Source organism: Anser anser, assembly GCF_964211835.1.
Source record: "Anser anser genome assembly, contig: HAP1_SCAFFOLD_111, whole genome shotgun sequence".
Classification (NCBI taxonomy): domain Eukaryota; kingdom Metazoa; phylum Chordata; class Aves; order Anseriformes; family Anatidae; genus Anser; species Anser anser.
The window spans coordinates 20,391-142,286 of record NW_028154049.1 but is presented as its reverse complement, the minus strand read 5'-3'; the positions used below and the strand labels follow the sequence as shown (position 1 = coordinate 142,286).

The 121,896-nt window shown below is 35.6% G+C and overlaps 2 protein-coding genes and 1 pseudogene across 4 annotated transcripts; all 3 read left to right on the top strand.

Annotated features, from left to right (window-relative positions):
• The first annotated feature begins 682 nt into the window (after window positions 1-682).
• LOC310890895 (adhesion G-protein coupled receptor V1-like) lies at window positions 683-10,827 on the top strand. Of its 2 annotated transcripts, XM_083853208.1 has the most exons (8): window positions 683-875; window positions 2,890-3,596; window positions 4,101-4,242; window positions 4,729-4,991; window positions 6,578-6,753; window positions 7,595-7,719; window positions 8,563-8,729; window positions 8,815-10,827. In XM_083853208.1, the coding sequence occupies exons 2-8, from the start codon at window positions 3,495-3,497 to the stop codon at window positions 8,971-8,973; spliced, it is 1,134 nt and encodes a 377-aa protein (XP_083709334.1). In that variant the 5' UTR covers window positions 683-875; window positions 2,890-3,494; the 3' UTR covers window positions 8,974-10,827. The 2 variants fall into 2 exon arrangements, with proteins under 2 accessions (XP_083709334.1, XP_083709333.1); XM_083853207.1 differs by lacking the exon at window positions 683-875 and having other exon boundaries at window positions 1,523-3,596.
• Window positions 10,828-10,979: 152 nt separating this feature from the next.
• On the top strand, window positions 10,980-83,883 carry LOC310890891 (adhesion G-protein coupled receptor V1-like; annotated as a pseudogene). The gene is made up of 45 exons: window positions 10,980-10,985; window positions 11,328-11,432; window positions 12,847-12,960; window positions 15,849-16,414; window positions 17,620-17,890; window positions 18,689-19,018; window positions 22,122-22,298; window positions 22,778-23,001; window positions 30,234-30,266; window positions 32,016-32,142; window positions 32,231-32,416; window positions 34,266-34,446; window positions 35,061-35,224; window positions 35,862-35,985; window positions 36,377-36,643; window positions 39,130-39,256; window positions 41,351-41,568; window positions 42,792-43,535; window positions 44,891-45,264; window positions 47,097-47,273; window positions 50,251-50,431; window positions 51,052-51,254; window positions 51,908-52,037; window positions 53,656-53,736; window positions 55,060-55,199; window positions 57,587-58,196; window positions 59,143-59,358; window positions 60,337-60,552; window positions 61,751-61,995; window positions 62,190-62,371; window positions 63,227-64,041; window positions 65,467-65,676; window positions 69,914-70,044; window positions 70,303-70,402; window positions 71,396-71,575; window positions 73,133-73,296; window positions 73,860-73,953; window positions 75,968-76,046; window positions 76,536-76,674; window positions 77,179-77,320; window positions 77,807-78,069; window positions 79,656-79,831; window positions 80,673-80,798; window positions 81,636-81,802; window positions 81,888-83,883. The product of its transcript is annotated as an adhesion G-protein coupled receptor V1-like (transcript).
• A 169-nt stretch (window positions 83,884-84,052) lies between these two features.
• LOC310890889 (adhesion G-protein coupled receptor V1-like) lies at window positions 84,053-96,649 on the top strand (the record flags this gene model as incomplete). The annotated part of the gene is made up of 6 exons (XM_083853204.1): window positions 84,053-84,058; window positions 84,401-84,505; window positions 85,911-86,024; window positions 88,913-89,478; window positions 90,684-90,954; window positions 91,753-96,649. The coding sequence occupies 6 exons, from the start codon at window positions 84,053-84,055 to the stop codon at window positions 92,131-92,133; spliced, it is 1,443 nt and encodes a 480-aa protein (XP_083709330.1). The 3' UTR covers window positions 92,134-96,649.
• Between the last annotated feature and the right edge of the window lie 25,247 nt (window positions 96,650-121,896).

Genomic DNA, 121,896 nt, shown 5'->3' with positions numbered 1-121,896 from the left:
TTGCTGAAGTTTCAGACTATGTCTATACTGCACAGCAATGTCACATAGACACCCACAGGAACAACAAAACTTTCTTAAAAGGAGCAATAAGAACCATCCTGGCTAGTCTCCAAATTTTAGTTCTTACCTATTAAGACTCAGACCCACAAGCATGACTGCACAGAGTTCTACAGAATACCATTCATTTCTGTCAGATTACATAGCATTTTCTGGGCAAACGGATAAATTGAAAAACTTAGACTTACTGGTAATGTCAAGTAAAATGTGAATGTCTCATCAGCCTCCGGAAGATCGTCATCACAGACAGATATATACACTGTTCGGTTTGTTTCTGTATCAGGTATAAATGCAGCTGCATATGTGTCAAAAAAGTCTCCTGTATCTTCTCCATAAAGCTACAATAAATGTCTAAAGGTAATAAAGTTGTCTCATTAAAACTTTACCAACTATCTAGTAGTATTTAGAACAGTGTGCTTCATGGCTGGCTACAGGCTCATACTTTTTCATTGCTGGAGATACATGCCTCTAAAATCGGTCAGTAATTTATTTGCAAGAATAGTTTAGCGTCACCACAGGATCTTTTTCATGATATATAATGTCTTACTTAATTCTTCCACGATAATCAGTTTCAGACCCAATAAAATTATTTCAGGAAAACAGAAAAATGAATTCTAGTGTCACAGTAATATTAGAGACTTCTTGTGTGATCCTTTTTGGTGACTTCTGTGGAAGTTTCTTAAAGGACAATGAGAAGAGGATGTACTGTATTTGTGTTTTGCAGGATGATATACCAGAGGTGCAAGAATTCTTCTTGGTTAATTTAACTTCAGTGGAACTCATCATGAACCATTCAACGTCATCCCCACCTAAGCTAGGTAAAAACATCTTATAGCAAATTATTTTTACTTTTCCTTTTTAATGGTTTATATTATATTACCTTGGGAGATTACCATTATTCCTCTTACTTACCAACTATGCTGAGATGAGACATGGTTATTTAGAAGAAACATCATAGAATATGAAATAGATTTATTATTACACTTAATCTCTTGCTTTTTAAACTCTGGGAAAATTTAAATTAATTTTCGTAGAGGAGTTAGTAATTATCAGTTGGAAAGGACAATTATTTGAAAAGTTTATTGGTGATTTTTTCATCTGATTTTCATTTACAAACTACAAAATGGAAAAAAAAAGTAAAAAAAAAACTTTATGTGGCTACTCTGCTCACTCTTTTAAAAAAGTCTGTTTTTATTCTTTTATCACTTTTAGGAAACATATTTTATGGTTTTCCTACTCTTGCAATGATCTTTATTATTTGCTTAGTCTGCTTCTCATTTTGCTTCTTCAGAATTCAGTAGAATAGTAGTCATTAGCTTTAAGAACTGTTGGATTATCCTGTGGTACTAAAGACTAGTTATATAATGTCAGACATCTTCTTTGACTCTTTTCCCTTTTCTTTGCATGCTTATAGAAGTGACTGAGTTAATTCGTTACAGATTGAAAGGTAACTTGCAAGACTCATTGCTGATTTGTGAATAGTTGAGTCTAAAATATGAAAGGAGTAGCATATAAGAATGAAAGATTCATCCAAACTAAACAGTGTTGTATAGTCTCACTTTCTCTTTGGCTGTCTCCTTGAACCATGACCATTTAACACTGATGTGACACTGCATTGGGTCAGCTTTACTTACAATGAGAAAATAATAGTTTTAAGTCATAAGGAAAAAATGTGTTCACATAACATGTCAGTGAATTCTTCTGGTAGAAGAAATAGCCTGACTCAAATACGTGTGTCCGCGTGTGTGTCTGTGAGCAAACTCTTACAGATCCTGGGTGAACAGATCTGACTTCAGGGTGACATGAGAAAATGCAGGAGTGAAGCAGAAATGTCTCTGATTGCCATTACTCCCTCAGGATTTGTAAACCTCAGTAACACTTCTGTTGTCTGTGTAGAGCTATTGCTCATCGTCATCTCTACCTCATAGTGACAGGCTTAGATTCATGGCAATAATCTTCTACTTTTGTTCAGTTTTATCTGAATTGATGGAAAAATGTATATGGATCTAAACATAATATACTTATGGCAGACTCGGTGAAGTCAATTTGGTTTTAGAAAGTAAGTTGAAGTTTATAAAAAGTAAACAAGTAAGTTAAGGTAGTTGTGTGGTGCGGTTGTCTGAAAAACAACAACCTATTTTCTGAGAAGTATTAAGTTTTGACTGTAAAGTTCTGGTCTCTGAAGTTAGTAGACTTTTCTGACATTAACCTATTATTTGGTGTTTTTCACACTGCAGTGTATTCAATTACGATTTCAGGCTAATTGTAAATACCTGTATGTCTTTATGGAGCAGTAGAATATTACAGTATGTGAACACCCCACAAATAAATTAATAGTTGTGTATTTGTAGTGAAATCTGAGGTGTGCCATTAGAATGTATGATGAGGCACTGAAGCACAAATAGAAGATGAAATGCTGAATCATTTATTATTCTTCCTCATTGTCTTTCTCATACTCAGAATGGCAAATGCAAAATATTGAATGTCATTGTAATAAACACTTATAGTGAAGACAAATTAAGATTCCATCGCAAATCTAGACTTTATTATTTTCTAATGTTTTATGTGCTGTTTAACTTTCTACATTTTCCTTAGTCTTTTTTTTTTTTATGCATTATTAAATATTACAGTGCTAATTCAAGACGCATTATTGCACTTCTAGTAGTAAGGACTCTTTCCAGTTATCTTGCCCACTCCCATTTTCTCCTACACATTTTTTGTAAAGACACTGTAATATTAGTACCGATTGAATAAATGCTTCTGTGATTCTTGAAAATCAAGAAAATTGATTTTATTGTTCTTTAATTTTTGTCTTTCTGTTTTGCCTTTTAGATGTGGAAGGTTTAGCTTCTCAAATTGTTATCGATGCTAATGATGGTGTAAGAGGAGTAATTGAATGGGAAGGTACCAAGTAAGTCTCATCTTCCTTGAAGAACTTACTGTGCCAATTAGTGATTGGTGTTGCCCATTTTCTTTCTAAAAGTAAAACTCCTGTTAAAAATAGGGCCATGTCTTTGAGATGGTAAAGTAATCATTCAATTCAGCTGAACTAGAAAGTGGGATTCCCACACTGAAAACAAAAATTCACTATTCATCTAATCAGAATTCTTTTACTTATTACTACTTTCACTGTTGTCCTTTTATATCACCAATTTGCCTAACCTCCCCAGCCTGCATCAACTCTTCCAGCCTCACCATTCATGTAAGCAAAAAACAAAACAAAACAAAACAAAAACCTCATGTTACTTAATTCAATTTAGATAAGAGAAAAAAGGTAAAAAGGATGCGTTAGAGAACTATAATGTAGGGAATAATTCAGAGTGAAAATGTAATAAAAATGTACTATCTTTTTCAAAAGAACATAATCAGTGAACATTGAGAATTATTCTTTTTATTTTAGTTTTGAAGTTAGTGAATCTCATGGGAATCTGACAGTAATGGCTTACCGAAACAGAGGATCATATGGCAATGTGTCTGTATTTTTTTATGCCCAAAATTTGGAGGCCCAGCTGGGTTTGGATTTTAATGTAACCTCAAGGGTAAGAAGCAACTCTAAATCTAGTACTTTTTATTCTTTCAGCTTCCGTAAAAGAATATCTTCTTGATTATTCTGCAGAATGATCAGTAGTGATGCTAGATGTTTCAGCTTGTTTCAGTTGCTTTGGTAATCTAAATAGAATGAAATAAAAATATTCTTATTCTTACTATTTATTTCTTTTTTAAAAATATATTTTTTAATATAAAGCAAAATGTAAACTTTCAAACATCGATTTCAAATTTAATTTTGATTAGACATACAAACTTTTTCATAGACTATTTTTGCAACAGGACTTTCAAAATAAATTATTCTTTCTTGTCCTCATTCTGTAATGTGCTGAACCTTTATATTTCTGATTCAATCAGTTTATAAGGAACAGAGAATATGGCTCTTCCTATGCTTTCCCTTCCTTCCTATTTCACAGAATTCTGTTTACCGTAGTCAAAAATTTCTGTGTGATATTAACTGATGTAAGTATTCGGTGCTTTATGTGTTTCAACGCTAGACTCTTTTTTTTGCTGATGGAGAAAGGCATAAATCTGTTGATGTCATGATTTTTGATGATGAGATTCCTGAAGGTGATGAGAAGTTCCAGTTAATTTTAACAAATCCATCTCTGGGGCTGGAATTAGGGGAGAACACAACAGGTAAAACTTAGTTTTAATGTTCCATTTCTTTAGAATTCTGTGGCACACATTTTAATTCCACTTTTCTGAATAATCATATTTCAGAAAGCACCATTGTCCTGCTATGGTGAATCTTTATACTCCTTTGGAAGGTTCTGAAACATCCCTGTGAAATCTGTGCAATTAAAAAGTTTATATGTAAAGCAATGAATCAGAAAGCACGAAGATGAGTTTTTCAATGTGTACTACCTCACTGAACTGAGGTCTTTTTAGAGAGTTCATAATCCTTTTCTAGGAGAGACTATATTCTTCCTGTCTAGAGATCTTCCTAGTTAAAGTGAAATGCCTTCCCATTCTCTTCAGGTAATGTCATGGACACATAAGCATTATATACACACTAAAGGAAGAATGTATTTGTGTTTATGTTATGTATTATGTTACTATATATGTATATTTATATTTTACTATGTTAACCAAAGAATATTTTCATTATTTCTTTTTCAAAAGCTACAATTACTATACTTGCCAATGATGATGGCCATGGAGTTTTGTCATTCAATAACAGCAATCACTTCTTTCTGAGAGAGCAAACATCTATCCATTTGATGGAAAGTGTTGCAGTATTGAATATTATCAGAGAACCACCTCAGGGAATATTTGGCACTGTGACTGTTCAGTATCTTGTAAGTGAGATTAACTCTTCAGAGGCAACAATGGATTTGACCCCTTCTCAAGGATATATTGTGCTCGAAGAGGGAGTCAGGTTCAAGGTAATATGCTAGTTATTACCAGAGAAGTCTAGGAAGCTTTTTTTTTGGAAATATTGGAAAGATTTCAGAAATGTCTGTGCTTTATCTTCTGTTTATTTTTTCTACTTCTTTCATTCATAAAGTGAATTGAGTCATGAGCTGTGACTGATTTCCTGTTATTATCTGATGTGGAAGTGTGTGAAAATTAAATGGGCTCATCTTTAGGTGTTTCTTAGTTTGTAAGGGTTGAGGTAAATTGAAAACAGTACACTATAGATAACGTTCATGTGTGCTTTGGAACAGTTCTTTTTATGTAGTCAATCTATAGCTGAAATGCAAACTTACTTTAAATTAAAGTGATAATTTGCAAGCCTAATAGTTAAGATCAAAGTAAAAATCCCATTCTGTAATTTAACATTTTAGTTAGTCTGAACTAAACAGAATGTGCTGCAACAAATACAAAAAGTAGAACAGTTGTCTGTCTTAGGATTGGAAAATAACTTAAGTATTAAGCTCACTGCCTCTATACTGTCCTCACAAGAATGTCAGCTACAAAATGAACTAGCTTAAGTTTGTGAATCCTGACTCTTCTAAGGTTTAATCACAATTCGATTTATTTATTTTTGCCAGTAAAGCTGGTGAAGCTAGTGTTAGCATATTACAGGCAATAGGATAGAAACTGAGACAAACTTTTCTTGGAAACACTGGTTTTCAATTTCTGGCCTTTAGATGCATTTGGAATCACAATGCAGCAGATCTATAAGAAGTTGGAGCCTTCTTAATATAGTTGGTAAATATGGTTTATTGTGGAAATGAACAGAAATATAAAACATTGTAAATTTTGTATTATTTCCAAATGCATCATCACTAACTTTTTATTTTGTACAGCAAGGCTATGCGTACCTATGAAATTTTTTGCTTGTTTGAGTAGTGTGAAGGATGACAGTGAGCCCCAAATGAAAGTGAAGCACTTAGCTTTCTCTAGATTGCTCTTTGCTAGTTTGAGATTGCCTTTAGAAGACCTGATCTTCATCCACAGTGGTGTAGGAGAGGGAAAGAAGCATCGAGAGGAAAGAGTATTTCAAATCTCTCACTATTCTTGCTTTTTTTTTTCCTTTTCCTTTTCTTTCTTGACAGCACCAGTAGTGAGATTACCCTGTTTCCCTGAAGATAGCTTAGCTGCCAACTAAAATAAATTAAAACCAACTTAACTGATTACACTTATAGCTGTGTTGTGAGTATAAACTACCCAAAAATGTATGGAATAAATAGAGAACAAAAGTATGAAATTAGGATCAAAAACTTCAGAGGATCATAGGATGAGAAAAGAAAGAAAAGAGAACAACAACAACGAAAAGTGAATATGCTCATCTTAGTGTTGCACCAATGGAGGCCACTAGATGGATGGCTTTAGAACCTCAGTCTGAACTCAGTCTGAGCTTGCCTCAATTCTGTCCTCTCCAGCTTCATGAGCTGCTCTTCTCCTGCTATGCTATCCAAAGCCTTATAGTGAAATAAATTTAAAAAAAAGGTAGCACATTCTGATAGAGCTGTGTCATCATCTGTTATCATGTCTCAATAACATTGTATGCTTGTTTTGTTATCAGACGCTGCATATTTCTGCGGTACTAGATGAAGAACCAGAAATGGATGAGCACTTCATTGTCACCCTGTTCAATCCAACTGGAGGAGCCAGACTAGGCACGAGAGTGGAAACTATGATTACAATATTACAAAACCAGGCTCCACTAGGGCTTTTCAGCATCTATACAGTTGGAAATAGGTACTTTACACTGATCAGTAAAAAGGAGATAGTTGCTCATACTCCAAAGAGATAATATTTCTCTACAATTTTGTTTTTGATGGATCGCATTAAAGAAATTCAGCAACCCAATTTGTAAATCTGTAACTTTGAAAGGTATTGTGAAATACTATTACTGCTAAACAAAAGAGTAGAAAAATGCATAAAAAGGACTATTCATAATCCAAAATTTCAATTTATTTATTATTATTTTTCTTTATAAACTAATACTTCACTAGTGCCTACATATTCCACTGATAGTATTCCATGTTAAAAGTTCCAAACCTCATATCAGTGTCCAGGAAGTCATACGTTTTATAATTTACTTTCATTTTTAAACCTGTAAAAAATATACTTTCACTGAAGGCTGTTTTTCAGAAGCAAGTGACACATATGGACTGCCATTTTTAAAAACCATTCAGCTGAAACCATACAGATTAAATAAATTTACTATTTAAATAAAAAATGTATGTATGCTATTTTATTAATACATTGATATTTAGAGTTAATAATTTATATTAATATTTAATAATAATATTATCTAAACATTTATTACGTGAATTTAATATACTTAAATTTCAGTCTGTTTAAAGATTTTGTTGAATTGCCTATGATTTTGCATGATTGTAGTAAGGATCATTGGGAAACCCTAATTAATGTAGCTACCAGTCCATCAGATACTGAAACCTGTTATTAATATTTTCTTTTTATTTCTGTTGTATATTCTGCATCTGGAATTGTACAGTAAAAATCTTATTTTTATTACAGCAATGAATATACTATAAAATAATTTTTTCCTTATTTTTATGATTCTCACATTTAGGACAAATTTCATCATAATTGAAGAAGCCAACACTACAGCTTATTTGAAAGTTTCACGGAGTAATGGGCTTAACGTTTCTGTGAGCGTTGAGTGGGAGACATCATCAGATACTGCATTTGGCATCAGTACGTTCACTTTACAGAGAATGTCCACTGCTTTTGTAGAAGTGGAGATAGTAAGAGAGTAGCCAAGCATACAGGAGATGTAGCTTGGGAATGTAAATTCAAGTATTCAGACACAATTCAGTTAATATTTTCCTATGTAAGATTTAGTAGATAAAATACTTTAGCTGCTTAAGAATCACCTTGTCATCAGCCACTTCTGCCAGTTTCAGTAATCTCTATTTCTGTCTTTGCTGCTAATTTGAACATTATTGTCACTAGCCATTTATTTATTTATTTATTTGTGTGTGTGTAATAAAATTTGTTCCGTACTACTTGTAACTCAGGATCTTTCTAACACAGTATAAATGACATGTGACATGCAAGAGTCTAGCTCCTGGAGTTTAGTTCTGACAAGACGGTGCTTAGGGACCGTCTTGGAATAAAAACATGAACATGTTGTAAATGGGGAACAAAACATGAACATTTTGTAATTTGTCTTTTTTTTTTTTTTTCTTTACTACTTGCTATCTAGCTAATTCTCTTGTTAGCTAAATTCCAAGATCAATTATTATGAGTCAGACTCAAATTGCCTATATGTCTTCCATGTGCAGTTGTAATGAATGAAAAATACATTTACTGCTTAACTCTCATTATATCCTTAGCATTGTAACATTTCTATGTATTTATATACACTTATAACAAATACTAAGACACAACTTCATCATTTCTCATACTAGGTCTGGCTTTGGGAGGTAAATAATGGGAATGGGGTTAGAAAAGATATCAAGAGTAATATAATAGTAAATAGTGTTTTTATTTTATTTTATTTTATTTTATTTTATTTTATTTTTTACTATATTGCAGGGGGTGGTATCAGTGTCCTATCTGTCTTGCAAAGTTTTGTGGAAGAATCAGCATCTGGTTGGTGTTTCTTTACCTCAAGAGAAATCCTGTACGGTGTTCTGTTGCGTATGCCTCCAGCTTTGTTTTCTACTGTCTACCAGTGGAAAGGAGTATTTGTTCCTGTTGAGGTAAATGTTTGTTTTTGAACACCAGACATGCTAGTTAATAAGGAATTTAAGTCACAATCTTACTTTTTTTTTATTCTTCTTGCAGAATTTCAGTATGTGGAATCCTACAAGTTGTGTGTCTTTCCAAATTGGAGCCTCTTCCTACCTTGTGGTTACTCATGGAGGAGCCACACAGGGAGCTTCTAACAACAGTGTGTATGCATTCATGGCTGGACACAGATTGTTGTGGGTAAATCGATTTTAATTTTAAAATCTTAAAATAGTATGGGTTGGCAAGGACCAAGGGAGGTCCTCCAGTCTGGCCATGTTTTAGAAAAAAGCACTCTGTGTGACAAGAGTTAGTTTTGTGTCCTAAAATACTACATAACTTCAGTGATGTAAGTTTGTCATAGTTAGTTGTTTACATTGTTTGTATTTTTTATATATTTACATTTGAGGGTGCAGGGAGGATTACCTGGGAATCACAGAATCACAGAATTGTCTAGGTAGGAAGAGACCTCCAAAATCACCTAGTCCAACCTCTGACCTAACATTAACAAGTCCTTCACTAAACCATATCACTAAGCTGAACATCTAAACGTCTCTTAAAGACCTCCAGGGATGGTGACTCAACCACTTCCCTGGGCAGCCCATTCCAATGCCTAACAACCCTTTCGGTAAAGAAGTTTTTCCTAACATCCAACCTAAACCTCCCCTGGCGCAACTTTAGCCCATTCCCCCTTGTCCTGTCACCAGGCACGTGGGAGAACAGACCAACCCCCACCTCGCTACAGCCTCCTTTAAGGTACCTGTAGAGTGCGATAAGGTCGCCCCTGAGCCTCCTCTTCTCCAGGCTGAACAACCCCAGCTCCCTCAGCCGCTCCTCATAAGACTTGTTCTCCAGACCCCTCACCAGCTTCGTTGCCTTTCTCTGGACTCGCTCGAGCACGTCCATGTCCTTCCTGTAGCAAGGGGCCCAAAGCTGAACACAGTACTCGAGGTGTGGCCTCACCAGAGCCGAGTACAGGGGCACAATCACTTCCCTAGCCCTGCTGGCCACGCTGCTTCTTATACAGGCCAGGATGCTGTTGGCCTTCTTGGCCACCTGGGCACACTGCTGGCTCATATTCAGCCGACTATCAACCAATACTCCCAGGTCCCTCTCGGCCAGGCAGCTTTCCAACCACTCATCTCCCAGCCTGTAGCTCTGCTTGGAAGTGGGGGAAGAAATTCTCAAGCAATCAAGTCATAGAACATTTTCTGGAAAATGTATGATAAGTTATGTTAATTCTGTAAATTAGTTGCTTATATATATATATATATATATAAAATATAAAGTTTTAAAAGCTATTTCATGTATAGTTTTATACATAATTTTGGAATTCTTAACATTCTATGCGTACTTTTTCTCACTATATACAATGTAATATAAAATGTATTTGTTTATATACATATGTAGATAAACATAGTCACCCTCATATTTCCCTTGCAGATACAGACTCTTTCTGTTCTGGATACCAGACGTGTGAAACATTTTGCAGTGGAGGAAGAAGACTATTTGATTATTGTGAGTCACACAAACAGTTCCAGTTCCATCCAGGTTTGAATATTCTTCAGTCTTCTCTGGCTTTAATGTGGGTAGTTTGCTTAGTTCTGAAAGGATAATGAAAGGAAGTAAATCTATAAGCATGTATTTCTGACATATTATTTTTGTTTCTATTGGAAATTTATAACAGTTAAAATTCCAGACTTGTTTGGATGTATAAATACTCTCTACCTGAGTGTATAATTTACATCTGGTTTGTTTTTATTGCTACTGTTATTTCAGTTTTGAAATGTAGCATGTAAACAAAGAAGTAGCTTCTGAATATAAACCTGTTCCTCTGAAGAGCAGGCACAGCTTCTTGCAGTAGGGTTAATTACCAATTACTGAGGGAACATTGTCATAATATATGCATTTTATAACACCCTCTGGGATAAGATGCTGTTGTTACTCCAGCAGATGATATTTGCAATAATACAGAGGTTGTATTAGTAGAACGAGTAGCTATGCCTTATTGACAGCATTCTGACAATATAATTTTGTATAGGACTTCTCTGAAAAAACATAAGAACATAAGAAAATGTTAGAGCCACAGTACTAAGCCAAGCTGCTTCTGGGATTTGTGGATATCTTCAAAATCTGTTACCTACAATAGCCTAAAAAAGTGACCAGTGACCTAAATGATTGTCCTGAGTACATTTATAGCTAGCTATCTAATAAACGACTTCATGATGGTGAAAACCTATTTTTAATGGGTGTAGGAGCTCCTAAAAATACCAGTGATGATATGTCAGTGCTTTGTGTATGTTGACTATGTTCATTTACAGAAACAAACAAACAACAACAACAACAAAAACACACAAATTGCATTACGTGATACATTTTTATCTGAAATCTTTTAAGGTTTTCATTAGCTGAACTAATTGGTTGCTAGGAAATGTATGCCATCAGTGGACTGGTTTGCGGATTGGATTAACTTGTCTGTGGGAGTTTGATATTTCTATGGTAACAGTTTCTTCATTCTGCTGTGATATTTGATCTGTGTCTGATTGTCTGTTCCTTTTCTTCCTCATTAGTCTGCCTTAATCACAGTGAATGAGCCCAGGGGCAGAAATGAATTTGTGCCGCTCACTCTAATTAGAGAGAGGGGAACCTATGGGACGGTCGTCATAACTTTTGAGGTGAGTTTATCCAAAAGACTTCATACAGTAGTCTGTTGGATTAAACTGAGAGGCTGTAATCATAATTTATTGAAGTGTTTGCAAAAGGGGAAGAAGGACAAAATACCTACATCTACATTAGGTAGATCTGTTTCATAAAAGGGATTCATATTAACCGTCATATAGAAAATACTGTAATTATCTGACTGTTTAATTGACTGTTTAACGTTAAGAGGTACTAGAGAAAACCGAGTATATTCTGTCATTTAGAAAGGTACGTGAGGCAACATCAGTATGTATTACTAGAAAATAATGCATATTAAGTATGTAAGAAGTGTCTTATCTAAGTTTTTTTAATTTTTTTAAAAAATATTTATTTTACATACAAATATTCAAGTGAGTCTTTAATGATTATCCCAACTTTGAACTGTGAGTGCTCAGGATTTGGTGAATTTCTGTATCTATAATCATCTGTATCTTGATCTCTATCTTGAATCCCCTGCAAATGAAGCTTTTGAAATAATTAATCATGTTGAATACTTATCCTGTTATTTACATATGTGATTTGAATGTGATACAATTACTGACTTCATTGCTTTCTTTTTCTTATCTAGCTCAGACTCTATTATTTACTTTAAAATTATATATAAAATCTTTCATATAGATATTTCTGTACTAGTTGCCTGGTCCTATAGGGTAAGGCTTTAATCTAGACCTCAAAGCTTTAGTCTAGACCTGTCAAAACCAGAAAAGCTTTGCACTGGATTTTATTAATACTAAATATAGCATGAATAGTTAAAGTACTGAATATGATTCTCTGTGCAATTTTTTGCAAATATGTTTGTTTTAAGGTACAGTAAATCTTACTCTCTGGACAATTACTTAGGTCTGTCTCACATCATTATATATGTATGTTGAAAAATAATTTACAAAATGTTCTAAAACCAAAAAATCCCATATGACCTTTAAGAGGCTTTGTAGTATTTTGAGTTTGACTGTTAAATTTAGTATCTTTAATATCACAAGTTAAGATAGAAGGGACACAAAACCAGTAAGTACTATTACTTTGTCTTGGAATTTATTATGAAATACTATTGATTCAAACTGAATTTGCATGAATATCCTTTCTGTAATATGAAAGAGTCAGTTATGCATCAGAATATACTAAAGAGTCCCCATAGGCCTATATGGAAGTAGTTTTCTTCCTCTTATTCTGGAAATACGGGATTTCTTCAGAGTGGTTGTTCTGACTTACACTGTCTGCCAGAAAAGAGCAGATTTTCACAACTGAATGTTCATGTAAGTTGTAAGTTGGAGATGGCTGAACAGATAGTCATTTGTTATGCAAGTCACACTGCATATTGGTTATTGTACTTGCACTGGATTTGTATTCCTGCTTTATAGACTTCTCATCAGACAAATCAATTCTTTGCAGATAAAAGATGGTCCAAACCCAGCTGAAGAAGACCTAAGTCCAGCTAAGGGAAATATTACATTCACACCTGGGAGATCAAAGCTGATTTATAATTTAACAGTGCTTGATGATCAGGTAGGAACAAGCTGACTTCATCTTAGGCTTTGATACGTAGAAGGTTAACTGAAGTTCTGGAAAGACTTAGAGTAGTAAGTTACAAAAAGGCTTGGCTTAAATAAGGTTAAAAGCAGTTCTATTTGATGAAGTGATGTTAAATTTTGGCTCTCTGGTCTATTATTTTTACTCTTTCCAAGCTCCCTCTTTAATTCTCATCAGTGAATAGTTTTAGTTTATGTGCATATCCTGGCTGAGCAGACATGTTATCTTTGTCACTAAAGAAAGAATATTACACATTGAAGATTCACAGGGAAAAGGCAGATTCAAAAATATTTTTTGTCGTTGTTTGTTTGTGGTTTTTTTTTTTCAAATATGTTTCAGGGTAGAAACATATTTGAAAAAATCCTAAAAATAGATGAGATTCCTGAAACAAACATGCAGTCTTGTGGAAAGCATGAATACTAGGTGATAATTAACATTTTTCTGTTTTCAGATTGGCCAATTGAAAAAAAAAAACAACACACACACAAAAAAACCAAACCAAAACAAAAAAAAACCACAACATAACTCATAGGTTGTGAGGCTTTCTTTTTATCTCAGAGTAAACAAAACATTCTTCTAATTTGCAACTTGTGATTTTCCTTTTTTCTTACCTGCACTTTTCTTTTGTGTTTTTCTTTTCCTTTATAATAAGCTTAAGAGGGAAAACTGAGACATCAAAATAAGTATATATGATGCAAAACAACTTAGTAAGAAATTCATAAGAAAACAATAATGGTGAAAGGTGTGTGTCTCAGAAGTGAGCACAGAACTGTAAAGCAGCTTGTTTCCTTTTTACTCTTAGTTATAAAAAATGTCCTTCCACATTTCTACTGATACTCTAGTGTTAAGAGGCTGTGCCAACCTGGGGTGCTGAAGTGTAGAAACATCTCTTTCCAATTCAATGTAATATTTCAGTGACTTACACACAGAAATAAATTATTAGGGTCTTTTCTCTTGGGAGGATGTGATTTTATTTATTTTTATTCTGAGAAATGCTCTCAAACTTCTGTTTCTAAAAGTTTGATCTGTATTTGGTGTGTCTAGTCAACGTCTTTCCACTCTTTGAAAGTCTTTCACAAGTGTATGTGAAAGATGAATTTTGCACAAAAACCTTTATTGATGATGATGATGATAGAGTTCACAAGAATCCAGTAACACTACTGTCAGAACTTAATTTGAGCTTTTAGGATCTGAGTTAGGGAAATCAATGAAACAAGTATTTTTCTGAATTGTGCAGCCTTACAGAAGGTAGGGGACTGCAGTTCTGATTTCCACAGCTCTGCATTTATAGTACTTTTCCTGTGCAGGTTTCCTTTTTAAGTATAATTGCAACTTTAAGAGAAAATTAAAGAGGCAAGGCAGCACTGGAAATCATTTATACTATTATATTCGAAGTTTGACTCATGTATTTATTGGTCAATCATGATGTAATTGAAAGCTCCACAATGCCTTATTTATGTAGGATACTAAGATTTTATCTGCAACTAAAATGGCATGTACGTTCTGACTGTCAAATGCGTATTTTTGTACTGCAAGACAGTATATGAACTAGTGAACTAAAACAAGCGTAAGTTAACATCAATTTTAATAAGATAAAATAGGAAATAGTAGTGTAGGAGAGAGGTGACAGAGAGCTTGCAAATCTCACGCTGGAAAAAAAAACAAACAACCTGCATCAGTCAATAATATTATGCAAGTTTAAGTGCCACAAGTCAAACAAGGGACAAAATTGGCCTCAGCTACAAAGACAGCGGCGTGCATACCCTTTGTGCCCTGAAACAGGATCTAAGGGTGGCCAATTAACAAATGTGTAAAAAGAGAAGAAATATTGGACCACAAGGAATTCTGAACTTTTTTTGCTCAGTAAACAGAACTACATGGAAAGGATTCATCAGCCCTATAACAAAGCAATGCCATTAGTAACACATAAGCAATTTTGTTGTGGAATTTATCTCAGAAGCAAATAATACTGTTTTTTCTGAGAGTCCACAACAAGAATGAGATGTGAGGATCTTATGTAATATTTAAATATTTCCTTCTAATCTCTCTGTATTAATAAAATAATGATATTTTCCAGTTAAACAGACTTAGCCTATCAAGACTGGGGAATAAAATGTAATAATATAAAGTAAAAAATATTAAATTCTGCAATTCAAGGCTTATAAACCCTTCTTTTTTGTCTGCTGCATCAGTTATTAGAGACTAAAGAGCTAAAACTAAAGTGCAGTTCTAAACAAACCACATGTAGAAATGCCAAAGTCTAATTAATAGATAAGCATCAGCAAGCACATTCTCAGAGCTGTGACTGAAGCTGTGCTGGGAATGTGAGTCTGTCTGAAAGTAGGAACTGTTCTTTTTCCCGTTGAATAGGAACAAAAGGGCCAAGGTAGGTTGTGTTCATATGTTGTTCCTCTGTTCTTTCAGGCATGCATAGATGTAAAATGGTGTTAACATCAGCAAATAAAGATGTCAGACTAAATAACTGTCAGGAACACTTGTGTCCAAGCAGAGCAACTTCCACAAGTTGAGTTTGGATCTCCTCACACTCTCTAGTTGGAAAGAGAGAGCTTCATCTGATTCTTGCCTAGTTTTTGTTTGCCCTTTTTTTTTTTTTGTCTTTTCCCACTTTTTCATATTTCCATAGCATAGAAGTATGTCTTAGAAAATGGAAACATTCAATTTTGAGAAGGGATTTTCAAAGTTGCAAGCGAGTTTCTTTTTGCCTGTTTATTTTAATGTGAAAAGGGTTGTAATGTTTGTATTATTTCCCTTTATTGCTAAATATACATAACATATTTCTAAGTAAGTGTTCTGCATATATTTGAAATGGGACTTACACCCTGTTGCTACTATTATTTTTCCAGATACCTGAAAATGATGAATTGTTTGTTGTTCATCTCAGGAGTGTGGAGGGAGGGGCTGAAATCAACACCACAAGGAATTCTGTTCAGATTAATATTAAGAAAAATGACAGCCCTGTGCGATTTGCTCAGAGCACTTACATGGTGCCTGAGGAAGTCGAAATGCTCACAATTCAAGTGATTCGTGGTAAGGATGACAGTGGAAAATTAATTGGACCTGATGAATGTGAAGTCTCCGTCAGTTACACCATCATAACTGGGAATTCAACAGCACACGCGCAGCTCAATTTAGACTTCCTAGATCTTCAGCCAAATACAACTATTGTCTTCACACCTCTAGTTCATGAAGTATATATGAAATTCAAGATCCTTGATGATGCCATACCAGAAATTGCTGAGACCTTCCAAATTATGCTCCTTAAGGACACGTTACAGGGAGATGCTGTTTTGGTTAATCCATCTGTTGTTCACGTCACCATCCAACCAAATGATAAACCCTATGGAGTGCTTTCAATCAACAGTATCCTGTTTACTCAAACTGTTATCATTGATGAAGACCAAATTTCAAGGTACTACAGATCTTCAAACAGTATCTCGTCATGTTAAGGGATTTGTTTGGCACTGTAAAGCATCCTTAGGATTTCACTGACAGTAATTATAAAATCAGTAGTGAAAAATTAATATAGAAATCACCTACTGTGTAATTATTATAAACGATATAGAATTTTCAAGGGAGAAAATGTCTAATTATGCAGAAGTATTTTAATATTTATGAACTATATATGAGAACTGTAAATATTTAATGACATTATCAAAATACTGAAAAACCCTTAATCTAAAAGATGGATCAGTGAAGTTGTGATGCGGCCACACACCCATTCATACAAGTGGAAAATATATTTCAGGCTTCCTTTCCCAGTAAATCTTTGTCTATACTGTATTTAAAGTCAGTCTCTGGTTAAAAAATGGTGGTGAGTGTCTTCTGTGAAGTACTGAATACCCATAGACTTCCAAAAAAGTTAAATACATGTAATTTTACAGATAAATTAAAAACAAATCTCCACACAAATCTTTACAAGCAGAACTAATATCTATACAATATTGCCAGTTTTAGTAAAAATGTCCACTGCTAGCTAGTGATGGTGGTTCATCCCCAGAGAAAGAGGTAATGTATCAACCTATGATTTTATGAACAATTTCTAGTATGTAGAGCCCAGCACTTCAATATTCACTTTTTTTTTTTTTCTTTCTTATACACAGATACAGGAAACGTGACATTTCCATAATCACAAATATTGATAAATTATATTTCAGTGCATAGGCAAATAGTTGAGTCACTTTATTTTAAATAAAATCATTATTTAAACACTCATGCCTGACAATTGTATTTTGATATAGTCCATAAAACAGTGTAGAAATTTAGTTGAGAAAAAGTTTTCTGAAATTTAACATCTTTCCTGAGAAAAAATATAAACATGCCAACTTTCCTCTTCTCAGTATCTTTCTTACTGTAAACAAAATAAATTTTAACTAATGTCTTTAGATATATTACTCATGTCTTTATGTATATTATCTCATGAATAAGCAACCTGAGAAAAGTCTACTTCTGTGGTATGATTTCACAAATTTTAAGTCCTGACTCAAATGTCAGTAGCAGCAGTTAATATCGATTCCACTGAAGTCAGTATAAATCTGCCAGGGAACAGATAGCTAAGTAAACCGATATTAATTATAATTGCATGTTACAGATTTTTATTTTCATTCAAAACCACAGGTTTGAAGGGATCACGATCGTAAGAAATGGTGGAACACATGGAAATGTTTCTGTGACCTGGGTCATAACTCGAAATAGCAGTGATCTGTCACCTGTGACTGCAGACCTTGTTCCAGAGACCGGGGAGATACATTTTGATCAAGGACAGATGCTGGTCACACTTTCACTGACCATTATTGATGATAACATACCAGAAGAAGCAGAGCCCTATCTTCTGAAGCTCTTAGCTCATACAATACAGGGAGGCGCAGAAGTCAGCGAACCATCTGAGGTAAGTTTGATTTCAGAACTTGTTTTGAGGAGGTGATAGATAATAATTAGGGAGTAGGATTAGGATTAGGATCCACCAGTTTTGGTGGATTGGCTAAATTGAAGTAGTTGTGCTTGAGTTTAAGTGAAGCAAGCTGATGTATTCTCAGTATAAAGAGCCACATCCAAAGTCTTTGGCTTAACATATTTTATAAGGCCAGACCTATTTAATGCAGTAGCATTTAGCTTAGAATATTCCCATCATAAATATCATTGCATAACTGCTATCTTGATTGGTTGCTTGCTAAGAGAAGGTTGAGCATTTATTTTCACTTGCTTATTTGCTGTAGGTACTGGAATGTTTTACACAGAGTAACAGCTTCAAGAGGATGGCTTAGTGATTAAGACTAACCTCTGAACTTTTAAATAAGGGGTAATTAGCATTACTGACAATTCTGTGACTCAGGTCCCTACTTTGCTTTTTGAACATATGATTGGAATGAATTTGGTGAATTAAATGATTTTTTCACAGTCTGAAATATATTCAAATTATTCACTTTGGCTGCTGAACCAAAAATCAGTTATTCAAAGCTCATTCTGACATAGATGAGGCATAGCAGGAAAGTTGCTGCTATCAGTGGTGTGCTGCTTGTGCACAAGCAACACTTTGGGGCTGTCAATCTGATTTCTTTCTTGAGTGCCAATTCACTAACGATAAAAATGTATGATGACAGTCAGGACATACTTTCATGAAAACGTGAAAACTGTGGTGTATATTAATTGTAGCATTGAGTAAGTGATGCTGTTTTCTGTTTTGCAGCTTTTGTTTTACATTCAGGACAGCGATGATGTTTATGGCGTAATAAAGTTTTATCCTTTGGAGAATCAGAAGATTGAAAGTAATCCAACAGGACGCTTTTTATCCTTGAGTTTTGTAAGGGAGAAAGGAACAGTTGGAAATGTGCAGTTAGTTTATACTGCACTGTATATTCCAGCTGGAGCTCTGGATCCTGAGAGAGCAAAAGATGGCATTCTAAATATGTCTAGAAACAGCATCCTCCTGTTTCCAGAAGGAAAAACACATCATACTTTGAGTATACCAATAAGAAAAGATGCATTTCTTCAAAATGGTGCTCATTTCCTCATACAGGTATCTCAGCTGTTTTTTTTTTGTTTTTGTTTTTTAGCTTATTTAATATGAGGAATATGATTCAATAATTGATCCTTCCCCTTGACTGTAATTTAAATGACCATTCCTGTAAAAAAAAAAAAAGTGCTTAGCTCTGAAGCAAAGATTTTCTTATTTAAAAAGACATCTTTCATAACTATGCTATAAAGTTTTCTATCCCTAATCATTAGTAATTAAACAAATTTTAAAACTAAAGAGGATTCAGGTACTAATCATGGAATTTATCAAAATGAGATCAGCGTTGTCTGTTGCTTGCCCCTTGAAGCATGTTTCTGCTTGGCCTCTGACTTGGAACGTGAAAAAAATAAGGTTCTTAAAATTAAATTACTGAAGCAGGAAAAATTTCAGAAATGACATGCAAGTAAATGTATCTTGGGCTTGATACAGGTCCTTCTCCAGCAGGTCATCCCCCAGCCTGTACTGATACTTGCGGTTGTTCCTTCCCAAATGCAGGACTCTACACTTGCTCTTGTTAAACCTCATCTGGTTTCTTCCTGCCCAACTCTCCAGCCTGACCAGGTCCCTTCCAACCCCTACAATTCTGTGATACTGTGATCTTTGCTCTTCCAGCTGAACTATTCTAAATTAAAAAGGGTCAAATATACATTATATATTATATGTATATTATATTGCATTTATATATAAATTTGTTAGGAGAACTTACTTTTTTTTTTCCCTGTATAGTTTTCTTCACTTTTTTCTTTCCTTTTTTTTTTTCTATCTCAATTTGTAAAAGATAACTTTTATCATCGTTGAAGGTGTTGATGTTATATCCATGAATTTCAAATTTGCCAGGTTTTATATTTTCCTTATAGTCTACCAAAGACGTTGTAATCACTTCTAAGACCTTTGAAAGATTTCCTCCCTCCACATCCTTCTCCCTACATTCTCTTACAGGAGGAATAATGAGAACAAAAAGTTTTGCCAGAATTATATTGTTTATCTAATATGCAATTTTATTTATTTATTTATTTATGGCATTCACAGTTAGATTAGGAATTGCCTTCTGAAATACTAGAACACGTTAGTATGTTTTATGATTGCAAGAGGTTTGAGAGATCCACAAAATTCTTAAATGTCTAATTCCATGTATTCAATGTTTTTTTTTTTTTTTTTTTTTTTGTCCTTTGACTGTAGTCAAGACACACATCTGATAAATATTTCAGAATGTTCAGTCATTCCAAGCACTTTGCCTGGATTTTCAAACTGTAGATTCCAATCTGTTTTTTTTTTTTTCTGTACTTTCTCCATGAACTATAAATAAAATCTTTGTTTGAAGAAATTAAATCAGAGGAGCTTTCCAGCTCAAATAATTAATTTAGAAACTCATAGAGAAGGAAAACACCACTATTTATCACTGTGACAATCCTTCTGCATCGTGAATAAATGATAATCTCAGTGAACATGTTTAGAATGAGTTGTACTTAGGCAAAATAAAGAATTGACTCAGGAATCAGCAGAGAAGCAAATGAAACTGTAGGATGAATAAAGGTACAGGAGATAATGTTAATGTGAGATATATTCCTTAGTGACACCTTCAATTAAATAACGTGCTGTAATCAGAGATGCGGTTTTTGGTATAGCTAGGAAGATTAACTCTGAAAATTAAGCTCATAAACTAATTGTTATTGTTCAAATAACTATATATTTTTTTCTCTTTGTACTGGTTTCCTTTAAAAGGTACTAAAGGAAACATTGCAGAAAGAGTAAAATCTCTGTTCTTTATTGATTATTACTTTATTCCAAAGGTACCATACAGGATCCAAATACAGCATACACTTTAAATAGAGCAAATTGTTTTGGCTGTGTAGTATTTCAGAAAGTTTACTGAGCTAATAACCGCACAATGGTGCACTTTCATCCTGTTAATTGCAGAATCGGGGCCTATGCTAGGAGAAAGCTCAGAAAAGAGGAGAAACAAACAGTGCCATCATCTGTTCTTCAGACTTTTGATAACAAGTTGGAATGGTTGAGAATCAGTTACTAAATACAGTATTTGTAAAACATTTCCATCTATCATCAGATAAATGTTCATGCATATTTCTGGGTGTTACTCAAGCAGTTGTGGAACAAAATATGATACAGCCCACATATTTATAGAGTTTGGTTTCAAGAACTGTAAGACTTTAAAAATCATCTTTTGAAATGGTGAACCATGATTACTATATGAATTTAAGAAAGGCCACTATTTTATCCCCAAAAAATAAAGCTTTACTCTATGATAACACCTGATAACTCCAAGAAAAAATGTCAGTGGGAGTTTATGCCCCAGTGAAATGTTCACAGAAATATATGCAAATCTGTTATGGAAACATTTATTGTAATGATGCATGTAGACAGAATCACATGGAATAAATAATATTTAAAGGAAATAATTAAACAGGCAAGTTCTGCTTTCCTTGGTGTGTCACTACTGGTGCTGGGCTTAGCGAGTGATGCTTCCCTTTTAAAGAAAAGGATGAAAAAAAATCTATTTCCTCTTAGTATCTATAATCTATCAGAAATGCAGTGACAAGTAAAATACAGTTTTGAAATACTGTACTGAATTTAAATTCTTAATGTGGCTCTGGTAGTTCTTAGATAGAGAATTCCTTAAAATTTTGTGGAGAGGAAAGAAAAGTGGATTATTATTTGGCTGTTTGATCAAGGGCTGTAAATTATTATGACTTCAGTGATTTCCCTAGATTTTTATCAATGCAAGCCACAAAAAATGATGTTAGACAATTGCCTATGCTGCTCATCAATGACTGTTGTTAATAGCTCTAGTAATGTATCAGCTGATCTGGAACAGAGTCTCTCTCTCTGGCTTGATCTGTGTTTAATTACATACACTAACATGATTTGTCTGGGAGGTGTACCATTCTGCTGACAGCTCAACAATATCCACTTAATTTCTTTGACATGTCTACTTACAAATTTTTATAACAGCAGTGCTATCAGTAGGAAGAATTTGCTCTGGAGATGTATACTTCCTTTATATGAAAATTACTCTGAAATGTCAGAACTGTTCTGACTTGGTGCTGAGGCTTCTTATTTCTCACTTTTCTTTTACTTTTTCCTACAGCTGGAAGGAGTTGAACTGGTGAATAGAATTCCTCTAGTCCCATCTGTGAGTCCTAGATTAGGCGAAATTCGAAATATTTCTTTGAGGATTACTCCAGATATTGCAAATGGAGAAATAGGCTTTATTAGCAATCTACCGATTATTCTTTCTGAACCAGAAGATTCCCCTGCTACGCTGGTAAGTAAGCCTTTTTATATTGTCTTTTGCTATGGAAAACTTATTTGGAGAAGGTGGAGTTTGCTGTATTCAGTGTAGCATTTGACAATTAATGTGAGGAAAAGCCTTCCTGTAAGTTCTGTCTTATCCTAAATATTCTCTTCTTTAAAAAAAAAAAAAATGCTCTGAAATAATCTGTTACTGATTTCCAGAGAACTGAGATTGGTCTTTGCTTTCTGTGTAAGTATCTAAAACCAGTTAGCCCTTGATGCTCACACAGAGCAAAAGATACTGCAGTTAGTCTCTCTCACCAATTGCGAGCATAGTCATGTAAAGTAGGACTGAGACAAATCCTGAATAAGATAGATCATTTCCCATTCTCAAATTAGAACTGGCCAAACTTTTGTTTTTATTATTATTTATTCAAATAGTAATTTGCAAGGGAGTAATCGGTTTTGCATCTACTTTTGCAAGTCACAACAAATTAATGTGTTTCACAGGTTTCCATTGCATTGCATCGAGATGGGACTGATGGTCAAGCAACTGTGTTCTGGAGTTTGAAACCCTCTGGTCCCAATCAAAAGGCGGTAACACAGGATGATATAAGTCCTTTTAACGGCTCCGTGGTTTTCTTATCTGGACAAAGTGATACCACAATTAACATCACCATTAAAGCTGATGATGTACCTGAAATGAACGAAACTGTGTTATTAACTTTGGACAGGTATTGTACCCTATTCTCTATTCATATGTATCAGCTGCAGTACTCAATTTATGCATAACAGATTAGCACAGTGTTAATTACATGGTATTGCTTGCATTGTGTTGATATGTGTCTGAAGAAATAGTGGGCCCTTGTTTCAGACTGTGTATGGGTTCTTTGACTGGAGATCAATGTAAGAAACCATTTTGCATTTATTATCTAATGACTTAACTGTTTATATTTTCATGAAAATTCTGTATGCTATTTAGAAAGTTCTTTCAGTTTTGATCTTTTTTATAGCTCTTGGTTTTAACACTTTTTTTTTTTTCGGAAAAATAATATTTAGTAAGATAATGGGAAAAACTAAAGTGAGAACTAAAAAGCAATGCAGAACTTTTTCTGTCAGAAAAAAACATTTATAACTTGGGTGTCACTGTAGAATTAGACTTGCAGTTTATTTGTTTGATCTGCATGTTCAATATTCCTTGATAATTAGATACTTCTGTCAGCTCATAGCCCCCAGAATATCCCAGTGTGACTATTATTGCAGTCTTCTGCTAATGAGAATGCAGTGGGGTTTCTGAAGCACAGTGTTCTGGTCTCCCTTCTCATCTAGTGGAGGATTTTAGGATAACAGGCTGTAAGGGCCCTCAGGTGATACTATTATCTGCATGTGAACACTGTTCAGAAAACTTAAATTAGTTTATAATCAGGAGTCTTTTCCCTCTTTGAGTTACTAACAAGAGTGTCTTGGCTATATCGTCTGTCCTGCTTCCCACAGCTCAGTTACATAAGTAAATACAGAAATACCACCACACGTGCTCTTGTATTACCTCCTATTTGTCTAAGGTACATTTTCCACTTTTACTGAAAACATACTACAGTGGTCTGCCAGCACCAGCTTCCACACTGAACATCTACTACTTACATAGTCCTTACCTTATGCAGAAGAAGTATTTTTATTCTGTACAGGAAGCGTAGGCTAGCTCTTAGATATCCACAACAGATATCCACAGTGATTCCACATTAGCAAACAATAGGCAAGAAGCTCCTCACGCTGTTGTTGATCACTAGAAGATCCCATTTCAGAAAACATGGTTTTCGAACATCTTTATGGCACACAGGGAAGATGTTATTCCTTTGCGGGATTGGCTTGCTTGATTAAAAGGTGGCTGGTTAATGCATGTAGTTCAGAACTAGTTATTTTATTCTACCTTGGCTACTCATTACATTAAAAAGGCAATCCTTTTCAGAATAAAAACAGAGACTATTGCAAGCAGTTCTCCGCTTTCTTTCTGTGGGAGAAACTGGTTTGTCTCAAGGAATTTTTTTAGAGTCTCTGGCACAAAGGGGGAAACTAGGATTAGAAATGATGGCTCAAGTTTTGAGTGTAAGGTGGCCAAGAATGCAGAGTGGTATTGAGGTAAACAAGTAAGTAGATAGAAGTAAGCAGCATGAAAGGGTAACTTTTTTGATTCACGTGTGTGAAAGTACAGTTTTCTGCCATTTATCCTGAGTTACAACTGTAGGCTATACCTTGAAAATGGTGGCTGCAACAGGGATTGAACTGGCAGCTGAACAAATACAACCAGTGTTCTGCTTTTGCTGTGTATGGTGCAAGCCGTAGGCTCTGTTGATCATGAAGTGGATGGTGAAAAGTGTGCCAACAGTAAGCAGCTTTCCCACACTTGGCAGGGTCAGAGAGTGAACCGAGGAACAGGTGGTCTGTCCTGGAAAAAGAAGTAAGCAAGGAGGAGATAGAATCTGAACTTTTCTCTAGACCTTGGTAGCATCCCTCACTTCAACTAATTAGCAGAAGCCAAGAATGAAATGACTGCAGAGATCATCCTTTCAGTACTAGACATGACTCTTCAAATTAGGGTTGAAGGATACTGGCAGGGTTACGTGTACGCCCGTGCTATTGCTTTCAGCCTGGTTGGTATTTTGTGGACAAATAGAAGATTTCAGTTTCCGAGGCTGGCAGCCAGCACCTCACAGCAGTAGTGAATGAGCATGAAAACAAAGACGCACTGTGCTGTAGATGTGCTTGTACTGTTCCGTAAATTGTAGCATAAGTCAGCGAGAAAAGAAAGCATGTAAGAACTTTAATGAAACTACAGACATAGACATATGTTCATAAGCATTCAATGTATTGCAATTATTAATAGCACGGGTAAAATAATCAAAATAATTAGTTCTAACAAGGATGTATTATTTACGGCTTAGTGGTATTGTCAAGGCAGTTCAATTTTAAATAAGCTTTAAGTGCATCCATAACTATATTTTTTCCAAGCCATTAAAAACAATGTTATCCTTTCTTGCTTTATGCTCTCTATACTTAGACCACAGATATTAAAACTAGCTCTGAATTTTGTCCACAAACTGGAGGAAAATGTATAACATGAAAAATATGATTCCAAAGAACACAGATGAGTAATGATGAGTAATGAAGGAGCAAGAGAGTCTTGTATCTGCTGAAGCTTCTTTATATTTTCTTTTTTTAGGAGCAGATTCAGGTTGAATGCCTGCCCTATCTGAATAGGCCTGAATTGAGACCAAGCATAAATAAAACCAGATGTCTGTAGTGAAATCTATGTGAGAAAGGAAAGACCTTGGTCTTCTTGATGAATGTAGGTGGAACAGGCCATGGAAATTGTGTGTGTGCTTTGTGAGAGCATATATGCATACTAGGGCTGTTCATTTTACCTGGTAAGCACAAACAGAAATCAGTTTTTTTTAAATCTGATTGCTGTTTTTTCCTTCTACACAACGTAATCTCTCACTGGCAGTTATCAGCCCCCCAGTTAAGGTGCAGACAGCTATCAGTTTGGCACCTGGCACAACCAGAGGGCCAGAACCTGCAGGGTATGTGGGCTGGGGACGTGGCCTGTGTTTGTGCTCATGAGTGAGTGGTGGTGAGACTGAGAACTTGGAGACTTTGGGATCTGGGGATAAATCACTTTTATTTTGTGGAAGTGATAATCAACAAACAGACAACTGTTTAGGCAGTCCTTATGCTCCAGCATTTTTTGAGTCTTAACTCATGGAAGTTAGGATGCCAGAACAGATCCATATGCATATGTTACGACATAAATCTCATTTACTATATATAATAAACTGAAGCAACGTTATTTGAAGATTTTTATTGTTCTAGTGATTTCTGTGATGGGATACAGATTTCCATAGGCTGACATTCTGTCATCAGTTTATGTGGAAAATGATTAGACCTATGAGTTATGAAGTAATTTTTTGAAAATTACAAATGTAAAATACAGACTTGACTATTTCACTGTGAAATATCTGGCAGTTTTTAAACATTTTTGGGTTTTAGAGGTTGCTACATGTCAAAAAGTTAGAAAAGCATAGGAGGGCCATTTAAATCACTGTGTAGTGTTGATGGACAGGGCTTAAGGGTTTATGTGTTGTGGGTTACTCACTGCCATACTGCTTAATGGAGCTAGGATTTTCTCCTTACTTGGTAATTCCCTTTGGTTAGTGTCTGTTTCAAAACCATATCTATCTTACTTATGTAAATTTTCATAGAATCACAGAATAGCTTGGGTTGGAAGGGACCTTAAAGATCATCAGTTTCCAACCCCAGTGCCATGGGCAGGGATGCCACCCATTAGATCAGGTCGGCCCACAGCCTAGTCCAACCTGGCCTTGAAAACCTCCAGGGATGCCTCAAGGGTTTGATCAGACTGCGTTTTAACGGGGAAAAAGTCATTTGAAAATAGTAGAATGTTGAAATGAGTGCGCTGGACACCTACTGCTTGTTTTCATTACTTCTCAAAATAACAACATATCTCTCCTGCTATGACTCAGAAAAATTAAAATAGCCTCAAAAATCAAATAAATGATGGATTAAACCTGGAGAGAAGGTGTTTCCTCTGATGAGAGGCACTATGGAAAGTCTAATGTGGCAAATCCTACTTTAATGCAGTTCTTTAGAGCTAGAGCCTGCCTCTAATTAAATCAGTAGATAATCCTGAAAAAATTGAAGAGGGGGTGAACACTGAATGCAAGCAAATTGAGTAATGTTCCACAAGCAATTTCACTTCCCCCTTTTTGAGATACCCTGATAGAAAAGAAAGTCTTTTAGAGAAGTGTGGTTTAATAATGACAGCCATGTAGATTCACAGTGGAAATTAAGTTTCTCATGTGTCTTTCAGAACACTCAGGTTCTGCAGAAATTCCAGATTTTGTCAAAAGTTATTAACTTCAAAGCTATTTTTCATTTATTTATTTAATTATTTTGTGGTTCTAGTTAGTTCTTAACATTGAAATTCTCATGGTACCTTAAACTTAGTCAAAACTCTAATTTCTCCTATTTTCTTGTACTGCATGTTTAAAAAAGTGTAAGAAACATTTTGAAGCTCCTGTCAGTTGTCCTAATTCATCTGTAGTTCTTGCTACATAATAATTATGATTTTTTTTACTGAAAGAATTTCCCTAATGATCAGTCATTTCACATTAGTCTTGTTGTATAAGAAATGCTTTACACACTTTGAGGTTGTATTTCTTTTGGCAGCATCATAAGCATTGCCAGGGTTTACTGTCTGTGACGATATGAAACTTCATGTCCATACATAGCCATTTTACAGGAAAAAATAAGCTGAGGATAAAAACAGGGAAGTGGCTTTCCCAGTGATTGGTATCACCTTATTCCTGGTCAAGAGTTCTTTTCACTAGCTGGAGGAGCTGCTGGCCACGGTTAAGCCACCATGTCAAAGCAGCTGTTTTAACTTTTATTGCTGCTTCTGAATAGCCCTCTTTGTCCTGTTTCCATACTGCTGTCAGAGGAACACCTAAAGAGCTGGTTTCACATACCACGAGGAGTGAAACGGGACTGAACTGGACCCGTGTAGTGTCAGGCAGTCTGGGAGCATCTCCTCCGTGGTGTAAGGGTGGTATATGAACGCCCCTCTGTTCTTCGAGGTTGGAAGTGCACGTGGCAGGGGATGGGGCTGGTGTCCTGGCAGCTCTCTGGTGGCACGGACCCTGTGTCCAGCCCCGTAGCTCCTCCGGGTCGATCTGAGCTGGCTGCTGGAAGTATTATGCAGCTATTTGCTGAACGCTTCACCTTGCCTGGTTTAGCCCTGTATGGACTTAGGTTTAGCACATGAAGAGTACACTGAACCGAAAAGCAAGCATTTGGATTAAAAGGATAAAAGTTTGCAGGATGTGAGTATGATAATTGCATTACAATGTAATTGTTCAAAACAATAGAATTGGGATTTTTTTTTTTTTATTATTCCTAGAAAAAAGTAAACCTGTGAGAATACTTTACAACAAACATTTTGGATTTAAATTTAAAATGTACTTTCCTAATTTATCTTTGTTCTCTTAATTCTTCTTTTTTTTTTCAATACTATTTTTTAAAAATTTCTTGTTAGGGATATGCATTCTATGTTATGAAAAGTTACATGTATATGCCTTAGAGTATAGATATAAAGAATACTACTGAGTGCACCATTCTTCGAATCACAGAATGGCTCAGGTTGGAAGGGACCTTAAAGATCATCCACTTCCAACCCCTCTGCCATGGGCAGGGATGGCACCTACTAGATCAGGTTGGCCACAGCCTCATCCAACCTGGTCTTGAATACCTCCAGGGATGGGGCAGCCACAGCTTCGTTCATTCATTGTTTGCTTAACAGCATCTTGGAGCTGGAAACCTAAACCTAGCTGCTTCTATTAAGTTTCTGCATAGGATGTTTTATGACTTTTTGGAGAAGTAACTAACATTACTGTGCCAGGGCAGTGATAGCGGTCTGACCACTCATGATATCAGCCAGAGAAAAAAAATGACCAGATAATAAATAAATAAACAAACAAACAAACAAATAAGTAAATAAATAAAAGGATCCAGGTGTTCAAGATGGGGTTTGTATGGAGAAACCACCTGAACAATGTTCTTTTTTACCAGTTGATGGACTGAATTTTACTGGTTGCTTCCTGACCTGAAAGCTGTCTAGGTTTAATACATATCAAAAGCTCACTTGATATAGTGATTCATTTTTATTTTCTGTTGTAAATTATTTTACTAACAGCTTAGCGATATAATTAAATTTTAGCATTACCAACTCTGGAATCTTCTCCTTGATCTTTTCATTGTGTTAATATTTTGCTGTTTTTTGAATGCTTTTGCATGTTTCTGAGGGAAGGGAGAATGTCTCAATATATACCTAGCTTCAGTGAATATCAATAACAAATTTCAATTAATTCAGACTTCCTATTCGAAAGAACGTCTGTGAATGTATTTACTTCTCAGAATTTAGAGTGAACTCTTGTCTGTATTGAATTCCAAATTTAAATTATTTTTGAGATTAGTGGAGCCCAATTATCACCTTACAAACACTGTTTTAATCTGTTTTTGGTGCTTTGATAGACGATACAGTTTTTGTATTTAATGTATTTTTGATTAAGAAAGCCAAAATACATGATTACTATTGCAGAATAATGCTGCCCTTTTGACTGACTTCATGTGGCAGTTTTGTTATAAATGCTTGGTTGAAACTTGATTTAATTTTTTAACCTTTTGATTAGCAAATACCTTTTCCTTTCCCCTTTTTCTTTTCTTTTTTTTGTCCCTTTATTTCCTTGTCCCCTCTTTTTCCCCTTTTTCTCCTTCTGCTTCTCTTTCTTATATTTGTATTTATGTTATACATGTATATATACTACTTTGGTAATCTGATTAACTAAAAAATTGTTGTAAATGAGGTTTGCTGTGATTTTGTGCCTAATTACTTTTCCTTGTGTACCCATCAGTACTCTTTCTGTGCTTATCTGTTTTTATCATTACTTTGTCAGACTGATGAAACACCATATCACAGAGGCACGTAGATGTATTTCCCTAATAAAGGGTTATAATCGTGGATGGCTGCTGCAGTTGTGATCACGCAGTCAGTAATCAAGCTCTTTGAGGAGGGCTTGGTAGGGAACACCTTGAGTGGCTCTTGACATGCTGAATTGGTCATGGGGTCACTCCTCCTAAGTGGGAACTGCCCACTTGCTGGCCTTTGTCAACAGGAAAATGCCAAGCAAGCAGGGTTCCCATAAAAAGAACATTATAAACTTTTGGAAAGTAAAAAGAAAGCCTTCTTTTTTTTCTTTTTCTTTTTTTTTTTTTTGTCCCTTTTGTTAGTTTTTTGTTCTTTTATAAGATGGGTAGTATTGAAATTTTAGTAAGTGGCACTTTCATTACTTTCTACATCCTCTTTTTTTTTTTTTTTTTTCCTCTGTGTTGACAGGGTAGAGACAGAAAGGTTTGTCGTGTTCTTTGGGTAAGTGCGGTGAACTGTTTTCTGTCCTCAGTGAATCAATGCTTTGTTTTAGAAGTGGTTGGTTTGGACAGAAACTGTCTTTATCATTTCTTTCCCCCCCAAGAATCACGTCTCTGCATCTCTTCAGACAACGCATGCTTCCCCTTTGGTGTTTCGTTTGATGGCATGGGGTTCTTGCTTGAAGGCATTTCTTTATGTAGGATCTGTGAATGATGAAAGTTATGAATGCATGGCTCAGTGTTTGATATTTGAGTGTTTCATGGAATAATGAATTAATTGTTTTAAACTGCTACAAATACAGTTTGCCCCAACTAAATGGCTGAACTGATTAGAGTTACAGAGTAATTTTCTCTAGTCAAAGACAAGGAAAGTTATCTTGATTTAGACTAACATGCATATAATTTATATAACACAGGTTATTTTTTCTACCGACTTTTTTTTTTTTTAAACATGTAACAAACATGAGCACGTTACTCTATTAAATAGGTATTACCTATTTTGCATCCTGTACCCTGTCCTGTAGACTGTGCTACAACAATGCTAAGTTGTTTTTGTGTGTGTAGGTTCCAGTTACTTAAAACGTGCTTCTGGACACAGTTCTGGGCCTGATTTCAAAAACTGGATATAATAGATCACATTTCTTCATGAAATAGTGTTTGATAAAGTCTAGGTTGTAGCACAGTGAAAGCACAAAAATATGTACAGTATGCAGGACCACGATTTCATTGAAAAATACAATACTGACAGGAAACGTGAAAGATGCAAAGGAATCTAAGTACCTAAAACTACATGTAATAAATCATATGCAGACCATCAATCTGAAGGTGTATTCTTGATGCATCCTGCAATAGTGCTTCTCTGGAATTTTTAATATAAGAAATTTAAAATGATGAAAATTACTGCTTCTGAGGAAAGGCAAGCAAGTAATATGCAAGGTTCATTACTGTTATCAGATACTGCCCATTCCTGTCACAGAGTACGATCAAGATGGTGTAGGAGAAGCCCAGAGAGAGAAATCCTTTACTGAGAGGAATCTGAAGTATGCGTATTTGGTCAACGTACTTCATTCTTGCACCATTCAGCATGTGCTTTAAAGGAGTAATGAGAAAGGGGAATGAGTCTGAGCTACTGAGAGCAGGTCCAACATTTTGTAGAGTCAGACAGGGATCCTACAGGTAGTCTCCACATCTACAGAAGGCAGGCTAACACAGAGCTGAGGATGAAATCCATGGTATCGAGGGTCAAATTTCTGCCTCTTTATGTCAGTAGTAAACTTTGACAAACAAAGCAATAATGGAAATTTATGCTTTTCAGTGTAATCTCAGCATAGGTGATTTTGGAATTTCCTTTATACCTTGATCCAAGTACAAAGTAGTTCTGAATTTAACTAACTTTTTTTTTTTTTTTTTCCTGGCACTATTCTGTTTCTTTTCCTGTGTGTTGTGTGCATGTGTTATCAAAAACAGACAAACAAACAACAGAGTTACTAGCTATAAAAAGCTAATCAGAAACAAACAAACAAAAAGTTACTTCAGAGGCAATTATTTATTTTATTTATTTATTTATTTATTTTTTACGAATGGATAAAACATTCTGATGTTGTATCATTCTTAACTTGTTTTAATCCTTGTAGGTAACTGTTGGCTTTCATAATTTATTCATAAAATTTGTCAATATCCTGATCTCCTCTGTATGGATTTGCTAAACAGAGTTGCAACTTGAAAAAAACCTCTTACCTTCCTTTCTCAGGGTCAGTGTGGAAAATCAGATACTGAAATACGGGTTTACTACTTGTGAAATTACAATTTTGGAAAACGATGATCCTGGAGGAGTGTTCGAATTTTCTTCCTCTTCCAGAGGTCCCTACAGCATCAAGGTAGCTATCCGAGTAACGTCACTTAAACATTACAGACGACTTAGTTCTAACAGAGTGCTAGAAAAAGATTAATTTTATTTTTTTGCAGGAAGGGGAGTCTGTTGAGCTGCAGATTGTTCGCACTAGAGGAAGCCTCATCAGACAGTTTCTGCGCTACACTGTAGAACCAAGAGATAATAATGAGTTTTATGGAAGCACAGGAATTCTGGAGTTTAAGCCTGGTGAAAGAGAGATCATAATTACTCTACTGACAAGGATGGATGGGATTCCAGAGGTAAGAATTAATATTTTTCTCTCTTTAAATTGCATTCACATACATATTTGTTTGTCACTTACTAAAATATAGATGGTTTCACCTGTAAATACCAGCAATTTTTCTGTAACATTTGAAGGCTTTCTTTTTCTTAAGTGTGAGAAATAGATAGAGGAGGAGTGACTGAAAGGCCTATAAGATAGTCAAGCACCATATGAAAGCACTTTATATCAATACAAATCAGGTCTTGTCAGTCTTGCCTGAATATTCATTTCTCTGATATCTCTATTGTTTTGTAATCCCAGAAATCTGCACAATTTGAGGCATGTGTCTGTTGCTTTTCTCTTTGCTTTCTGCTTTTCTGTAGCTTGTTCCCTTTCCTGTGCATCAGCCATCCTGGATTCCATCAGGAAGTTTGCAAGGGTTTGATTTTACCACATTTATGTTAACATAAATTTTAGCTGCTGTGATTCAGCATTTTTTGCTGCCTTTACATGCACATTCCTATGCTGTATTTTGCATAAGCAGTTAGTTGTGTTTGTCTGATCCTGCTAATGAGCTGATCTAGGAGTAAGATGTCAGAAAGCCAGCTTTACAAAACATAAAGGTTTTAGGAAGGTTAATAATCTTTTTGTAGGGCCAGGTGGTCATCAGTCATGGATTGAAGGAGGGATGGAGGACCATATGATGAGGAAATCAGGGGATCACAGCAACTCCAACTTCAATTGCATAGGCTGCTGTAGAAATTCAGGTTTCTTTTCCCTACATACTCCAAAGAAAGGAGACATAAGAAGTCTGAACTCCACTACAGAAGCCAGGAACATAAGTTAATCTAGTAAAACTTAGGCACTAAAACAGCGGGTTATTTAATAGTTCCATTCCCAGTTTTTACTAGTTCATCAGCAGGCTGAGATAAAAGTATTTCCCTGCTTACAGCAGTATTATTAGACTAGGTAAGTCATCCTGCTGAAATGCTCAGGCAAAAACATACGAATTGTAGTGTCAGGACTAAAAAATAAGGAGGTCCTTTTATACTCTTCTATCTCCAAGAGTGGCCAAAAGCCACATACATGAGCAGGACATATATAATCACTTTCCTCCAGAATGCCATCCCAGCCTCCAATGGTGGGCAGTCCAAGGATGTCTGGAGTAATGGATGGTATCTTTGGGTGCCTTCAGATTTTCTTTCTGTTAATTGAAGCAGTTACGCTTTGAACGCAGGTAAGGTTTTAGCATCCATGACATTCTGTAGTACTGAACACCATTGTTTAATTGAATTGTATGTGAAGAACCAGTTCATGTGTGTTTCTTTACTGCTAACCACCAGCCAGTTTCACTGAGTTCTCCCCAGTGTAGAGTAATGCTGTTTTCTAGATAGATAAATGCAATATTTTTTTCTAATGTTCTCTGATACTTTTTTGAAAGTACCATGTCCCATTAGATTAATAAAGCCAGTTGATCAATTCTTTCTAAATTAGCATGCTGTCCATGGTTTAAAAATCTTTGCTTTACCTGTTACAAAGCCAGGAATCTTAAGAAGTCTTGGAGGAAAGAAAATTTACATTTCAGAGTGTGTTACAAACATTACTTGTGAAATTATGCGATTCTAAATTAAGTACACAAAATAAGTCCTTGCTTATAATAATAATAGACTTTTGGAGAAACTGATGCTTTTAGAGATAGAAAGTTCTAACAATTTCCTTTATTTGATAGCATTATACAAACGTTTATTGCATGTAGAATGTGTGTGATTTCATTTTAAGTTTGTATCCCTTTCTGCCTGATGGGGGACTGTGGACTATAGACCATTTTGTTTTTGATGTGGATGTTGAATATGTATTTTTGTTCTGACTGAGTTTCCCTCTTCTAGCTGGATGAGCTATATTCTGTGGTACTTAGTGGCTACAGTGAAATGCCAGGCAAGTTGGGGAATGCCACAATGGTCAATATAACCATTTTGAAGAATGATGATCCGCATGGTATCATTCAGTTTCTACCTTACGAACTAACAGTAACAATAAGTGAAAGCAAAGGAGAAGTCATCCATACCGGTAATTCCTTTTTATTAGAGTTACTTCTTTATCTGCTGTCTGCTTCTGCAAGTCTTATTTTCCCTGTTCTAGGATAACAGAAGTCTAGGAGACTTCTTACTAAAATCTCCACTCAGGACTTTACAGATTGGTACAATGCCAAGCAAGATGAGCAGCGGAGAGTGAAGTGGAGAAGTATGGGTGTGGAAAAACAGAGGGATTAACTGAGTAAAAAGGATTGCTAGAGAATTTTCCAGACAGGAGGGATGGAGTACTGATGTATGTGCAAAGTGCAACGTGGAGGTAGTAGCTCTGTTTGTGGAGAATGAAGAATGGGGTGTTATATAAGAGAAACATAGAGTTAAATCTTCCTATGGGTGATTTTAATTGATCTATTCAGTTATCAATTACTTTTACAGGCAAGAATTAACATGTGAAATTAAAGCAGTTTGCACTGCTTTAGTAATCTGTCTTTGTGTGTCCTTTTCTGTAGCACTCCAACATGTTACTGGTTTCATAAGAAGTGAAATTGGTTATTATTGTATTTCCTTTTTCTCAGTTTCAGATGTTTCAGATGTTCCTTTTTGATTTCTGTTGCTCTGAATATGCACACTGACTCTGTTTATGTTTTTTAGCTGTTTACAGAGTTGTAAGAAATCAAGGAAACTATGGAAATGTTAGTGTGTCTTGGGTTGTTGATCCAGCATGTACCAATGACGTCTATCCAGAGCAAGGGACTATTTTATTTGATAATCTGGAGTTTTCAAAAAATATCACCATTTACTCACTGCCAGATGAGGTAAACACTTTTACAGTGTTTTGGGGTGAGAATATGGGACAAAGAGTAAGTACTAAAACATTAGAGTATAAGGAGAAAAAAGGAATGTGTGTTTCTCAAGAGCCTAATAACTTGTAGGAAATATCAAAATACTTGGGTAGAACTGAGATAATGTCTGCAAATCATAGAGAAATTTCAGAAGCTGTGCATACCTCTAAACAAAAAAGGTAGAAGCTGAGAGTAATTGTACTGTGGTAAAGTTATAGGAAAGTTTGACTGAAACTCGTATCTTGATAACTGGAATCCTAATTTCAATCCTAATCCTATATGCTGATAAATTTGAAGTAATATAAGAAAGATTACACCTAATGATAAATAAATAAAGCTGTAAAAAAAACTACATGTATCAGAAACATAAAACTGGAAGGTAACTTTTGGGTCATCTGTGCAAGATAAAGAGGAAGGGACTTACTTACAAAAACTGTAGATGGATGATAATTTCTGTATAACTGTATGAATTATCATCCCTCTTGAGACACATAAGGACTGACAAATAAAAACAACACTCAGAAATCTCTGGCTTATTAATCCCCCTAACTTTTCATTTTAAATTCTTCAGTGTTTTGTATGCTAGAAATTAATGTCTTAATACTTTCAGGTGCCTGAAGAGGAGGAAGTATTCACCATCAGTTTATTCAATGCTACCGGTGGAGCCAGGCTGGGCAATGTAACCACTGCAATTTTACAAATAACAAAGAATGATGATCCCATTTATTTTGCAGGTTAGATATTATTGTTTATAAATGTGGAATACATACACTACCTAAAACGGATTTTTTTCACAAACCAGATCATTGCGAAATCGTAATCCCAAAAGAGCAAGTGGAAAAGCTCCCCAAACTTTTTTTTTTTTTTGTATTTAATTTATATTTGTTTCCTTCAGAACCTTCCCATTTTTTTGTGTGTGTCATTTTTCTCTTTGTTGATGTTGAGATCAGTTAGGAGGCAAGGTACAAAATATTCTCTCGTACCTGAATTATTTCCTACCTTTATCACATACATCTTATTGTTTCATTGAAGAGGAAGATCCTACTAGAGAGAATTAAGAAAACAGAGCAAATGCAAGCAACTCAGGCTTGAACTCAGACAGATTTGTTGCTTTTGTATTTTCAGAACCTGTGACAGTGAGTGTTCAAGAAGGAAGTGTTGCAAACTTTACAGTCCTAAGGAATGGATCTGCTGATGTCGCTGTTGTTGTCCAGTATATTACTGTTAATGGAGATGCAACAGCTGAAGAGGGAGACTTTGTTCCCAGTGGAAAGAACAGTGTCATTTTGTTTGATGTTGGAGAAAGGGAGCAGAATTTATCTGTGTATATCAACGATGATGATACCCCTGAAACTGATGAAACATTTTATATTATCCTTTTCAATTCTACAGGTAAGTCTTCCTTTTTTTTTTTTTTTTTTTTGCTGGCAATTTCTTAGTATCTTGGTCTTATCATAAAGCAATATTTAAATGCCAAGAATTATACGAATAATGTTTGCTTCAAGATTTTTATACAATAAATGCATACTGTGTTTGAATTTTCATCCTTAATTATTTTATTGGAAACAAAAATCAAATGATAGAGTTGATACTTTGCCTGCAAAAACAACTGGAGTGAAAGTCCCTTTTCAAATATAAATGCTCCAAATTAGATGGACTTCAATACAAAAACACAAAGCAAAAAAAAAAAAAACAAAATTTAGTACCCAACAGTCTTAGGAAAAGAGGTATTCTTTTAGTTATTTTTTTCATGCTCCAGAGTGTATTACAAAACTACATGATTTTTGTAAAAACAAACAGAACTGCCATATTTTGGAGGAAGGGTATGTAATTGCTCTATTTTATTAGTAGCGAAAAGTATGCATACATTTTTTTCACTCTGAGACTATAGTTTTAAAAGGCTTAATTTGCAGAAAAATATATGTCACAATTTACCCAGGGGACCACCTCTAAAGAAAGGATTTATTACCTTAGAAATAACGTATTTTTGTTTATTTATTTATTTTTCAAAGTTTACACTTAAAAAGGAATGACCAAAATTATTCAGCCCATTCCTCACGTTTTTGAAATACATATCTTTTAGAATAAATTATCACTGTTATGTAATATACATGAGAAAATAAAAGTGAAGTATAAGAAATTCATAATTTTTCCAGAGCCCTAAGTATTTAATAAAGACCCTCCCCACACCTAGCTCCAACAAAACTCATGGTGTTGTGGGAGAGTCATTTGCAATTGTGTTATCAAATTTTAATTTACTGCCCTTCATTTTTTACTGTTCTCTAGTTGAGAGGTAATAACAGGCTCTGAATCTGCTGCAAATCTTTGCAATGCAAAGCAAAGCTGTATTGAATCAGCCATTGAAACCTGAGGGGCTGTAATTTAATAAAGCAAAGAAAGATGATGGCAATTAACCATCAGACTATACCTTCAGATTGTGTGACACGTTCTCAAAGTAAAATACCTACCAGGTATTCAATTCAAGATTAGGAAACCTAAAATTAGATTTCTTCATCTGTAAGCACGCTAAGCATCTTAGTTCTCATTACAGTCTCTGATGGTCTTAGTCTTTAGCAGTCGATAAGACTGAAGTGATTGAGGTCATGCTACAGTGGACACCCTGCGGCTGGCCTGTGAGGTTCTCACAAGGCAGCATTGATCTTGAGTTGAATCCTTCCCTGAACATTGGTAGCAGGCAGCCAGAGGTTGACAGGGAAAGCAGTAATTTGAGTATAAGGCAGCTAAGCTATTTCCCAAGGTCGGCTGGTATTCACTGTAGTACCCAGGTCTCTTGTAAAATATCAGACTAGGGAAAGGATTAGACAAAACCATTCTTCTTCCTTCATAAGTTTTCTCTTTTGTTGTCTCTTTCTACTTTAATAACTTTCTTCAGGATCTACTGGTAGCTCCCAATACTACCCCATTGGGAACATATCATGGCTTTTCTCCTAGCACATGGGGAATGGGTATCCATAGCCTCCTTTTTCCTCTAAAATGAGCATCATATAGTTTTACAGCCATTCTAGAATCACTAAGAATAAAGAATATTTCTATACATATTCCTGAAAGCAAAAGTTGGTTTTCTTTCTATGATTGGTTACATACAGTGGCCTTGACTGTTCTGAAATTTTTTTGGGGACTGTTGTTCCTGAGAGAAAATACAAATAGAGGTATATGAAGTTAGAGGAATAAGCACATTGTTTAACGTGGAACAAAATTTAGTCGGACACTTTCAAAGAAGACAAAAAATGGGGTGGGTGTGGACACATTATGTTCATCTATGGACAATGCAATGGAGTTAGAATTAACATCCCTTAATATTTACCTGTACTAATATGCACACTGAAAGCCTGCTAGCTTCCCATCTACATAATAAGAATCTTATGTTTCTTCCTTTTAGATATTCTTTGATATGGGAGTGAATAAACTCTTAGACATTGCTCATAGCTTGTATTTAGTTTAAATGCAATACTTTTCTTCTAGGTCTAAAGAAGGTCGGGGCTCTCTGAATACCTTACTCTTTTATTCTGTACCTCTGAATATCTTATTCTTTTGACTTGTCCAGATGATCAAACAGAAAATGTTACCTCACATAACAACTACATGCAAGGATACTGTGTAGTAAGAATCACATCTTCTCAGTTCATGTCATTTTTCCTGAAAATCTTACGTCTTGCTCTCTGGATGGTACACTACTTAAATACTTTTACTCTGATTTGCCTGCTGCTGAATACCTCAAATTCTGTTTTTCACTGACTTTTATAATTGTCCTTTTCTTTGTATAAAAGCAATTGTAGTGAGTAGAAAACATAATTGGATTTAGAGTTACCTACATTTCTGATTCCAATTTTAATAATAATAATTGTCCTCTTTTTTAGGAGATACAGTTATCTTTAAGGCTGGAATGGCAACAGTTATTATTGAAGCAAATGATGATCCTAATGGAATTTTCTCTTTGGAACCTTTAGAGAAGCCAGTTGAAGAAGGCAAAAGTAACATTTTTTGGTAAGTAACGTTTAAAGAATATCTTTGCACTCTTTTGGAACTGGTGTATGTGGTACTTTATAAATAGCACTTTGATTAAATCAAATGCACAAGTGTGCATTGATAGAAGTGCACTATAGAAAAACAGTTTTACAAAATTTTGGATTAAATGATTTGTAATGTGTTGAAGACATCACCTGTAATACTATGGAGTACACAGTAAATATTAAAAAGTGCACAGAAGCTCATGTTGAAATGTAACTAAATAAGACTTCAGCATTGATGTTCTGTTATAATCTCAGGAACCTGTAGATACAGAAAAATCTGAATGATTGAGCACAATATAACCTAGGCTGACAGAAAAAGAAAAAAAACCACTCAACAAATAGCTAAATAAAACTGTGTGGCACTAGGTGGCTTTTTGTACCCATCTTTGAAATTTTCAACTGCAAACTACTGTATTCTTTCTTTCTGTTTTTGTATTTTTTTTTCTTTTATCTGTTAATTACAGATTGAAATCTATACTTAAAGTCCGGATGTGACACTCTTCATTAGTCTGACCTTTGAAAGTATTTTCCTTTGTGCCACCATGATATATTGAAGAATTAGCAGGGTTAAAAATTGAATGCACTTGGCATCTCGCCTTGTTACATTCATTTCATAAATTTACTATGGGGTTTTAATTGGATGAAAAAATGATTTTTCGTTAAGAAATCTTGAGACAGGCTGTAAAGAGAAGTTAGGTCACAATAAATGCGATAGTGCAAATAGTTAGGGAAGAGGTTCTTCTTGCATTTAAAAAATCATCCTTTTTTTTTTGTCTGTTTGTTTTAAAGCCTTGAAGCAGATGCTTATGGCTGTGAATTGGTTCTTTATGCTTGTGCCAATACATCTGAAATATGAATAGTCTCAAGAAAAGAGGATATTAAGTTCATTGTGTGTTTGTTGTTGTGCTGTTCACTGTTTTGGGCTTTGTTGTTTTTTTGTCCTTTATAGTCTAATCTGCAGGATAATTTTTGTGGATTTGGTGGTGTTAAGAATATTGTTTTGATGTAAACATGCTTATATACAGGTGCTTTATGGAATTATAGGATACCAAGATCTCCAACATCTGAGGAACCTGCTCAGTCATCATTGATAAAATATATTTACTAGGGATCTGTCTCTTCCATACTGTCACTACTTTGACAGTTGTGTAGCATATAAAAAAGTGGTCAAAGTAGCATGTAACCAAACCACCGAAAACACAGAGGTTTTAATGAGGTAATTGGAGTTAGTGCAGCAGCGCTACACAGCTGGGATAGAGCACCCTGGTTAACGCCACAGAAGAAAAACCTTTGGAAGCAGAAACAACATAAATGTGTTGCTGTGGCTGGACTAGTTTAGCTGAACTAATTCTTCAACCTGATATAATCTATTTATAAGGCATTTTATGTCACCGTGCAAACCGACAGAAGCAAACTTCCTGTATGTAAGCGCACTCTTAATAAAGGCACTGTATGGGTCACTTTTTATTTGTAGTGCCTTTTTGAAATTAGTGTAATTGTGTTAGCAGATAGTTACCAAAAAAAAAAAAATCTTTTCATTTACTACGTTCTTAATCACAAATAACAGTAGATTTCTGAAAGCCGTAGAATGTAATTCTAATTTAATACAAGTGTAAGAAAAAGTTTAAGTAGACTTGATGACTGAAAGGAGAAACGTTTGTGGTTAAATGTAGATGATTCTCTTTCCTGTCTAAGAGTGTCCAAGTATATTAATTTTTAATGTTAACTTTCTGAACTATTATGCATTCATATTTATTATTATAAATTGGAATTACAAGACACAGTGATGTGTAGCTTCACAGTAGTATTCTGCATGGACCTGCGTATGCTACTTCTGTTTTCTAAAGTACGTATTCCGGGAGTAGAATTGTACTGCAAAAGTGGTTGCCTTTAAAAGGAAGGCTTCATGGAACAGTTGTAGTATATTAGCATTTTACTTTATATTACATAGTATATTACTTCTTACTGTAAGGAAGATTACAGTAAAAGGAGTCTCCACATTTTCCTTTTCTACTCAACGCTGATGCATGCCTGCCAGGACTCTCATTCTTTCTGTATCACTGAACAGGATTTTGAGACACAGAGGACACTTCGGCAATGTTTCTTTGACCTGGCAGTTGTTTGATAATAACTCTGCACTGAAGCCAGGAGAAGAATTCTATGAAACTTATGGGACTGTGTGCTTCATGGATGGTGAAAGGTCGAAGTCAATAACACTACGTGCCATTTCAGATAGAATTCCTGAATTCAATGAATTTTACATTCTAAAGTTGGTGAATGCTTCAGGTATTGTCTTCCATATCACCATTTCCTTCATATCTGGTAGAAAAGAGTTATGTTTAATCAATCAAAAAGAAACCAACACTAGAAAGAGCATTGCTTTGAATCATGTCTTGATATCCTATGCTTTTCTGGTAAGGTTTTAGGTCTTATTTTTCATTTAATCTTGATTTCCATATATAGAGAGTTACTCAGTTCCCGAATTACTGTTAAACACATTTTGGTGATCTGAACTTTAAAAGGGATGCCTCTTGGTTTTTGAAATTAAACTTCTTAAAGTTCAGAAGTTTCATTTCAAAAACCAAGAGTTCTGAATTTCAGATACATAGATCTCCATGCACAAAATATAAAACAAAGATACTAACAAAGAAATAACAAAGGTATTAAAGGTTATGTGTGTCTACCATAATAGAGGTTGCTTTTTTGTTTGTTTGTTTCCCTAGAGGAGGTAAAATACTTGTAGTTACCACTTCACATGACTTAAATTACAACTTTAAATTGCTACTGGACACATTTCCTAATCTGGATTAATTCCACTTTAGTACTATTCATGGTCTTCTGTGCTCTGATACAAGTGAAAATGTGTGTTGGCCTTTCCTGTAAGTGAAGTCCATACGGATGTACAAAAGATTTCCTGCTTATAACAGGTAGATCACTGTACACTTTGAACACGGAGATTCTCCATTCACAACATGATCTTCATATCATGAATTCTTACTGTGCAAAGATAGATGACTAACACCAGGACTGGGCAGCAGTTTTAACACACAACTGGTTACTGTTTCTGCAAGGTGTATGTACTTCTGTATCAGAGGCAACAGGCAAGATTTTGCCATTCTCTATTCCTGTAAGTCTTTGAGCAATACAAGAATTGAATTTGGCCCCCATGCTTATCAAACGAATCAAAGGTAACCTACCTTATTGGCTAATTAAGAAAAGATGGACCTTGTCATGTTTCACCTGAAAGACATCTGTGTGTTTTACAGCTGAAAAATAGCATGTGGGTTTGTTTTCTACTGAAATTACATCAGCACAGTGTTTTAAGAATAATACAATTAACCTATGTAATTTTCAAGTTAGATCATTTGCTATAAGTCCAGAGGATCTTAAAGGAGGGTTTGAGGTTTTTTTAGAAACTTGTTTTATTAAAAAAAAAAAAAAGTACTTTGAAACTTTTTTCTGAGTGTGTTGTTTAATCATTAACTTTTACTCTAACTTCTATTACGCAGGTGGGTCTCCTGGTCCTGGTGGTCAGTTATCTGAAACCAGTCCTACTGTAACTGTCATGATCCCTTTCAATGATGACCCTTTTGGAGTGTTTGTTATAGATCCAGAGAGCCAGGACAGAGAGATAGTGGAAGATACTCTTTCTGAAGATGACCTTTCCTATATTACGGACTTCACCATCTGGAGACAGCAAGGCACCTTTGGTGTTGTCCGACTAGGTTGGGAAATACTGTCTAGTACCTTCCAAGCTGGACTGCCATCAATGGTAGATTTCTTGTTGCTTGGATCATTCCCAAGCTCAGTACAATCACAGCCCCACATGAGGCGCCATCACAGTGGAACAGACGCTCTGTATTTCAGTGGAAAAGAGGATGCATTTGGCATTATCGGTCCTGAATACCCATACAATGGAAATAATGCAGTAACCAATTTTACATTTTCAGCTTGGTTAATTCCTAATGTCAGTACAGATGGCTATATAGTTGAAAAGGATAACGATAATGGGACTTTATATTATGGTGTGAAAATTCAGACAAATGATTCTCATGTTTCTGTAGTGCTTCATTATACAGCATTAGGGTCCAATATGACATACATGGCTAAAACATCAGTCATGAAATACCTGGATGAGAATACTTGGCTTCACGTTCTGATTACTCTGGATGAAAGTATAATTGAATTTTACGTTGATGGAATTCTAGTTCTGGGAGGAATGAAGAGTCTAAAAGGAGAAGCAATTCTTGATGGTGAGCCTTTGCTATTTTTCTCCATATATAAAGCTCTGAAATGCATAGTCTAGCCACTTCAAAGGTGGAAGAAATACACTGAAATGATTATATCTGTTAAGTTAATTGAAAGGAATGGATAAGAATTCTTTGAGGATTTTCAGAAAGCCTATGGAAATTGTGTGAATGTTCTAAAAAATTCAAACTGCTGCGATGTTGAGTGAGAGTAGAGGACTATTAATTGTATGGTGTACTATTTTATTTCTGCTTTTAAAATTCCAGGTTGAAGTTTAAGAAATCAAATTTTCCATTTGTAAAAAGAATAGTACTTCTGCAATTAGTAATTTCCATCACAACTTGCAGTACTGTAGCTAAGCTGAGAGGCTGAGAGGTTTTTTTTTTTTCCCTCCCTCGGTTTCTAGAACAAATATATGTGAAATGCAATTATGCTTTTATTGCTAGAAGGATATGTCTGTGCTGTAAATTTTCTTTATTAGTGGGGATGGCGTGTGTCTGGGGATAATGCAATAGTAAGGCAAGTATGTCATCTCTCTCCGTTGAATGTTGGGTAATACACAGTGGTGTGCATAGCAGCCCAGTTTTTCTCAGCATCCTCCACTTTGTGCCCTGGGACTTTTATCAGTTCCTGTGGTTGCTCATCTCTACAACTGCCACTCAGTGTCATATGTATGACAATACACTGAAGAGCACAGCTTTTTTTGTTTGTTTGTTTTCTTTCGTTTTCTGAAAGGCAACTGAAAACAGCTGATGTGTGTGTTTTAGCACAAGAGCATAGCATGGCACAGAATAGGATAGAGTAGGAATGAATATGAGGCAGCTGTGATCCTATAGTTTGGAGACAGAGAAATATAAATGCTGTTGTAAAAAGAGTTTGGAATTTGCATGGAATTACAGTGTGGTGGATGAAATGGATGTCCAGAAGGGTTAATGCAGTAATCATGAGTATCATCAGAATGGATCAGCTGCCCTAGCAGAGGGAAACAAAGTAGGATTTGTTCAGCAAAACAAGGGCTAAAAGGGGTTGCAGTTCTGCTCTGAAAATCTGTGGAGGAAAGAGGGAGCCTCAAGTCTCTAAGACTTATAAAAATGAGGGATGATGATAATGTGCTGCTAGAACTAATAGGATGAAAAACTTGGACAGCATAGGATGGAATTGTTTGGCCTGTGAGGACTTACCTGTAACATTGAGATGAGGCTCAAGGAACCTCCTGATTTTGGATCTCAAGATCAATATGATTCCTCATCCAGGGACAATGAACAGTTTACCATTGGTTTTTAAGAAAAACAGGTAGTCAGTTGCTGACTGTTTCATACAAATACAATAACATGAGAAAAAATTATAATTTCCTTCTCAGGTCCAGGAATAGTAAGAATTGGAGCAGGAATCAACGGCAGCAGTAGGTACACAGGGTTAATGCAGGATGTAAGGCTTTATGAGCGTAAGTTGACACGAGCAGAGATCTATGAACTTCATGCAACTCCTGCAAAAAGTGATGTCCACCCTGTCTCTGGGTATTTGGAGTATTGGCAAGGAGAGACCAATAAATCATTCATCGTGTCTGCAAAGGATGACAAAGAGGAAGAAGGAGAAGAATTATTCATACTAAAGCTCATTTCTGTGCGTGGTGGAGCTCGAATTTCACAAGAAAACACCACAGCAAGATTAAGAATACAGAAAAGTGATAATGCTAATGGTTTATTTGGCTTCACTGGAGCATGTATCCCTGAGGTAAGGTGGTCATAATGGAAATTGTAGGTGATATTTCAGGCACAGAAAGCTAAATGGCAGGACCAAGTGACCTGAACAAACCCTAGATTTTGCAGTGTTTGCTTTTGTGGTTAAGCAAAGTTTTCCTAGGATTTGGAGATGCATATGTTCTGTTAATACAACCTCAGTTCCACTGGGATTTACTATATAATTTTAAAAAACTAAAGAAAAAAATGGTTAAGAAAATTTAGTTTACTATATAAACTGAAGACTAAGGCTTAATTTTTTTTTTCTAGAAAAATATTTTACCTTCACTTCTGTTACATTTGAGTTACCAGTTAAAATGTAAGATTTAATTCTCTGGTTTTTTTTTGAGAATGGATTATTGCAAAGATTTTTATTTTAGTTTTCTGTGTCACATGATGTGTTTGAGATAATTTTACTAGAGATCATGCAATGACAAAGTGTTATGGATTTTTCCACCTTCATTTGCTGTCATAAACTAAGTTATAATTTGCATATGTTTGATGTCAGTTGGTTGATTTAGTAGTGGTTTTTTTTGTTGTTTTAGTTTTAACAGATGAAATCTTTTTTCAGTGGTATCCATTCTATATGCAGAGTGTAAACTTGCTACTTTTTGAGGAGGCTTGAAATAAACATAAATCATTCTTTACTTCTTTAATCAATTATAAGGGGGAATAACATGATAGCTATCTCTACTGGTATTGGATTATTTTGTGGAAAAAAAAATTTAATATAGTTTTCATTTGGGAACTCTTATGAGCTTTAATTACATTCTTTTTTAATCAAAGTGCTTATGATGTTTTTAAAATAACTGTCTTGCCTGAGTGATACTAGTTTTCAGTTTGGTTCAGTTTGCTTATTGTGTGCCTACCATATGCTATGATAATAGATTCCTTCAGGTTCAAGTACCTCTGATACGCTGTGATGCCACAGATCATCAGCCAACCATGAAGAAAAAAAATAATTATATGGCACGGTAATTGTTTTGCACCTATCATATGTCCATTTCACCAGGGAAGTATTAGAGCTCTTAGTGGTGATGCAGGAACACAGCATTTTTTTACCAGTAGTTTAACTGTGCATATCTGTCTACTAGGCAGCTGAAGTCACACACAGTATCTATGCTTTCTTACAAAGCAGCCCTGAAATTTATCTAATGCATAAGATAGCTTTAACCTTTCCAATAACTTTCAGATAAAATTATTTTCTATGTTAATTTTATGAACGTTATTTTCTAAAATAGAAGGTCAGTACCAATTAAAGCTTCATTCCAGAGACGTGAAGTTGTCGCTGCAGAAGTCATGTTATCTGTGAAGATACAGAATTGTAAGGAGGACAGTAGAAGAGAAAAATCTGTTTTTCTGAATGATGATGGTATAGTTTATTTCTATCCATAGTGTGTCTGGTTAGAGAAAGTGCTGATCCAAATCTTTCTTTAAATTATTGCTAAGGAAAATTACAATATTGACGTTATTATAAAGCAATAGTTTCATTTGCTTTCGACAGGTACATTTCAAGCATATTGATTCTGTCTCTGACGCATAGTTTTAGGAAAGGGGTTGTGTCCAGGACGAACTGCAGTGTATTGTTATTTGTTACCTTAATAGTCCTCAGGGAGGCATCAGACTTTTGCAGATTCCACTAGGATTGTTCTGATTGGCATCAAGGTCAGTTTCAGCTTCCTAACACTCCAAAAGAGCTGAAAGTAACATGACAGCAATTTTTTACTTGAACATTTGTCTGGCATTAAATATTTTCATGTTATTTAATGAAATTGCCTTGATTTACTTTGACAGTAATAAACGTTCCAAATTTTTGCTTTCTTCCAGACTGCTGATGAAGGTTCCACTATATCCTGTGTTGTGGAGCGTACAAGGGGAGCCCTAGACTATGTGTATATAAAGTACATTATCTCACAGGTTGATTCCACTGGCATTAATTACTCTGTTACCGATTTTTCTAATAGCAGTGGCACTATCACATTCGTTCCTTGGCAGAGATCAGAGGTAAACCCTACCTTCCTATTAACAATTCATCCTGTCCTTTACAAACCTCCTGGAAAATACCTTCTGAGGGTGCTTGGCTGGTTTGCATACTAGAGAGTGTTTACTTCACATGGCTTTTCTTATTATTATTTTTTATTTTGTTATTTTACGTTGTTATTTTTTTGTTATATATATATTTTCTTTCTTTCTTTTTTTCCATCCCTGACAACAAGAAAGTGTTATTTGTAGCTCTGTGTATATGTCAGTTCAAAAGTCACCATGTGTGCATGTACATATTAGATATATGTACATATACATAAAAAATATTAACTGTATTTATGTGTATGTGTACATATACTTTAAAAAGTGTAGATAGTCCATGTACTTTCGAAATTGGAAAATGATCAGGTTTGATCTGAGTGTTGTAACTCAAATTTATGTCCACAACAATTAAATAGGCAATAGTAAGATTCATTGCTGTTCTTGCACTCAAGGCTATCCAGGTTCTGTCTCCTTTTAAATTCAAAATCAGAAACAGGAGATTAAAGGTGTTCTTGTAACAATAGCTGTTTTTGAGTCTCCCTGAAATGATTACTGTCTGCTTTAATCTATTCCTCTGCATAAAGTGTGCGAGCAACTGGAACATAAGGAAATTATTCAATATTCTGGCCTTAGAGACACCTGAAATTGGTAATCAGAATTGCATCTCTGAGTTGGGGGAGAGAAAGAGAAATGATACATAAGGGAAGCTTTAGCTGCTTCTGAGAAAGCTTTCTAAAAGTCTTACGAAATTCCTTATCTGAATTAGTTTAAAAAAAAAAGAAAAAGAAAAAAGAAATACCAGGATACCAGGATACACTGAAGAGTAGGAATTCAAAGCTACAGAGGCCCACAATTAAAAAATTATGTGGGCAGACTGGAGGTCCAAAAGAGGGCCAGAAAGATGATCAAAGAGCTGGAGAACCTGTCCTCTAAGGAAAGACTCAAGGGGTTAGATCTTTTCACCCTTTAGAAGGGGACTTTGATCCCATTATTACAGTACCTAAAGGGCAGCTCCAGAGTTGACAGAGGCTCTCTCTTCTCAAGAAACCACAGGAGAAGACAGAGGGCAAAGAGTACAAAGATAGAGTGGGAGAGGTTTTGTCTTGAAATTTTTTACAACTACTGGAACGACTTCCTTAGGGACAGGGTCGGGTTGTCCCGACCTCAGCATCTGGGCCAGGGCAATCCCAAGCACAAACACAGGCTGGGCAGAGAAAGCACTGAGAGCACCCCTTGGGGGGGGAAGGACCTGGGCGTGGTGGTTGATGAGAAGCTCGACATGAGCCGGCAATGTGTGCTTGCAGCCCAGAAAGCCACCCGTACCCTGGGCTGCACCAACAGCAGCGTGGGCAGCAGGGCGAGGGAGGGGGCGAAGGAGGAAATTCTTCCCTCAGAGGGCGGTGAGGCCCAGGCCCAGGCTGCCCAGAGGAGCTGCGGCTGCCCCATCCCTGGCAGAGCCCAAGGCCAGGCTGGATGGGGCTGAGGGCAGCCTGGGCTGGGGGGAGGTGTCCCTGCCCATGGCAGGGGGTGGCGCTGGGTGGGCTTTAAGGTCCCTTCCAGCCCAAACCAATGTATGGTTCTATGGTAGAATTCCCATCACCAGGGGTGCTTAAGATGCAGTTGAACATGGTGCTGGATTATTTCATCTATTTTTTTTTTTTCCATGAAACATTGAACTTCATCTTTTGATGTCCCATCCAACGTGGGCTGTCCTATGATTAAAATTCTGTGGTAATAAACAGCGTGTGCTAGAAATAGAAATAAAAATAATCTGTTTCAATGAATTCAATCCTGATGTACAGCACAGAATTGTTAAATTTATTTGAAGAAGTGGTGCGGGACCACAGTACTGTAGAAACAACATACACTTTCTATTATTGTTTGTATAATAAGGATGAATTGTGAGTAGAAAATACCATCCTCAGTTTCACTTATATCAGGCTGCAGAAGTCAATGTGGACTCAAATTCGCTGAAGTCATTTGCAGGGATCCCAGTGACTTCACTAGAACTGTGAATCTGGATAATGTGATGACTGGCAAAAGCGTGTGGTATCTGAAAATAGTTCATTCATGTTATAATAGTTTGTTCATTCAGCTTTATTTCTCTGTGAAATGATATTACTGCATTTCATACAATCATATATAGCAGAAATTTCCAAAGCTTTTCTAGCATGGCAACATAGACGAGGCCCACATTACTCTATCTAGTGGCAGAAAATGGCTGATGTAGGCTCTTGCTACACAGCTTACTGGTCCAATTTACTGCATACATACAGAGGAGCTAATGTGCATGGCTCTAAGAAACGGGCTGGTAGCAAGCTGCTCTTCAGGTGGGATATCCTAAGGGACTTTCAACTGACATTTGTAATCTACTCATTACCATGCCTCTAAATATGATCAGCTACTTAAATGTTTTCTATATGTTTGTCCGACCATATCGAAACATAAAGAAAGATGGAATTTTCTGAAGTGAATGTGTTAGCGTGTTTAGAGCAAGGTTATGTTAGTAAATCGTATGATCTGCAGGTCAAAGTGTCAGGTGGTATAATAAGCTCAATTTATTTGCTCTCTAAATTGGATTAATCACTGTAATGTCTCTTCATAAGCATAATTTCAAAAAGATTTTAAAATTTATCAGATATTTCATGTTCAGTACATGGAAATTAAACTCTGCTTTTGTGAAGATATACAAAACCAACCAAACAAGTATTTATTATCACTTATTTATGTAGTTTGAAACAATTCAGAAAATATGCCTTCCATTTCCAGTAGCTTGGAAGCATTGTTTTTGGAAAGCATATTCTAGACATAAAATGTTATCTTAGAAATTAGTTGAATTTATGTGGAGAGCAAAAATAGTGTCCTTTGCTTTCAGAACTATACAGCAGATACAGCTGACTGACTAATCAAAGAATGTTGCATGGTTTGATTTCTCCATGATTTGGTCCTTCTCTAGGTGTTAAATTTGCATGTTATTGATGATGACATTCCGGAGTTAAATGAATATTTCCGTGTGACATTAGTCTCTGCAGTGTCTGGAGATGGGAAACTAGGTTCAACTCCTACCAGTGGAGCAAGTATAGATCCAGAAAAGGAAACTACTGATATCAGCATCAAAGCCAGTGACCACCCATACGGTAACAATGATGGGAATTATACAGCTTTGTTTCAGATTATTGTGTAGTTCTTTCCAGTCAGATGAAAACTTTGCTTGGTTGTAATAGTTGAGGAAGCAATCTCATATATTCCACTTTATCTAACTTGAATTAATTCATTGTTTATATACATGAATGAATACTGAATTAGTTTTCTTTTATAATTTTACAAAAAGGCCTCAAATCTTCCCTGACCAAACAAGCAATGATTCTCTTGTGAGGGCAAATAAAGGCTCTGCATGTAGTTGATCCTGTCCAGGTTTTTCATCAAATGAGAATTCCTGACAATGAGAGTCATTTCTCCATATGTCTTGTACCAGTAAATACGCAAAACCGTGGCCTGTGAGGCTCTTTTGGGAAGAGAAGGTTTTATTATTTTGCTGTGCCTTTTATCAAGACTGACAAGAATATCAGTGAGAGAGGGTAAGGCACACAGCACATCTCTGGAAATAGTGTGATTGAGGCTTAAGGGTATACTGGTATATGTGGTTTTTAATTTCAGAACCATCACAAGATATGTTATCAATCACTTTATTTAAATTGTTTATCATCTTTAAAATTTGTTATGAAAAGCCATGTAAGTAGTAATTCTTGTCTTCCAGGTCTGCTCCAGTTCTCTGTGGGGCCACCTCCTCAGCCAGGTGATAAAATGATTCTTCCAGCCTCTTCTGTGCCCCATATTACTATTAAAGAAGAAGCTGGACACGTCAGATTACTGGTAGTTCGTGCACAAGGCCTTCTTGGAACAGTTCTGGTGGAATACAGAACAGTGCCAGTCACAGCTTTCAGTCCCAAAGATTATCAGGTATGGCAACTGCCAAGGTGGTATAATTGTTTTGGAATTAATTAGAGTTATTTATCGTGGAGATAGCTTTCAGTTTGACTGCTCTAGCCCAGCTATGATTCTTTCACAGAAAGACTACTTTACAAGGTGATGTGGCAAATGGATATGTAATATTCACTTAAAAATATACATCATGTGACTTCTCCATTCTTTTCTCTGCAGTAAGTTGCATTGTCTAGGAAAAGCCTCTGGTTTTGAACTTTTTTTTTTTTTCTTAACAGAGTTTTCAGTGTAGCAATTTGTGAGTTTTGCTGTTGTTACAGACCATATTATTCAAGTGCATGTACAGGTTAACATTATGCTTGTACATACTGGGATTTGTATATGCCTAGCAAAATAACCTGCGTGTATCTGCACTTGCTTGTCCAACTGATCATTTGTGCAGAAAAATAAGAAAAATGTACATGAATGCAGATGCTCACCAGTATGTCAACTTAGATGTCTTCTTCTTTTTTTTTTTCTTTTGTAAAACAGATTTTTCAGATTTTTTTTTAAAGCTTAAGTGAGCAAAAGTAGATGTTTTGAAAAAGACAAAATGAAGGTTCTGTTTCTTTTTTTTATATGGATGAAAACATTAGACTTGAACAAAAATATGAAGAGCTCTTATATTGCAGGCTGTTGTGGGTACACTGGAATTTCAGCCAGGAGAAAGATACAAGTACATTACTGTTAACATCACTGATAATACTATTCCTGAATTAGAAAAAACGTTTAAAGTGGAGCTGTTGAACCCAGAGGGAGGAGGTAAGGCACATATATCAGGCCCTTAGTTGTATTTTCATGACCTCTACTCGTTCATAAAAATCTTGTCTTTCTTGGCATTATTTTCTATGTTATTTCTGAAAACAAACAAAAAGCACCTCTACATCCCCACCCCCATACAGCTGTCTTTTTTCGTAGGGAAGAACTGTTCCTCAGTTCTTTTCTTAATCCTTGGTGGAAACAACCAGATCCCATAGCAAGTATATTATTACCATGTATTAGGGAAAGTGTATCACTGCCATCTGTTAGGTCATCTAAAGGCAATTGCTGCTTTTCACTTTGTATAACTTCATGGTTGGTAATGAGAACTAAAATAATGCAAAAATATATTAGCAATATGTTGCATTTCAAAAATATGGAATATTTATAAAATATTTAAGGCTAAACAGTCAAAGTGTTGTGTTTTTGTTTGTTTGTTTTGTTTTTTTTTTTGTTTTGTTTTGTTTTTTCTTCCACATGAGTGAAATCAGAAGAACTGCAATACATAGGTCAAATGGATTATAGCAGTAATAGGCTGTGGATGTTGAGGGCCATAGGGAGTTTGCTGAGCTGTAGCTGCAGAGGTAGCTCGTAGATAACTGTCTGTAAGAACAAGACAAACACTTGAAAGAATTATTGGTTTGAAGGGCTAGTCTGAAGGGACGGCAAAGCATAGTGGTGCTGCCACATAAACCCCTGAATACCTTACAGATTTTTTTTTCCATTTGAGAAAAATTTTAACGGAGATTGTAAAGCTTGTTGGAGGGAAAAGTAATTAGAAACACTGACAGCCATAAATTGATTTTTTTTTTTTAAACTGATGTTATTTTTTTAAACAATTCAGAAATTGCAAGTGTGGTCCCTTCTGGGAGGATGTATCAGATTTCCTTGAATTAATCCAGCTCTCTGCTATGATTGTATGTGTCTATGGTGCAACATGGTCTCAGTGATTCTTTTGGTAAAGTCTTGAGACTTTTCACGTATTTTGTCTTTTTGGTTGAATAGTTGTTTTGTTAAAAGGAGTCAAACTTTTCTCTTTCAAATTGTTGTGACAGAAAATTTACAACTAACTTTAGTAATCCAGTAACTATATAGCCTTTTTAAAATGAGCCTTCTTTTTGGCCTTTCCAACACAAACACAAAGCTTATGAAGTCCCCATTAGTTAAGTTTTCTGCAGATTTTCCCAACATTTTCACTTTGTGAGAAAATATTAGAATAAGGAGCTTGAGGGACTTTATCGTCTCCCCTACCTTTTTTTTTTTTTTTTTTTTCAATTTAGATTCCTCCATGACAAGCCTCAGTTAGGAGTGAGAAAGGGGAAATACAAAATGGGGACACAAAGAGGGAAAGAGAGGAAAGATAAACTATGTGTATGTGTTTTCTTTCATTCTGACTTCCCATTGCTATTTCCAATGTCATAAATTAAGTAAGAGGTGGCATATGTAAATATTTCAGTCTTTATTAGAACTCCTGTACACTTTCAGAAGCAAAGTTGATACCTTCCTAGAGTGCTTCCCTCTTTTTTTCCTGTTGTCCAGAATAGTTTAAATTTCTCTTTGCTTGCGCTCTGATTTATAAATGTATATATGTGTATATATCTGTATGTCTGTCATCTTAAAGTTGCTGAGCTCTTTAGAAATGATGGCAGTGGTAGTGGTGATGGGAACATGGATTTCTTCCTTCCAACTGTCCATCAGCATGGTAAGCATTTTGGATTAATCTTTATTTCTTTATGCTAACTGTAATATCCCTCATGAACTACACTACTGACACAGTTTATCATAGTGTTATTTTGCTTGTGGTTTGAGATATATCATAGAGTCCTGTCAAAACATTCTTTCCCATTTTAAAAAAGGCTTAATTTCAACAACAGTCAATACTAACCGTAATACAGAAAATAACAGCTTCTCTATCTTCAAAGCTGTATTTTTATAGAACACAATGTAGTTATTCCAGAAGTAGTTAGAAAAATTAGCTTTGTTTGTAAATTTTGTAAAATTTTCTGGAGAGCAAAGAGGAGAGAAACTTTTTAAATTTAAGGTAATTTAAAAATTACCTGACTGTGTGTTTTGATACTTTCTTTTGCCACTTGCTTTATGCTTTGATCTCTGCATCTCAAAAATACTCTTAATAAAAAGTGGTGTTAGCTCTTTTTTTTCTAAAAGAATGCTTTGATTATTTTTCATTTTTGAAGTCTATTTTTGTCACAACATACAGAAAACAAAGATAATTTAATCTTGAGAAAATTAAAAACATACAATATGCAGAAATAAGATGAAAACAAAAGCACCTACTATGAGGGAAACGCTAATGATGGCGGATTTTGAATTAAACCCTAGAGACCTGAAAATATTGTGTTAGCACCCATTATCGAAATCAAATAATTTATTCCACAGTGACAGCCTGATTTTCTGTTTTATTTGAAAATACAAAGGAGTTCAGTTTGAACCTGAGAGTAAGTCTGTGGTTTAACCACTTTTTGGAACTTCCTGGGAAGTGTTGTTTCCTCTTCTGTGTTTCCAGATTTTTTTTAAAATGCCAGGCTCTTTCTCTTTCTAAGCAGCAAGTTATCTCACACAAGATGATCATTATAGTAGTAGAATTTCCTGGACTAGCTTTTTCTTTGTTCCAGCTTCAGTTAAAATAGTACCTGCTTTTGTCCTGTCTGCACTGCTTACACTGTGTTTTACCACGTAACTCTCCCCTACCCTAAATTCTAGTTCATTTTCCTTAATTAGACAAGTAATTTTATTTTTGATCCTCTCTTAAAATATTTGCATTTTATATGTTGCTTTGGAGTGTTGTTCCATAGAAGGGCTGCCAGGACTGCATTATTGAAAGTGAGTTCCTTATCCATGTGGATAATTATTCCACATTTAAAACAAAAAAAAAACACACCACAAAATGCAAAACAGCAGAAATATTCCAGTTATGCTTTTCTGTGTGCTTTTTGTAACAAACTTCCTTAGCTTTTAAGAAAAGATGGTATAAAAAAATAACTCATTTTGGCACTTGCACTTACAGCCAGCTTGGGAATTGCATCCCACATCGTTGTGACTATTGAGGCTTCTGATGATGCTCATGGCGTCTTTGAGTTCAGTACTGAGTCACTCTCGGTAAATGGAACTGAGCCTGAAGATGGAGATAGCAATATTATGTTGCAGGTTAGAAAGTTTTGGGTCTCATATTGCTATGCAATCCTCTTTTATGTCTATTTTACAGAGCATTCTGCAATATTTTTATAATAGGTCTACAGCATTTTAACTTAACTTTATCATGTACATTTGTCTTGACATTTTATACTTCACTTTCTAAAGTGTATCTTTCAGCTTAAAACTAAAATGTTTTATATAAGTTTAAATTTACTTCTACTTGTTTACATTTGAGGTATGAATATTTTAAAGTAAGTGCTGATGACACAACAAATACAGCAAAGCTAAGATGATAAAGATTACACTGTTTTTAAAATTAGTTTATTTTTAACTCATCATGTCAATGACTTTGCACTGTATATAATGGAGGGGCTGGATTGTGTGCAGCTTGCAGTTGGCAATGACATGCTTAAGATCCTCCGGGTAAGGATTAAGGGACATGGAAATAAGTTATAACAATAAGATGAAGTTGTTGTGGGAGTCTGCTATAGACCACCCAGCCAGGAGGACAACATTGCCAAATTATTCTATAATGAACTAAGGGATATCTCTAGGTCATCTGCCCTTGTCCCTGTGGGTGACTTCAACTTCCCAGATGTTAGCTGGGAATACCATACAGCCAATACAAACAGGTACTGGAAATTCCTGAGGCACGTTAACAATGACTTGTTGGTACAGTTACTCTGGAAGCTGACTAAGAAAGGTGCCCTCCAGATTTGTTGCTTGTAAACAGTGAGGGTCTTGTGGGTGAAGTGGTGATTGGAGGCTGTCCTGGCCATAGTGACCATGAGATGGCTGAGTTTAAAATCTTTGGTAATAGGAGGAAAACTGCCAGCAAAAGTTCAGCCCTAGCTATGGAGACAGCAGACTTCAGACTACTCAGTGAACTAGTTTGTGAGGTCCCCTTGGAACCTGCTTTTGAAGGTATTGGAGTCCATCAGTGCTGGTTAGTTAAGTAACACCTCTTAAGAGCACAGGAACAGGCAATTCCAAAGAGTCAGAAGTTGAGCAAGCTGGGCAGAAGGCCAGCTTGGCTGAGCAGGGATCTTATTCTAGAATTTAGGCGAAAAAGGAAAATCTGTGGGCATTGGAAGCAAGGTCAGTTGAACAAGGACTACAGAGGTGATGTTCACTCAGAGTTGAAGCTGGCCAGTACTGTGGGGACAACAAAAAGTGCTTTTTTTAAAGGATGCTAACAGCAAAAGGAGGAGCAGAGAAAACATTGATCCATTACTTGTTGAGGTTGGTAACCTCACAAATAAGTACGCCAATAAAGCAGAGGTTAATGCCTTCTTTGCCTCTGTCTTTAACACCAATGATGGGCTCGGGGACACCCAAAGCTCTGAATTTCAGGACTGTGATGATGATAAACTCCCAGCCAACTTTGAACTTGTGCAGGATTTGCTGCTCCAGCTGGATGCATATAAGTCTATGGGGTCCAGTGGGATTAATCCCAAAGTACAGAAAGAGCTGGCTGATGTCATTGCAAGACCTCTCTCAATAATTTTTCAATAGTCTTGGAGTCTGGAGAGGTCACAGTTGACTGGAATTAAGTTAAACGAGGAAGTGCTGGATTCTGCACCTGGCAAGGGGCAATGCTGGCTGTACGGACAGGCCTGGGGACAAGAGGCTGAAGAGCAGCCCCATGGAAAGGGATCTGGGGGTTTTGCTTGACAGCAAGAGAAATATGAACCAGCAGTGTGCCTTAGCAGCCAAAATGGTCAACTGTGTTCTGGAGCATAAGGCACAGCAATGCTGGATGGTCAAGGGAAGGGATTGTCCTGCTCTGCTCTGTGCTGGTGAAGCCTCACCTCTAGCACTGTGTGTGCTACAATATATGAAGGACATAAACTATTAGAGAGCATCCAAAGGAGGGCTACTATGGTGGTGAAGGGTCTAGAGGGCAAGAAGTATGAGGAGCGGCTGAGGTCCCTGGGTTTGTTCAGCCCAGAGCAGAGCAGGCCGAGGGCAGGCCTCATGGCGGCCTGCAGCTCCCTCACGAGGGGAGCGGAGGGGCAGGCGCTGAGCTCTGCTCTCTGGGGACAGCGACAGGACCCGAGGGAACGGCATGGGGCTGGGACAGGGGAGGGTCAGGCTGGGGGTTAGGGAAAGGTTCTGCACCCAGAGGTGGTCGGGCACTGGGACAGGCTCCCCAGGGACATGGTCACAGCACTGAGCTGCCAGAGTTCAAGAAGCATTTGGACTACTCTGTCAGACATGCGATTTGATTTTGGGTGGTCCTGTGTGGAGTCAGGTGTTGGACCTGATAATCCCTGTGGATCTTTTGTAACTCAGGATATTCTGTGATTCTGTGACTTTGCTGTATGCCATTTTACACTTTTATGTTCTTCTTTCTTATAGTACAAAGAAATACATAAATCTTTGTGTTTTCCACTTAGGTTGTGAGAACTCATGGGGCCCTGTCTGAGGTGACTCTGTATTGGGTCATAGTCTGTGATCTTACAGAAGACCTGGTCTCTGCATATGGGAATGTAACATTTGATGTTGGCCAAGTGAGAGCAAATATTACCATACAAGTTTCTCCTGACAACGTGCCTGAACTGGATCAGGTGTTTTCAGTTTTGATCATCAATGTGTCCAGTGGTCGTCTTGGAAATCACACTAATGCAACATTAACAGTTTTAGCTAATGATGATCCATATGGACTGTTCATCTTTTCTGAGAGAAACAGACCAATAAAAGTTGAGGAAGAAACAAAAAATATCTCCCTGACAATAGTAAGGCTTGGTGGTCTTCTTGGTACAGTAGTGGTTACATACAGAACTTTAGGTGATGATGAAAAGTCACCCTTTCTTCCACCTGATGTTGTTAGAGCAATACAAGGAGAAGATTATATACCCATTACTGGTTATGTGATCTTCGCAGCCAATGAAAGCGAAGCCACAATATCTTTGCCTATTTTGGATGATTATGATCCTGAGAGGTCAGAATCTGTTTTTGTGGAGCTAAACAATACTGTTTTGATCGACAAAGTACAGGATCGGCCAAGTAAGTGTCTTTCATATGTAAACCAAAAGCTTAAATATGTAGGCTAATATTTATATTTAATAGGATAAAATGCAGCAATTGAAATTACAGTAAAATTTTACCTCTGCCTAACTCTGTATAGTTAAGAATCCTGTAAGTTATATGTCAGAGTATCTCACATTAAGTATGAAGATTCTGTGTGTCAGCATATATTTCCTTTACCACAAAATTTTGTCAGGGGTGGACATTTCTTTCTCCCTTCTGCATCTGCTTTATCCCAGGTGTTTTAGGCCAACTGTATTACTGTATTGGTTTTGTGTGCTAATACCTGCTCACCTGTTGTTTCTGTAAAGCACAATGATAGGAAATAAGCTAGTTGCACTTACTGAAAGCGAAAAAAGCCTTTTAAACATTAAGTGGTGTAGAATTGCAGCTTCATGCTGGCTTTTTAGCGTAGAGGATGTTTGCCCGATCAGATAAATTCAGGTCATTACAGCCTTATTTATGCTTAAGAGCTTCTTGGCATGCCTAATTTCCCTTCCCTCTCCCCCATGACTCTCCCACATTAATCTTGATTTTTAAGGGAAACACTACAAAAAATTCTACTGGGAAACTGAAAGGTTACTTATAGTTCATCATTGCTAGTGTAAAATTCTATTGTCCTATGGACAAATAAATAAGTAATTTTGCTAGTACCTCACCTCTTCAAAGAACTGGTGTTTTGTATGCTCCACAGCAGGGTAGAATAATAAGTTAGTAAGAATGTGGATTTTCTGACATAATATAATTCAAACATCAAAAATATGCTTGTGCAGTTTGTAGTTATATTTTGTCCAAATCTAAAATGAAAATTTTATTGAAAGCTAGTAGTGGCCATCCACTAAACTCAGGTGTATGTATATGAACAGTATAGCCATATATAGGAGGCATTTCAGGCTTGCTCTAAGAGGTTTTTTTTATATTTCAGTTGTAAATTCTCCTCGTCTTGGATCAGTGGGTGAGACTATAGCTCATGTAATTATCAATGCCAATGATGATGCTTTTGGAACACTTCAGCTTTCAGCTTCAGCTGTGCGAGTTGCTGAAAATTATGTTGGACCAATCATTAACGTGACCAGAACTGGGGGAATTTTTGCAGATGTTTCTGTGAAATTCAAAGCTATGCCAATAACTGCAACAGCTGGTAAGAAATCAAAATAGCAGAAATACACATTCTGTGTTAAACCAGAAAGAGCATACTGTATGCTTCGAGTAACCAAAGCAAGCAAGTGTGTATTGAATGCAGTCTAGTAAAACAAGTAGAAAAAATACCAAAGTGTGAGATACTTACTGAGTGTACTTAGGAGACAGGAATTCAGGTCCTATAGAAGAGACCTTACATCAAATTTAAAAAAACTCAGAGATATCATCACTGAAGAATCTAGCAAGAAAACTAAGGAAAGGAATTGGCTGTTTGTTTCCCTGGTGGCCACTCACTTTCTCAAAAAAATAAAATAAAATAAAAAATCCTGTAGTAGTATATATAGCTAGTACTTAGTCCTTTGTACATATTTCAACCTACCATACATGGCTTATTTGAGTTTCTTGGAGGGAAATTGAGAGCTGGTGACTCCTCTGTGAAACAGACAAATGTTAAGCACAATTCAAGAAGACTTTTACTTTGCAAATGAAAGGTAAAGCTCTCAGGTGATCCCTGAAAAGCTCCACGAGGGAAGGAGTGACCTTATGTCCTTTAGTAAAATCTCCTTTGAAAAAGGTACTTCTGTTTCATTTTATCTCTTGGAAAGCCAGACAACTATCAGAAATCAAATATAGAAATGTCACAGTTGTGTGATCTTCTCAATGGAAGATAATAATGGACCTTTTGTAATTGCTTCTTGGACTGACAGTGTAAACTCTGTTTTGGCCAAGATGAGATTTATTTTCATCCATCCAGATATCTAAAAGGCACTAGGAAATAAACAATTGTATTTTCTGGGTATGAAGATAAAGAAAAAAAAAAACACAAAAAAACACACCAACATATGAACACAAGGGAATGCAAAAAGAACAGATAAATATTAGTGCTGATAAACATTAGTGATGTTTCATAATGAACCAGAATGCCTTAATATTCTTCTGTGTTTTGATTGTTTTGTTATTTTTTCATGTACAAATCTAGGTGAGGACTACAGTGTAGCCTCATCAGATGTTGTCTTACTAGAAGGAGAAACAAGTAAAGCTGTGCCAATTTATATAATTAATGATATCAATCCTGAAGTTGAGGAGTCCTTTTATGTTCAGCTGCTGAATCAAACGACAGGAGGAGCCTTGCTTGGATCTTTGACGAGGGCAGTCATAACCATTGAGGCTTCTGATGACCCGTTTGGATCCTTTGGTAAATGAGTCTTATTTGCATATTTTCTCTTGTCCAGTAGCAATCTGCTGATTTGTGGGTGAGTTATTACTGGGCAATGGAATAAAAATTTTCAGAATACAAAAAGGGAAGTCTGGATGAACACAGTAAAGGACAAAATAAGATAAACTAAATTAAAACGTGTAAGTAAGGGCAAATGGTGCCCTTATATAGCGAAATTGAAGCATTCAGTCAACTTATATATCAAGATTTTGTGAGACGAAGGTGGATTTTGGAGTCTCCTAATGGGGATGGATTTTAATTTAATTTGTATTTTTTTATCTATTCTAAATGTTGCATTTCTGCAATAGCTTGAAGCTTAAGTTTACATGCCAAAACCTGTTTAGATAGTGCAGTGTCATTGTTTTACAAAATAATCAGGCAAAGCAGGTTTAAATATCTGGGGAAATTGGAAAGTACAAATATGACTTAAATTGCATTCTTGTATGTTCTGGTTGTTAGTTATTGTAGTTTTTCTTCTTTCTATCATTATCAGTAAAATGGATTGTGGACACTTTCCAAAAATAGTTTCATTACACAGGTTTTGAGAAAAAAATGGTAATTTCAAAAATTTAATGACATTTTAGAAATTTATCTTTTCTATTTATTTTTTCTATTTCAGTATTTCTGGTGTATGTTTTCCAGCCATTTTATTTGACTTACTCTTTCTCCCTTTAGTACCCTACTTTATTTCAGTTATTCCATTTTATCAGCAAAATGTAAAGGAAATTGACAAAAGTAAATAATTCCACATGGATAATTCATTAACTTCATTCTTAACAACTAAAGATTTTATACAAGAAAGACTTATATTTGAAACAATTTAGATGGAATATGTTGACACATTTTTTCCATACGTGACATAAAAAATGATAAAAAATTTCCTCACTGGGAAAAATTACCTTCTGACCGTCTTCTAAAAACTTAGATCATGGCTAGCCTTGAACAATGGATACGTTGGAATAAACTCTTGGGTGGGGGCTGAATTTTCATGCCAATTTTATTTGCAGATAAAATGATACTGAAAGTTCAATTTGAAGTTTAAACCTGATTAACATTTTTTTAATTGTGCAAATGAATGCAATCAAGTGAAATAAAATATATACTTCAGTAACTAGGATGGTGTTTTTATTTTAAATATTACTGTTAATGAAATACACCTCTTTGTGCTGCACTTCAGTGTTCCAGATGACCGAATTTACTGTGGAGGAGCCTGAATCTGGATCAGTACCCATAAATCTGCCAGTAATCCGCAATGCTGGGACACTTGGTAACGTTACTGTTGAGTGGGTTGCTACCATTGGTGGACACCCTGCTGATGAGGACTTGCAGGTTGCCTCAGGCAATATTACTTTTGCCCCTGGGGAAGCCTTTCAGATGCTACTATTGGAAATCCTGGCTGATGATGTTCCAGAAATAGAAGAAGTAAGTCAAGCACTTACATCTTCCTTGAAGATGGTATTAATTTTGACTTGTTCTAGAAATATGTATGATGGAAAACAAGAAATGTTCCGGCAGGAAGGTGCTATAATTTCATGTTATACTTTGCTTGTAATTATTGTTAGAAAAACCACAAATTGTCTAGCTGCATTACTTCTTTTTCTTTTCTTCTCTTTGAGATTGTCCGTGTAGAATTAACTCAGGCCTCCAATGGTGGTGCTATTGGGTTAGATGGCGTGGCAAGTATTATAATACCTGCCAATGATAATCCTTATGGCACAGTTTTCTTTCATCAATCCTTATATCGAGTTCAGGAGCCACTAGAAAGAAATTTGCTGGCAAACATAACAGTCAGGCGAAGGTTTGTATAATGTTTGCTTTATTTGTAATTACTATTTATTCTTCACTTTTGTTTTCACTATAATGTCAAATTTCATGCTCCTCTCATAAAAATATGTGCATCAATTCTTTGATCTGCCATCTCAATGTATTTTCATTTCAAACACATTGTTTTTGAAGTAGATGTCTGTGTATTACATAAATTACTTAAACGTAGTATACATTGAATACTTTGTAGTATACATTGTATACTTTGTATACATTTGTATACATTTGTATACATGTAGTATACATTGTATACATTGTATACAGTAGTATACATTGAATACGCTGAGTTTACATTGGCAATGTAAACTCAGCGTACACAGTGTACTATTCATTTTGTCCGTTTAATCATCAAATCATTTAAACCTGCATGGTAGCCTGTTCCTGTGATTTGAACAGGAGGACAAAATGGCCAGCCCTTACAGGATGAAAATAAGAGAAGGAAAACAGGTTTTATGCATGTGATCCTAGAGGAAGGATGATAAGTCTGGGTGTCACCGGCTTTTTCTTCCTTGCAAGTAAGGAGAGCTGCCAAGTCCTGAAGAAGACTAAGTTAACTCCTAGAACCAAATGTTTACAAATATGCATTCTTAACAGACTACTACCTAAGCTATAAATAATCAAACTTGCTATCCACAAAAAAATAAGATAACTCAGTTATTCTGGTACTAGTTTCAAAGGGAATGCATTTTGATGTGTTATTTGGAATTTTTCAGCAATTCAGAAAGGGTCAGTTGATTTTGTTCACTTCTATTATTAACCCAGAAACATGTAGAATATTAGACATCCTTTGTCAACTAACATAACTTTATTTTATTATAATGTCTTTTAGTGAGGGAAGATTTGGTCAGCTGCAGATTTTCTACAGCACTTCTGAGACTGACGTTGTAGCTCTTGCTGTGGAGCAAGGTCAGGATATCCTGGCCTACTACGAGCCTCCTGTACAAGGAATTCCTGACAAACCATCCAAGACCAGAGTGAATGTGTCAGCAGCAAGTGACCCTGTGTATTCCTGTGCAGCTCAGTGCCTAAAAGAACAAGCATGTTCAGCCTTTACATTTTCCAGTGCCTCAGGGATTCCTCTCTGCCTTTGGCTGACGTCAGATATCAGCCCATTAACTAACAACACTTCAGGGTTCCGGACCTACAAGAAAAACGTTACCAGTGCATTCGCCCTCTTCAGCACACAAGCCATCGCTGGCAGTGATTATGAACCTGTTACAAGACAGTGGGCCATAATGCAGGAAGGGGAAGAGTCTGCAAATCTAACAGTTACCATACTGCCTGACAGCCTGCCAGAACTGGATGAGAGATTCACTATAACCCTTTTGAAAGCAGAACTGATGAACGTCTCAGCCAGCTCAAAAAACCAACCAACCATAGGACAGCCAAATACCTCCACAGTTATCATAATGATGAATGGAGACGCATTTGGAGTGTTTAAGATCTACAGTGTAAGTCCCAATGCAACAGAGAAAGGTCTGTATGTTGAAGTAGAGGAACGTCCTCAGACCAACGTGCAGCTAATGATACACAGAACAGAAGGCAGCCTGGGACAAGTGACAGTGGAATGGCGTGTCATTGGTGGGACTGCTACTCCAAACTTGGATTTTATAGGTGTCGGTGAGACTCTGGTGTTTGCTGAAGGTGAGACAAGCTCTCGTTTTGGCTTCTGTTTTGTAAAACTAAGAAAAAGAAAAAAGAACGTGACAAGTACACGATACTGTGGATGTTTTGACAACTGATATCTTCTTCTTAGGCTAAATTTTCCTGAATGCTAAGGATACACGTGCAAAAGAGTATGGTTGTTCATTAGCATGTAGCATTATCTTGCAGAACACACACAGTGGTAGCAAAGCACAATGAAATATCTAAGCACAATAAATACCTAAGGGTTTTTATTAAAGAAATATTGCAGTATAAATATTGCACTATAAAGATTTCCTTTACCACATAAGTAAGGATTAATAAAGTCGAAGATAGTTGTTACAGCAAGGATAATGGAAATGAGAATCAGGCCTAAGTGGTCTTTTGTTAGCCCTCGGTCACTACAGTACTAATTTTTCATGACATCTCTTTAAATTCTGAGATCATATTGTAACATAACAAAACATATTTAAACGTAACATAACAGAACATATTTAAAAGAATTGCAAACAGGACAAACAAGTCCCTCTCAGACATTACTTAAGTACCATGCAGCATGCTGTATTTTATGCTGTATTTTATTTTTTCAAAGTCTGAGTTAATCGAACTGATATTTTGAAAGCAATTTCCAGGTGCGTAGTAAAGATTCTAGTGTGCTAGCTTGATAAATCATCTGAATAGTAAGGCATGGCTGCTGGCAATGATTGTGAGGCTGACATGTAATTACATTACCAGTTATAAGTTTAGTAAAAACTGATTTTGAAGTATTTTGAAAGACAATCTAGCAGGAAATACATATGTATTCTGTAAATTGATATTCTAATGATCATAAAACACAGCTGGGTTATGCACACGCACTGAACAACAGGATTGTGTTGTAAATTTTAATGGATATATAGCGACTAGAGATTAACGGTGTTTGCTGCTTACATTATTATTCTTTGATAGTCCCAAAGGCAAGGAACTAACAAAATGTCATCCCATTTCAATGCATTCCCTGGCTCAGTAAATGTACTCATATTGAATGTACACCCTTGTGTAAATGGTTCATCGGAGAGCTTAGCACCTGGCAATTTATTTTTTTTTCAAGAATGATATTCCCCTTTTCTAAGTTAAATTTTAAAGTCATAGAATTTGTAATGAAAATAAAGAATTCTAGGCACTCCGAAATAATTCCTATATAATTAATTTCTACATAGTATATTTAATGATGTGATCGTTTTATTGGCTTAATGTGACTGATCAATAGTAATTAGATAAAATTTCATAATGACATTCACTGACTTCCAGAAAGGTAAATAAGTTTGTTTCATGCAATTTTAATATATTTTATGTATTTAATTATTTTCAAAATGAGATGATTGAGTCTTTTTACAAGGTGGTTTCCAAGTGGACACACGGTTGTATACGTTCTTCTCCTTGTAGGTGAAACAAAGATGATGGTCACGCTGCCCATTATAGATGATCCAGAGCCAGAGGATGATGAAAGTATTGAAATCAGCCTGGTCCATACTGAAGGAGGGAGTCGAATTTTGCCCAGTTTTGACACTGTCACAGTGATTATTCTGGCAAGTGACAATGTGGCAGGAATTATAAGCTTCCATACAGCCTCAAGATCTGTTATTGGTTGTGAAGGTGTGTTCTTTGTGTTGACCACGCTCAAATTTTAATGCCAGTTTCCATCTTTGTGCTTTCAGTTGATAATGACTCACAATGATTGTGTTTCACTGTTCAGAGAACACCAGCAAGAAGTGAATATCCACATACCTGACATGTACTTTGAACTCTTGCAAGCATTCATAGAATCACAGAATGCTTAAGGTTGGAAGGGGCCTCTGGAGGTCATCTGGTCCTTTCCCCCTCAAGCAGGGCCACCTAGAGCAGGTTGCTCAGGACCATGTCCAGGCTTTTGAGTATCTCCAAGGAGGGAGACCCCACAATCTCTCTGGGCAACCTGTGCCAGTGCTCCCACACAGCACAAAAGTGCTGTCTGATATTCAGAGGGAACCTCTTGTGCTCCAGTTTGTGCCCGCTGCCTCTTGTCCTGTCCCTGGGCACCACTGACACGAGCCTGGCTCTGTCCTGTTCCACCCTCCCTTCAGGTATTGAAGGACACTGATGAGATCCCCCTGAGCCTCCCCTTCTCCAGGCTGAGCAGTCTCAGCTCTCACAGCCTCTCTTCCCTTCCCTTGATCACCTCGGTGTCCCTCTGTTGGAGTCTTCCCAGTACGTTTAGGTCTGTCTTGCACTGGGGAGCCCAGAGCTGGACCCAGTGCTCCAGGTGCAGCCTCACCAGTGCAGAGTAGAGGGGAAGGATAGCTCTCTCAGCCTGCTAGGGATACTTGGCCTAATTCAGCCCAGAATGCCATCAGCCTTCTTAGTAACAAGGCATGTTGCTGGCTCCTGCCCAGTGCAGTGTCCAGCAGGACCCCAAGCCCTTTCTGTCAAGCTGCTCTCCATCAGGGTGCACGCCCTGGTGCCTGGGGCTGCTCCCCGCCAGGGGCAGGACTCTGCCCTTCTCTTTGTTGGCCTGCACGAGGCTCCTGCCAGCCCACTTCATGACTGCCAACATACACACACCTAATAGTCATAAGCAAATCAGATCTATCAGCGACTTACAAAGAATTTAAAATATTCTAGAAAACATTCCTGCAGAAACACTAGGGTAACATCTTCCCTTTGTCTGTCCCATGAACCTGATGTTTTTTTATGGCAGATGATTTGGGAAGTAGCAATTATAAGAGAAAGCAAACATTTGAGAAAGAACAATAATAATTTGGTATGTACTAAACATTTCTACTATTGTTTTAAAGAATACACGGCATGTTTCATCTACAGTTTGATGCAGTTTTGCATAGGATGATAATAGTACTGGTGGTGATTGCTTTAGGTGGCCTTTGATGGAATCTCAGTGTATTGCAGTATCACGTTTCTCTGATGTTTGAACTGATGGGCAGGGAAAGTTCACAAAACAGGAACTTGTCCCCTAATGTGTGCACTACATTTTCTGTTTGAAGAAAAATGGCTTTCTCAACCAAAGGTTTTTTGTTTTGTTTTCCCAACATGAAAGGGCATCATAACCTTTGGTTTTTTATCTAGGTATGGTTTGTGTTAATTCTGTGCCAAGCCAGATGTGATATGATTAGCTAAGAAGAGCTGTTAATGAGCACAAGGAATTAATAAAAACTGTCTCAGTCCCAAAGTCCCTGAATACTTTCAACTGGTTAAATGTTATTCATAGCATGCTACCAAATGCTGGCTGCTTGAAACTGAAGTACTTGGCTATAGTTCTATTATTATATATAGTTATTATTATATTATTTTTCCAGGTTGTGAAAAGAAATAGTTCATTGCCTTCCAGCCAGAAACAAAACAAGTGAACTAAGTGTCTTTGATTAAAAAAAAAAAGAGAGAGAAAAAGGGAGAAATAGAGAAAGAGCAAAAGAGCTAAGGCATTTAGATTATTTTAGTTTGTCAAAATATTTTTTTCATTCGAAAGCAAAATTTACCAGACATAAATCCAAATATCATTACTTTTACAGTTATTGTGTTATTGAAAATTTTCTGTTAAGTGAATACATTTTGTTTTCACAATGTGCATGTTATTTTTTACCTTATTGAGGATAAGTGTAGTATTTTTTATTGGACAGGGGTCTGCGACAGTTGTGTAACTGTATTACAAGAAAATGCACTGCAGTAGCTTAAAGTAATGAGGAAGAGGAGAGCGGCTGATGCTCCCTTCTTCACAGCGATAAATACCCACCTCTTTGTTTCTCTATGTAAGAGATGCATCACTTATTAAGTCACAATGTAGAAATGTAAAAGTATGGATAAGGATTAAATATTAAAAAAAATATTGAATTTAGCCTAATAACACTTTCAATCTTCAGAAATCAATTAGTGTTCATATTAGCATTTCTTCTGGATAGGAATACCAAAAAAATCTTGGTAAAGCTGGTAGGAAACATGGATCAGTAAATAACTACTTGGAATCTGTAATAATGACTTCAAGTTTCTTCTCAGTGTTTGGATTATAGTGGAACAGCTTTCTATATCATAAAGCATTTTTCCCAGTCTTCAATGAAAATTCATTATAACTTATAGAGATATATTGAAATAAGCTTTGCCTTATTTGTGTGTGTGTGTGTTTTCCCAATGGTACTAAACCATTGAAACCACTTTTCTTTTAAATCTTTATTTCTTTGTAATGGATATGCAAAATTCTCAAATAGAACATAGTGGATTGCAGTGCAGTGTTAAACACTGTAATGATTTAGCCTCAGAGGAACCTGTAAATTGGGAGTCTACCATCCAGATATTTGACTGTAGAAGTGGAATCCTTGTGATATCAATAAATTTTGAATTCCTTAATTTTCTTAGAAGCAACATGGACCAACTTAAGCCAAAGATGTCGACATCAATGTCGACATCAATGTTGACATCTCTGAGACTTAACTGAAGTTTGAAATGTTGGGGCTGAATAGCACATTTATGTATTTGAAAATGGGTGTAAACAGTTTTTGTATTACTTCTTTACAATATTAAATTTTATTTAAGTATATTAAGGGCTCTTGAAGTTAAGAATTCCTTTCTCTTTCATTGGTAGCCAATATACATGCATATCTCTGACTCTTCCTTACAAAAAATAAATGTAACTAGAAAATTTTCAGATTTTTCTTGCCAGTTTTAGCTGTACAATGCTGTACAATTCTGTAAGGTAATACAGTAGAATAGCAAGACAGCATCCTAAGTTGCTGCTCTCTAAATTGCATAATCAAAGGGACTAGTTGGGCAGCATAATGTTATTATAACATTATCTTATGTTTTGTTAATTCTTCAATAAGCAAAAGAAATCTCATGTATTGTTTTCAAAAATCTCAGAATTGTAGATTTCTGCATATTTCATGTCTCTGAAAGCCAATGCAGGACAAAATGTGCTGTTGAACTTAAATTCTGTGGACCTGAAAAATGCATATGAAATATGAATGCCATGTACCTACCTATTATAAATAACCATCTGTCCTCTATTGTGAATGTTTTGCAAAATATTGCCTACTGATCTATTCCATGTTGATATAACATGCTAATTTCACATGTCCACATTTAAAATATTTAATGGAAATTTTGTGAAAAACTTGTGAATATAAAACAATTTCCACATTTTACAAAGCCTACTAAGAGGTCTACTCTTTTTAATTAAAGTGCCTTTGGGGTTAAATGTTATAAATGTGCAAAATACCATAGTATTTGCTTCCTTTATATGCACATTGTCCAGCAATACTGATTACCTCTGAGATTATAAGAAATTATTAACATTTTCTGAATGTTTTGTTTTCTAACAGTGACCATATTTGTAAGTTCGAACTCACATAAATGGAACTTACAGATAATTATAAGCATTTTTTTCTGCATGCATTGAATAAAGTCACAAGACAGTGCAAATGTTCAGATAATGTGTATTCTTTCCAGGGAACTGTTGTAGAAAACTACTATTATTGTTGGTACATACAGTAGTTACTGTTTTGTACAGTTTACAGACTTGTATTGCTCTAATGTTTGCGCATGTTTTCATGAACATTCCCTTTCTAAGTTATTCATCTATACCAAGTTCCCTCATATGTTCATAATTATTTCCAAGTGTGAACTAAAAACAGAAAAAAAAAAACTAGAAGAGTTTAAGTTTAGGTTTTTCTTTTCAGCATTAAAAGTGAATGTGGTATATAACTACTGTGAAATTCAAACTGACAAAAATAGCAATATCTTTCAGGAAAAATACTTTAACTGTGTGATGCATGTTTTTGACCTCTCATTTTTATAACCAACATGTAGAAGAGGAGACCCTGAAACACTGCATCTTGTCCTTTATTCCTAGGAGAACAATTACAATTCCACATCGTAAGAACTCCTCCAGGACTGGGAAATGTTACTGTTGAGTGGAAGATAGTAGGACATAATGTAAAACAAAATTTTGCAAACTATTCTGGAATACTTTTTTTTCCTGAGGTAAGTCCATAAACAGTGATGTTGGCTACAGGAAAATAGTGTGATTAGAACTGATCTGAGAAAAAGTGTGCCTTTTCAACAGTCCTTCTTTCTTGGTTTGATTATTTAATTTCTCACTTTTTGACTTACAAACTGGAGGGAGCTTACAATTCTTGATACTTAACTCTTCTTAAAGAAATTGTTCAAAATACTTGTCATTATGATATCACTTGTGTTTTATAAAATAATGGCTAATCAATTTACCCTTAAAACAAATAGGGGACGTTGAATACAACATTGTATGTTGATCTGCTGGATGACCATATTCCTGAAGAAAAAGAAGAATACCAAGTCATCCTATACAACATCAAAACAGAAGGTAATGCAGAACTATAGCCAGCTACATCTTAAAAATACCATTTAATAATATAATATTTTTAATTTTATTATTTCATTTTGGAGGTATAGGACTGAGCAAACTGCAGCTGGTGCAAAGTACGCAAAGTTCATTAACATTTTATTGAAATAGGCTTGGTCCTTATGTATGTATATATAAATCCCACCGTGTCTCCACAAATACACTTAAATGGTTTTCAATCCTGATTTAACTCTGCCTATTTAATTCAATGGTTGTTTCTTCCCTTAATCTTAATGCAAACTGAGTTTACTAATATGTCATGGATAGAGTTGCCATGAAACATGCAGATATTTTTATCTTTTTAAACAATCTTGTCAAGCTGCAGACTTACTGATCTGTCCCTGAATTCAAGGTGGTCAGAATATTTTATTCTTGCCATTAAAATTATAGTGAGAAAAGAAGCCTTAAACTGCATCCGTTCTGAAATACCTTTTTTCAAACTGAAATTAATGTCCAAACACCAAACTAACTTGACATGGATTGTGTTGCTGCGAGGTGCCTTATCAACTTCCGAGAGTCACTGTGGCCCAACGGGATGAGCAAAATTATTCATCAAAGCAATAGTTGGAAAACATATCAGTTTATTGATGTAATGATTGTGAAGTGGAATATAGTTTTAAGCTTTTGGAGGTACTTCCTGGGAAAATGGTTTATTTCCTTTTAAAATATAGGGAAGTTGATATTTGGCACTGGCCTGTTAAGTTTTCTTATTTTTTAATACATTTTTGTGACTTTGTACTTGGTATGCATAAAATTTCTGTTTCTATTTGTTATAGAATGTAAGTATATATATGTGTGTAGGTCCCACACCATCCACATACTTCAGTGAGCTTTGGTTTCGTGGTATTTGCATGGCTACTGAACGTTATTTAAATGTAATATTAACAATAATGTAAGACAAAAATATTAGTTGCATAACACTTCATTCACTGCAGTCCACTGATTCTCTTGCAGGAGTTTCTTCTACAGGTGCTGCTGTTTTGGATAGTCAAGGATATGAAGCTGTTCTAACAGTAGAAGCTAGTGATGAACCACATGGAATTTTGAATTTTGCTTCCACATCCAGGGTGGTTTTAATCCCAGAAGAAAACAAAACAATTCAGCTTTTTATTAACAGAGAATTTGGATCTCTAGGTCTGTATAACAACTCCAAGAGAAAGGAAGTTTTGTTTTGCTTATCATTAGGCAAATAAAAGCCATGATAATGAAAGTTTGGAAAAATCTTTGTTACAGTTGGTATTTTTTTCAGAACTTCTAAGCTTCTTTCTGCAGACTTGGAAACTAAATATTACTTATTACTAGAGTCATAATCCTCATTAATACAGCAAGGGATCTGAAAGCTGTAACAATCAGGTGGCTATTAAGGTTACCATATTTTTGTCTAATGAGTCTGTCTCAAAGCATTAGTCTCTTCAGAAAAAATAAAAAACATGAGAAAAGTGACATGTACACACATCCCACATATTTTTTCTCTGAATTTCAGGAAGTCAGCACCTTAGGAATGTCACATGGAAAAAGTTGTGTCCAGACCATTGAATTCAATTTATGTCTCCTCTGACAATTTCTGATTCCTCTTTGAATCAATTTATCCATTAACATCCTTTAAACTATATAGTATTCAATTCTACAATACAATAGTGTGCTTCATGAAAAAAAAAAATGAATCTTGTGTTTGTTGCCTGAAAATAGCAACTTATGTTGTGAGAAAACATGTATAATAATTTCCTATTTGCCTTTTTGGACTATATTTACACCTCGGTGATAATCTGGCTGTTTCTTTTGCCATACTTGTTTTGAAATGAAGTAACATTTACAGTGCTTTTCAAGATCTGGAGACACCAGAGAGTTTTAGAGACATTTTAATGACACTATTTTTCCATTTATTTTTTAATACCAGTCCATACTCTAGTGTACTCTTTGAACACTATTCAGTAAACTAATGTTTTAAGATAATTGTTCATAGTAAGTGCAAGATCTCTCACTGAATTAAAATAAGCATCGTTACTTATTTATTAATTAGGACTCTTTTATCTCTTACATTTTATTTCATATAGAGCAGCTTTTAATTTCATCTATCATTTTATTTCAGGTTCATACTCCTTATGTTTGCCACTTGACTTACCCTACCAGATTAGCGAGAGGTGGCTTTATTCTCAAAACTATAATGTATAACTTTTCTGCTTGGTAATATTTATCCATGTGTCCCCTAATTTTGTTCTCTATTGAAGTTTGTCAATCTACCCAGGAAAGTATCTAGATTTATTAATCTGTGTTTCCCAGCACTGTCTTTAGAGCCTTTCTTAGATATCTGTCATTCCCAAAAAGTGTCCTTGTTGCAAAAACTCATATTAATGGTACATGAGATGTCCCAGTTAGTCTTTCAGCAATTTCATATTTATGGTCCACAGAACTTCAAATTTCTGGATGCATTTGGACCCAATGATTTTTGAGTCCTATGCAGACAGACAAGTCAGCAAAGGTCAAATTGAAGGCATATTGATAACGGTAACAAAGGTACACTAGCTCCAATGTACTTTGGATAACTCTTTTAATCCTTCTGTTTTGCAGTTAGTCTTTTTATTTTGTGGATGAGAATTTGATCTCTTGTCTTTATCCATTCCAGTGAACATTATATAAGAACTGAAAAACAATTTTTTTTTCTTTTTTTTTTTCTCCTCACAAATTAAACAGGTACTATCAATGTTACTTATGCCACAGTTACAGGATTGCTCACTGTAAGTAATCAGACAGAAGAGACTGTGGCTGAACCAGGAGCTGATTATGTACCTGCTTCTGGCTCACTGATTTTAGAAGAAGGAGAAACATCAGTTGCCATAAATATTACTATTCTAGAGGTAACCTCTAAACCCTTTAATTCTGTACTTTTCTGTATGATTTCAAAAGGGTAATATTTTGGGAACTAAAGCTTGCAGCCATTATTTGAAGCCCTGTGTTATATTTCACTATCATTTAGAAAGATGGTTTCAATCTTAATATTAAAATCACAAGGGATCAAATAGTCACAGAAAGCAGCTCTACCTCTGTCTAAAGGTAATAAAGTTGTCTCATTAAAACTTTACCAACTATCTAGTAGTATTTAGAACAGTGTGCTTCATGGCTGGCTACAGGCTCATACTTTTTCATTGCTGGAGATACATGCCTCTAAAATCGGTCAGTAATTTATTTGCAAGAATAGTTTAGCGTCACCACAGGATCTTTTTCATGATATATAATGTCTTACTTAATTCTTCCACGATAATCAGTTTCAGACCCAATAAAATTATTTCAGGAAAACAGAAAAATGAATTCTAGTGTCACAGTAATATTAGAGACTTGTTGTGTGATCCTTTTTGGTGACTTCTGTGGAAGTTTCTTAAAGGACAATGAGAAGAGGATGTACTGTATTTGTGTTTTGCAGGATGATATACCAGAGGTGCAAGAATTCTTCTTGGTTAATTTAACTTCAGTGGAACTCATCATGAACCATTCAACGTCATCCCCACCTAAGCTAGGTAAAAACATCTTATAGCAAATTATTTTTACTTTTCCTTTTTAATGGTTTATATTATATTACCTTGGGAGATTACCATTATTCCTCTTACTTACCAACTATGCTGAGATGAGACATGGTTATTTAGAAGAAACATCATAGAATATGAAATAGATTTATTATTACACTTAATCTCTTGCTTTTTAAACTCTGGGAAAATTTAAATTAATTTTCGTAGAGGAGTTAGTAATTATCAGTTGGAAAGGACAATTATTTGAAAAGTTTATTGGTGATTTTTTCATCTGATTTTCATTTACAAACTACAAAATGGAAAAAAAAAGTAAAAAAAAAACTTTATGTGGCTACTCTGCTCACTCTTTTAAAAAAGTCTGTTTTTATTCTTTTATCACTTTTAGGAAACATATTTTATGGTTTTCCTACTCTTGCAATGATCTTTATTATTTGCTTAGTCTGCTTCTCATTTTGCTTCTTCAGAATTCAGTAGAATAGTAGTCATTAGCTTTAAGAACTGTTGGATTATCCTGTGGTACTAAAGACTAGTTATATAATGTCAGACATCTTCTTTGACTCTTTTCCCTTTTCTTTGCATGCTTATAGAAGTGACTGAGTTAATTCGTTACAGATTGAAAGGTAACTTGCAAGACTCATTGCTGATTTGTGAATAGTTGAGTCTAAAATATGAAAGGAGTAGCATATAAGAATGAAAGATTCATCCAAACTAAACAGTGTTGTATAGTCTCACTTTCTCTTTGGCTGTCTCCTTGAACCATGACCATTTAACACTGATGTGACACTGCATTGGGTCAGCTTTACTTACAATGAGAAAATAATAGTTTTAAGTCATAAGGAAAAAATGTGTTCACATAACATGTCAGTGAATTCTTCTGGTAGAAGAAATAGCCTGACTCAAATACGTGTGTCCGCGTGTGTGTCTGTGAGCAAACTCTTACAGATCCTGGGTGAACAGATCTGACTTCAGGGTGACATGAGAAAATGCAGGAGTGAAGCAGAAATGTCTCTGATTGCCATTACTCCCTCAGGATTTGTAAACCTCAGTAACACTTCTGTTGTCTGTGTAGAGCTATTGCTCATCGTCATCTCTACCTCATAGTGACAGGCTTAGATTCATGGCAATAATCTTCTACTTTTGTTCAGTTTTATCTGAATTGATGGAAAAATGTATATGGATCTAAACATAATATACTTATGGCAGACTCGGTGAAGTCAATTTGGTTTTAGAAAGTAAGTTGAAGTTTATAAAAAGTAAACAAGTAAGTTAAGGTAGTTGTGTGGTGCGGTTGTCTGAAAAACAACAACCTATTTTCTGAGAAGTATTAAGTTTTGACTGTAAAGTTCTGGTCTCTGAAGTTAGTAGACTTTTCTGACATTAACCTATTATTTGGTGTTTTTCACACTGCAGTGTATTCAATTACGATTTCAGGCTAATTGTAAATACCTGTATGTCTTTATGGAGCAGTAGAATATTACAGTATGTGAACACCCCACAAATAAATTAATAGTTGTGTATTTGTAGTGAAATCTGAGGTGTGCCATTAGAATGTATGATGAGGCACTGAAGCACAAATAGAAGATGAAATGCTGAATCATTTATTATTCTTCCTCATTGTCTTTCTCATACTCAGAATGGCAAATGCAAAATATTGAATGTCATTGTAATAAACACTTATAGTGAAGACAAATTAAGATTCCATCGCAAATCTAGACTTTATTATTTTCTAATGTTTTATGTGCTGTTTAACTTTCTACATTTTCCTTAGTCTTTTTTTTTTTTATGCATTATTAAATATTACAGTGCTAATTCAAGACGCATTATTGCACTTCTAGTAGTAAGGACTCTTTCCAGTTATCTTGCCCACTCCCATTTTCTCCTACACATTTTTTGTAAAGACACTGTAATATTAGTACCGATTGAATAAATGCTTCTGTGATTCTTGAAAATCAAGAAAATTGATTTTATTGTTCTTTAATTTTTGTCTTTCTGTTTTGCCTTTTAGATGTGGAAGGTTTAGCTTCTCAAATTGTTATCGATGCTAATGATGGTGTAAGAGGAGTAATTGAATGGGAAGGTACCAAGTAAGTCTCATCTTCCTTGAAGAACTTACTGTGCCAATTAGTGATTGGTGTTGCCCATTTTCTTTCTAAAAGTAAAACTCCTGTTAAAAATAGGGCCATGTCTTTGAGATGGTAAAGTAATCATTCAATTCAGCTGAACTAGAAAGTGGGATTCCCACACTGAAAACAAAAATTCACTATTCATCTAATCAGAATTCTTTTACTTATTACTACTTTCACTGTTGTCCTTTTATATCACCAATTTGCCTAACCTCCCCAGCCTGCATCAACTCTTCCAGCCTCACCATTCATGTAAGCAAAAAACAAAACAAAACAAAACAAAAACCTCATGTTACTTAATTCAATTTAGATAAGAGAAAAAAGGTAAAAAGGATGCGTTAGAGAACTATAATGTAGGGAATAATTCAGAGTGAAAATGTAATAAAAATGTACTATCTTTTTCAAAAGAACATAATCAGTGAACATTGAGAATTATTCTTTTTATTTTAGTTTTGAAGTTAGTGAATCTCATGGGAATCTGACAGTAATGGCTTACCGAAACAGAGGATCATATGGCAATGTGTCTGTATTTTTTTATGCCCAAAATTTGGAGGCCCAGCTGGGTTTGGATTTTAATGTAACCTCAAGGGTAAGAAGCAACTCTAAATCTAGTACTTTTTATTCTTTCAGCTTCCGTAAAAGAATATCTTCTTGATTATTCTGCAGAATGATCAGTAGTGATGCTAGATGTTTCAGCTTGTTTCAGTTGCTTTGGTAATCTAAATAGAATGAAATAAAAATATTCTTATTCTTACTATTTATTTCTTTTTTAAAAATATATTTTTTAATATAAAGCAAAATGTAAACTTTCAAACATCGATTTCAAATTTAATTTTGATTAGACATACAAACTTTTTCATAGACTATTTTTGCAACAGGACTTTCAAAATAAATTATTCTTTCTTGTCCTCATTCTGTAATGTGCTGAACCTTTATATTTCTGATTCAATCAGTTTATAAGGAACAGAGAATATGGCTCTTCCTATGCTTTCCCTTCCTTCCTATTTCACAGAATTCTGTTTACCGTAGTCAAAAATTTCTGTGTGATATTAACTGATGTAAGTATTCGGTGCTTTATGTGTTTCAACGCTAGACTCTTTTTTTTGCTGATGGAGAAAGGCATAAATCTGTTGATGTCATGATTTTTGATGATGAGATTCCTGAAGGTGATGAGAAGTTCCAGTTAATTTTAACAAATCCATCTCTGGGGCTGGAATTAGGGGAGAACACAACAGGTAAAACTTAGTTTTAATGTTCCATTTCTTTAGAATTCTGTGGCACACATTTTAATTCCACTTTTCTGAATAATCATATTTCAGAAAGCACCATTGTCCTGCTATGGTGAATCTTTATACTCCTTTGGAAGGTTCTGAAACATCCCTGTGAAATCTGTGCAATTAAAAAGTTTATATGTAAAGCAATGAATCAGAAAGCACGAAGATGAGTTTTTCAATGTGTACTACCTCACTGAACTGAGGTCTTTTTAGAGAGTTCATAATCCTTTTCTAGGAGAGACTATATTCTTCCTGTCTAGAGATCTTCCTAGTTAAAGTGAAATGCCTTCCCATTCTCTTCAGGTAATGTCATGGACACATAAGCATTATATACACACTAAAGGAAGAATGTATTTGTGTTTATGTTATGTATTATGTTACTATATATGTATATTTATATTTTACTATGTTAACCAAAGAATATTTTCATTATTTCTTTTTCAAAAGCTACAATTACTATACTTGCCAATGATGATGGCCATGGAGTTTTGTCATTCAATAACAGCAATCACTTCTTTCTGAGAGAGCAAACATCTATCCATTTGATGGAAAGTGTTGCAGTATTGAATATTATCAGAGAACCACCTCAGGGAATATTTGGCACTGTGACTGTTCAGTATCTTGTAAGTGAGATTAACTCTTCAGAGGCAACAATGGATTTGACCCCTTCTCAAGGATATATTGTGCTCGAAGAGGGAGTCAGGTTCAAGGTAATATGCTAGTTATTACCAGAGAAGTCTAGGAAGCTTTTTTTTTGGAAATATTGGAAAGATTTCAGAAATGTCTGTGCTTTATCTTCTGTTTATTTTTTCTACTTCTTTCATTCATAAAGTGAATTGAGTCATGAGCTGTGACTGATTTCCTGTTATTATCTGATGTGGAAGTGTGTGAAAATTAAATGGGCTCATCTTTAGGTGTTTCTTAGTTTGTAAGGGTTGAGGTAAATTGAAAACAGTACACTATAGATAACGTTCATGTGTGCTTTGGAACAGTTCTTTTTATGTAGTCAATCTATAGCTGAAATGCAAACTTACTTTAAATTAAAGTGATAATTTGCAAGCCTAATAGTTAAGATCAAAGTAAAAATCCCATTCTGTAATTTAACATTTTAGTTAGTCTGAACTAAACAGAATGTGCTGCAACAAATACAAAAAGTAGAACAGTTGTCTGTCTTAGGATTGGAAAATAACTTAAGTATTAAGCTCACTGCCTCTATACTGTCCTCACAAGAATGTCAGCTACAAAATGAACTAGCTTAAGTTTGTGAATCCTGACTCTTCTAAGGTTTAATCACAATTCGATTTATTTATTTTTGCCAGTAAAGCTGGTGAAGCTAGTGTTAGCATATTACAGGCAATAGGATAGAAACTGAGACAAACTTTTCTTGGAAACACTGGTTTTCAATTTCTGGCCTTTAGATGCATTTGGAATCACAATGCAGCAGATCTATAAGAAGTTGGAGCCTTCTTAATATAGTTGGTAAATATGGTTTATTGTGGAAATGAACAGAAATATAAAACATTGTAAATTTTGTATTATTTCCAAATGCATCATCACTAACTTTTTATTTTGTACAGCAAGGCTATGCGTACCTATGAAATTTTTTGCTTGTTTGAGTAGTGTGAAGGATGACAGTGAGCCCCAAATGAAAGTGAAGCACTTAGCTTTCTCTAGATTGCTCTTTGCTAGTTTGAGATTGCCTTTAGAAGACCTGATCTTCATCCACAGTGGTGTAGGAGAGGGAAAGAAGCATCGAGAGGAAAGAGTATTTCAAATCTCTCACTATTCTTGCTTTTTTTTTTCCTTTTCCTTTTCTTTCTTGACAGCACCAGTAGTGAGATTACCCTGTTTCCCTGAAGATAGCTTAGCTGCCAACTAAAATAAATTAAAACCAACTTAACTGATTACACTTATAGCTGTGTTGTGAGTATAAACTACCCAAAAATGTATGGAATAAATAGAGAACAAAAGTATGAAATTAGGATCAAAAACTTCAGAGGATCATAGGATGAGAAAAGAAAGAAAAGAGAACAACAACAACGAAAAGTGAATATGCTCATCTTAGTGTTGCACCAATGGAGGCCACTAGATGGATGGCTTTAGAACCTCAGTCTGAACTCAGTCTGAGCTTGCCTCAATTCTGTCCTCTCCAGCTTCATGAGCTGCTCTTCTCCTGCTATGCTATCCAAAGCCTTATAGTGAAATAAATTTAAAAAAAAGGTAGCACATTCTGATAGAGCTGTGTCATCATCTGTTATCATGTCTCAATAACATTGTATGCTTGTTTTGTTATCAGACGCTGCATATTTCTGCGGTACTAGATGAAGAACCAGAAATGGATGAGCACTTCATTGTCACCCTGTTCAATCCAACTGGAGGAGCCAGACTAGGCACGAGAGTGGAAACTATGATTACAATATTACAAAACCAGGCTCCACTAGGGCTTTTCAGCATCTATACAGTTGGAAATAGGTACTTTACACTGATCAGTAAAAAGGAGATAGTTGCTCATACTCCAAAGAGATAATATTTCTCTACAATTTTGTTTTTGATGGATCGCATTAAAGAAATTCAGCAACCCAATTTGTAAATCTGTAACTTTGAAAGGTATTGTGAAATACTATTACTGCTAAACAAAAGAGTAGAAAAATGCATAAAAAGGACTATTCATAATCCAAAATTTCAATTTATTTATTATTATTTTTCTTTATAAACTAATACTTCACTAGTGCCTACATATTCCACTGATAGTATTCCATGTTAAAAGTTCCAAACCTCATATCAGTGTCCAGGAAGTCATACGTTTTATAATTTACTTTCATTTTTAAACCTGTAAAAAATATACTTTCACTGAAGGCTGTTTTTCAGAAGCAAGTGACACATATGGACTGCCATTTTTAAAAACCATTCAGCTGAAACCATACAGATTAAATAAATTTACTATTTAAATAAAAAATGTATGTATGCTATTTTATTAATACATTGATATTTAGAGTTAATAATTTATATTAATATTTAATAATAATATTATCTAAACATTTATTACGTGAATTTAATATACTTAAATTTCAGTCTGTTTAAAGATTTTGTTGAATTGCCTATGATTTTGCATGATTGTAGTAAGGATCATTGGGAAACCCTAATTAATGTAGCTACCAGTCCATCAGATACTGAAACCTGTTATTAATATTTTCTTTTTATTTCTGTTGTATATTCTGCATCTGGAATTGTACAGTAAAAATCTTATTTTTATTACAGCAATGAATATACTATAAAATAATTTTTTCCTTATTTTTATGATTCTCACATTTAGGACAAATTTCATCATAATTGAAGAAGCCAACACTACAGCTTATTTGAAAGTTTTCACGGAGTAATGGGCTTAACGTTTCTGTGAGCGTTGAGTGGGAGACATCATCAGATACTGCATTTGGCATCAGTACGTTCACTTTACAGAGAATGTCCACTGCTTTTGTAGAAGTGGAGATAGTAAGAGAGTAGCCAAGCATACAGGAGATGTAGCTTGGGAATGTAAATTCAAGTATTCAGACACAATTCAGTTAATATTTTCCTATGTAAGATTTAGTAGATAAAATACTTTAGCTGCTTAAGAATCACCTTGTCATCAGCCACTTCTGCCAGTTTCAGTAATCTCTATTTCTGTCTTTGCTGCTAATATGAACATTATTGTCACTAGCCATTTATTTATTTATTTATTTGTGTGTGTGTAATAAAATTTGTTCCGTACTACTTGTAACTCAGGATCTTTCTAACACAGTATAAATGACATGTGACATGCAAGAGTCTAGCTCCTGGAGTTTAGTTCTGACAAGACGGTGCTTAGGGACCGTCTTGGAATAAAAACATGAACATGTTGTAAATGGGGAACAAAACATGAACATTTTGTAATTTGTCTTTTTTTTTTTTTTCTTTACTACTTGCTATCTAGCTAATTCTCTTGTTAGCTAAATTCCAAGATCAATTATTATGAGTCAGACTCAAATTGCCTATATGTCTTCCATGTGCAGTTGTAATGAATGAAAAATACATTTACTGCTTAACTCTCATTATATCCTTAGCATTGTAACATTTCTATGTATTTATATACACTTATAACAAATACTAAGACACAACTTCATCATTTCTCATACTAGGTCTGGCTTTGGGAGGTAAATAATGGGAATGGGGTTAGAAAAGATATCAAGAGTAATATAATAGTAAATAGTGTTTTTATTTTATTTTATTTTATTTTATTTTATTTTTTACTATATTGCAGGGGGTGGTATCAGTGTCCTATCTGTCTTGCAAAGTTTTGTGGAAGAATCAGCATCTGGTTGGTGTTTCTTTACCTCAAGAGAAATCCTGTACGGTGTTCTGTTGCGTATGCCTCCAGCTTTGTTTTCTACTGTCTACCAGTGGAAAGGAGTATTTGTTCCTGTTGAGGTAAATGTTTGTTTTTGAACACCAGACATGCTAGTTAATAAGGAATTTAAGTCACAATCTTACTTTTTTTTTATTCTTCTTGCAGAATTTCAGTATGTGGAATCCTACAAGTTGTGTGTCTTTCCAAATTGGAGCCTCTTCCTACCTTGTGGTTACTCATGGAGGAGCCACACAGGGAGCTTCTAACAACAGTGTGTATGCATTCATGGCTGGACACAGATTGTTGTGGGTAAATCGATTTTAATTTTAAAATCTTAAAATAGTATGGGTTGGCAAGGACCAAGGGAGGTCCTCCAGTCTGGCCATGTTTTAGAAAAAAGCACTCTGTGTGACAAGAGTTAGTTTTGTGTCCTAAAATACTACATAACTTCAGTGATGTAAGTTTGTCATAGTTAGTTGTTTACATTGTTTGTATTTTTTATATATTTACATTTGAGGGTGCAGGGAGGATTACCTGGGAATCACAGAATCACAGAATTGTCTAGGTAGGAAGAGACCTCCAAAATCACCTAGTCCAACCTCTGACCTAACATTAACAAGTCCTTCACTAAACCATATCACTAAGCTGAACATCTAAACGTCTCTTAAAGACCTCCAGGGATGGTGACTCAACCACTTCCCTGGGCAGCCCATTCCAATGCCTAACAACCCTTTCGGTAAAGAAGTTTTTCCTAACATCCAACCTAAACCTCCCCTGGCGCAACTTTAGCCCATTCCCCCTTGTCCTGTCACCAGGCACGTGGGAGAACAGACCAACCCCCACCTCTCTACAGCCTCCTTTAAGGTACCTGTAGAGTGCGATAAGGTCGCCCCTGAGCCTCCTCTTCTCCAGGCTGAACAACCCCAGCTCCCTCAGCCGCTCCTCATAAGACTTGTTCTCCAGACCCCTCACCAGCTTCGTTGCCTTTCTCTGGACTCGCTCGAGCACGTCCATGTCCTTCCTGTAGCAAGGGGCCCAAAGCTGAACACAGTACTCGAGGTGTGGCCTCACCAGAGCCGAGTACAGGGGCACAATCACTTCCCTAGCCCTGCTGGCCACGCTGCTTCTTATACAGGCCAGGATGCTGTTGGCCTTCTTGGCCACCTGGGCACACTGCTGGCTCATATTCAGCCGACTATCAACCAATACTCCCAGGTCCCTCTCGGCCAGGCAGCTTTCCAACCACTCATCTCCCAGCCTGTAGCTCTGCTTGGAAGTGGGGGAAGAAATTCTCAAGCAATCAAGTCATAGAACATTTTCTGGAAAATGTATGATAAGTTATGTTAATTCTGTAAATTAGTTGCTTATATATATATATATATATATAAAATATAAAGTTTTAAAAGCTATTTCATGTATAGTTTTATACATAATTTTGGAATTCTTAACATTCTATGCGTACTTTTTCTCACTATATACAATGTAATATAAAATGTATTTGTTTATATACATATGTAGATAAACATAGTCACCCTCATATTTCCCTTGCAGATACAGACTCTTTCTGTTCTGGATACCAGACGTGTGAAACATTTTGCAGTGGAGGAAGAAGACTATTTGATTATTGTGAGTCACACAAACAGTTCCAGTTCCATCCAGGTTTGAATATTCTTCAGTCTTCTCTGGCTTTAATGTGGGTAGTTTGCTTATTTCTGAAAGGATAATGAAAGGAAGTAAATCTATAAGCATGTATTTCTGACATATTATTTTTGTTTCTATTGGAAATTTATAACAGTTAAAATTCCAGACTTGTTTGGATGTATAAATACTCTCTACCTGAGTGTATAATTTACATCTGGTTTGTTTTTATTGCTACTGTTATTTCAGTTTTGAAATGTAGCATGTAAACAAAGAAGTAGCTTCTGAATATAAACCTGTTCCTCTGAAGAGCAGGCACAGCTTCTTGCAGTAGGGTTAATTACCAATTACTGAGGGAACATTGTCATAATATATGCATTTTATAACACCCTCTGGGATAAGATGCTGTTGTTACTCCAGCAGATGATATTTGCAATAATACAGAGGTTGTATTAGTAGAACGAGTAGCTATGCCTTATTGACAGCATTCTGACAATATAATTTTGTATAGGACTTCTCTGAAAAAACATAAGAACATAAGAAAATGTTAGAGCCACAGTACTAAGCCAAGCTGCTTCTGGGATTTGTGGATATCTTCAAAATCTGTTACCTACAATAGCCTAAAAAAGTGACCAGTGACCTAAATGATTGTCCTGAGTACATTTATAGCTAGCTATCTAATAAACGACTTCATGATGGTGAAAACCTATTTTTAATGGGTGTAGGAGCTCCTAAAAATACCAGTGATGATATGTCAGTGCTTTGTGTATGTTGACTATGTTCATTTACAGAAACAAACAAACAACAACAACAACAAAAACACACAAATTGCATTACGTGATACATTTTTATCTGAAATCTTTTAAGGTTTTCATTAGCTGAACTAATTGGTTGCTAGGAAATGTATGCCATCAGTGGACTGGTTTGCGGATTGGATTAACTTGTCTGTGGGAGTTTGATATTTCTATGGTAACAGTTTCTTCATTCTGCTGTGATATTTGATCTGTGTCTGATTGTCTGTTCCTTTTCTTCCTCATTAGTCTGCCTTAATCACAGTGAATGAGCCCAGGGGCAGAAATGAATTTGTGCCGCTCACTCTAATTAGAGAGAGGGGAACCTATGGGACGGTCGTCATAACTTTTGAGGTGAGTTTATCCAAAAGACTTCATACAGTAGTCTGTTGGATTAAACTGAGAGGCTGTAATCATAATTTATTGAAGTGTTTGCAAAAGGGGAAGAAGGACAAAATACCTACATCTACATTAGGTAGATCTGTTTCATAAAAGGGATTCATATTAACCGTCATATAGAAAATACTGTAATTATCTGACTGTTTAATTGACTGTTTAACGTTAAGAGGTACTAGAGAAAACCGAGTATATTCTGTCATTTAGAAAGGTACGTGAGGCAACATCAGTATGTATTACTAGAAAATAATGCATATTAAGTATGTAAGAAGTGTCTTATCTAAGTTTTTTTAATTTTTTTAAAAAATATTTATTTTACATACAAATATTCAAGTGAGTCTTTAATGATTATCCCAACTTTGAACTGTGAGTGCTCAGGATTTGGTGAATTTCTGTATCTATAATCATCTGTATCTTGATCTCTATCTTGAATCCCCTGCAAATGAAGCTTTTGAAATAATTAATCATGTTGAATACTTATCCTGTTATTTACATATGTGATTTGAATGTGATACAATTACTGACTTCATTGCTTTCTTTTTCTTATCTAGCTCAGACTCTATTATTTACTTTAAAATTATATATAAAATCTTTCATATAGATATTTCTGTACTAGTTGCCTGGTCCTATAGGGTAAGGCTTTAATCTAGACCTCAAAGCTTTAGTCTAGACCTGTCAAAACCAGAAAAGCTTTGCACTGGATTTTATTAATACTAAATATAGCATGAATAGTTAAAGTACTGAATATGATTCTCTGTGCAATTTTTTGCAAATATGTTTGTTTTAAGGTACAGTAAATCTTACTCTCTGGACAATTACTTAGGTCTGTCTCACATCATTATATATGTATGTTGAAAAATAATTTACAAAATGTTCTAAAACCAAAAAATCCCATATGACCTTTAAGAGGCTTTGTAGTATTTTGAGTTTGACTGTTAAATTTAGTATCTTTAATATCACAAGTTAAGATAGAAGGGACACAAAACCAGTAAGTACTATTACTTTGTCTTGGAATTTATTATGAAATACTATTGATTCAAACTGAATTTGCATGAATATCCTTTCTGTAATATGAAAGAGTCAGTTATGCATCAGAATATACTAAAGAGTCCCCATAGGCCTATATGGAAGTAGTTTTCTTCCTCTTATTCTGGAAATACGGGATTTCTTCAGAGTGGTTGTTCTGACTTACACTGTCTGCCAGAAAAGAGCAGATTTTCACAACTGAATGTTCATGTAAGTTGTAAGTTGGAGATGGCTTGCATTTGTTATGCAAGTCACACTGCATATTGGTTATTGTACTTGCACTGGATTTGTATTCCTGCTTTATAGACTTCTCATCAGACAAATCAATTCTTTGCAGATAAAAGATGGTCCAAACCCAGCTGAAGAAGACCTAAGTCCAGCTAAGGGAAATATTACATTCACACCTGGGAGATCAAAGCTGATTTATAATTTAACAGTGCTTGATGATCAGGTAGGAACAAGCTGACTTCATCTTAGGCTTTGATACGTAGAAGGTTAACTGAAGTTCTGGAAAGACTTAGAGTAATAAGTTACAAAAAGGCTTGGCTTAAATAAGGTTAAAAGCAGTTCTATTTGATGAAGTGATGTTAAATTTTGGCTCTCTGGTCTATTATTTTTACTCTTTCCAAGCTCCCTCTTTAATTCTCATCAGTGAATAGTTTTAGTTTATGTGCATATCCTGGCTGAGCAGACATGTTATCTTTGTCACTAAAGAAAGAATATTACACATTGAAGATTCACAGGGAAAAGGCAGATTCAAAAATATTTTTTGTCGTTGTTTGTTTGTGGTTTTTTTTTTTCAAATATGTTTCAGGGTAGAAACATATTTGAAAAAATCCTAAAAATAGATGAGATTCCTGAAACAAACATGCAGTCTTGTGGAAAGCATGAATACTAGGTGATAATTAACATTTTTCTGTTTTCAGATTGGCCAATTGAAAAAAAAAAACAACACACACACAAAAAAACCAAACCAAAACAAAAAAAAACCACAACATAACTCATAGGTTGTGAGGCTTTCTTTTTATCTCAGAGTAAACAAAACATTCTTCTAATTTGCAACTTGTGATTTTCCTTTTTTCTTACCTGCACTTTTCTTTTGTGTTTTTCTTTTCCTTTATAATAAGCTTAAGAGGGAAAACTGAGACATCAAAATAAGTATATATGATGCAAAACAACTTAGTAAGAAATTCATAAGAAAACAATAATGGTGAAAGGTGTGTGTCTCAGAAGTGAGCACAGAACTGTAAAGCAGCTTGTTTCCTTTTTACTCTTAGTTATAAAAAATGTCCTTCCACATTTCTACTGATACTCTAGTGTTAAGAGGCTGTGCCAACCTGGGGTGCTGAAGTGTAGAAACATCTCTTTCCAATTCAATGTAATATTTCAGTGACTTACACACAGAAATAAATTATTAGGGTCTTTTCTCTTGGGAGGATGTGATTTTATTTATTTTTATTCTGAGAAATGCTCTCAAACTTCTGTTTCTAAAAGTTTGATCTGTATTTGGTGTGTCTAGTCAACGTCTTTCCACTCTTTGAAAGTCTTTCACAAGTGTATGTGAAAGATGAATTTTGCACAAAAACCTTTATTGATGATGATGATGATAGAGTTCACAAGAATCCAGTAACACTACTGTCAGAACTTAATTTGAGCTTTTAGGATCTGAGTTAGGGAAACCAATGAAACAAGTATTTTTCTGAATTGTGCAGCCTTACAGAAGGTAGGGGACTGCAGTTCTGATTTCCACAGCTCTGCATTTATAGTACTTTTCCTGTGCAGGTTTCCTTTTTAAGTATAATTGCAACTTTAAGAGAAAATTAAAGAGGCAAGGCAGCACTGGAAATCATTTATACTATTATATTCGAAGTTTGACTCATGTATTTATTGGTCAATCATGATGTAATTGAAAGCTCCACAATGCCTTATTTATGTAGGATACTAAGATTTTATCTGCAACTAAAATGGCATGTACGTTCTGACTGTCAAATGCGTATTTTTGTACTGCAAGACAGTATATGAACTAGTGAACTAAAACAAGCGTAAGTTAACATCAATTTTAATAAGATAAAATAGGAAATAGTAGTGTAGGAGAGAGGTGACAGAGAGCTTGCAAATCTCACGCTGGAAAAAAAAACAAACAACCTGCATCAGTCAATAATATTATGCAAGTTTAAGTGCCACAAGTCAAACAAGGGACAAAATTGGCCTCAGCTACAAAGACAGCGGCGTGCATACCCTTTGTGCCCTGAAACAGGATCTAAGGGTGGCCAATTAACAAATGTGTAAAAAGAGAAGAAATATTGGACCACAAGGAATTCTGAACTTTTTTTGCTCAGTAAACAGAACTACATGGAAAGGATTCATCAGCCCTATAACAAAGCAATGCCATTAGTAACACATAAGCAATTTTGTTGTGGAATTTATCTCAGAAGCAAATAATACTGTTTTTTCTGAGAGTCCACAACAAGAATGAGATGTGAGGATCTTATGTAATATTTAAATATTTCCTTCTAATCTCTCTGTATTAATAAAATAATGATATTTTCCAGTTCAACAGACTTAGCCTATCAAGACTGGGGAATAAAATGTAATAATATAAAGTAAAAAATATTAAATTCTGCAATTCAAGGCTTATAAACCCTTCTTTTTTGTCTGCTGCATCAGTTATTAGAGACTAAAGAGCTAAAACTAAAGTGCAGTTCTAAACAAACCACATGTAGAAATGCCAAAGTCTAATTAATAGATAAGCATCAGCAAGCACATTCTCAGAGCTGTGACTGAAGCTGTGCTGGGAATGTGAGTCTGTCTGAAAGTAGGAACTGTTCTTTTTCCCGTTGAATAGGAACAAAAGGGCCAAGGTAGGTTGTGTTCATATGTTGTTCCTCTGTTCTTTCAGGCATGCATAGATGTAAAATGGTGTTAACATCAGCAAATAAAGATGTCAGACTAAATAACTGTCAGGAACACTTGTGTCCAAGCAGAGCAACTTCCACAAGTTGAGTTAGGATCTCCTCACACTCTCTAGTTGGAAAGATAGAGCTTCATCTGATTCTTGCCTAGTTTTTGTTTGCCCTTTTTTTTTTTTTGTCTTTTCCCACTTTTTCATATTTCCATAGCATAGAAGTATGTCTTAGAAAATGGAAACATTCAATTTTGAGAAGGGATTTTCAAAGTTGCAAGCGAGTTTCTTTTTGCCTGTTTATTTTAATGTGAAAAGGGTTGTAATGTTTGTATTATTTCCCTTTATTGCTAAATATACATAACATATTTCTAAGTAAGTGTTCTGCATATATTTGAAATGGGACTTACACCCTGTTGCTACTATTATTTTTCCAGATACCTGAAAATGATGAATTGTTTGTTGTTCATCTCAGGAGTGTGGAGGGAGGGGCTGAAATCAACACCACAAGGAATTCTGTTCAGATTAATATTAAGAAAAATGACAGCCCTGTGCGATTTGCTCAGAGCACTTACATGGTGCCTGAGGAAGTCGAAATGCTCACAATTCAAGTGATTCGTGGTAAGGATGACAGTGGAAAATTAATTGGACCTGATGAATGTGAAGTCTCCGTCAGTTACACCATCATAACTGGGAATTCAACAGCACACGCGCAGCTCAATTTAGACTTCCTAGATCTTCAGCCAAATACAACTATTGTCTTCACACCTCTAGTTCATGAAGTATATATGAAATTCAAGATCCTTGATGATGCCATACCAGAAATTGCTGAGACCTTCCAAATTATGCTCCTTAAGGACACGTTACAGGGAGATGCTGTTTTGGTTAATCCATCTGTTGTTCACGTCACCATCCAACCAAATGATAAACCCTATGGAGTGCTTTCAATCAACAGTATCCTGTTTACTCAAACTGTTATCATTGATGAAGACCAAATTTCAAGGTACTACAGATCTTCAAACAGTATCTCGTCATGTTAAGGGATTTGTTTGGCACTGTAAAGCATCCTTAGGATTTCACTGACAGTAATTATAAAATCAGTAGTGAAAAATTAATATAGAAATCACCTACTGTGTAATTATTATAAACGATATAGAATTTTCAAGGGAGAAAATGTCTAATTATGCAGAAGTATTTTAATATTTATGAACTATATATGAGAACTGTAAATATTTAATGACATTATCAAAATACTGAAAAACCCTTAATCTAAAAGATGGATCAGTGAAGTTGTGATGCGGCCACACACCCATTCATACAAGTGGAAAATATATTTCAGGCTTCCTTTCCCAGTAAATCTTTGTCTATACTGTATTTAAAGTCAGTCTCTGGTTAAAAAATGGTGGTGAGTGTCTTCTGTGAAGTACTGAATACCCATAGACTTCCAAAAAAGTTAAATACATGTAATTTTACAGATAAATTAAAAACAAATCTCCACACAAATCTTTACAAGCAGAACTAATATCTATACAATATTGCCAGTTTTAGTAAAAATGTCCACTGCTAGCTAGTGATGGTGGTTCATCCCCAGAGAAAGAGGTAATGTATCAACCTATGATTTTATGAACAATTTCTAGTATGTAGAGCCCAGCACTTCAATATTCACTTTTTTTTTTTTTCTTTCTTATACACAGATACAGGAAACGTGACATTTCCATAATCACAAATATTGATAAATTATATTTCAGTGCATAGGCAAATAGTTGAGTCACTTTATTTTAAATAAAATCATTATTTAAACACTCATGCCTGACAATTGTATTTTGATATAGTCCATAAAACAGTGTAGAAATTTAGTTGAGAAAAAGTTTTCTGAAATTTAACATCTTTCCTGAGAAAAAATATAAACATGCCAACTTTCCTCTTCTCAGTATCTTTCTTACTGTAAACAAAATAAATTTTAACTAATGTCTTTAGATATATTACTCATGTCTTTATGTATATTATCTCATGAATAAGCAACCTGAGAAAAGTCTACTTCTGTGGTATGATTTCACAAATTTTAAGTCCTGACTCAAATGTCAGTAGCAGCAGTTAATATCGATTCCACTGAAGTCAGTATAAATCTTCCAGGGAACAGATAGCTAAGTAAACCGATATTAATTATAATTGCATGTTACAGATTTTTATTTTCATTCAAAACCACAGGTTTGAAGGGATCACGATCGTAAGAAATGGTGGAACACATGGAAATGTTTCTGTGACCTGGGTCATAACTCGAAATAGCAGTGATCTGTCACCTGTGACTGCAGACCTTGTTCCAGAGACCGGGGAGATACATTTTGATCAAGGACAGATGCTGGTCACACTTTCACTGACCATTATTGATGATAACATGCCAGAAGAAGCAGAGCCCTATCTTCTGAAGCTCTTAGCTCATACAATACAGGGAGGCGCAGAAGTCAGCGAACCATCTGAGGTAAGTTTGATTTCAGAACTTGTTTTGAGGAGGTGATAGATAATAATTAGGGAGTAGGATTAGGATTAGGATCCACCAGTTTTGGTGGATTGGCTAAATTGAAGTAGTTGTGCTTGAGTTTAAGTGAAGCAAGCTGATGTATTCTCAGTATAAAGAGCCACATCCAAAGTCTTTGGCTTAACATATTTTATAAGGCCAGACCTATTTAATGCAGTAGCATTTAGCTTAGAATATTCCCATCATAAATATCATTGCATAACTGCTATCTTGATTGGTTGCTTGCTAAGAGAAGGTTGAGCATTTATTTTCACTTGCTTATTTGCTGTAGGTACTGGAATGTTTTACACAGAGTAACAGCTTCAAGAGGATGGCTTAGTGATTAAGACTAACCTCTGAACTTTTAAATAAGGGGTAATTAGCATTACTGACAATTCTGTGACTCAGGTCCCTACTTTGCTTTTTGAACATATGATTGGAATGAATTTGGTGAATTAAATGATTTTTTCACAGTCTGAAATATATTCAAATTATTCACTTTGGCTGCTGAACCAAAAATCAGTTATTCAAAGCTCATTCTGACATAGATGAGGCATAGCAGGAAAGTTGCTGCTATCAGTGGTGTGCTGCTTGTGCACAAGCAACACTTTGGGGCTGTCAATCTGATTTCTTTCTTGAGTGCCAATTCACTAACGATAAAAATGTATGATGACAGTCAGGACATACTTTCATGAAAACGTGAAAACTGTGGTGTATATTAATTGTAGCATTGAGTAAGTGATGCTGTTTTCTGTTTTGCAGCTTTTGTTTTACATTCAGGACAGCGATGATGTTTATGGCGTAATAAAGTTTTATCCTTTGGAGAATCAGAAGATTGAAAGTAATCCAACAGGACGCTTTTTATCCTTGAGTTTTGTAAGGGAGAAAGGAACAGTTGGAAATGTGCAGTTAGTTTATACTGCACTGTATATTCCAGCTGGAGCTCTGGATCCTGAGAGAGCAAAAGATGGCATTCTAAATATGTCTAGAAACAGCATCCTCCTGTTTCCAGAAGGAAAAACACATCATACTTTGAGTATACCAATAAGAAAAGATGCATTTCTTCAAAATGGTGCTCATTTCCTCATACAGGTATCTCAGCTGTTTTGTTTTTGTTTTTGTTTTTTAGCTTATTTAATATGAGGAATATGATTCAATAATTGATCCTTCCCCTTGACTGTAATTTAAATGACCATTCCTGTAAAAAAAAAAAAGTGCTTAGCTCTGAAGCAAAGATTTTCTTATTTAAAAAGACATCTTTCATAACTATGCTATAAAGTTTTCTATCCCTAATCATTAGTAATTAAACAAATTTTAAAACTAAAGAGGATTCAGGTACTAATCATGGAATTTATCAAAATGAGATCAGCGTTGTCTGTTGCTTGCCCCTTGAAGCATGTTTCTGCTTGGCCTCTGACTTGGAACGTGAAAAAAATAAGGTTCTTAAAATTAAATTACTGAAGCAGGAAAAATTTCAGAAATGACATGCAAGTAAATGTATCTTGGGCTTGATACAGGTCCTTCTCCAGCAGGTCATCCCCCAGCCTGTACTGATACTTGCGGTTGTTCCTTCCCAAATGCAGGACTCTACACTTGCTCTTGTTAAACCTCATCTGGTTTCTTCCTGCCCAACTCTCCAGCCTGACCAGGTCCCTTCCAACCCCTACAATTCTGTGATACTGTGATCTTTGCTCTTCCAGCTGAACTATTCTAAATTAAAAAGGGTCAAATATACATTATATATTATATGTATATTATATTGCATTTATATATAAATTTGTTAGGAGAACTTACTTTTTTTTTTCCCTGTATAGTTTTCTTCACTTTTTTCTTTCCTTTTTTTTTTTCTATCTCAATTTGTAAAAGATAACTTTTATCATCGTTGAAGGTGTTGATGTTATATCCATGAATTTCAAATTTGCCAGGTTTTATATTTTCCTTATAGTCTACCAAAGACGTTGTAATCACTTCTAAGACCTTTGAAAGATTTCCTCCCTCCACATCCTTCTCCCTACATTCTCTTACAGGAGGAATAATGAGAACAAAAAGTTTTGCCAGAATTATATTGTTTATCTAATATGCAATTTTATTTATTTATTTATTTATGGCATTCACAGTTAGATTAGGAATTGCCTTCTGAAATACTAGAACACGTTAGTATGTTTTATGATTGCAAGAGGTTTGAGAGATCCACAAAATTCTTAAATGTCTAATTCCATGTATTCAATGTTTTTTTTTTTTTTTTTTTTTTTTTGTCCTTTGACTGTAGTCAAGACACACATCTGATAAATATTTCAGAATGTTCAGTCATTCCAAGCACTTTGCCTGGATTTTCAAACTGTAGATTCCAATCTGTTTTTTTTTTTTTCTGTACTTTCTCCATGAACTATAAATAAAATCTTTGTTTGAAGAAATTAAATCAGAGGAGCTTTCCAGCTCAAATAATTAATTTAGAAACTCATAGAGAAGGAAAACACCACTATTTATCACTGTGACAATCCTTCTGCATCGTGAATAAATGATAATCTCAGTGAACATGTTTAGAATGAGTTGTACTTAGGCAAAATAAAGAATTGACTCAGGAATCAGCAGAGAAGCAAATGAAACTGTAGGATGAATAAAGGTACAGGAGATAATGTTAATGTGAGATATATTCCTTAGTGACACCTTCAATTAAATAACGTGCTGTAATCAGAGATGCGGTTTTTGGTATAGCTAGGAAGATTAACTCTGAAAATTAAGCTCATAAACTAATTGTTATTGTTCAAATAACTATATATTTTTTTCTCTTTGTACTGGTTTCCTTTAAAAGGTACTAAAGGAAACATTGCAGAAAGAGTAAAATCTCTGTTCTTTATTGATTATTACTTTATTCCAAAGGTACCATACAGGATCCAAATACAGCATACACTTTAAATAGAGCAAATTGTTTTGGCTGTGTAGTATTTCAGAAAGTTTACTGAGCTAATAACCGCACAATGGTGCACTTTCATCCTGTTAATTGCAGAATCGGGGCCTATGCTAGGAGAAAGCTCAGAAAAGAGGAGAAACAAACAGTGCCATCATCTGTTCTTCAGACTTTTGATAACAAGTTGGAATGGTTGAGAATCAGTTACTAAATACAGTATTTGTAAAACATTTCCATCTATCATCAGATAAATGTTCATGCATATTTCTGGGTGTTACTCAAGCAGTTGTGGAACAAAATATGATACAGCCCACATATTTATAGAGTTTGGTTTCAAGAACTGTAAGACTTTAAAAATCATCTTTTGAAATGGTGAACCATGATTACTATATGAATTTAAGAAAGGCCACTATTTTATCCCCAAAAAATAAAGCTTTACTCTATGATAACACCTGATAACTCCAAGAAAAAATGTCAGTGGGAGTTTATGCCCCAGTGAAATGTTCACAGAAATATATGCAAATCTGTTATGGAAACATTTATTGTAATGATGCATGTAGACAGAATCACATGGAATAAATAATATTTAAAGGAAATAATTAAACAGGCAAGTTCTGCTTTCCTTGGTGTGTCACTACTGGTGCTGGGCTTAGCGAGTGATGCTTCCCTTTTAAAGAAAAGGATGAAAAAAAATCTATTTCCTCTTAGTATCTATAATCTATCAGAAATGCAGTGACAAGTAAAATACAGTTTTGAAATACTGTACTGAATTTAAATTCTTAATGTGGCTCTGGTAGTTCTTAGATAGAGAATTCCTTAAAATTTTGTGGAGAGGAAAGAAAAGTGGATTATTATTTGGCTGTTTGATCAAGGGCTGTAAATTATTATGACTTCAGTGATTTCCCTAGATTTTTATCAATGCAAGCCACAAAAAATGATGTTAGACAATTGCCTATGCTGCTCATCAATGACTGTTGTTAATAGCTCTAGTAATGTATCAGCTGATCTGGAACAGAGTCTCTCTCTCTGGCTTGATCTGTGTTTAATTACATACACTAACATGATTTGTCTGGGAGGTGTACCATTCTGCTGACAGCTCAACAATATCCACTTAATTTCTTTGACATGTCTACTTACAAATTTTTATAACAGCAGTGCTATCAGTAGGAAGAATTTGCTCTGGAGATGTATACTTCCTTTATATGAAAATTACTCTGAAATGTCAGAACTGTTCTGACTTGGTGCTGAGGCTTCTTATTTCTCACTTTTCTTTTACTTTTTCCTACAGCTGGAAGGAGTTGAACTGGTGAATAGAATTCCTCTAGTCCCATCTGTGAGTCCTAGATTAGGCGAAATTCGAAATATTTCTTTGAGGATTACTCCAGATATTGCAAATGGAGAAATAGGCTTTATTAGCAATCTACCGATTATTCTTTCTGAACCAGAAGATTCCCCTGCTACGCTGGTAAGTAAGCCTTTTTATATTGTCTTTTGCTATGGAAAACTTATTTGGAGAAGGTGGAGTTTGCTGTATTCAGTGTAGCATTTGACAATTAATGTGAGGAAAAGCCTTCCTGTAAGTTCTGTCTTATCCTAAATATTCTCTTCTTTAAAAAAAAAAAAAAATGCTCTGAAATAATCTGTTACTGATTTCCAGAGAACTGAGATTGGTCTTTGCTTTCTGTGTAAGTATCTAAAACCAGTTAGCCCTTGATGCTCACACAGAGCAAAAGATACTGCAGTTAGTCTCTCTCACCAATTGCGAGCATAGTCATGTAAAGTAGGACTGAGACAAATCCTGAATAAGATAGATCATTTCCCATTCTCAAATTAGAACTGGCCAAACTTTTGTTTTTATTATTATTTATTCAAATAGTAATTTGCAAGGGAGTAATCGGTTTTGCATCTACTTTTGCAAGTCACAACAAATTAATGTGTTTCACAGGTTTCCATTGCATTGCATCGAGATGGGACTGATGGTCAAGCAACTGTGTTCTGGAGTTTGAAACCCTCTGGTCCCAATCAAAAGGCGGTAACACAGGATGATATAAGTCCTTTTAACGGCTCCGTGGTTTTCTTATCTGGACAAAGTGATACCACAATTAACATCACCATTAAAGCTGATGATGTACCTGAAATGAACGAAACTGTGTTATTAACTTTGGACAGGTATTGTACCCTATTCTCTATTCATATGTATCAGCTGCAGTACTCGATTTATGCATAACAGATTAGCACAGTGTTAATTACATGGTATTGCTTGCATTGTGTTGATATGTGTCTGAAGAAATAGTGGGCCCTTGTTTCAGACTGTGTATGGGTTCTTTGACTGGAGATCAATGTAAGAAACCATTTTGCATTTATTATCTAATGACTTAACTGTTTATATTTTCATGAAAATTCTGTATGCTATTTAGAAAGTTCTTTCAGTTTTGATCTTTTTTATAGCTCTTGGTTTTAACACTTTTTTTTTTTCGGAAAAATAATATTTAGTAAGATAATGGGAAAAACTAAAGTGAGAACTAAAAAGCAATGCAGAACTTTTTCTGTCAGAAAAAACATTTATAACTTGGGTGTCACTGTAGAATTAGACTTGCAGTTTATTTGTTTGATCTGCATGTTCAATATTCCTTGATAATTAGATACTTCTGTCAGCTCATAGCCCCCAGAATATCCCAGTGTGACTATTATTGCAGTCTTCTGCTAATGAGAATGCAGTGGGGTTTCTGAAGCACAGTGTTCTGGTCTCCCTTCTCATCTAGTGGAGGATTTTAGGATAACAGGCTGTAAGGGCCCTCAGGTGATACTATTATCTGCATGTGAACACTGTTCAGAAAACTTAAATTAGTTTATAATCAGGAGTCTTTTCCCTCTTTGAGTTACTAACAAGAGTGTCTTGGCTATATCGTCTGTCCTGCTTCCCACAGCTCAGTTACATAAGTAAATACAGAAATACCACCACACGTGCTCTTGTATTACCTCCTATTTGTCTAAGGTACATTTTCCACTTTTACTGAAAACATACTACAGTGGTCTGCCAGCACCAGCTTCCACACTGAACATCTACTACTTACATAGTCCTTACCTTATGCAGAAGAAGTATTTTTATTCTGTACAGGAAGCGTAGGCTAGCTCTTAGATATCCACAACAGATATCCACAGTGATTCCACATTAGCAAACAATAGGCAAGAAGCTCCTCACGCTGTTGTTGATCACTAGAAGATCCCATTTCAGAAAACATGGTTTTCGAACATCTTTATGGCACACAGGGAAGATGTTATTCCTTTGCGGGATTGGCTTGCTTGATTAAAAGGTGGCTGGTTAATGCATGTAGTTCAGAACTAGTTATTTTATTCTACCTTGGCTACTCATTACATTAAAAAGGCAATCCTTTTCAGAATAAAAACAGAGACTATTGCAAGCAGTTCTCCGCTTTCTTTCTGTGGGAGAAACTGGTTTGTCTCAAGGAATTTTTTTAGAGTCTCTGGCACAAAGGGGGAAACTAGGATTAGAAATGATGGTTCAAGTTTTGAGTGTAAGGTGGCCAAGAATGCAGAGTGGTATTGAGGTAAACAAGTAAGTAGATAGAAGTAAGCAGCATGAAAGGGTAACTTTTTTGATTCACGTGTGTGAAAGTACAGTTTTCTGCCATTTATCCTGAGTTACAACTGTAGGCTATACCTTGAAAATGGTGGCTGCAACAGGGATTGAACTGGCAGCTGAACAAATACAACCAGTGTTCTGCTTTTGCTGTGTATGGTGCAAGCCGTAGGCTCTGTTGATCATGAAGTGGATGGTGAAAAGTGTGCCAACAGTAAGCAGCTTTCCCACACTTGGCAGGGTCAGAGAGTGAACCGAGGAACAGGTGGTCTGTCCTGGAAAAAGAAGTAAGCAAGGAGGAGATAGAATCTGAACTTTTCTCTAGACCTTGGTAGCATCCCTCACTTCAACTAATTAGCAGAAGCCAAGAATGAAATGACTGCAGAGATCATCCTTTCAGTACTAGACATGACTCTTCAAATTAGGGTTGAAGGATACTGGCAGGGTTACGTGTACGCCCGTGCTATTGCTTTCAGCCTGGTTGGTATTTTGTGGACAAATAGAAGATTTCAGTTTCCGAGGCTGGCAGCCAGCACCTCACAGCAGTAGTGAATGAGCATGAAAACAAAGATGCACTGTGCTGTAGATGTGCTTGTACTGTTCCGTAAATTGTAGCATAAGTCAGCGAGAAAAGAAAGCATGTAAGAACTTTAATGAAACTACAGACATAGACATATGTTCATAAGCATTCAATGTATTGCAATTATTAATAGCACGGGTAAAATAATCAAAATAATTAGTTCTAACAAGGATGTATTATTTACGGCTTAGTGGTATTGTCAAGGCAGTTCAATTTTAAATAAGCTTTAAGTGCATCCATAACTATATTTTTTCCAAGCCATTAAAAACAATGTTATCCTTTCTTGCTTTATGCTCTCTATACTTAGACCACAGATATTAAAACTAGCTCTGAATTTTGTCCACAAACTGGAGGAAAATGTATAACATGAAAAATATGATTCCAAAGAACACAGATGAGTAATGATGAGTAATGAAGGAGCAAGAGAGTCTTGTATCTGCTGAAGCTTCTTTATATTTTCTTTTTTTAGGAGCAGATTCAGGTTGAATGCCTGCCCTATCTGAATAGGCCTGAATTGAGACCAAGCATAAATAAAACCAGATGTCTGTAGTGAAATCTATGTGAGAAAGGAAAGACCTTGGTCTTCTTGATGAATGTAGGTGGAACAGGCCATGGAAATTGTGTGTGTGCTTTGTGAGAGCATATATGCATACTAGGGCTGTTCATTTTACCTGGTAAGCACAAACAGAAATCAGTTTTTTTTAAATCTGATTGCTGTTTTTTCCTTCTACACAACGTAATCTCTCACTGGCAGTTATCAGCCCCCCAGTTAAGGTGCAGACAGCTATCAGTTTGGCACCTGGCACAACCAGAGGGCCAGAACCTGCAGGGTATGTGGGCTGGGGACGTGGCCTGTGTTTGTGCTCATGAGTGAGTGGTGGTGAGACTGAGAACTTGGAGACTTTGGGATCTGGGGATAAATCACTTTTATTTTGTGGAAGTGATAATCAACAAACAGACAACTGTTTAGGCAGTCCTTATGCTCCAGCATTTTTTGAGTCTTAACTCATGGAAGTTAGGATGCCAGAACAGATCCATATGCATATGTTACGACATAAATCTCATTTACTATATATAATAAACTGAAGCAACGTTATTTGAAGATTTTTATTGTTCTAGTGATTTCTGTGATGGGATACAGATTTCCATAGGCTGACATTCTGTCATCAGTTTATGTGGAAAATGATTAGACCTATGAGTTATGAAGTAATTTTTTGAAAATTACAAATGTAAAATACAGACTTGACTATTTCACTGTGAAATATCTGGCAGTTTTTAAACATTTTTGGGTTTTAGAGGTTGCTACATGTCAAAAAGTTAGAAAAGCATAGGAGGGCCATTTAAATCACTGTGTAGTGTTGATGGACAGGGCTTAAGGGTTTATGTGTTGTGGGTTACTCACTGCCATACTGCTTAATGGAGCTAGGATTTTCTCCTTACTTGGTAATTCCCTTTGGTTAGTGTCTGTTTCAAAACCATATCTATCTTACTTATGTAAATTTTCATAGAATCACAGAATAGCTTGGGTTGGAAGGGACCTTAAAGATCATCAGTTTCCAACCCCAGTGCCATGGGCAGGGATGCCACCCATTAGATCAGGTCGGCCCACAGCCTAGTCCAACCTGGCCTTGAAAACCTCCAGGGATGCCTCAAGGGTTTGATCAGACTGCGTTTTAACGGGGAAAAAGTCATTTGAAAATAGTAGAATGTTGAAATGAGTGCGCTGGACACCTACTGCTTGTTTTCATTACTTCTCAAAATAACAACATATCTCTCCTGCTATGACTCAGAAAAATTAAAATAGCCTCAAAAATCAAATAAATGATGGATTAAACCTGGAGAGAAGGTGTTTCCTCTGATGAGAGGCACTATGGAAAGTCTAATGTGGCAAATCCTACTTTAATGCAGTTCTTTAGAGCTAGAGCCTGCCTCTAATTAAATCAGTAGATAATCCTGAAAAAATTGAAGAGGGGGTGAACACTGAATGCAAGCAAATTGAGTAATGTTCCACAAGCAATTTCACTTCCCCCTTTTTGAGATACCCTGATAGAAAAGAAAGTCTTTTAGAGAAGTGTGGTTTAATAATGACAGCCGTGTAGATTCACAGTGGAAATTAAGTTTCTCATGTGTCTTTCAGAACACTCAGGTTCTGCAGAAATTCCAGATTTTGTCAAAAGTTATTAACTTCAAAGCTATTTTTCATTTATTTATTTAATTATTTTGTGGTTCTAGTTAGTTCTTAACATTGAAATTCTCATGGTACCTTAAACTTAGTCAAAACTCTAATTTCTCCTATTTTCTTGTACTGCATGTTTAAAAAAGTGTAAGAAACATTTTGAAGCTCCTGTCAGTTGTCCTAATTCATCTGTAGTTCTTGCTACATAATAATTATGATTTTTTTTACTGAAAGAATTTCCCTAATGATCAGTCATTTCACATTAGTCTTGTTGTATAAGAAATGCTTTACACACTTTGAGGTTGTATTTCTTTTGGCAGCATCATAAGCATTGCCAGGGTTTACTGTCTGTGACGATATGAAACTTCATGTCCATACATAGCCATTTTACAGGAAAAAATAAGCTGAGGATAAAAACAGGGAAGTGGCTTTCCCAGTGATTGGTATCACCTTATTCCTGGTCAAGAGTTCTTTTCACTAGCTGGAGGAGCTGCTGGCCACGGTTAAGCCACCATGTCAAAGCAGCTGTTTTAACTTTTATTGCTGCTTCTGAATAGCCCTCTTTGTCCTGTTTCCATACTGCTGTCAGAGGAACACCTAAAGAGCTGGTTTCACATACCACGAGGAGTGAAACGGGACTGAACTGGACCCGTGTAGTGTCAGGCAGTCTGGGAGCATCTCCTCCGTGGTGTAAGGGTGGTATATGAACGCCCCTCTGTTCTTCGAGGTTGGAAGTGCACGTGGCAGGGGATGGGGCTGGTGTCCTGGCAGCTCTCTGGTGGCACGGACCCTGTGTCCAGCCCCGTAGCTCCTCCGGGTCGATCTGAGCTGGCTGCTGGAAGTATTATGCAGCTATTTGCTGAACGCTTCACCTTGCCTGGTTTAGCCCTGTATGGACTTAGGTTTAGCACATGAAGAGTACACTGAACCGAAAAGCAAGCATTTGGATTAAAAGGATAAAAGTTTGCAGGATGTGAGTATGATAATTGCATTACAATGTAATTGTTCAAAACAATAGAATTGGGATTTTTTTTTTTTTATTATTCCTAGAAAAAAGTAAACCTGTGAGAATACTTTACAACAAACATTTTGGATTTAAATTTAAAATGTACTTTCCTAATTTATCTTTGTTCTCTTAATTCTTCTTTTTTTTTTCAATACTATTTTTTAAAAATTTCTTGTTAGGGATATGCATTCTATGTTATGAAAAGTTACATGTATATGCCTTAGAGTATAGATATAAAGAATACTACTGAGTGCACCATTCTTCGAATCACAGAATGGCTCAGGTTGGAAGGGACCTTAAAGATCATCCACTTCCAACCCCTCTGCCATGGGCAGGGATGGCACCTACTAGATCAGGTTGGCCACAGCCTCATCCAACCTGGTCTTGAATACCTCCAGGGATGGGGCAGCCACAGCTTCGTTCATTCATTGTTTGCTTAACAGCATCTTGGAGCTGGAAACCTAAACCTAGCTGCTTCTATTAAGTTTCTGCATAGGATGTTTTATGACTTTTTGGAGAAGTAACTAACATTACTGTGCCAGGGCAGTGATAGCGGTCTGACCACTCATGATATCAGCCAGAGAAAAAAAATGACCAGATAATAAATAAATAAACAAACAAACAAACAAATAAGTAAATAAATAAAAGGATCCAGGTGTTCAAGATGGGGTTTGTATGGAGAAACCACCTGAACAATGTTCTTTTTTACCAGTTGATGGACTGAATTTTACTGGTTGCTTCCTGACCTGAAAGCTGTCTAGGTTTAATACATATCAAAAGCTCACTTGATATAGTGATTCATTTTTATTTTCTGTTGTAAATTATTTTACTAACAGCTTAGCGATATAATTAAATTTTAGCATTACCAACTCTGGAATCTTCTCCTTGATCTTTTCATTGTGTTAATATTTTGCTGTTTTTTGAATGCTTTTGCATGTTTCTGAGGGAAGGGAGAATGTCTCAATATATACCTAGCTTCAGTGAATATCAATAACAAATTTCAATTAATTCAGACTTCCTATTCGAAAGAACGTCTGTGAATGTATTTACTTCTCAGAATTTAGAGTGAACTCTTGTCTGTATTGAATTCCAAATTTAAATTATTTTTGAGATTAGTGGAGCCCAATTATCACCTTACAAACACTGTTTTAATCTGTTTTTGGTGCTTTGATAGACGATACAGTTTTTGTATTTAATGTATTTTTGATTAAGAAAGCCAAAATACATGATTACTATTGCAGAATAATGCTGCCCTTTTGACTGACTTCATGTGGCAGTTTTGTTATAAATGCTTGGTTGAAACTTGATTTAATTTTTTAACCTTTTGATTAGCAAATACCTTTTCCTTTCCCCTTTTTCTTTTTTTTTTTTTGTCCCTTTATTTCCTTGTCCCCTCTTTTTCCCCTTTTTCTCCTTCTGCTTCTCTTTCTTATATTTGTATTTATGTTATACATGTATATATACTACTTTGGTAATCTGATTAACTAAAAAATTGTTGTAAATGAGGTTTGCTGTGATTTTGTGCCTAATTACTTTTCCTTGTGTACCCATCAGTACTCTTTCTGTGCTTATCTGTTTTTATCATTACTTTGTCAGACTGATGAAACACCATATCACAGAGGCACGTAGATGTATTTCCCTAATAAAGGGTTATAATCGTGGATGGCTGCTGCAGTTGTGATCACGCAGTCAGTAATCAAGCTCTTTGAGGAGGGCTTGGTAGGGAACACCTTGAGTGGCTCTTGACATGCTGAATTGGTCATGGGGTCACTCCTCCTAAGTGGGAACTGCCCACTTGCTGGCCTTTGTCAACAGGAAAATGCCAAGCAAGCAGGGTTCCCATAAAAAGAACATTATAAACTTTTGGAAAGTAAAAAGAAAGCCTTCTTTTTTTTCTTTTTCTTTTTTTTTTTTTGTCCCTTTTGTTAGTTTTTTGTTCTTTTATAAGATGGGTAGTATTGAAATTTTAGTAAGTGGCACTTTCATTACTTTCTACATCCTCTTTTTTTTTTTTTTTTTTCCTCTGTGTTGACAGGGTAGAGACAGAAAGGTTTGTCGTGTTCTTTGGGTAAGTGCGGTGAACTGTTTTCTGTCCTCAGTGAATCAATGCTTTGTTTCAGAAGTGGTTGGTTTGGACAGAAACTGTCTTTATCATTTCTTTCCCCCCCAAGAATCACGTCTCTGCATCTCTTCAGACAACGCATGCTTCCCCTTTGGTGTTTCGTTTGATGGCATGGGGTTCTTGCTTGAAGGCATTTCTTTATGTAGGATCTGTGAATGATGAAAGTTATGAATGCATGGCTCAGTGTTTGATATTTGAGTGTTTCATGGAATAATGAATTAATTGTTTTAAACTGCTACAAATACAGTTTGCCCCAACTAAATGGCTGAACTGATTAGAGTTACAGAGTAATTTTCTCTAGTCAAAGACAAGGAAAGTTATCTTGATTTAGACTAACATGCATATAATTTATATAACACAGGTTATTTTTTCTACCGACTTTTTTTTTTTTTTAAACATGTAACAAACATGAGCACGTTACTCTATTAAATAGGTATTACCTATTTTGCATCCTGTACCCTGTCCTGTAGACTGTGCTACAACAATGCTAAGTTGTTTTTGTGTGTGTAGGTTCCAGTTACTTAAAACGTGCTTCTGGACACAGTTCTGGGCCTGATTTCAAAAACTGGATATAATAGATCACATTTCTTCATGAAATAGTGTTTGATAAAGTCTAGGTTGTAGCACAGTGAAAGCACAAAAATATGTACAGTATGCAGGACCACGATTTCATTGAAAAATACAATACTGACAGGAAACGTGAAAGATGCAAAGGAATCTAAGTACCTAAAACTACATGTAATAAATCATATGCAGACCATCAATCTGAAGGTGTATTCTTGATGCATCCTGCAATAGTGCTTCTCTGGAATTTTTAATATAAGAAATTTAAAATGATGAAAATTACTGCTTCTGAGGAAAGGCAAGCAAGTAATATGCAAGGTTCATTACTGTTATCAGATACTGCCCATTCCTGTCACAGAGTACGATCAAGATGGTGTAGGAGAAGCCCAGAGAGAGAAATCCTTTACTGAGAGGAATCTGAAGTATGCGTATTTGGTCAACGTACTTCATTCTTGCACCATTCAGCATGTGCTTTAAAGGAGTAATGAGAAAGGGGAATGAGTCTGAGCTACTGAGAGCAGGTCCAACATTTTGTAGAGTCAGACAGGGATCCTACAGGTAGTCTCCACATCTACAGAAGGCAGGCTAACACAGAGCTGAGGATGAAATCCATGGTATCGAGGGTCAAATTTCTGCCTCTTTATGTCAGTAGTAAACTTTGACAAACAAAGCAATAATGGAAATTTATGCTTTTCAGTGTAATCTCAGCATAGGTGATTTTGGAATTTCCTTTATACCTTGATCCAAGTACAAAGTAGTTCTGAATTTAACTAACTTTTTTTTTTTTTTTTTCCTGGCACTATTCTGTTTCTTTTCCTGTGTGTTGTGTGCATGTGTTATCAAAAACAGACAAACAAACAACAGAGTTACTAGCTATAAAAAGCTAATCAGAAACAAACAAACAAAAAGTTACTTCAGAGGCAATTATTTATTTTATTTATTTATTTATTTATTTTTTACGAATGGATAAAACATTCTGATGTTGTATCATTCTTAACTTGTTTTAATCCTTGTAGGTAACTGTTGGCTTTCATAATTTATTCATAAAATTTGTCAATATCCTGATCTCCTCTGTATGGATTTGCTAAACAGAGTTGCAAGTTGAAAAAAACCTCTTACCTTCCTTTCTCAGGGTCAGTGTGGAAAATCAGATACTGAAATACGGGTTTACTACTTGTGAAATTACAATTTTGGAAAACGATGATCCTGGAGGAGTGTTCGAATTTTCTTCCTCTTCCAGAGGTCCCTACAGCATCAAGGTAGCTATCCGAGTAACGTCACTTAAACATTACAGACGACTTAGTTCTAACAGAGTGCTAGAAAAAGATTAATTTTATTTTTTTGCAGGAAGGGGAGTCTGTTGAGCTGCAGATTGTTCGCACTAGAGGAAGCCTCATCAGACAGTTTCTGCGCTACACTGTAGAACCAAGAGATAATAATGAGTTTTATGGAAGCACAGGAATTCTGGAGTTTAAGCCTGGTGAAAGAGAGATCATAATTACTCTACTGACAAGGATGGATGGGATTCCAGAGGTAAGAATTAATATTTTTCTCTCTTTAAATTGCATTCACATACATATTTGTTTGTCACTTACTAAAATATAGATGGTTTCACCTGTAAATACCAGCAATTTTTCTGTAACATTTGAAGGCTTTCTTTTTCTTAAGTGTGAGAAATAGATAGAGGAGGAGTGACTGAAAGGCCTATAAGATAGTCAAGCACCATATGAAAGCACTTTATATCAATACAAATCAGGTCTTGTCAGTCTTGCCTGAATATTCATTTCTCTGATATCTCTATTGTTTTGTAATCCCAGAAATCTGCACAATTTGAGGCATGTGTCTGTTGCTTTTCTCTTTGCTTTCTGCTTTTCTGTAGCTTGTTCCCTTTCCTGTGCATCAGCCATCCTGGATTCCATCAGGAAGTTTGCAAGGGTTTGATTTTACCACATTTATGTTAACATAAATTTTAGCTGCTGTGATTCAGCATTTTTTGCTGCCTTTACATGCACATTCCTATGCTGTATTTTGCATAAGCAGTTAGTTGTGTTTGTCTGATCCTGCTAATGAGCTGATCTAGGAGTAAGATGTCAGAAAGCCAGCTTTACAAAACATAAAGGTTTTAGGAAGGTTAATAATCTTTTTGTAGGGCCAGGTGGTCATCAGTCATGGATTGAAGGAGGGATGGAGGACCATATGATGAGGAAATCAGGGGATCACAGCAACTCCAACTTCAATTGCATAGGCTGCTGTAGAAATTCAGGTTTCTTTTCCCTACATACTCCAAAGAAAGGAGACATAAGAAGTCTGAACTCCACTACAGAAGCCAGGAACATAAGTTAATCTAGTAAAACTTAGGCACTAAAACAGCGGGTTATTTAATAGTTCCATTCCCAGTTTTTACTAGTTCATCAGCAGGCTGAGATAAAAGTATTTCCCTGCTTACAGCAGTATTATTAGACTAGGTAAGTCATCCTGCTGAAATGCTCAGGCAAAAACATACGAATTGTAGTGTCAGGACTAAAAAATAAGGAGGTCCTTTTATACTCTTCTATCTCCAAGAGTGGCCAAAAGCCACATACATGAGCAGGACATATATAATCACTTTCCTCCAGAATGCCATCCCAGCCTCCAATGGTGGGCAGTCCAAGGATGTCTGGAGTAATGGATGGTATCTTTGGGTGCCTTCAGATTTTCTTTCTGTTAATTGAAGCAGTTACGCTTTGAACGCAGGTAAGGTTTTAGCATCCATGACATTCTGTAGTACTGAACACCATTGTTTAATTGAATTGTATGTGAAGAACCAGTTCATGTGTGTTTCTTTACTGCTAACCACCAGCCAGTTTCACTGAGTTCTCCCCAGTGTAGAGTAATGCTGTTTTCTAGATAGATAAATGCAATATTTTTTTCTAATGTTCTCTGATACTTTTTTGAAAGTACCATGTCCCATTAGATTAATAAAGCCAGTTGATCAATTCTTTCTAAATTAGCATGCTGTCCATGGTTTAAAAATCTTTGCTTTACCTGTTACAAAGCCAGGAATCTTAAGAAGTCTTGGAGGAAAGAAAATTTACATTTCAGAGTGTGTTACAAACATTACTTGTGAAATTATGCGATTCTAAATTAAGTACACAAAATAAGTCCTTGCTTATAATAATAATAGACTTTTGGAGAAACTGATGCTTTTAGAGATAGAAAGTTCTCACAATTTCCTTTATTTGATAGCATTATACAAACGTTTATTGCATGTAGAATGTGTGTGATTTCATTTTAAGTTTGTATCCCTTTCTGCCTGATGGGGGACTGTGGACTATAGACCATTTTGTTTTTGATGTGGATGTTGAATATGTATTTTTGTTCTGACTGAGTTTCCCTCTTCTAGCTGGATGAGCTATATTCTGTGGTACTTAGTGGCTACAGTGAAATGCCAGGCAAGTTGGGGAATGCCACAATGGTCAATATAACCATTTTGAAGAATGATGATCCGCATGGTATCATTCAGTTTCTACCTTACGAACTAACAGTAACAATAAGTGAAAGCAAAGGAGAAGTCATCCATACCGGTAATTCCTTTTTATTAGAGTTACTTCTTTATCTGCTGTCTGCTTCTGCAAGTCTTATTTTCCCTGTTCTAGGATAACAGAAGTCTAGGAGACTTCTTACTAAAATCTCCACTCAGGACTTTACAGATTGGTACAATGCCAAGCAAGATGAGCAGCGGAGAGTGAAGTGGAGAAGTATGGGTGTGGAAAAACAGAGGGATTAACTGAGTAAAAAGGATTGCTAGAGAATTTTCCAGACAGGAGGGATGGAGTACTGATGTATGTGCAAAGTGCAACGTGGAGGTAGTAGCTCTGTTGGTGGAGAATGAAGAATGGGGTGTTATATAAGAGAAACATAGAGTTAAATCTTCCTATGGGTGATTTTAATTGATCTATTCAGTTATCAATTACTTTTACAGGCAAGAATTAACATGTGAAATTAAAGCAGTTTGCACTGCTTTAGTAATCTGTCTTTGTGTGTCCTTTTCTGTAGCACTCCAACATGTTACTGGTTTCATAAGAAGTGAAATTGGTTATTATTGTATTTCCTTTTTCTCAGTTTCAGATGTTTCAGATGTTCCTTTTTGATTTCTGTTGCTCTGAATATGCACACTGACTCTGTTTATGTTTTTTAGCTGTTTACAGAGTTGTAAGAAATCAAGGAAACTATGGAAATGTTAGTGTGTCTTGGGTTGTTGATCCAGCATGTACCAATGACGTCTATCCAGAGCAAGGGACTATTTTATTTGATAATCTGGAGTTTTCAAAAAATATCACCATTTACTCACTGCCAGATGAGGTAAACACTTTTACAGTGTTTTGGGGTGAGAATATGGGACAAAGAGTAAGTACTAAAACATTAGAGTATAAGGAGAAAAAAGGAATGTGTGTTTCTCAAGAGCCTAATAACTTGTAGGAAATATCAAAATACTTGGGTAGAACTGAGATAATGTCTGCAAATCATAGAGAAATTTCAGAAGCTGTGCATACCTCTAAACAAAAAAGGTAGAAGCTGAGAGTAATTGTACTGTGGTAAAGTTATAGGAAAGTTTGACTGAAACTCGTATCTTGATAACTGGAATCCTAATTTCAATCCTAATCCTATATGCTGATAAATTTGAAGTAATATAAGAAAGATTACACCTAATGATAAATAAATAAAGCTGTAAAAAAAACTACATGTATCAGAAACATAAAACTGGAAGGTAACTTTTGGGTCATCTGTGCAAGATAAAGAGGAAGGGACTTACTTACAAAAACTGTAGATGGATGATAATTTCTGTATAACTGTATGAATTATCATCCCTCTTGAGACACATAAGGACTGACAAATAAAAACAACACTCAGAAATCTCTGGCTTATTAATCCCCCTAACTTTTCATTTTAAATTCTTCAGTGTTTTGTATGCTAGAAATTAATGTCTTAATACTTTCAGGTGCCTGAAGAGGAGGAAGTATTCACCATCAGTTTATTCAATGCTACCGGTGGAGCCAGGCTGGGCAATGTAACCACTGCAATTTTACAAATAACAAAGAATGATGATCCCATTTATTTTGCAGGTTAGATATTATTGTTTATAAATGTGGAATACATACACTACCTAAAACGGATTTTTTTCACAAACCAGATCATTGCGAAATCGTAATCCCAAAAGAGCAAGTGGAAAAGCTCCCCAAACTTTTTTTTTTTTTTGTATTTAATTTATATTTGTTTCCTTCAGAACCTTCCCATTTTTTTGTGTGTGTCATTTTTCTCTTTGTTGATGTTGAGATCAGTTAGGAGGCAAGGTACAAAATATTCTCTCGTACCTGAATTATTTCCTACCTTTATCACATACATCTTATTGTTTCATTGAAGAGGAAGATCCTACTAGAGAGAATTAAGAAAACAGAGCAAATGCAAGCAACTCAGGCTTGAACTCAGACAGATTTGTTGCTTTTGTATTTTCAGAACCTGTGACAGTGAGTGTTCAAGAAGGAAGTGTTGCAAACTTTACAGTCCTAAGGAATGGATCTGCTGATGTCGCTGTTGTTGTCCAGTATATTACTGTTAATGGAGATGCAACAGCTGAAGAGGGAGACTTTGTTCCCAGTGGAAAGAACAGTGTCATTTTGTTTGATGTTGGAGAAAGGGAGCAGAATTTATCTGTGTATATCAACGATGATGATACCCCTGAAACTGATGAAACATTTTATATTATCCTTTTCAATTCTACAGGTAAGTCTTCCTTTTTTTTTTTTTTTTTTTTGCTGGCAATTTCTTAGTATCTTGGTCTTATCATAAAGCAATATTTAAATGCCAAGAATTATACGAATAATGTTTGCTTCAAGATTTTTATACAATAAATGCATACTGTGTTTGAATTTTCATCCTTAATTATTTTATTGGAAACAAAAATCAAATGATAGAGTTGATACTTTGCCTGCAAAAACAACTGGAGTGAAAGTCCCTTTTCAAATATAAATGCTCCAAATTAGATGGACTTCAATACAAAAACACAAAGCAAAAAAAAAAAAAACAAAATTTAGTACCCAACAGTCTTAGGAAAAGAGGTATTCTTTTAGTTATTTTTTTCATGCTCCAGAGTGTATTACAAAACTACATGATTTTTGTAAAAACAAACAGAACTGCCATATTTTGGAGGAAGGGTATGTAATTGCTCTATTTTATTAGTAGCGAAAAGTATGCATACATTTTTTTCACTCTGAGACTATAGTTTTAAAAGGCTTAATTTGCAGAAAAATATATGTCACAATTTACCCAGGGGACCACCTCTAAAGAAAGGATTTATTACCTTAGAAATAACGTATTTTTGTTTATTTATTTATTTTTCAAAGTTTACACTTAAAAAGGAATGACCAAAATTATTCAGCCCATTCCTCACGTTTTTGAAATACATATCTTTTAGAATAAATTATCACTGTTATGTAATATACATGAGAAAATAAAAGTGAAGTATAAGAAATTCATAATTTTTCCAGAGCCCTAAGTATTTAATAAAGACCCTCCCCACACCTAGCTCCAACAAAACTCATGGTGTTGTGGGAGAGTCATTTGCAATTGTGTTATCAAATTTTAATTTACTGCCCTTCATTTTTTACTGTTCTCTAGTTGAGAGGTAATAACAGGCTCTGAATCTGCTGCAAATCTTTGCAATGCAAAGCAAAGCTGTATTGAATCAGCCATTGAAACCTGAGGGGCTGTAATTTAATAAAGCAAAGAAAGATGATGGCAATTAACCATCAGACTATACCTTCAGATTGTGTGACACGTTCTCAAAGTAAAATACCTACCAGGTATTCAATTCAAGATTAGGAAACCTAAAATTAGATTTCTTCATCTGTAAGCACGCTAAGCATCTTAGTTCTCATTACAGTCTCTGATGGTCTTAGTCTTTAGCAGTCGATAAGACTGAAGTGATTGAGGTCATGCTACAGTGGACACCCTGCGGCTGGCCTGTGAGTTTCTCACAAGGCAGCATTGATCTTGAGTTGAATCCTTCCCTGAACATTGGTAGCAGGCAGCCAGAGGTTGACAGGGAAAGCAGTAATTTGAGTATAAGGCAGCTAAGCTATTTCCCAAGGTCGGCTGGTATTCACTGTAGTACCCAGGTCTCTTATAAAATATCAGACTAGGGAAAGGATTAGAAAAAACCATTCTTCTTCCTTCATAAGTTTTCTCTTTTGTTGTCTCTTTCTACTTTAATAACTTTCTTCAGGATCTACTGGTAGCTCCCAATACTACCCCATTGGGAACATATCATGGCTTTTCTCCTAGCACATGGGGAATGGGTATCCATAGCCTCCTTTTTCCTCTAAAATGAGCATCATATAGTTTTACAGCCATTCTAGAATCACTAAGAATAAAGAATATTTCTATACATATTCCTGAAAGCAAAAGTTGGTTTTCTTTCTATGATTGGTTACATACAGTGGCCTTGACTGTTCTGAAATTTTTTTGGGGACTGTTGTTCCTGAGAGAAAATACAAATAGAGGTATATGAAGTTAGAGGAATAAGCACATTGTTTAACGTGGAACAAAATTTAGTCGGACACTTTCAAAGAAGACAAAAAATGGGGTGGGTGTGGACACATTATGTTCATCTATGGACAATGCAATGGAGTTAGAATTAACATCCCTTAATATTTACCTGTACTAATATGCACACTGAAAGCCTGCTAGCTTCCCATCTACATAATAAGAATCTTATGTTTCTTCCTTTTAGATATTCTTTGATATGGGAGTGAATAAACTCTTAGACATTGCTCATAGCTTGTATTTAGTTTAAATGCAATACTTTTCTTCTAGGTCTAAAGAAGGTCGGGGCTCTCTGAATACCTTACTCTTTTATTCTGTACCTCTGAATATCTTATTCTTTTGACTTGTCCAGATGATCAAACAGAAAATGTTACCTCACATAACAACTACATGCAAGGATACTGTGTAGTAAGAATCACATCTTCTCAGTTCATGTCATTTTTCCTGAAAATCTTACGTCTTGCTCTCTGGATGGTACACTACTTAAATACTTTTACTCTGATTTGCCTGCTGCTGAATACCTCAAATTCTGTTTTTCACTGACTTTTATAATTGTCCTTTTCTTTGTATAAAAGCAATTGTAGTGAGTAGAAAACATAATTGGATTTAGAGTTACCTACATTTCTGATTCCAATTTTAATAATAATAATTGTCCTCTTTTTTAGGAGATACAGTTATCTTTAAGGCTGGAATGGCAACAGTTATTATTGAAGCAAATGATGATCCTAATGGAATTTTCTCTTTGGAACCTTTAGAGAAGCCAGTTGAAGAAGGCAAAAGTAACATTTTTTGGTAAGTAACGTTTAAAGAATATCTTTGCACTCTTTTGGAACTGGTGTATGTGGTACTTTATAAATAGCACTTTGATTAAATCAAATGCACAAGTGTGCATTGATAGAAGTGCACTATAGAAAAACAGTTTTACAAAATTTTGGATTAAATGATTTGTAATGTGTTGAAGACATCACCTGTAATACTATGGAGTACACAGTAAATATTAAAAAGTGCACAGAAGCTCATGTTGAAATGTAACTAAATAAGACTTCAGCATTGATGTTCTGTTATAATCTCAGGAACCTGTAGATACAGAAAAATCTGAATGATTGAGCACAATATAACCTAGGCTGACAGAAAAAGAAAAAAAACCACTCAACAAATAGCTAAATAAAACTGTGTGGCACTAGGTGGCTTTTTGTACCCATCTTTGAAATTTTCAACTGCAAACTACTGTATTCTTTCTTTCTGTTTTTGTATTTTTTTTTTCTTTTATCTGTTAATTACAGATTGAAATCTATACTTAAAGTCCGGATGTGACACTCTTCATTAGTCTGACCTTTGAAAGTATTTTCCTTTGTGCCACCATGATATATTGAAGAATTAGCAGGGTTAAAAATTGAATGCACTTGGCATCTCGCCTTGTTACATTCATTTCATAAATTTACTATGGGGTTTTAATTGGATGAAAAAATGATTTTTCGTTAAGAAATCTTGAGACAGGCTGTAAAGAGAAGTTAGGTCACAATAAATGCGATAGTGCAAATAGTTAGGGAAGAGGTTCTTCTTGCATTTAAAAAATCATCCTTTTTTTTTTGTCTGTTTGTTTTAAAGCCTTGAAGCAGATGCTTATGGCTGTGAATTGGTTCTTTATGCTTGTGTCAATACATCTGAAATATGAATAGTCTCAAGAAAAGAGGATATTAAGTTCATTGTGTGTTTGTTGTTGTGCTGTTCACTGTTTTGGGCTTTGTTGTTTTTTTGTCCTTTATAGTCTAATCTGCAGGATAATTTTTGTGGATTTGGTGGTGTTAAGAATATTGTTTTGATGTAAACATGCTTATATACAGGTGCTTTATGGAATTATAGGATACCAAGATCTCCAACATCTGAGGAACCTGCTCAGTCATCATTGATAAAATATATTTACTAGGGATCTGTCTCTTCCATACTGTCACTACTTTGACAGTTGTGTAGCATATAAAAAAGTGGTCAAAGTAGCATGTAACCAAACCACCGAAAACACAGAGGTTTTAATGAGGTAATTGGAATTAGTGCAGCAGCGCTACACAGCTGGGATAGAGCACCCTGGTTAACGCCACAGAAGAAAAACCTTTGGAAGCAGAAACAACATAAATGTGTTCCTGTGGCTGGACTAGTTTAGCTGAACTAATTCTTCAACCTGATATAATCTATTTATAAGGCATTTTATGTCACCGTGCAAACCGACAGAAGCAAACTTCCTGTATGTAAGCGCACTCTTAATAAAGGCACTGTATGGGTCACTTTTTATTTGTAGTGCCTTTTTGAAATTAGTGTAATTGTGTTAGCAGATAGTTACCAAAAAAAAAAAAATCTTTTCATTTACTACGTTCTTAATCACAAATAACAGTAGATTTCTGAAAGCCGTAGAATGTAATTCTAATTTAATACAAGTGTAAGAAAAAGTTTAAGTAGACTTGATGACTGAAAGGAGAAACGTTTGTGGTTAAATGTAGATGATTCTCTTTCCTGTCTAAGAGTGTCCAAGTATATTAATTTTTAATGTTAACTTTCTGAACTATTATGCATTCATATTTATTATTATAAATTGGAATTACAAGACACAGTGATGTGTAGCTTCACAGTAGTATTCTGCATGGACCTGCGTATGCTACTTCTGTTTTCTAAAGTACGTATTCCGGGAGTAGAATTGTACTGCAAAAGTGGTTGCCTTTAAAAGGAAGGCTTCATGGAACAGTTGTAGTATATTAGTATTTTACTTTATATTACATAGTATATTACTTCTTACTGTAAGGAAGATTACAGTAAAAGGAGTCTCCACATTTTCCTTTTCTACTCAACGCTGATGCATGCCTGCCAGGACTCTCATTCTTTCTGTATCACTGAACAGGATTTTGAGACACAGAGGACACTTCGGCAATGTTTCTTTGACCTGGCAGTTGTTTGATAATAACTCTGCACTGAAGCCAGGAGAAGAATTCTATGAAACTTATGGGACTGTGTGCTTCATGGATGGTGAAAGGTCGAAGTCAATAACACTACGTGCCATTTCAGATAGAATTCCTGAATTCAATGAATTTTACATTCTAAAGTTGGTGAATGCTTCAGGTATTGTCTTCCATATCACCATTTCCTTCATATCTGGTAGAAAAGAGTTATGTTTAATCAATCAAAAAGAAACCAACACTAGAAAGAGCATTGCTCTGAATCATGTCTTGATATCCTATGCTTTTCTGGTAAGGTTTTAGGTCTTATTTTTCATTTAATCTTGATTTCCATATATAGAGAGTTACTCAGTTCCCGAATTACTGTTAAACACATTTTGGTGATCTGAACTTTAAAAGGGATGCCTCTTGGTTTTTGAAATTAAACTTCTTAAAGTTCAGAAGTTTCATTTCAAAAACCAAGAGTTCTGAATTTCAGATACATAGATCTCCATGCACAAAATATAAAACAAAGATACTAACAAAGAAATAACAAAGGTATTAAAGGTTATGTGTGTCTACCATAATAGAGGTTGCTTTTTTGTTTGTTTGTTTCCCTAGAGGAGGTAAAATACTTGTAGTTACCACTTCACATGACTTAAATTACAACTTTAAATTGCTACTGGACACATTTCCTAATCTGGATTAATTCCACTTTAGTACTATTCATGGTCTTCTGTGCTCTGATACAAGTGAAAATGTGTGTTGGCCTTTCCTGTAAGTGAAGTCCATACGGATGTACAAAAGATTTCCTGCTTATAACAGGTAGATCACTGTACACTTTGAACACGGAGATTCTCCATTCACAACATGATCTTCATATCATGAATTCTTACTGTGCAAAGATAGATGACTAACACCAGGACTGGGCAGCAGTTTTAACACACAACTGGTTACTGTTTCTGCAAGGTGTATGTACTTCTGTATCAGAGGCAACAGGCAAGATTTTGCCATTCTCTATTCCTGTAAGTCTTTGAGCAATACAAGAATTGAATTTGGCCCCCATGCTTATCAAACGAATCAAAGGTAACCTACCTTATTGGCTAATTAAGAAAAGATGGACCTTGTCATGTTTCACCTGAAAGACATCTGTGTGTTTTACAGCTGAAAAATAGCATGTGGGTTTGTTTTCTACTGAAATTACATCAGCACAGTGTTTTAAGAATAATACAATTAACCTATGTAATTTTCAAGTTAGATCATTTGCTATAAGTCCAGAGGATCTTAAAGGAGGGTTTGAGGTTTTTTTAGAAACTTGTTTTATTAAAAAAAAAAAAAAGTACTTTGAAACTTTTTTCTGAGTGTGTTGTTTAATCATTAACTTTTACTCTAACTTCTATTACGCAGGTGGGTCTCCTGGTCCTGGTGGTCAGTTATCTGAAACCAGTCCTACTGTAACTGTCATGATCCCTTTCAATGATGACCCTTTTGGAGTGTTTGTTATAGATCCAGAGAGCCAGGACAGAGAGATAGTGGAAGATACTCTTTCTGAAGATGACCTTTCCTATATTACGGACTTCACCATCTGGAGACAGCAAGGCACCTTTGGTGTTGTCCGACTAGGTTGGGAAATACTGTCTAGTACCTTCCAAGCTGGACTGCCATCAATGGTAGATTTCTTGTTGCTTGGATCATTCCCAAGCTCAGTACAATCACAGCCCCACATGAGGCGCCATCACAGTGGAACAGACGCTCTGTATTTCAGTGGAAAAGAGGATGCATTTGGCATTATCGGTCCTGAATACCCATAACAATGGAAATAATGCAGTAACCAATTTTACATTTTCAGCTTGGTTAATTCCTAATGTCAGTACAGATGGCTATATAGTTGAAAAGGATAACGATAATGGGACTTTATATTATGGTGTGAAAATTCAGACAAATGATTCTCATGTTTCTGTAGTGCTTCATTATACAGCATTAGGGTCCAATATGACATACATGGCTAAAACATCAGTCATGAAATACCTGGATGAGAATACTTGGCTTCACGTTCTGATTACTCTGGATGAAAGTATAATTGAATTTTACGTTGATGGAATTCTAGTTCTGGGAGGAATGAAGAGTCTAAAAGGAGAAGCAATTCTTGATGGTGAGCCTTTGCTATTTTTCTCCATATATAAAGCTCTGAAATGCATAGTCTAGCCACTTCAAAGGTGGAAGAAATACACTGAAATGATTATATCTGTTAAGTTAATTGAAAGGAATGGATAAGAATTCTTTGAGGATTTTCAGAAAGCCTATGGAAATTGTGTGAATGTTCTAAAAAATTCAAACTGCTGCGATGTTGAGTGAGAGTAGAGGACTATTAATTGTATGGTGTACTATTTTATTTCTGCTTTTAAAATTCCAGGTTGAAGTTTAAGAAATCAAATTTTCCATTTGTAAAAAGAATAGTACTTCTGCAATTAGTAATTTCCATCACACTTGCAGTACTGTAGCTAAGCTGAGAGGCTGAGAGGTTTTTTTTTTTTCCCTCCCTCGGTTTCTAGAACAAATATATGTGAAATGCAATGATGCTTTTATTGCTAGAAGGATATGTCTGTGCTGTAAATTTTCTTTATTAGTGGGGATGGCGTGTGTCTGGGGATAATGCAATAGTAAGGCAAGTATGTCATCTCTCTCCGTTGAATGTTGGGTAATACACAGTGGTGTGCATAGCAGCCCAGTTTTTCTCAGCATCCTCCACTTTGTGCCCTGGGACTTTTATCAGTTCCTGTGGTTGCTCATCTCTACAACTGCCACTCAGTGTCATATGTATGACAATACACTGAAGAGCACAGCTTTTTTTGTTTGTTTGTTTTCTTTCGTTTTCTGAAAGGCAACTGAAAACAGCTGATGTGTGTGTTTTAGCACAAGAGCATAGCATGGCACAGAATAGGATAGAGTAGGAATGAATATGAGGCAGCTGTGATCCTATAGTTTGGAGACAGAGAAATATAAATGCTGTTGTAAAAAGAGTTTGGAATTTGCATGGAATTACAGTGTGGTGGATGAAATGGATGTCCAGAAGGGTTAATGCAGTAATCATGAGTATCATCAGAATGGATCAGCTGCCCTAGCAGAGGGAAACAAAGTAGGATTTGTTCAGCAAAACAAGGGCTAAAAGGGGTTGCAGTTCTGCTCTGAAAATCTGTGGAGGAAAGAGGGAGCCTCAAGTCTCTAAGACTTATAAAAATGAGGGATGATGATAATGTGCTGCTAGAACTAATAGGATGAAAAACTTGGACAGCATAGGATGGAATTGTTTGGCCTGTGAGGACTTACCTGTAACATTGAGATGAGGCTCAAGGAACCTCCTGATTTTGGATCTCAAGATCAATATGATTCCTCATCCAGGGACAATGAACAGTTTACCATTGGTTTTTAAGAAAAACAGGTAGTCAGTTGCTGACTGTTTCATACAAATACAATAACATGAGAAAAAATTATAATTTCCTTCTCAGGTCCAGGAATAGTAAGAATTGGAGCAGGAATCAACGGCAGCAGTAGGTACACAGGGTTAATGCAGGATGTAAGGCTTTATGAGCGTAAGTTGACACGAGCAGAGATCTATGAACTTCATGCAACTCCTGCAAAAAGTGATGTCCACCCTGTCTCTGGGTATTTGGAGTATTGGCAAGGAGAGACCAATAAATCATTCATCGTGTCTGCAAAGGATGACAAAGAGGAAGAAGGAGAAGAATTATTCATACTAAAGCTCATTTCTGTGCGTGGTGGAGCTCGAATTTCACAAGAAAACACCACAGCAAGATTAAGAATACAGAAAAGTGATAATGCTAATGGTTTATTTGGCTTCACTGGAGCATGTATCCCTGAGGTAAGGTGGTCATAATGGAAATTGTAGGTGATATTTCAGGCACAGAAAGCTAAATGGCAGGACCAAGTGACCTGAACAAACCCTAGATTTTGCAGTGTTTGCTTTTGTGGTTAAGCAAAGTTTTCCTAGGATTTGGAGATGCATATGTTCTGTTAATACAACCTCAGTTCCACTGGGATTTACTATATAATTTTAAAAAACTAAAGAAAAAAATGGTTAAGAAAATTTAGTTTACTATATAAACTGAAGACTAAGGCTTAATTTTTTTTTTCTAGAAAAATATTTTACCTTCACTTCTGTTACATTTGAGTTACCAGTTAAAATGTAAGATTTAATTCTCTGGTTTTTTTTTGAGAATGGATTATTGCAAAGATTTTTATTTTAGTTTTCTGTGTCACATGATGTGTTTGAGATAATTTTACTAGAGATCATGCAATGACAAAGTGTTATGGATTTTTCCACCTTCATTTGCTGTCATAAACTAAGTTATAATTTGCATATGTTTGATGTCAGTTGGTTGATTTAGTAGTGGGTTTTTTTGTTGTTTTAGTTTTAACAGATGAAATCTTTTTTCAGTGGTATCCATTCTATATGCAGAGTGTAAACTTGCTACTTTTTGAGGAGGCTTGAAATAAACATAAATCATTCTTTACTTCTTTAATCAATTATAAGGGGGAATAACATGATAGCTATCTCTACTGGTATTGGATTATTTTGTGGAAAAAAAAATTTAATACAGTTTTCATTTGGGAACTCTTATGAGCTTTAATTACATTCTTTTTTAATCAAAGTGCTTATGATGTTTTTAAAATAACTGTCTTGCCTGAGTGATACTAGTTTTCAGTTTGGTTCAGTTTGCTTATTGTGTGCCTACCATATGCTATGATAATAGATTCCTTCAGGTTCAAGTACCTCTGATACGCTGTGATGCCACAGATCATCAGCCAACCATGAAGAAAAAAAATAATTATATGGCACGGTAATTGTTTTGCACCTATCATATGTCCATTTCACCAGGGAAGTATTAGAGCTCTTAGTGGTGATGCAGGAACACAGCATTTTTTTACCAGTAGTTTAACTGTGCATATCTGTCTACTAGGCAGCTGAAGTCACACACAGTATCTATGCTTTCTTACAAAGCAGCCCTGAAATTTATCTAATGCATAAGATAGCTTTAACCTTTCCAATAACTTTCAGATAAAATTATTTTCTATGTTAATTTTATGAACGTTATTTTCTAAAATAGAAGGTCAGTACCAATTAAAGCTTCATTCCAGAGATGTGAAGTTGTCGCTGCAGAAGTCATGTTATCTGTGAAGATACAGAATTGTAAGGAGGACAGTAGAAGAGAAAAATCTGTTTTTCTGAATGATGATGGTATAGTTTATTTCTATCCATAGTGTGTCTGGTTAGAGAAAGTGCTGATCCAAATCTTTCTTTAAATTATTGCTAAGGAAAATTACAATATTGACGTTATTATAAAGCAATAGTTTCATTTGCTTTCGACAGGTACATTTCAAGCATATTGATTCTGTCTCTGACGCATAGTTTTAGGAAAGGGGTTGTGTCCAGGACGAACTGCAGTGTATTGTTATTTGTTACCTTAATAGTCCTCAGGGAGGCATCAGACTTTTGCAGATTCCACTAGGATTGTTCTGATTGGCATCAAGGTCAGTTTCAGCTTCCTAACACTCCAAAAGAGCTGAAAGTAACATGACAGCAATTTTTTACTTGAACATTTGTCTGGCATTAAATATTTTCATGTTATTTAATGAAATTGCCTTGATTTACTTTGACAGTAATAAACGTTCCAAATTTTTGCTTTCTTCCAGACTGCTGATGAAGGTTCCACTATATCCTGTGTTGTGGAGCGTACAAGGGGAGCCCTAGACTATGTGTATATAAAGTACATTATCTCACAGGTTGATTCCACTGGCATTAATTACTCTGTTACCGATTTTTCTAATAGCAGTGGCACTATCACATTCGTTCCTTGGCAGAGATCAGAGGTAAACCCTACCTTCCTATTAACAATTCATCCTGTCCTTTACAAACCTCCTGGAAAATACCTTCTGAGGGTGCTTGGCTGGTTTGCATACTAGAGAGTGTTTACTTCACATGGCTTTTCTTATTATTATTTTTTATTTTGTTATTTTATGTTGTTATTTTTTTGTTATATATATATTTTCTTTCTTTCTTTTTTTCCATCCCTGACAACAAGAAAGTGTTATTTGTAGCTCTGTGTATATGTCAGTTCAAAAGTCACCATGTGTGCATGTACATATTAGATATATGTACATATACATAAAAAATATTAACTGTATTTATGTGTATGTGTACATATACTTTAAAAAGTGTAGATAGTCCATGTACTTTCGAAATTGGAAAATGATCAGGTTTGATCTGAGTGTTGTAACTCAAATTTATGTCCACAACAATTAAATAGGCAATAGTAAGATTCATTGCTGTTCTTGCACTCAAGGCTATCCAGGTTCTGTCTCCTTTTAAATTCAAAATCAGAAACAGGAGATTAAAGGTGTTCTTGTAACAATAGCTGTTTTTGAGTCTCCCTGAAATGATTACTGTCTGCTTTAATCTATTCCTCTGCATAAAGTGTGCGAGCAACTGGAACATAAGGAAATTATTCAATATTCTGGCCTTAGAGACACCTGAAATTGGTAATCAGAATTGCATCTCTGAGTTGGGGGAGAGAAAGAGAAATGATACATAAGGGAAGCTTTAGCTGCTTCTGAGAAAGCTTTCTAAAAGTCTTACGAAATTCCTTATCTGAATTAGTTTAAAAAAAAAAGAAAAAGAAAAAAGAAATACCAGGATACCAGGATACACTGAAGAGTAGGAATTCAAAGCTACAGAGGCCCACAATTAAAAAATTATGTGGGCAGACTGGAGGTCCAAAAGAGGGCCAGAAAGATGATCAAAGAGCTGGAGAACCTGTCCTCTAAGGAAAGACTCAAGGGGTTAGATCTTTTCACCCTTTAGAAGGGGACTTTGATCCCATTATTACAGTACCTAAAGGGCAGCTCCAGAGTTGACAGAGGCTCTCTCTTCTCAAGAAACCACAGGAGAAGACAGAGGGCAAAGAGTACAAAGATAGAGTGGGAGAGGTTTTGTCTTGAAATTTTTTACAACTACTGGAACGACTTCCTTAGGGACAGGGTCGGGTTGTCCCGACCTCAGCATCTGGGCCAGGGCAATCCCAAGCACAAACACAGGCTGGGCAGAGAAAGCACTGAGAGCACCCCTTGGGGGGGGAAGGACCTGGGCGTGGTGGTTGATGAGAAGCTCGACATGAGCCGGCAATGTGTGCTTGCAGCCCAGAAAGCCACCCGTACCCTGGGCTGCACCAACAGCAGCGTGGGCAGCAGGGCGAGGGAGGGGGCGAAGGAGGAAATTCTTCCCTCAGAGGGCGGTGAGGCCCAGGCCCAGGCTGCCCAGAGGAGCTGCGGCTGCCCCATCCCTGGCAGAGCCCAAGGCCAGGCTGGATGGGGCTGAGGGCAGCCTGGGCTGGGGGGAGGTGTCCCTGCCCATGGCAGGGGGTGGCGCTGG

Bases quoted from the DNA above. Each gene is read 5' to 3' on its own strand.
- LOC310890895 (XM_083853208.1), top strand. From the start codon at position 3,495: ATGGCTTACCGAAACAGAGGATCATATGGCAATGTGTCTGTATTTTTT. The intron at 4,243-4,728 runs GTAAAACTTAGT...CTTTTTCAAAAG, and splicing joins ATTAGGGGAGAACACAACAG to CTACAATTACTATACTTGCC. The intron at 7,720-8,562 runs GTACGTTCACTT...ACTATATTGCAG, and splicing joins AGATACTGCATTTGGCATCA to GGGGTGGTATCAGTGTCCTA.